We start from the raw sequence: 112,739 nt of genomic DNA, 5'->3' as shown, positions 1-112,739 counted from the left end.
GAGCCCTGCCCTGGCCGGGCCGCCACCGGTGGTGCCCGACACGAAAAGCACCTTCCTGCTGCCGTTCCTGTTCGCCCGGGCACGCGTGCGCGGGAACGAGAGGTTACACAGGGGGGGTTTAAACCGGGACAACTGTCTTGGCAAACCCCTGGGCTGGGCCGGCACAGACCTCCCTGGGCACGTCTGCCTTGCGTGCGGGGAAAGGCGGTCTCACAGGTCATCTGTACCAGCAGAAATATTAGAAAACCAGGGACATCAAAGCTGTGTGCTGTAAAAGCACATACAGGCTCTAACTACTCAGATGTCAACAGTGGGCATTCATGGCAGCCTATTTCACATAGAAAAAATTTAACTGTCTTTCAAAGACCCAGAAACACACCAGTTTTTTCCACTTGTAGTTTGTCTCCTGTATGTAAAATCACGAGCGCGCGGGAAGCCCGTGTTCGTAACACAAACTGCACTAGACCTGTGAAGTTCTACTACTCCAAAGTCTTCCAAGTGTGGACACAGCTACAATGGCATTTAGTAACACAATTCCCTAAGTGGAACAAAACACGTAAATTCACAGAATCACAGAATGTCAGGGATTGGAAGGGACCTCGAAAGATCATCCAGTCTAATCCCGCTGCCGGAGCAGGAACACCCAGATGAGGCTACACAGGAAGGCGTCCAGGCGGGTTTTGAATGTCTCCAGAGAAGGAGACTCCACAACCTCCCTGGGCAGCCTGTTCCAGTGTCTGTCACCCTCACTGAGAAGAAGTTTCTTCTCAAATTTAAATGGAACCTCCTCTGTTCCAGTTTGCACCCATTGCCTCTTGTCCTATCATTGGTTGTCACCGAGAAGAGCCTGGCTCCATCCTCGTGACACTCACCCTTTGCATATTTATAAACACTAATGAGGTCACCCCTCAGTCTCCTCTTCTCCAAGCTAAAGAGACCCAGCTCCCTCAGCCTTTCCTCATAAGGGAGATGCTCCACTCCCTTCATCATCTTCGTGGCCCTGCGCTGGACTCTCTCCAGCAGTTCCCTGTCCTTCTTGAACTGAGGGGCCCAGAACTGGACACAATATTCCAGATGCAGTCAAGCCCTGTTTCCTCACTACAGTTGCGTTTTGCGTGAGCAGTTACAGCTGTGGTTACTTTCCACACTTCCAACCAGCAACACGACCAGCAGAAGTCTGCAGGCTTGAGCCTGGTCCAAAAGAGTTGGTCCTCGGAGCTGTTTCTTTTGTCCCTGAGCTGTGTTCTCCATCTCCTACCTCCCCCAGCAGCTTTTAAGAACTGGGGTAACCGTCCACACAAACAGAACATGTCCTCTAACAGAAGGCACCAATGAGCCTGGGCAGGAGAAGATGAAGTCGGGCAGTGAGATGCCTCTAATGACCATGTCTTCGGGTCAGAAACACACTTAGCGCTGGACTGACCAGCCCCTGCTCTCACACAATTTCCTTCAGCCTTTCCTGCTCCCTCCCAGCACTGTCTCTCAGCAGCTGCCTCACCTCCCAGCGCAGCCACTTGATGGTTCAGCACAGCTCATAACAGCCAGTCTCCAAGAGCCTCTGGAAAGTCAAGAGACACTGTTCTTGGTACTTCTGACAGCTGTTTGGAGAACATCGACCATTGGAGACTCTGCTTGCTATTCTTCTCCTCTCTATTCCCAGTCTATTTCATGCTCATTCAGCACCACTGTGGTGATGTAAGTTCATACCATAGACAAGTAGTTTTAAGATAGAAATTAAAAGAACCACCATCGTTATCAGTATTTCTCTTCATCTAGGTACATTTGTTGCAAAACATGCAGTTTGCAAGGCTTGCTCCCCATCACTCTTCACAGCCCTTCTGCCAGAGATTACCACAACCTTTGCTCAGCTACTTGCCTGAGCACTCACTCCCTAAACACTTTAGTCAAAGGAACTGGGTTAGTTCAGATGTTCTAAATAATAAATTTTTGTTAACTCCATCTGACTGTGAGAGCAAGGGAGCATTCACGTAAACGGCTCAGCTAACAAACACAAAAGTGGTCAGGAAAGATCATGTAGTGACCTGTTCCACAAGTACAGCCAGCTCAGCTAGTGGGTGTTTGTCCATAGCTTCATGTTCCAAAGATTTTCTGGGATTACATCAGTATAACTACTAAAATATTTAATACAGACAAGTCCTTAGAGTATGTTCTTTAGTAGAAGAGCATTCCTGTCCCTGATTTTAGATAATATAACAAAGTGGTACCCATAGCTCCACTGTAGAGTTCTAAACACTAGTGTAATAAAAAGAACATCTGTCTGCTTAGAGTTATCAACTGAAATAAATATTCCTGGAAAACTGGATTTTGAGCTTTCCATGTGAATCTGGAAGTAATTTTTCAAGTTATATTATAAAAAAACACTCAAATATATATGTCAGAAGTTACCAGAGCATAAGTGTTACGGGGTGTCTCTCAAATACCAAGCTTATTTTTTCTGATGCTATGGTAGTGTACACAAAGCTGCATTCTCAGAACACAGCTAAGGGAAGACTTTCTACACATCTCTGCAAGTGGATTATGAATTATGGCTGTCTTAAACAAAAGTGAATGATCATTGAAACAGACTGAATAGCACACATTTAGCTTTTCAGAGAAGGGAGGAAAAAATCATATGGCCAGGTCTCCCTGGAAAGCGGGAAAAGAAGACAAAAGCATTACACGCAGTAGTACTGCTGCTGTGCAGTTCTCAGAAGGCAGCAACTGTCCAACAACGGGAGCCAGGAGAGCTCTGCAGCTACACATTCCAGATCTTGGTTGCTTCTCCCTGCATGCAGCAGCATAAAGCTATTTATGGATTTGCTCCAGATTACCACATGGCCAACACCAGGGAAGTTTCTGCTTTGGGAAGTAAGAAAAAAGGAGCAGGTATCTGAGCAGGTCTGAGATCTTAGGCTATACCTCTGCAGCGAATGCAAAAAAGAAAGGAAGAAGGTTGTGTGTCAGTTGGGGTGAGCAGCTGCTTGAGTGCTGTGCCCCAGACTGATGTCCCACATACTAGTTCACTCTGGTAACAACACTTTGCAGACTCCTGAACTCATCCTCCACCCCACCATGCTTTGAACCATACAACTGCATAATAAACCATCTGGTCCCTTCCCAAAGAGTTTACAATGTAAGGCCTTCATCCTGCAAGCATACACATGCCTTATTTTACTAATGCAAATAATCCTTTTAACTTCAAAGGGATTACTAAGAGTAGCAAAACTAAGCATGTAGGTAAGTGTTCACAGGATCACAGCCTAAATATAACATGAGACAAGAGGAAAAAAGATTGGTAAGCACAAATTGACATAATGACAAACTGATAAGCATTATGTCAAAAACCTAAAGGATGAAAGGAATGGGTAAAATAGGGCATATTTAAGCACATTTTCTGCATTTTCAAAGGCATTTTTAAACAAGAGATTTTTATATTCCGCCCCCCGCCACCCCCCGCCCCCAGTCTTGTATATCCATCTATAAAAATGAAAATCTAGATTACTAAAACAGGAGACGTTTATATGAGTTTCCATTTGACTATCTACTCTTCTACTCTTGATTTCTTACCCTCGTTTCAAAAAATATACTCACTAGTATCAAAGTCCTCTTAGCCAATTTCCAGTGAATATTTCTTTGCTGTTGGTATGGGAATAACAGTGTGCCATTCAGGTTGAAAGAAGCATTAACTTTTAGAACTGAAACAATGGCTTAGGGGAATAACATCTCAATTTTTTTTTTTTTGATTGTGTAGGGCCTTTTCCCCAAAAGAATAAATATGGGTCTCAGACAAGCCATAATTCAAAGACTTACCCTCACTCCAGTGAGGTTTCTGACAGAGTAAGTCTAGTGTCACAGTTTAGGATGTTATCGCCTGTAGCAAATTGCTTCACCCTTTTGCTAGAGATTATCCAGTCTGTAAAGGGCAGAAAAATGAGATCTGTCTAGTCTAGCTTCTTAGTTGAAACACACCTTCACCCACTTAAGCTAAAACAGGCGATGTTGAAGTGCAACCACAAGCCACTGCTGCAATGGAAGCCATAATAACGAGCAGAGCTGTAAGACAGACAGGTAGGTGAGGTTAAATCTGCTAAAGGCTTGTGTGTTAGAGCCCTAAAACCTCTATAGTACGTGTTTCTTTTATGGCTGGCTGGCTTGCAGTAGACCCGAAGCTACAGTCTATATGCTCCCAATGCTATGGCCACACTTACGCTGCCAGGATATATCTTTGCTTTTAAAAAACAACTCCAGCCCCTATTTTTTATATATCTACAAAACATGATGTTAAACAATTTTGTGCAAACTAATTCTGGAACTATTTCTAATAGTTATCATTGCAATCACTGTTTTAAAATAATATATATAAATGAGTGTCAATGGAGGTGCACCAAAACTAACCCAAATGAGTGATAAGCTCAAACAAAGTTGATTTCCTGATGAAGCCAAAACTAAGTGACAGAAACCGATAAGTAAACGGGTAATCCAAAACAATCAGCAGTTTGATAACACCTAGCACTACAGGTTCAGTGTACCAGTTGGTGTGTTACTACTGCAGGTTATCACAGAAGAATGATGATCCAAAGCACACACACGAAAGGGGAAAACTCTCTCCGGGGCACCCGGAGGACGTGGTCGCCCACCCACAGCACCAGGGCTCGCTCAGGGATGTATCCAGGAGAAACTGTCACTCACCAAGAGGAAGGTGGGGGTCTCAGTCCCTTAGGAACATCCCAACCCAAGGGGACGGTTGGGTCTCTGGCAGGGCCTTCTTTGTAACTGGTGGGATCCAAGCTGTGGTCATGTATGGTCATGGTCCAGAAGCTTCTCTGGGCTGAGGTGCCCCATTGACTGAGGACCCCATCTGTTGCCCAGGGTCTCACCTCTCCTGCACCTCTATCTGAGGGGCGTGTGTGACCAGAGTCTCTGCACCACAGTAGGTACGAGCTGGTCAGTGCCCAGCCGAAGTGTGTCCATGATGATAGCCACGGTAGAAGACGAAGGGCGTGAAAAAGCCAGTGGCTGCCATGTTGAAAGCCCGGGTCTTTATTGGGGTGGGTGCACCGGCCACAATGGGTAATACCCTTCAAAGGGTATTGAAGGCAGGAGCCTTAAATACAAATGCTCATCATAGAGAAGCTGTCATTTTGTCCTCCCCCACCAAGTCCATATAAATAAGTGGAACTTATCCTCATGTTCTGTCACATCATCACGGAAAGAATACTCGAGACAAGAACCCGCAATCAGAGGATGTTTAAAAATATCAGACTTCTACATTTTCAAATTTAAAAATATGAAGATGAACACATGAGCTGATCTCAATTTCTGCAGTGAAGAAAAGAAGCAGCTTTTCTGTAATTACAGACTCTAACCTTTGCAACAATTCAAATATATGTAAGTCAATGCTTAGAATTGCTCTGGGAAGTACGCTGGAGGAAGCCAGCATGGCTTGAGCAAGCATGATCAGCTGTACAGGCACTGTCTGAATCTTGTGGATGGTTATTAAACATTATCCCATAGACAATGCACCATCGGAACTGAGTCTGCAGGTCAGTAAGATCTGAATAGTTTGGGTAAAGTTTCATAAAGAAGAAAGAAAAAAAACAAGAGAGTGAGAGAAAGAGAAGAGAGTGATTGCAGTTCTATCTACTAGAACATTAACCAGAGTCACAAATCACGTTTTGAAACAAACTCCATGGTCTAGAAGGAAATACATTGTTGTAGACACCCAGCTGCTGTTCTAAGGCCCTTGGGCACCTGCTGAGGCCTATGGTCACCTGTAGTACTCTGGGAAACCTTGCAAGACCCAGTATTCATCATGTACTTTGAACAGAAGTTGAAGAGGCAGTGTAAATACAAAATATCACCCCTGAGCAATTTAGGTTATACATCTAATTTACAGTTATTATACACTGAATTTACACATTGTTCTGGTAACTTCTTGATCTTTGTGGTTAAAGTGACATTGTTTTAGTACCTTCCATATTCGGAAATGTCTGAAACTACAAGCTAACATATTGTATGTGAAGGCAGTTTATCTTTTGAGCTCCTTACAATCTGACTGCTTTCTAGGCCAAGTCTGAAATCTTGGGAGAAGCTCCCTAAATATAATGTGGTTTTAGGGAATAGTAACTACTTCATGGGCAACTGTTTGAAGTCAGAGAAAAACACAATATGAAGCTTGTTGTTTGATCTTGTGCTAGAATGTTGGAGGAAATACAAGTTTCTTAGTTGGCAATTCTTTTGCAAAGGTCTGATTCTTTCCTGCATTTTCTTTGCAAATTTTTCACACGAGCAGGAGGAAAAATGTACTACGCTGATATATATTTTTCATTCCTTTTGTACTGAGTACAGTCACCTCTTATTCACTATTGCATTAGCTCCTTAAGATTTTTTTAGTCCTCTCTTTAATACAATCTGTAAACCATTCATATTCATACCTAAGATTAGGCATGCTGGATCTGCCAGTGGTACTTCTTTACTCTGAGTATCTGCTTAAGTATTAGTATTAAGTATTTATTTGCTTAGTTTCTGCTATCTATATAGAGCATGCACAGTTTCAACAAGCTAAGATTACAAAAAAACTAGCAAGCAGTGAATAGGTGATCTAATAACCTCTGCGTCACGGGCTACTAATGTCTAAAGCGGCAAATACTAATCCTTATCTTCATAATATGTTCCAGACTACTTAACAAAATAATAGCAGTAGAAAATTATACTGACCAAAAATCCATCATATCCTAGAAATAGTTTATAACAAACCATAAACATTAACATTCATACCCTGCCCATCTGGGCCCAATTTTTTGACAAATGGTCTTCATTATTCTTTCTCCATATGATCAAAACTTTTTTCTCCCAACTGTGTTAAAAGACCACTTGCAGGAAAGTCTTCAGCAGCCAATGAAAACACTGAAAGTGGATTTAAACTTCTGCAGCTGCATAACCTCCCTCCTGACAACTTTTTACCATAAACCCCCAGCCTTGTAGAAGAGAGGTTATTTTTTAGTGTGTGTCCTTCTACCCCCAGCTCACAGCTGGGAGTAACGACCTTAATGCAATCTGAAAAACAGTATAAGACTCTTAAAGGAATTTTGGTGGGGTTTTTTTTGTGGGGAGTGGGGATTAATTCACTATTGTATTACATTGCATACCCTGTAATGATATCCTTCTCTCTAATGAGCAAGACTGTTCCCAAAGGGAAAAGAGAGGGTGCTGCTAGAGCTGTTCCATCTTGTAAAAACAAAAGAACTGATACAATATGCTGGTAAGTGACCTTCTTTTAGAGATAGAGCAACTTGTCTCTCGGCTGATAAAAAGGAGAACACTACGGTTACAGCATTTTTAAAAATTATAATAGCCATATCTAGGTTAATGTAAAGAACTGTCTCATGTGCCCTTAGGCTCATTTTTGTATTTAGAGTAGTGGTGACCTTGTCTTCTACACAGTTCTGCCTTTGCAAAGGTGAGCCATATGTGTAGCCGCTTTCTTGTCTTGTAAGCGCGCCTGCCCTAGGCACACAGCACAGTTCAGCTATACGTGCGCAGGCTGGATTTATTGTGTAGATGTTGCTGGGAAAGAGGATGGTGAGGAGCGTGCTATTGCCATAGTCTTGTTCAGACTCTTTGGACCTGGACTGTAAAGCAGATAACTTGCTGTGAAGGCAGCAGCTTGTTTTCAGGTTTCATTCGCTTGGGCCCCATCTTGCATCATGTCAGTGAACATCTTGTTGTGGGAGGTGCCTCCAGAAAAGACAATGGCTGGGACTCATCCATGCTTGTTGGGTGTTACACAGTCCAAATAAAGCAATGCTGGTTCAGACTTCTTTTTGTCTTCTATGAATGTGTAATACTACTATATTGTGTATAGTGCTGTATAGCATTGTGTATAATATTTTCATGTACTACGTGAATGTGTAATACTACTATTATAGAGGTATTGTGCTATTACCGTAGTAGTACTGTAATAAGAAGGGAGGCAGAGTTAACGTTATCACAGGTAAAGAAGTGCTTTCTTCTGCAGTTTTAACATTTTTTTGAAGTATCTCTTGTCTACGCAATGACACGTGAAATATGTAACACACAGCCCAGTCTTATGTTATGTTATGTTATGTTATGTTATGTTATGTTATGTTATGTTATGTTTAAGGTGCAGCACATAGTTCCATGGGAGTAGATGAAGTTTTTCAAGATTGTGCTGCAGCACTACCTAAGCAGTCCCTGACCTTCCCAGTCCTAGTCAGTCCCCCTGCAGTACCTCTCCCTCCCTATGGCATGGTTGGTTGGGTAGTCATGCACTGCATCAGGCTGTGAAACTGATACGGCTAAAAAAAATAGCCTAGCAACAACAACATAAAGCAGTTTCTTAGCCTGTTTGGTTTCCTGTCAAGGACAACAGACCAAGTAGCGTGCGGACACAGACAAGCAACCGGAGACAGGACACTGTGTCAGCTGCTATACTGCCTGTAAAAATCCATGACATAACAGCCTGACACTGCTCATAGTCAACTAAATTCAGTACTTGAATGTATAATTGGAGGATCAGGACCGAATAATTGTGTATTTTCTGGTAAAGGCCATTTTTTAATAAGCATTTTTCCATACCAGGTGACTAATCCTACATTAAAGTGATATCCTGGTTGATTTGGATACATTTACATGAATAATATTAGCTGTTCTTAGAAAAACACTTATTCAGCATTTTTCTGCAGAAATATTCAGATATTTGACATCAGCTTTATTTTTCCACAGATTCCAGCAGGAATTAATTAATATCTTGGACCAGATTTATAGTGGAGAATCCTAGAGAATTTTCTTTCCCTTAAAAGAAGGAAGTGCTGCTTAGCACCTTGTGTGGGAATGTGATGGGGTAAGGACTGAATCTTCAGCACAAATATTCTCTGAAAAGCATTCATATTCTATGAAAAGCATGCAGTATCCTGCACTGAAGCATGTCAGTCTGCAGGAACAGTTAAGTAGGAAAAAACATTTCAAGTCCTCCAAGACATAGCTGAAACACTGTGGACCTTGTAGAGAATGTTAAATCAAATGAGACTCTTACATGCTCATCTTTTTAACAGCGTATCTTTTTGGACACTTTAAAATAAATCTAAAATAACGAGAACAAGACTTGAACAGCTTTGTTGCCTGTCTATTGGTAGATATTCATACAACAGAAAACTCTAATATCCCTCCTACACATCCTTTAACATTCTCCCATAGGTGTAGTTTTTATAAGCTTTCTGATCTACTTTTGTCAAATAAGTTGCACTAACAAAGAACTGATTTTTGGGCTGTTTTAAGTTAACCTTTCTCATTTGGACAGAAATGAGTTAGGGAGCACTTACATAAATCGCTTTCTTGAAAGATTAGGGTAGCAGGAAATTATTAACAGTCCAGAAGAGGGACATTGCTAGGAAGCTGAAGGTAATAATGTCTTGTAATCCCCAGGATGGATCAAGGGGAAGTTTTACTGCTTTATGCTTTAAGAATACCACAGAACAATAACCAGTACCAATTCTGCAGGTGGTCTATGGTAGCTTTATTTGTAACCACAGCATCTTCCATCTCTACTCTGGTTGAGAGTAAATACCACCCCTGGCTAATGCCATGGTGATTAATACTACTGAATTAAAATGTTCTCAGTAGTTAATACTAAGAAATAGCTAGGAGACATGTTCATAATCTGCTTTGTCATATCTTAACAACAAGCCACTTTTCTATACTAACTCCACAACAGTTAAGATTGAGATTGGTGTCAGTGCTTTCAAAAAACATCTGCTGACTTGACCTGAAAATTGTGCTGCTTCATAGGGTTACTATGAAAAATGCTAATTTATTTCAGCATTAAGTTTTTGAGATATAGATTGTCCTATGCACTCTTGCAGTGACAGAATCACCCAGTTCTGCCCATGCCTATCATCTGGATGGTCCCTGGAGGAATACTACTTCTCTAGGTTTATCTCTGTTCCAAACTTGTGTTCCCCTGGGGGGAAAGAAAAAGAGCAGGGGCTATAAAAGATGAGAAAGCCAAGGGAAAAAAAGTAGTGTTAAAAGGATAGAAGAACGTAAGAGCTGACAGTTACAAAAGAAAGAGAAACAGAAGAAAGATTAAGAAAAACTCAGCCTTCCTAACAGAGCCTCTTCTCAGACTTTCTAAAGGAATAAAATTTTAAAGTGAAGATGGAAGAGTCACAGGAAGTAAGAGTGGAAGACAAATCATGTAAGGAAGAGTATCACCGTCTTTTGGCTTAAAGCCCCCATCAGACGTTTAATGTGCAAGCTTATGTGTTGGTATGAAATTGCAAACCTCAGACATATTTCTTACCCATTGTTCCCCCTTATCCTAATGTTCTAAAATACACACAGCCTATGGCTATGCAGCCCCGCCTGTCCTCAGCTTTCTTCCTCTGTGCTGCACACAGGCACAGGCTTGCATAGGCTGGGTATGTACTCCCACACACCAACATTTACTTTCAATTAAAAATAATTTTCAAGTTACCGATGTTGAGAAATCAACTCTAAACCAGAAAGGAGAGAGGAGCAGAGCTAATATTTCATTGGAGGAAAAGGAAGAATATAGAACATATTAAGAAAGAAGGCTGCAGGTGAAACTTTAGTCAGGGAAAGCGCAAAGTGGCCATATGTTCTAGCTACAATGTCACAGATCTCCCAGGAGATGAGCCCAGATGCTATGTAAAATGCAACTGTGACTTTGTCACTGAAGCGGGCAAAAATAAGAAGAAAGAAAAAAAAAAAAAAGAAAAGAAGAAGGGAAGGAAAGAGAGGGGAGAGGAGGGAAGGGAAGGGAAAAATTCCTAATGATAAATACCACATAAATCTAATTATCCTACACTGAGTCAAGATCAGAACTAAGCATTAGCCTAACTCTGACCTTGCTGTTCAGTGAATGCAGCTTTCTGAGTTTCATTGGTTTTCTTCTTTCAAGACACCTGTGATGCAGTACATCCCAGTCTGCACTGGTACTTGTCTCACTGCCTCTTCCTTCCTGCCTGCTTCTCGATGTGATGTGTACCATACACGGTCATCAGCACAGGGCTGCTTCACTGTACTCTTTATTTCTTCCATCAGCTTTCATTTTGATTCAAATAGATCTGCTGCTATTGCCAGCAGCTCCATAAACCAGGTCTGTGCTGGAATATTAACAATGGCTTCTGATTTTGAAGAGGAGATAAGTAAGGGTTTCTTTATCACTTATTACAATGTTCTTGTACCTTCAACATTAAGACTCCCTCCCAGCGTGGAATCTCTATCTCTGTGTAGTTCTTCACTGACAGAAATATGTACATATTATAATCTGGCAAAAACTTGCCACATGATTAAATTTAGCTCTTGAAACTAGCCTTACAACCCACCCTCCCCCCCCAAATTCCTCAAACCTCCAGCTCTTTCCTATTCTCATCAAAGGGACATTAATGGTGTGAATTTTGGGGTTGTCATACATAAGGACAGGAGTTGGACTCAATCCTTGTAGGTCCCTTCCAACTCAGGACATTCTATGATTCTATGGAAGGGCTTATTAGCAAAAACAACAGAGCAAAAGACTATATTTTTGCTCAATATTTATTTGAAATGTGCTCAAGTGATGGTGCCTTGACCTGCAAATTGACTTTCTTACCTTCTCTCTGTAGTCTGGAGAAGGAGTAGAGACGATGTCTTCATGATACCAGATAAACTTCCTACACGAATGATTGTCCTGAAACCTGTAAGCAGCCCCAGGACAGCCAAGAAGCAAAGCCAAGACTGTACCAGAAGTTGTGTATTCCACAATAGTTGTCTAAGAACCATAGGTCTTTAGAGTTCCAAGTCCTAATACACGAAAACTACTCCAAGAACTCAGCAGCCAACAGTGTTTAAAAAGCACCTGTTTTCTTAAGCCAGCCTGTGCAGAGGGTCTGTCGTTGAGGTGCACTGGCCAGTGCATTATCTGAAGTCTGTGTCCTATTTTGAAGGGGATGTGGAGAAACTGGAGAGGGTCCATCTGACGGCCACCAAAACAGTTAGGGCATCAAGGAGGAGTGGTTGGTCATTGGCCATCAGTGAGCGATGAGGGAGCTGGGCTTGTTCAGTCTGACAAAGAGATAAGCAGCAATCTGTTAGCAGGCTACAGTGCTTGAAGGGGCATCACAAAGGTGACAGGTCAAAGCTCTTCTCCACAGAAACAGATAATGTGACAAGGGGCAATGGGCACAAATTTCAGTTAGGGAGGTTTGGACTCGATAGGAGGACAGTGCAGCACTGGAGGAGGTTCATACCGTTGTTTCCCCAGGGAGACAGTGAAATCTCCATCACTGGGGCTTTCCAAGACTCACACAAATAAAGCCATGGCTGACCTGATCTAGCACTAGTCACCTGATCTAGTCCCAAGTGACATAGGAGGTTAGACCAGATGATCTCCAAACGTTCCTTCTGACCAATATTTTTACGACTCTGTGAACTGAAAGTAAAACAAGTCAGGAGTGCTTCAAGGCCAGTTCAGTCATGGCAGAGTGAATTAAGCAACATCAAATTATTGCTTGGCTGATGTCGCTGACATTTGAGGTGAAGTAGCTATATTCAAATTGCATAATTCAGAATCTTCAATGACAGTTTCAGTAGGAGTCCTAATAATGTAAGGTACATGGATTTTAAATCACATTACCCTTTCAACTATAGAGACGTAAATTGCTGTGGATTACTAGTGGATAACTTACTTCATAGATATCCAGGCCAAGTTTCATTTATAAGTGAACTGTGCTATTTCTCAGTTTTATCAAGATGACACTTTTTCTTAAAGCTAAATTCACTTTTAAATAAAAACACCAAACAGACTGAAATATCTATGTCCCTCTGAAAACAAGGCTTCCCAAAGAAATTATCCAAAAGTGAATGGAAAGGGAAAAGCAACCAAGGGGAAAAAAAGGAAAACACTGACTAATGAGGTTTGTTTGTTCTGGGGTGTGATCAAACAGGCCAGCACCACAGTCAATGATAAAAGAAGGCAAAATGCTGCGCAGACTGTTATATTCATCTGCTTAAAATTCACATGGTCTGAGTGCTAGAATAATTTGCTTCACACCATCTGGCAGACATAAGAAGTACGAACATGTAGTGGGGGGAGGGCACAAAGAAATTTTCTGCATTTCTATAGCATGTAGAAATACTATATTGAGATTTGCAGCTCAAATCACATATGACTGTTCAATACACTAAATGCACAAGTAAGCCGTAAACAATCCCACAAATGCTAGTTTTCAGAACATGTAGAAACAAACTTGCTACATTAGTATAATCCCACTCTTTGTGCTTTATATTTGGAATCGGAATGTAATACAAGCCATGAAATGCTATGCAGCAGGTCAGTACAAATATTACTTACTGGATGGTATGAATTGTATAATGTTATCCATGCCCAAACCAGAGAGGATGGCAGTTGCAGCTCTCAGCTAAACCTCTTAGCCTCACTGACAAGCTCAGGTTTTAAAAACTTCTGCTTGCAACAGTGAAAACCTCCAGTGCTGGTCAAAAAGGGAGATAGCACAGAAACAAATATTACTAGAAGATTCAAGCTGCTGTGGGATAGATATATATAGAATGAACTTGCATATCTCAAGGGAATATGAAAGCCTCTTTTCTAAGTGTTTCTGTGTGCTCTCTACAGAGAACATAGCATTCTCATACCTTTTACTTTCATCATTTGGTGTGCAAGCTATGCAGTTTTTTTCCAGTTTTGGTTAAGAACCAAACTTGGTTCAGCCAAAATGATGGCTGTTTGACAAAAGTATACAGAAGCTGCCCTGGATGCAGTCAGGCATAGGGGGTACACAAGTCTTGAATCAGCCATGACGTCCAGGTGAACCCGAAGGACAGAAAAGTATCTTGGTTTACTCCCATAACTTATCCCTTAGCTATTTTTTTTACATTGTAGAAACCATGCTATTTCTGTATTTTTAATTATAATGATTGTGTGACACTATCCAAGTGTATTGCCATAGAATAAAGTTTAACTTACTGGAATGAGCAGTTCCCAAAGTTTGTCCTTACCTTTTGTCACCGAAGAATTCTTGGAGAGCACAGAAGCTCATATTGAACATGGATACATACCTATTGCTCTCAGATTCATGCTTAAGAACCCGTAGCTAATAAGACAGAGAGCAGTAGCTGAGTAGCTATTTTCTCTAACATGAAATAGCTATGGTGGTGAGACCCTGACAGACAGGCTCTGGAGGATTCAGCTGGGACAGTTTTGGATGTTCCTGCACTGCCAACTTCTCCGTTCTTTCTAGGAAGCTACTCGTGTCCAGCGGGAGGCCCCTGTGTGCTTCTGCCACCCCTTGGTGCTGGAACTGGAAAGGTATCTGCTGTTTTTATTATGGCCCAGACACATGTCCCATCCTACCCTCTCTGCCCTTCAAAGCACAACCACAGAAAGGTGAGGAGGGGAGCAGTCTCAAATGGCTGAAGCTAAATCTCCTGGATCCCATAACAGACAGCTTTAAGAATTCCCGCTTCCATAAATACAAACATTTTGACAAATAAAATGTATAAATTCAGTCGTTATATTAATTCAAGCTTATCGGCTGAGCTATATGTGTGGGAGCAGACAGCATCACATTACAATGCCTGGGAAAGAGTTAACCCCTATGCACATCTCGACTGAGATTGTTGCTCAGCTACACGTCTTAGATGACCAGAGTGTTTCCGCTTCCCCAGGCTATTGCAAAGGATATTTAATTACAGTAATACTGCTGTCCCAGTGCTATTACAGCATTGCAAGGCAGTCATAAAGGCTGAGAAAGCATTCTCCTTCTAAGCTTCTGTTGTTAAGTGGCTTATAATGTTTCCCAAATATGACCTTTAGAGCTGGAATTTATTGTGCTTTCATTCTACCTAAAACTAATTTAATTAGGAAGTTCAAAGAAAGCCTGTTTACCAAGTTTTGAGTCATCTAAGTGGTAAAGAAGTCTTTTTCAATTGTTAAAATAATTCTTCGAATACAGGAGAAAATTGTACAAAAATAGGAATCTTTCTTTTTTCCACTTTAGGTAGGCCACATGTCACAGCTGAAGAATAATCTCATTGCATGCAACCCGTTTCCAGGTTTCTCTGTGTCGCTTGCAGTTTTCTCTCTCAGAACAGTCTCTAATGGTAATTTCCACATGTTGGCTGTTACTGTCTCAGCTCAGTATCTGCCTCTTTTCTCTTGCTAGAGCTATGACAACAGCAAGTGGTGACCAAATAGTGTTTACAGTGAATAGCGTTCACTTCAGCTTAGGGTGTGGAAGAATGTCAATGTCTTTGCAGGGTCTGCCTGTTTGTTCTTATTAGAAAGCCAGAGTAAGTTTTTCCTGTAGAGAGAGATGAAATTCCTGTTCTTAATAAACCCGCCTGTAAAAGCTGGATCAAGACAGACATGCAATAAACTAGTAATTCACGTAACTATGCTGTGACCGTCATCACCAATCAAGTAAAATAAAGCATTCATTGCTTTCTAATAATATTTTGCTGGATTGTATCAACACTGTACTGATATGGTCTTGTGCACTGGCCAGTAGGAGCACTATTGCCCTCAAAGAAGGGAAAGGAAGAGGAAAAATGGAACTGGGAAGGGACCAAGTCCTGCAGTGTCACAAGGAGTGACAAGGCCAGCTTGACACTTGGGGTGAAGGACCAAGAGGAGGCAGATGGAGGGCATGGAGCAGTACCTCCTGGTGGTCTGAACATGACAGGGCTGTGCAAATGAGCCTAAACATCACCTCTAGTGATGGACAGAAAGCCAAGGATGACAGGGAGATTTATGGGAGTAGAGTGGCTGGGAACAGATGTCCTGGAGATGAGAAACCCTGAGGGCACCCTGTGGAGACAGGATGAAACCTACTCACTTACTATATTTTGATCTGCAACTGTTATTAATGGTTTCTGGTATTTACTGTTTTTCCCCACAATTTTAGCACTACTAGCATGGACCTTTGATCTTTGGAACTGTTTATAAAATATTTAACAAAGATTGAATTATTTCGTAATTAAATGATTTAATAATCAACACACATCGGGACTCAAGATCTTTCTTTGGTATACTTTTAAAAGGTATTTTTAAGGACAGAAAATGTATTTATCTATCCATTTAACACAGACCTACCAAGTAAGTATGGTTACACTATTCACAGCTTACTAGTAAACGTGAAAGCATTTCATGCTACGCAAGTATGTCATCTAGTTTCTTTCCAACCGAAGTCACCCCAAAATTAAATGCTTTCTCCTTCCTCATCATTATTAACAAGTTTGCTGTCTTCAGCTAGGTACAATTTTATTGCATCGCTGGGATTTCTTACTATACCTTATAAAGTTATCATTCACTGTCATGGATTTTTTCCTTGTCTTTTGCTTCTCTTATCATTTTGCTGTGCCTGTGACATTCATTCTATTTATATTACTACTTCCCATTTGTTATGACTCCCAATGTAATTTATTATACATGCAACTAATATGTATGATCTCTAATTGCTAAATGTATTTTATCATTGAATCAGGATGGCTTTTAGCCAAATATTTCCTTGATTGTGAAACTGATTTCTTTGGTGGAATCCTGAAATATACGCCTGTATTTAGAAGGACAGTAGTAAATTTTAAAGAAAACCTCTTTTACGTCAACAAAAATATTATAAATATTTTATCCAAGACTAAATATAAGACAAATATATTTGCCTTTTTGGTACAGTGTATCCACATCCTGTTGCATCAGAATGTTAACAGAGAAATTCATTTATGAGTGAAAATATTTAATTGCATGTTAAATACAGTTTGTATTATTCTAAGTGTAAAATATGAAACCAGGCATGAAGAATCATTAGTGGTACATGACAATTGAAGTCTATATGTAACTGAGGATTTCTTATCTGCAAGTTAAGTTAATGTAGAGAGCTCACTGGATTTCTAAAACAAGTCATTGGGGACTGGACAAATGATATTTACACTCTTTTAATTATCCAGTGAGATTAGCGTTTGCAGTCTGTATAAGTAGGTCACAAACACAGCAATGAAAATTAATTGTGCTACAGAACAATGATTCATATGTTTTATAGTAATAATTCTAGTAGTATTTTAAAGACAAGCCTCCTTAAATAATTTATTTTTAAGAAGATCTATTAACAACATTTAAAGGATACTTTAAAAACAGAACAAAACACCACTCTCAGTGGAAGTAAATTCTCTCTCCATTTATCAAGTTTTACTTTGTGGTACAATTACTTGTATTTTCAGATATACGCAAAGTCAGCACTCCATCACATGTGCTGTCTGTCAAAAATGAATGTCCTTAAATGATTTTTTTTTCTATTTTCAAGCACGGAGAATGGGAAAGGATAGTATGTCACCAAGAAAAGGTTCTGAGCCTATTTTTTAAATCATCTGTTATGCCAATTTCAATAGAAATATGCTGGACTTGACCACATTTATGTCCACACACATGTAATTCTTTTTCACTGTGCTCCAGAGTTCATTACTTTGCAATGTTCTTGCTCTCAGGCATTTCTTACAACAGTGCTGGCACAACACAAAGCTCTGCAAATGTCAGCAGACTCCTGCCACATGCTGTGGCTGCTGACTTTTTTTTTTTGTTTCATCCCCTGTATACATTAGGTTAAAAAATCACACCACTTTAAGGCATTACCAACCCCTGTGGGTTCATTCTTTCATTACACCCATTCGTTTTAGTTATTACATTAGTTCCATTTCCACAATCATAGTTACACTAGTGTATCAGCATTTCCCACTTCAGTTGTTTTCAGCGCATTAAAAATTAGTCATAAATACTGTTTCATGATCAAATTTGGCATAACTTGCTTTACAGGTCAAGCAAACACATTTTTCTTTCACAGATTAAAAGCAAAATCTGTTTGATCATCTCCAAGCCATTTCATTAGTTGAAAAACATTTAGGCTTGTTAATTTGGAAACACAGTGCCAAGTTCTACTGTTATTTATACCGCTGTTAATCCAGAGTAACTCAACTGTATTCAGTAGATTAGTCAGAATTTATACCTGTTTTTATAAAAACAGTCAAAAATTGTTCCCTTTAGCTTAAATTTAAAAAAAAAAAAAAAAGGAAAAGAAACAGACTGATTAGAAGAAAAAATTGCCTGCTTATTGAATGGTCAAAATGGGTTGGTATATGATGCTTTGTTGCTGCAACACTCGCCCCAGGAAGGAAGACAATCTCAAATGCAATTCCCACTGATAGTTCTGTATTTCCAGTTCAGCTGGGGATTTAATTGTATTTGAATTATTGAATAGCAAGAGGAAGCTGGTGTCTCAAGGAGCAAGGCTGCCTTTCCTGAGTAAACATTAACCTCTTTCGCATATGGAAACAGTGATTAACACGCAAAGAGAGTTTCTGCACTACATCTAGTCACAAACTATTTAGATCACCAGAAAACCTTGAAGATAAGTTCAGAAAGCTGATAACCTTTCACTACCACTAAAGGCACTTTACAAGATCAAGACCTGCCATTGAGATGTCTTCTCAAACACAGCTATTGCTCAAGAACACAATCCTGTAACAGCTATAATGACATTTTAGAGTACTTTGACCCAGACTGTGTATCTTGAAACTAGGATTTCTGATTAAGGGTGGATCAAACACATCATGTTAGAATAGCTCCTTTGTAGGTTTTTAAGGTTGCAAATACTGAAGAGCCATTCCCAGGGAGGTCTCAGTCCATTGCACATTACTCAGGATTTCAGGATTCCACAGCTGTTTAAGTCCTTTAACGAAAATTCCTCTGTGCACATGTTAAGGTAGGCTATGGTGTTCTTGATGTAGGTGGGTTGGTTAACTGTTCTTTCTGTCTCCTGCTCAAAACCCCAACAGCTTTGCCAGGTGACAGTAGCCACCTCTGCTACTGAGCTGCATTTTTTGGCTCCTTTTTGAATTTCTGGTAGTCATATATCTCTCTGACAAGGATATACCTGCTGCTTTCTGTGTGATGGCTGTGCCACTGATGTATTCCTTCTCCATAATCTAGCAAGGAAACACTTCCAACCCAAATGAAGATCAATCGCACTGCACCTGAAGTTTTGATAAATACTTTTGATCATCCAATAATGACTAATTGCTTCAGGACAGCACATAATTCTGATGACACTCATTTATCAAACAAGGGAGAAGAAAAATTTGGACCTTTATAGCAAAGCGAGCCATCCCGCTTTAGCGACTAATTTTATTTTGTATAGTGCAGGTCAGCAAAGAGAGTCTCTCCTACCCTGTTCAAATTAATAGGTAAGCCTCTCTGTTACTGCAAATGATACTCTTTGTCTACGGAGTCTCTGTCCCCCTCCAGTAAATTTGATGTCTGAAGGAGATTATCAATAGATAATAAGAAATAGCCAAAGCACATTGTCAGTTATAGAAACTGGTTTCACATCTGCAAATGGTGAGCTTTTTTCTGTCTTCTGAAACCCATCTGGCTAAAATAACCATGAGTACTTCATGTTGTGCCTATGGAGAGATGGATCCCAATGTGTGGAATACAGAGCCAGTAGCTGCACCTCTCTCATATTCTGAAAGGACTGTGTCTCAGGTATGGGCCCTCTCGCCAGCTGTCCCTGACTTTGAGGAACCTTGCCAAAGTAAAGCCAGAGTCCTCTCTGCCTTCTGCTGGAAATCATAGAATCGTAGAATCATTTTGCTTGGAAAAGACCTTTAAGATCATGAGTCCAACTGTTAACCTAGCACTGCCAAGTCTACCACTCAACTATGCCCATAAGAACCTCATCTACACGTCTTTTAAACACCTCCAGGGATGGTGACTCCGCCACTTCCCTGGGCAGCCTGTTCCAGTGCTTGACAACCCTTTCCGTGAAGTTTTTCCTAGTATCCAACCTAAACCTCCCCTGGTGCAACGTGAGGCAATTTCCTCTTGTCCTATCACTTGTTACCTGGGAGAAGAGATGGACACCCACCTCACTACAAGCTCCTTTTAAGGCAGTTGTACACAGCGATAAGGTCTCCCCTCAGCCTCCTTTTCTCCAGACTAAACAACCCCAGATCCCTCAGCCACAGGAAGGACCTTCCTGTTGACCTGGCTAGTTTTGCCGCAAGGTGCAGGTCACCCTTCAGCTGCAGGATCCAGGCTGACCTGTGGGTGGATGTCCTGCAGAAGGAAAAGGGAGGCACAGAGGCAAGTTTCTGGAACACTGAAAAACCAAGAAGGACACTGAGACCCAAATAAGGTGTCACTCTAGAGGACGTTCTGGAGGGACTACCTTGCTGTCCTCTTCAAGTGACACATGGTAATTGTGCTTCTATCAAGATGTCAATGAACCAAAGGGAGTGAATGAGTATGAACAGCGCTCTGTGGGCTGTGGAAAATTCTGGTACAACTCTTTCGTCCCTTAGATGCATGCGGTGGTGGCTGAAATTAATAAATCAGTCCATAAGCTACTGCTTTAGGTATTGCAGACAGTGGGGTGATAATCTTTTAGTTACCACAGAAAAACTGAGCAGGACTGGAGCATCAGAACCCTTGGATATAAGAGGGAATGAGTGATTCTCTCTTTGGTCAGGTCACCTTTGAATTTTGTGCTGTTTCCTTGCACATCTTTATGTAGCTTCCAGTCAGGAAGTGACTTAGCTGAGACCTACAAGATTTCATGCTATACACAGGCATGGGTAAAATGCTCTCAATTTTAGGGTGATAGCCACTGAGGCTGGAAGCCTCAGAGACAAACCTACTTTGCTTTGAAGGGAGAAAAGATTACACTTCGCCTCCTTCTTTGTGTAGAAACTGCCTCTGGAGCCCGCTGGCCATAGTATCCAATACTCCATCTTCATCTAAGCAGTCTCCGTGGAGTTTTGAACTGCTGCCTGCACTTAGAAAATCTAAGTGAGATTTCAGATGCTGTGGATTGTTTTCACCCTGGAGGTCAAATGCCTAGAAGAGAGAAGCATTTATAGCAAGGATGCTTTAAAGATGTAAGCATACATCACATTCAGTGCTATCTTTGTTATGTCTTGATAATATATTGGCCACTTTTACTTTAAGCAGTAGCTGATGTGAACTTAACTTGTCCCAAGACAGTTCTCAAATTGAGCTCTATATACATAGGTATATAACTCATGTTACCATTAGCGCAAGAGAACATAGTAATGAATGCATTCAGATTCCAAAACTTTGGTTTTACTTTCTAAGGTTGCAGGTTATTATTCTGGCAAATCTTCATGGCATTAAGAATACTGGTTCTAAGTGAGCAATCTAGAAAAGCCCCAACCTCATCCTTGTTAATATAGTGCTGATGTTGTATGAAGTATAGTGGGGAACAAGAAGGAAAAAAATGCATGCATGAAAATTCCTGTTATCATTCCTATATAATTCCCATCTTAATGATAGATAAGTAAACAGATAACACTGATTCACCTAGCAAGCCAACAACTCTAATGTATTCTCGGTAGAATGGCAATAGCCTCATCTACTGGCTCAGAGCAACCACGGAGCTGAGTGGCTGTTGCCTCTGTGCCACCCTTGTTCTCTAGACGGAGGCATTTCACACCTGGTTCTTTCTTAGTTTGGCCAACGTGATGATTCCGGCTAAGCCAGACAGCAAGACTGAAGAAACCAGTTAGAGATTTAGGTGAGAACATGGCGTGAGGGCTGTTTCTTTCTTAGGCTCCCCTTGCTTGCAGATGCCAGTTTTACCTCGGAAATCAACAACTTTTACGTACCGATGGTTTCCGCACACTTAAGTGATTAATTCAGTATATAGGATCTAGGTCATCCAGCTCCTTGAATATAAACAAATATAATTTGTTTATGACAAATTAAATGATAATGGAAACCATTGTCCCTGTGTCATGGTTTAACCTTGGCCAACAACTAAGAACCACACAGCCGCTCACTTGCTCCCCCACCGGCGGGATGGAGGGAGAATCAGAAGAGGTAAAAGTGAGGAAGAAACTCGTGTGTTGAAATAAAAACTGTTCAGTAATTAAAAATATGTAATAATAATAATAATTTTTAAAAAGTGAAGCACGGGGAAAAAAAAAAAAAGAGGAAAATAAACCCCAAGAAATACAAATGATGCAAATGAAAAAAAATGCTCAGCACCAACCAACTGATGCTCAGCCAACCCCCTCCCAGTTTTATTGCTGAGCATGATGTCATATGCTGTGGGATATCCTTTTGGTCAGCCGGGGTCAGCTGTCCCAGCTGCGTCCCCTCCCAACTCCTTGTGTACCCCCAGCCTCCTCACTGGTGGGGTGGTGTGAGAAGCAGAAAAGGCCTTGACTCTGTGTAAGCCCTGCTCAGCAATAACCAAAACATCCCTGTATTATCAACATTTTTCAGCACAAATCCAAAAGATAGCCTCATACTTGCTAACATGAAGAAATTTAACTTTATCCCCACCAAAGCCAGTACACTCGGATGGATTTTTTTAGAATCCACACTCCTGCCTCAGAAGCCTGCTTCATGCACACAAATGCACCAATATTTGTGCATACCTATTATCATAAACTTGTTATAATATGAGCTGCAACTACAAAATACAGTTTTTACACCATGGCACTTTTTTAACACTACAGCACATTAGACCTGTGTCAGTGGACCAAAGCGAATGCATTTTGATACATTTCTTTGTGGTGGACGTATAAGGGATTTGCACTGGCTGTTACTTCACTGCCTTCATTCACTGTAATCAAGTAGATAGAAACTTCTCTTCCCAAACACCTACAGATAAGAAAAAAGAGCTTAAACTAAGGGGAGTCAGTGAGTGCTCCTCAGGTAGGATAGAAAAGTGGTTAACGCTTGGCAGCTGGTTTCCTGGTTTTGTGATGACTTATACAAACAGCGTGCCTCATACTCAAGGGTTTCAGTGTGAAAAAGGAGGAAAAACTTTGAACAGTGTCCTTTTTAAAGAGGTCACAAGTCTAAGGTGGAGTGGATATGTTTAGCCATGACTGATGCTAATTATTCAAGAAAGAACACACGCAAAGGGAGCTGACTTTAGTGAAGCAGAAGATGAAAATTATCCTATATATATTTTTTTTTTTTTTAAGTGCTGCATTGGTGTGAAAGAGAAGCAAAAATGGATTGCCTGGACACCACTTCTTGCAAATGCCAAACTTTTTATCACTAGCATCATGGTAGTTTGTTCCTGTTCTGCAACAGCTCTTTCATGTTGAGTAGCAGCTGTAGCTGTGATGAGTCTGTGATATAATGACCAGCAGGTAACAGTGGAAGGAGCTCATGGGAGAAGGAGAGGGATTTCCAAGTCAGTCAGTCTGCTAATACCGACTCCAAACAGCCAGTCTGTGCCAAGATATTATACCAGGAACACCACGGTTCAGTACAAACCACTGAAGAAATGTTCATCTTTATATCTCCCTCTTCCAAAGGGAAAGGACAAAGTATGGACTGTGAGACACCGTACCTTATACTCTCAGTCTGCGAGTCAGTTTGCCTAGTCTTTGCATTGGTCTTCTCAGTCTGTCCTTGTAAAGATCTCACACTCTTCTACGACCTTCTGATTCTGGGATTCAGCATCCAAATCCCTTTCCTCCTCTGAAAGCATTTCTTCTTCATTTTCTTAGTCTGTTCTTGTTTAAAAAAAATTAAAACGACTTCAAAAAAGCAAAAGAAACCTTTTAACCTGCATTTATTCTTCATGTTAATATGCATATTGTTCTGCCATAGCGTAGATTGTAGCTTGTGCTTTGTGATTTCTGTGTGCTTGTTTCTGGTGTTTAAAGAACTCCACAGCCCCCTATTTTTAATTTTCATGTTTAAACAGCCAGGTTGTTTGGTAATAACCTTTCTGTTGAACAACACTTTCCGCAGGTGACAGCTCTGCATGGAATATGTATAACATTCCTTAGCCTTTTATTTAAAATATTATTTCAACCATATTAATGTTATCTTAAAAGGAACTATCGGCTATTCTGCTCTCAGAGGAAAGTGCTTGTTATCATGTTCTTCTGATAAATATTTAAACGCATAACTATTAAGTTACAGCTCGGTATTTCTTACTACAAGTGGTTTCTGGTAACACATATAAGATTATCCATTTTCTAACTGCCTTCACAAACTATGCAACTCTGGCCAATGATAGTAATAATCCAAAACCAATACATATTTGTCTGCAGCGCAAAGAAACAAATCTCTGCCAACCTTAGACCACGGTCTTACAATTTCTGGAACTGTCCTCCCAGATTTTTGATTCAGCTATTTTTGATGATTTCTTGTTTTTTAAACATCCCTTTTTTTCTTTACTTAGGTCCATTTATCCCTGCACAGCATGGTTCTGACCTGTGGTCTAAATTTTTCCGTGTCTAGGTATCCTATACAGGAGATGTAACAATTCTTGCTGCAAGGGTTTAGGAAAATCATTCCATTCCATCCCAACAAAGCTCCAACAAGGTTATTACAGGGGTGCTATATATGTTGTATAGAAAAAACAGTATTGGAAGCTTGTGTTAGTTTTGGAAAGTCTTTTTACAGTGTGGCTTCCACAGTCACTGGCCACCTTTTCTTAAAGGCTGAAAACCTCCTCTTGAACGCTGGTGCACAGGAAAGCTGTACTGAGCCAGACTAGGCAGCATCCTTCGCCGATCATGGCCAGCAACATATGAGTACGGAGAAATTTCAAGCACAGAACAAGTGCAGCATTAAACATTTCTGAGAATACTTTCGAAGCCTTCTGCACGCAGCAGCCTGTTTCCTGACACAACCACAGACCTTGCATTCTCCACGTTTTATTCTATCACGCGCCGTTGGAACCATATTTACAACACGATCTGATACAGTCGCATAGCTGGCAGTGCAGTCGTCTCTGTGCAGCGTACACTCGCCAGGCTATGCGGAGTTTGTTTTTCTGCTATTTCATTCCCTTTACCAGCACGCTTTTGTGAAATGGCTTTATTCTGGCAGGTCTAGCTATGGGTGGAGGAGCACTGCCTAGCACCGTGTGTGCCCCCACACTGCGCATTGTCATTCAGCTCCTTGCACATTCAGAGAGTTTACATTTCATAGACTTCCCTTTGCCCTGCTTATTTTTACCCAGGTGTTGCATGTTTCTATGGGTTCAAGACTGTCTAATACCGTCATCTACTGAGGCAGTCAGTTTTCTCTTCAAAATGTGCAGTCGGTCTGATGACATGTTCTGCTGGCTTTTTCAGAGGACTATTTTTCTGAGTTTGGCTCTCTGATGGATGGAAGTAAAGGCCTTGGAAAAAAATTTGCAAGATGTGCTCCTATGCCAAGCTCTGCTGCTTTCTCTTATAGAGACAGCTAAAGACAAATAAACAATAACTCTGGATGTTGATACTTCAGGGAAATTGCTGCACTCTGAATCACATCTCTTCAAGGGCCACACATCCTCTCACTTATTGCTTTCTACCTATTCTGCAGCTACTCCTACTCCTGCCTTCAACATCATGTACAAATAAACAAGAACAGAACAATAAAATTCAGGAAGATATATTACACCTCAGAATACATTACTTTCAAAATAAAGCTACATAATGTTCCATCTCCAGACATCTCTAATGCTGATCCCTGTCAGCAACATCAGTCATTAGCTAACGTCTTGGTATTCCTATGCAAAAAACCAAAAAACAACAAAAAACCCCAAACCAACCAACCAACCAACACCAACACACACAAAAAACCTCAAGCCAAAACGAAAAAAACAAACCACCAGAAAAAGCAGCTCAGTATTGTGGTGCAGAAGTCGGCAGAGTTTTTTTTTTAAACACACTGTAGATCAGGAAGAAAAAAAGTCACATAACTTACATGTGCCTCAGTTTCCCCTTCTGCAAAATGTGAATTGCAAAACTGAGCTCTACCTGAAAGGTAAATTGTAAGTTTAAGTAATTAATGCAGAGTAATTTATCAATATTAATACGAAAAAGGGAAACTGGGTGCCACCACTACATAATATACATTGTTAGTAACATTACATTTCTATTCTCTTGTTAATAGTTGTGCTTATTCGGACAGCACCTTTAGTGGAACATCACCTCTGTCACATCTGTCAGCAAATAAGTGCAGAGTAAAAAGAGAGTCCAAGTCTTCCCAGAGCTGTTGCTCACCGTCAGTTGGAGCAGGGAGTAAAGAACGGTGCTCCTTCGTCCTCTCTGTCATCAACTGCTACCGCCCTGGATAACAGGCTTTCCCATGAAATTCCTTTCCTCTTTCCCCTCCCTCCGCCCTTACTACAGCTCTCAAAATATTTTCGTGTTACTATACTTATTCAAAAGACCAACTCTTAAGGTTTCTGTGACCCCGTTATTACAGTAGGATATCTGCTCATCTACGTACCAAGGGAACATGCTGAGAAGCCAATCTGCGGGATGCAAACATTTGTTTTGAGTGAGACCCTGCATGGGTGCAGTTAGAGGCAGCTAAGGCAAAAATAAACCCCCCTCTGTTCTTATTCTGATATGGAAAAGTTTAGGGAAAGAGAGTGATACACAGGAGAGAGCTATGATAAATTATCTCTAAGTTTACACTCTCACTCTGCACGCTGCATAGCCCTCGGGAGCATAAGTTAATGTTCCAGTAAGATGAAAAAGAGATAGAGTTTTGGGAGCTGGTGCCACCTATATACACACTGAATATCAATGTCATTTATTTCACCTGACATGCTTACACAAATATGTTAAACTTCAAGAAAATTAGCTTTTCGTCTTACTCTAGAAAGCTGAATTTAAGCTTTAGAGAGAAACCACAGAGCAATTCTTCATTTGTTAGAAAAGCTAGCTGCTTTCTAAAATAAGGCGCTTCTGAGAATAGATGCATTGATCAAACTTGTTTTGATCAGGGGACTGAGGGTTTTGGCATGGGTTTTCTGTTTATGTTCTTTTTTTTTTTTTCCTTAGCTTGTTTTCCAGCCTCCTTTTCCTTCCCCTCTCTCCCACATAGGTTTTTTTGTTTTGTGGGGTTTTTCGTTTGTTTGGTTTTAATGCTGGTGGGAGATGGCACACGCTCCCCCCGCATTTCCTTTGGAATGTGAGCATCAGGATGAGCCCAGCGCTGCTGTGAGGCAGCACCGAGCGCTCGCTCTTCAGCGCCCGCTCGCCTTCCCCTTCTCCTCACCGCTTGCCAGGACGGCTGCTAAAAGTAGCACTGAGGATTTGCGACACGGTACTTAAGCCTCAGTCTTGGACCACTGCTTTAAGCGGAAGCAGGATGAAGTTCTTTTTTTTTTTTTTTTTTGGAACTGTACTGTAGTTTCCAGTCCGATTTGACGCGCTCCACAAAAGCCAGCAAACGGTCGGCGCTTTGCATTCTTCACTGGCCTGGGTCGTGTGACATGCAGATGAAGCTCCAGCAGCCTTAGTCTCAGTCCCCAGAGCCATCCCATCCCCATCTCGTTGGCATTTTTAAATTTCAGCACTTTTGTTCTCAGAAGCCGGTGAGATGCAAGATTAAATAGTCATTTTGCAACCACATTTCAAATAACTGGCAAAATCTCTGGCAGTTAAGTTAATCCTCCTCTCTCTCCCCTCACACAAACACTTGGTATGAAAGTAAATTTCTCCAATTAGTCGCCTAAATCCTCTAATCCCACCTGTCGTGCTTTGAATGCCGGCAGATGGTTGGGTGGGCGCAGTCTGTGCCTGCACCTCCGTCCCGTGACGGGGCGGCAGGGTGACGGGGCGGCTGTCCCCGCGGCGGGCAGCAGGACCGGCGCTGCTCCAGGGCTTTGCAGCGAGGGCGCTTTCTGTGCACGTACAGCCCGGGAAGGTCCTGCAGAGCCGCTCGGCCCCACGGGCCGTGGCAGGGAGAAGTTCTGGTTTTTAGAAATGTGCAGTTTGGTCCCCAGGTGGAAATTTTGTCCCAAGCTCCCGTGGCCCAGGAAGAGAAATAGGATCGAAAGCCAGTGGTGGGGACAGTCGTTGGTTGGATGCGGTTTGGCACAGCTGGCATCGTGGCGTTGGGATGTGTAACGGGCCGGAAAATCAAAGCAGGCCTTCCCTGGACGTGACGGAGGGCTGCTGATCAGAGGTCTGCCTCCAGACATGAAGCGGTTAATACAAAGTGTTCATAATTAGACTTCATATTAGCTCTCAATTAAGGTGAAAAAGGAGCGCTCATCCCTCTCTCAGCGCTATTATTTCAGCCTTGCTGGCTGGCAGACTCCACAAGACAGCAATGTATCCTTGTCATAGGGACCAGCTGTCCCTGCTTAGGTGAAACAGTCCCTTTTTTGTCATTCTGTCCCATTAAAATAATTCATCAACTCTGATGCACTTTAGTAGGGGCTAATGGTGCGACCCTATTTTCCCTTCAAATGTCCCTATTAATTACTTCTACATATTGTTGTCTGTGTTATATGGTAAAATATTCTGAAAATTTTCCTTTTTCTTAATTCTTGAAAATTGAGAGTAAAACAGCTAAAAAAAAATCCACAATAAACAGCAAGCCTGTTCCTGACACAACCCCCTTTCTGGAGGTGGTAAATCGCCATTGCATTATTTTGTCTCTCCAAATACATTGCAGAAAATTGCTTTTTGGGCAGATGTCTATCACCACCCTCCACTGGATGGAGTCCAACCAATCCAGTCATATATCACAGACCCTGTGCTGTAAGCACCCTGCCTCCAGTTTTTTTGGACAGCAGGTAAAGAGGCAAAAAGGAAGGTTAGGAATAAGTAAATTTTTTTAAAATCCTGTTGACTTGAATACCTTATGCTGAAAATATTTTAAGATATAGAATAAAGCTCCATAGGTAATTTGTGGAAGGGTACACAGTGATATCAAACCAGATCATATGAAAAATTAGACAAAATTCTCAGATCACTGAAATATTTTTTTTAGAAGTTACTGAGCTAAATTTGAAGGGACAAATTATTTTCCATGTCCATCTAGGAGAGATCCACAACTAAGAAATCTCCACTTGTTGCATTGAAAATCACTTATGCTACTTCCAAGGTTGTATTTACCTGGTGCAAAGTGGCTGTCACAAAGCACAGGCTGAATCTGGCCCCTTAGATTAGAATAGCATCTGTAATTATTGCCATGAAAGAAAAGGCATGGTTTAAAAATCAATGTGGTATTTAAATACCTTCTTTGTAGTCCTTCCCATTTAGACAAGTAATACGAACAGCACACTCAATGTTTGTTGATAGGAAGATCTGGAACAATCTTTTTTTAACCTTTTGAGACTTCCGTGTCACAGGGTGAAATGGAGCCACATGGTGACCATTAGGGACCAGTCAGCCGCACAACTTTGTGGCAATTCCTTCTGCCATGACCCAGGTTACGTGTGTCACACCAGGCTGCACCGCCACAGGGTACATGTATCCCCGGAGTGTGAGACCAGCACAGAAGCATCAACCTCATCAGGTGTTTGGAGCCAAGCCCCCCATCCTTGTCCCATGGGCACAGCCTTTCGCCGTTGCCATCCATGGCATCAACTTTGAGCACCCCTAGTACGTGGCTCACATCTTACTCTGAAACTCACACATCTGTGCTCCGCCGCGCGGGGGCAAGTCTGCTGGAGCCCGTCTGGACCAGTCCCGTGCCGTAGCCCATCTCTGCTGCCTCACCGACCCTCATCCTCCCTGCATGAGGTGGTCTATACTGCTAAGGTCTCAGCGCTTTGAAAATAAAGCCCACAAAGAACCTACATCCTTAAGTGGCATTAAATGCATTTAAAGTGTGGTCTTCAGTTACTTTTGAAAAAAATCAAAGCCAGTATGTGTTATCGGTCCTCATTACTACAGCTTCCTATCCCTAATACAGGGATAAATTAAATGAAAGTCAATGAAAACAATATTAAGATGTGTCACAAATAGACATTTACACCTAGAAAATATCTACATCTCTCTTCTTACCACCGTCTCACTTGGAAAGTGCCTTTCTCGTATATAAGGACATGAAAGATATGTCCTGTGGGACATTTCCTTTGAGTCAGGAGTTTCAAGCAGATACATGTTAAAAAAAGGAAGCAGAACAGATTCCTTAGCCTAACCAGCATTAATCTCTGTTGGACAAGTACCACAGCTTTCTGTGGCATCCCTGCTGATGAGAGGGGAGCAGACATCAAGGTGCATGAGACTCATGAAGACTGAGTTTGCTTTAACTGAATACCAAGGTTTCCCTCAAACCATCTTTGCTCATAAGGCCCCACTTCCCCGGCTCTAGCAGAGAGGATGGCGAGTGGGACAGACACGACTGGGTTTCCTGCTGATTTCCTCACAGCCCATATGTTTCTCAGCAAGAGGGAAGAACTGGCTCATTATTCAGAAAACTGAAAGATGCCCAGATTCATCAGTCAGTTCTTCATGAAAGGCTTTATCATCTCTGCTGCTAAGGGGGTTCAGCTCTAGCCCAATTCTCCTGTTCCTTTCAAGGGGTTCCCATCCGCTCTTTAATTCCTTTAAATTCAAATGAGTGAGTTCAGTCAGAGTGGTAACAACAAGACAATAGATTTACACCTGTGCGAAGACTCTGAAATTTACCTTTCACACGACCTCTTGCGCCATACCCTCACGTGAGTCCAATGCTGAGAAACTTTGGTGTGAAACTACACAACTAAGATGCAGGCTCGGGGAACACTTGTGTGTTCACTTGGTAAATAAATGTTCACTGAGGCTCATATCAAAGTAGAAGTATAGCTAAAATATCTCAAGTGATACAATATCATTGGGATTATGCAAAAGCTGCTGAAAATTGAGATGGGCTTGTGAAGTAAATCACACATGTACAGGCTAAGGTAAGAATTTTTTCCTGGCATAATTATTTTCTGTTTGTCTCCAAACCATTTCTTCTTGGAAATTATCTGCATGAAGGTGCATGTCTAGTTACCCAAGCACAGACACCTGCAAATGTAATTATTTTGATTCGTTCTTCTTCACTACAGTAAGTGTTAATGATGAGAATGAAGCATTTCTCTGTACTTTACATTCTCAAGATTCCAAAGGACTTTCCAAGTCCTACATTTGTACCAGGGACACTGACCTTGCTCGCACTAAAGCAAGAGAACTTCCCCATTGTCCTCGCTGACAGGAAAACCAGCATTTTGCTTGGTGGCATTCAACCCACACACAGCCTTGGCTATTCTAATTTTTACATTTATTTTATTTATTTACAGGGAAAGTAACACTGTTGGGAGCTGGAGATTTTCTATGGTTTTATCAAAATGCCATGGAGTCTTTAACTTCCACCTGGACAGCCACCAGAGACAAACAAAAAGGACCTTGGGTTTAATGTCTCATCTAAAAGATATTATAATGTGTTGGCCTCATTATTCACAGCAGAAGAGGCCTTTGTCATGGTCAGATGGCTTTAATGTGTTTCGTATGCTACATAAATTCAAACTTGATGGCTCATTTATTTGTTGGATTGCAGCGTTATTCAACCTAAATGGAGCCTTGGTATTTACTAATAATTTGGGCTCTGGCTGTTGTTTACTTGAGCAAGCAGTGTCCACTGTCTCCTCTGTTGTCTGTATTATGTTTGGACTCTACTAATTCAAGGAATATTATACAGGGGACCAAAAAAATGGCAGAGAAAATTGCTTTTCATTTGTGGACAATTATTTATCCAAGCCTTGAAAGATTAGTATTCCAATATTGCAATTTCTGACATCAATTTTCTCAGGGTCAGAAACAACTTCTCAGACTTCGCCTAAGCCTCAAAGTACCCCCAGGAAGAAGTGAGTCATCCTTATCAACGTTTTGAAGAAGGGCAAATTGGAGGTAGGAGGAGGTTAGACAGCTTATTCCATGTCAAGAAGAAGACACTGACTAAAATGCATCCGGAATCCAAATCTGCGGTTTAAGTTTAGGACTGTATTTCCTGTTGTGGTGTGACAATATTCTCTGATGAAGCAGCAATTATCAAACTATGCAGTCACACCACACCAGCAGTGTTCAGGACACGGAGATTCTCTTGTCTGAAAAATGAGACTATATGGCTATAATGAAGAACGTGTAACTATGCGGTTACATATAACATGCACCCTCTAATCTGCCTTATAGAGAGACTTACCTTCTGCTGTGATGGTTTTTTAAATCTGAATTTCATAGTGGAATTCTAGCTGAACTCCCCCAAAGGTGATTCTAAAATCCCCATTCTGTTGGATACTGTGAGAGCAATCTTAAAATTCCAAATTATCTATTAAATCAAAACAAAACCTAAAAATCCTACTGTGCCATCTTAGATCTAGTCAGAAACACAAGTAAACTGCCATAACTAAGGCAAAAGATGCTCATCCTTCCTGCAGAAACATACAACTGGATTTTAATAAACTGAATACCATAATAACTCAAATTGATTAATAGATTCAGAGTGGAGCAGGATCTGTTTGACTAATTAACAGCTTGGACATACATATAGTATAAATACCAAATGTTCATTTGTGCCACTAATTATGCTTCATATAAATGGAGCCAAGTTTTTCCCTTTCCCTGTGGATACAAGTGAGGAATAACTTTAAAACTTAGAAAAATCATGGTTCTGGCACTCAACACAGGTGTTCTTGGGCCAGTTCTCCCAGTCAAGTTGCTAGTATGAAACAGCTGCTGCTTGCTGGATCTCCAGCCAGTTAATAATTTGCCACTCTACCAAATAACTTTTCAAGTGATTTATTAAGTGATTAGGAGTCTGCTCAGACAAACCAAGTGGACTTTATTATCACAGCAGTGGTAATTCAGCCCGGTAGCAGAAGGAAAGGTGCACCTGAGAGCACAAAACTGAGTCCTTATTCAATACCTTTCATTTTCCTCTTGGAACTGCAAACCACGTTGTCTGTGACTTACGAAGCTCTCTTCTCGTTTTCCTCCCAGCACAGGCTGTGCCGGCATCCAGACACATCCAGGTGTGATGTGTCTGCCTATGATGGAGTTAATTCTCTCCATAGCGGCCCGGAGGGTGCCGTGGTTTGGATTTGTGACCAAAACAGCACTGGCAGCACAAGGATGTTTTAGCTTTTGCTGAGCGGTGCTTACACAGCGTCCGGGACTCCTCTGTTTCTCACTCTGCCCCACAGCGAGTGGGCTGGGGGTGGGCGAGACTTTGGGAGGGGACACAGCCGGAACAGCTGACCCCAGCTGACCAAAGCGATATCCCAGACCAAATCCCATAGCATATGTTAAGCAATAAACCTGAGAGTAGAGGCTTTTCCCAAGTTATTGCTACTCAGGGACTGCTGGGCTCTGCTCTGCTGCTGGCGAGCAACTGCTTTTTCATCACGTTTTCTTCCTTCCCCACCCTCCTCCACTTATTTAGCTGTCTTTATCTCAACCCACAAGTTTTCTCACTTTTGCCCTTCCAATTCTCTCCTCCATCTCCTGCAGGGGAACAAGTGGCTGGGTGGGCCTGAGCTGCCCACCAGGTACAGGTCATTAAGCAGAATGCAAGAGGCTCCTAGAAATTTCTTGACTCACCTTCCTCTCAAATGAATAGCCTGCGGAAATTACCTCCTCAGCTGCTCTTGGACGGCCTTAGTTAGACAAGTTCATCACCGTAAGAGAATGGTGGCTCCAAGGTCGGATTTATTGGCGGGGGGGGGGTTGGTTTGGTTGGTCTAGTTTTTTCAGTGTTGAGGTTCTCCTCTGATTTCTTGCTTTAGGCTCACTAGCTTGAGTTAGCCCCTTGCTCACAAACACACCAATGTATCGAGATTAGGAGAGTTAGTCAAGAGGTCATCATAATCTCATGCCTTAGGAGCAACAAGTTTGTTTAAGGGCCTAGTACCATGTACTAGGGATATGTAAGTTATAAAAAGTTACAAAAAGCATTAGATATTTTCACTATATTCAAAGCTAACACTGAAGTGCATACCTCATATGCTAATTTTATTTCGTTGCCTATAATGTGTGCCAGCAGTGGAAAAGGATTCGGAAGTTAACAAGACATTTGGCATTTTAGGGTAGGTGAGATACTTTCTGCCATGACCGCTACCCATTTTCCAGTTAAACCATCACACATTGTTTGCAATGACACAGCTTTACACATCACAAGCACGATCCATCCCTGGCGTGGTTACAGAGCTGGACTTTGCCAAGGGGGAGCTCGGTAGCTGCTGTGGGATCAGATGTTTCATAACAAGCCCAGCAGAGCTTCCAGTGGAATTATTTGGGCACAACCCTGTTAACAAAATTTGGTAATCCTCTAATAAAAACATCAAATCTGTATCTGGCTTCTACCACATACTACATAACCTTGCAATCCTTAGTTTTAATAACTTTTGCAGTTTTTGAGAAAAAAGACTTGCAAATGACAAAACAGATGACAACTCAGGGGAGGGAAACCCAGAGGCTGAAGATGGAAGGTAGGTTTGTAACAAAAAGACAAGGAAAACAGATTTTTATCTTTGGGGTTTTTTTCCTGAATCTATTAGAACAACTTCTGATATATTTGAAGAGTTGCTTTGCCTTCAACAAGGCCACAGTAAAATATTTATATGTTTTTATTCTTTTTTTTTAAGCCGTCCTAATGCTCGGAGTAGGAACAACAACTCGTGTGCCCTGGAAAACAGCTGGTTATCTTATTTAACTGGAACTGAAAGACTCCACATTCATAAAACATCCCAGCAGGAGCCTTGTTTTGTACAAATGTGTACTAACTTCATGGGGGAAATCTGCACCAGCACACCTCATTATATCTAATGGAATGCTATTAAGAACTCCATGCCCTGCGAGTTGAAAACCTTTCCTGTAAGCAGGTGGCATTCTCAGTCTTGCTTATTAATGCATCTGTCTGAGCCGGTAAAACCATAGTCCCTTCATGTGTTTTGCTTCCCCTCTGTTCTCTGTTTTTCTAGACCCAAACACCCGGCTTCAGAGATGCTCAAATCCTTTGTACAGCTGGGTTGGAACTAATGGGACTCACCTGGTCCAAAATCAGTATCTGCAGAACCACACGGGATCTCTGCAGAGATCCTAAAACCCGACACCATTTGGGGAAGCTTTTTTCTCTTAACTGTGCAGTGGAATGAAAGAAGAAAATAAAGCAAATCCAAAATAAACAATACTGAGAGCACCTTCATATACAAGTGATCATTCCTACTTGCTCCCCCCAAAATGGCCCTTGACTTTCATTATTTCCTTAGTTGGGAATGAACCTTCCCAGGGGAGGTATTCAGGTGAAAATATTCACCTCAGACAGAAACTCCAGAGTATGCGAGTCATTTAGAAATCAAAACACTTTTGTTTAATTTTCCTAAAAATGCTTCACTTATACTGTGGCCCACTTGACAGTTCAAGAAAACAATCTTAATGACTTACACTAAAGTGTCAAAATGATTTTAAACAAGGTAAAAAAACTTTTGTGTTTCTAATCCCTGAACATCTGATCCCCAAAACCATTCTCCACGGGGGAACTTAAATATGTGCACAGGTCTTACAAAAGCTGCATGAAACTAGGAGAGGTTAAGGTCAGATGAGGGGCCTGGAACCTCTGAAATTTCAGGTTGTAAATAGGATTTAGGATCTTGTGTTTTCAATGAGAAAACAGAAGTGGATATAATTGACACACACTGTTAAACTTCATTAGTCTCCCAGGGTTTTAGTCATGCTTACAAAAATCAACCCACTAGAATAAATATAGCTAAATAGGTGGGGAGCCGCTTTACCATGAAAACAATTTTTACTCTACAGAAAAATGCTTTTTTTTTTTCTTTTTCTGCTGTTCTGAGAGGTACAAATACAATGATTTTATCACAAACTGCTTTCAAAAGTACCCAGAGGTTCAGGCCCTGAGCTACTGCACACATTTTTCCGAGGAGATGGATGTCCGACAGTAAGCCATACTTTTTAATTTCTTTTTTTTTTCTGGTAATAGTAAGATACCACAACATCTGCGGTGAAAGACCGGCTTTGAGGAAGCCTCTGGGAACCCAGCCTGCTGCCCTGCAGTGCTCAAGGACAAGGAGCCTCCTGGACGCTGCTGTGTTGACTTTAGCAAAATCCCAGGGACAGGGTCTTCCAAAGCCACCGATCAGCAGTACCAGCCTCTACGTGTAACAGTCACAGCTGGGCTCTTACCAGAGAAGGAGCCGCTGCCTCCTATCAAAGCCAGGTGGGCTTTTGTCTTCATAAAACCTGATTGTCCTCAGCTGAGCTCCAGCTTGCTCTTGGCAAAGCAGAGGCCTTGGTGCCTGCAGGTGCCAGCAAGAATTTAAATCCCTGCGGGAGGCTTCATGTCTGCGGTATGGGAATGTCAAAATCCTCCTGAGTTTGTAAACAAAACCTCATAATTTTTCACTTTATTTTAATAACTTGGCATGTACATATGATTCCACAACAAAATGCAAACTTTCCTGGTTCTGGTGAGCTGTGCCTTCTTGTCTGGGTGATTGCACTGAAGGTGGTGGGGAACACGGACAATCTGGGAGACATTTACAAATAGATGCTGCTTGCGAGAAGTAAGATGGTCAGAAACGTGAACCTTTGGGAATATACTTTGTCCTCTTAGCATGAATTAACTTCGTATTTGCTTTCATAGCTGATGCAACATTAAAATACAAGAGATACCATCAACTGTTTTAGCAAAGGAAGACAACGATGTGGGGATATGCACATAAAAGGTGTTTTTTCGCTGGTTTTTGGATGCCAGAGTTTTCAGGCACCGCTTAACGTTGAGCAGCACTTCAAAGACACTTTGCCTCTCCCAGGGGAATGACGGTAAATCAGATACATTGAGATAGGAGCAGTAAATGATCTTGGTCCCTATGAAGCCTGAGGATTCAGGGAGGATTGGTCAGGCTCAATCCAGAGGTCACAGCCACAGAAAAAACAATAAAAGAGGCAAAATTTTGCGTTGACCTGAAAGCCTGAAACAGAAATAAATGACATCAGGAACTTCTGCTTTCTTTCTATGAGAGAATAATAAATGTTGCATATAGAGAAGTAGATGTTTACTTTATGGAATATCTCAACTGCTATCTCACAAAATATTCTTACACACAAACTAGGGAAAAATCCAGTATTCATCACACTCCTATAAAACAGGTACAGAGATGATGGGAAATCTGCACCCAGTCTGGTAACCAGTCAGCTCCCAATGGGGACGACAGCCTGCCTCGGGTGCTGAAGTTCGTCTGTGATTTGGTTTTATTCAGCCCTTCTGTTAATGACTTGCATGATGGAACAAAAAGTAAACTGATTAAATACACAGCTGACACCGAGCTGGAAGGGCTGTGAATACACTGTGGGGAAGGATTAGAATTCAAAATGTTCATGACAAGCTGGAGAAACAATAAAGGGTGGGGAAAGTAAAAAAAAAAAAAAAAAAAGGAGGTAACTCAATTAAGACAAAAGTAAAATCCCATACTTGGCAGGAATAGCCAACTAAAGAAATATAAAAAGAAAACAATTGCATAGTGAGCAGTTCTGCAGGAAAGGATCAGGCAAAGGTCACACTATGATATAGACAGTAATGTAGTCTGCAGACAAGTGGAGCAGTTGTCCAAGCTGGTCGGCTGACGAGCTGAGATGTTTGTGCACCTCCCTTCCAGAAAGGCGTGCACAGCCCACAGGAAAAGGCGATCTGCTCAACACAGGAGCCTACAGCATTGGAGAGGAAAGCTGAACGGAATTGGGACTGTTTAGCTGAAAGAGGGAAGGGCCATTGCTATGGGGTTCATTTCCCAAGTCTACACAAGGCTGTTGCAAAGAAGAGAATAATCTGTCCACCATGTCTGCAGCGGATACAACCAGAACAAGGGCTTTAACGTGCAGCGAGAACCAGGCTAAGAGTGGAAAAACCTATAACAGAAAGGATAGGCAAGCCATGGGTCATGGTAGATTCTTCATCAATGGTGAGTTTTAGGAACACGATAGACAAGCCTTAAGTCATGATCTACATTGGTATGGCTGCGTACGTAGTCTCTAAATCGCTTGCAGGCCTTAGCAGAAATACAAAACAAGGGGCTATGAGAGAACACAGCATCACGTTCTTTGCACACTTTGTTTTACTCCCAGTCTTTAACTGCACTGGGTATCCATGATAGTCCACAGCCTTTCAAATAAATTTTAGAGGTTATTTAAAGAGAACTCTGGGGTTTGTTGCAAAAAAGCGAAATGTAACTGTATGTCAATACATAAATGAACAGAGTTTAAAATCTTTTAGTTGAAATACTGTCTGCTGCTTAAGTGAAACTGGACCAATCCTTTACATACAAACATAACAGAAATTAAACCGAATGTATGAAGAAGGATCAGGCCAGTTTGGGGACTCTTAAGCTTTCTCGTAGTAATATCTGTAGGTCTTTCTTTCTTTCCTGCCTGTTTCCATCCCTGCTTTGTGCAGCAGCTCTTACCTGCCCTCTCCTGCTTTGCTGATGTGCTCCTGAGGACGGGGACGAGCCCGGGCCAGGACTCGGCTTGTTCCTGTGGGAAGGGACTGAGCCCTAATGTTTTTGGTCCTGAAAGTCCTGATGAGCAGGAGGCCTCGAGTCTCCCGCTCCCAAGAGGCACCTGGCAGCTGTGGGCACCCACAGAGCCACCTCCTGCCCCAGCGTCGCGTGCGGGAACAGCAGCGTGGCAGCGTGCACAGGCAGGCAGGGATTCACCCGCTGCCCGCGGGTCTCTCACCTTAATACACCAGAAGGACAGAAAGATCTGAAACTCACGGTCAGTTCTTTGACTTGGAACTACACACAGTTTTGCACACTTTGAAGAAAAAAAAAAAAACAACACAACAAGATGATTTCACTTATGGCCATTGCTGAACTTGAGGAGCATCTTGTGTGTATTTCTTATCTCCTCTCAAACAGCAAACCCCCATCCACATTAATGGTACGCAGCAGAAAGGATAAACATTTAATAAAGGCTCAGGGAATTAAGGCCAACACAAATAAAAACCTACATTATCTAATAGTTGTGTTCCAAGCCTACTTTTTACATATACGTTTATATTTTATATCCACACATGAAGATGAAATTCTGTTAAATTAGGTTGACAGATCTAGAATGAGCTTCTGAATGCAGCTTTTTCAAAAACCTCACTTACAGTTCATCTCTCCCTCACTCTCATAAAATGGTTTCTTCTCAAGCTATTAAAGAGGAAAAATTTCACGAATTTTTCAAACTGGCTGATGGAGACTAGTTTAACAGTTGCGTGATCTTCTATTTTCAAGAGAAATTATTCCCCAGAGAGAAGAGTGTTGTTTCTCTTTTGTATATTTATTTAACTTGATTTTTTATGGGTAATGTCCTGAGAAGCTGGAAATGCATATCGCTCTTTTGCAATAATATTATAAATGGATGCTTATCTCAGGCACTAAATATCTTTATTTCTTTAAATAGAAACACCAAGTCAAGGAACAGGAATAAACAGAAAGAGTAAGCCTAGATCAGTGACAGATTTTCCATTTGCTACAGCAAGATTTTTCATTTCGTTTTCTCTTTTATTTTTTTTCTTTCTGTTTTTTTTTTTTTTCCTGGTAGCATTCACAAACAAGTTCTTCCATGGTGACTTCTGTGGAAGGAAATGCTGTCGCAGTCCCAGTGCCAGCGCCGTGCTCACCGCACAGGCTGAAACGGCCCAGTCCAGGACTGGTGCTCTGCCCCGAGCACCGGAGCTCCGCCGGACATCGATGGGCTGTGTCGGACACCAGGGCGGGCAGTGAATAGCTGCGGTTATTGCACCTTCATGGGCACCCCAACAGCACTGTGCCCTTGTGGCCAAGAAGGCCAGCGGTATCCTGGGGTGCATTAAGAAGACTGTGACCAGCAGGTCGAGGGAGGTTGTCCTCCCCATCTGCTCTGCCCTGGTGAGGCCACATCTGGAGCACTGCATCCAGTTCTGGGCTCTCCAGTTTAAGAAGGACAAGGAATTACTGGAGGGAGTCCAGCGAAGGGTTACAAAAATGATTAGGGGCCTAAAGCATCTTTCTTATGAGGAGAGACTGAGAGAGCTGGGGCTGTTCAGCCTGGAGAAGGCTGGGAGGGGATCTCATCAATGTTTATAAATATCTGAAGGGTGGGTGTCAAGAGGATGGGACCAGACTCCTTTCAGTGGTGCAAGATAGGACGAGGGGCAATGGGCACAGGCTGAAGCACAGGAGGTTCCATCTGAATTTGAGGAAAAACTTCTTTGAGGGTGACAGAGCCCTGGAACAGGCTGCCCAGAGAGGCTGTGGAGTCTCCTTCTCTGCAGACATTCAAGACCCACCTGGACACATTCCTGTGCGATCTGCTCTGGGTGAACCTGCTTTAGCAGGTGGGTTGGACTGGATGATCTCCAGAGGCCCTTTCCAGCCCCAACCATTCTGTGATCCTGTGTGATTTCTGCTTTCTAAACCCTGCCCAGCTGGGCAGCACGGCTTCCAGCCTTGCAGATGAAAACCAGCCCCGCAGGCTGTGCCGCAGGCGGGTCAGACCTCCGGCGGGGCTGGTGCCGGGCTCGCGGGCTATCGCTGCGCGGAGCACGTCTGGTGCGCCAAACTCGGCGTGTGGAAGTTTTGGTGACCTGCAGTCTCTCTACAGCCAACAGGTAACTCCCACACACCAACAAACGCCAGATGCTCTGCTGCCCGATGACCCACCTGTATAGCTGGGACCGTGACTCAGAAATAGCAGCAAGTGCCCTGAACCGAAGGAGCAGATTGGTTTCCCAAAGATCCTGCCTCAGTTTCCCTCAGGCTACAAACATCCCTCTTCTTTTCGTGGCTCCAGCCTCGGCCATACGTGGAGAAAAGCAGTCAGTTCCATCAGCCACTGCAGAAGATGTAAAACCTGCCTTCTGTGGGTGTCATTTTTATGGAGAATCACTCTACCATAAAATCACTGATAGCAGATCCAGCTGCTGGAGACGCAAAACAAGGCAACTGCTTGCTACAAAAGGATGTTCTCCTATGCAGCGTTTCTTCATCACATTTAACTCTACAGTGGACAGATCAAAGGATGTTCAGTTGAACTGCATCACCCCAGGACAAACCCACCAACCAACCAACCCTCAAAGTCATAGCATGGGTTGAGAACTCGCGAGCAGAGGCAATAAAGTTCATTGTAAACCCCATGAGTAAAGTTAAGTTTGGGTTTTCTATGTGGTCTAGAGAGCCTTGCAGAAGTTGTTTTGACAACTCTGTCTTGTATAGCCCAGGAGAGTCTAGGACAAGGCATGAAATGTGAGATATGATAGATCCTGTACAACCTGGACAAAAGCAGAAGTCTGGTTTTCAAACAGGGATTGTAACACAAGTCCAAGTGCATGGTCAGGTCACTGTGGGCTTTCCTGTGTTAGCTGTGTCTGCTCTAAAGGCTGTTAGCCCATTATTCTGCACCTCTTTTTAACCAGGAAACTAAAACATAGGCAGGGGTAGCAACAGACTTTAATGCTACACCTGGTTAGTACTTAGCGACTTCCATCTTTCAGACCCAGACTGAATGCCAAATCACCCTGGCAATTGCACTTCTTGTAGTTATCAGCCCTCCTGCTTTTTAAAATACATCTTTCTGACAGCAGCCCACAGCTAGTATTCCTTTTCATTCTCTGAAGTGCAGAGCACTACAAACACATCATTTAGCTTTGCTGCAGTCCCTTCCATCCCTTTGATCGTCTCCTTTACACCCTTCTGCATTTCTGCTTCGTTCCCACATGTGCAGTACATCAAAAAAGAGCTTTGCAGCAAGTACCTTGGGCTTTTCAGTGTGGTTTTTTTTTGAAGCACAGAATCCCAGCTGGTGTAAAACATCACAAATGCCAGTGAAGTCAGCAGCATTATTGTATTTAAACCTGCTAAAATTCTGACCCTAGTTCCCATTGCAAAATGCCTTATATAATTCAACTAAAGCTTTAAAATTCTTTTCTTGAAGCGCTGACTGCTGGCTTGGAAATTTCCTTGCAGAAGTGTTAAACTCAATTGCAGTCCATTACTTTGTGACTCAAGGAGTAAACCATAAATGATGCTCCTTTCTTTCTTCCATTCATCATGTCTCCTTAAAAATGGTTTATGATGCTAAGAAATAGTTTTTCTAATAGCACCTAGACTAGAGAGTTGCATCTTGCATTTTACAAACTTCAACCACCCCCCTTTGCATTTGGCTAGTTTTCAGATGAACATTTTTTGCATGTATTTATAAAACCTGATTGTAAAACATTTTACTTCTTTCAAATGCTTTAAAACCGAGAAATTTCATAGTATTACCATGTTGCAAGAACGGATTTTCCCAGCTCAGAGACTGCCAGTGAACTTGGGAAAAGGCTGCAAAGGAGGCAGCACTGGGCTTGGGGTGACAGGCAATCCTGGCTCTTGGTCAGGGTTTGGCTTCCACCGAGCACTCCATGGTTCCCATGAGCAGAGTAATTTGAACAACTCAAATTTCCTGAAGAAATACTAGTTGTTCTGTTTCACAGATTAGGAACTGAAGCCCAGGGCTAAAGTAACACCTTCAATATCCCGATATCCCAAGCAGAAGCCAGCTCTGGATTTGCAGTCCCTGGCTAATGATCTAAGTGGTGGACACCCCTTTAGCTCTACTCTCCCTCATCACGAACTAAAAAAAATAGCTCTCAGATACCAGTATTTGAGATCTGATGTAGAATATGATAGTAGTAAGACTAAAACGCGCAATTTTACCATTCCAGAAGCTGACGGTCCCATTCCTTACCCAGCTGGCAGGAGACATGAACTGCGAAAAAGGATTTTCTTCGCAATTTTCTCGAATTGAGAATTGTTCCTGAGTAATAAGAGCTACTCTTTTCTCTCTACAGAAATCTCAGCCTGTTAAATAGCTCTTGTGATGGCTGAACCCACATTTCAGCTGCAGGAGCGGGAAGCGCTCCCGGCAGGGCAATGCCCCAGGAGAAGAGCATTTCTCAGTTCACGGGATGATGAAACACGTGTGAACTCTCCGTGCTCCAGCCAGCCTCCGGGAAACAATTTCTCTGTGCCTCAGCCTGATGTTGCACTGCCCCAGTACTGCTTACTCCTCTCTTTGGAAAGAAATCACTGCTGTCTTGAAAAAAAAGAAGAAAAAAACTACTTCGGAGTTGGCAAGTACAGCAGCAGACAGCAGCCCTAAAATCTGACAAAGCAGCATCACTGAAATGTATCTCAACATCTGACAGTTTGAATTGTGCCCTTTTGGTTTTAAAACCACCAAAACTTTGGGATACATCCACGTCAAACAGTTTATGTTGCTCAAGTACCACTTTCAATTTTGACTAACGAAGAAATAAAAATGCAAACCAGCTCCATGACAACCAGCACGTAAGTGAGCGAACTAGCCCAAATGTGCCTTAGTAAAGCTCCTTCCTCTCCCCTCGCTGCATGTTGAAGGTTGCGTGTTTTAGATAAGCACATGAAGTAATCAAAAGGAAGATTAATTTAAAAGCTTATTAACTTTTCTCCCCTTTTCTTGGAATGTCCGTGAGGACCGAGAGCCAGACTAACCAACCAAGAAAGGACAAAGTGTTCACCCTGCCCAAAATGAAAATGCCGAAAACTTTTCCCCCTCCCTTCCTCCCCTCCCAGGGTCCTCCCGGTGACGCCTCCTCTGAGCCAGCATTACCTAACTTTACACAAACATGCACTTCCCATAAGCATCAACTTCCAACAGCTCCGGCTTTCTGGCTGATCACATCTTGTTTTAGGGGAGCGGAGGCAAAGAGCTACTACTGAGGGGTTCTGCAGCTGCTCTGCAAGGTAATCAGCTTGTTGGATTTTTACTTTTTGCTTGTAATGCCTAACTAGTGGTTAAGCAGACGGATCAAAAAAAGCCTCCTGGCAAACTGTCTTGCTGGAATTTGTAGTAGGAGAAAACTCTAAATGCAAACTCAAAAATGTATTTAATAACACTTTGGCTTACTTGCTTCCTGCATGCAAACAGAGGCAGTTTTTAAGATCAAGATCTAGTGTAAAACATAAAATCACTAGTATTTCTTTTAGACATGGGTTTCAGTTTTATGTATTTAAACGTGTTTGCATTCTGATTTAGTTTCAGTTCATCACATCAGACAGATTTAGCAAGCAGCAGCCCACGGGGACCCTGCTCCAGCTGTTCTGCTCAGCCCCGCCACAGCCTGCGTGCCTTTCTCTCCAGCCGCGCTGCTGCAAAACGCCCCTAATTCTTTGTAGCTTCTTGTACCTTTTCAGGATCTGAGCTGCCAAGATGCTTCTGCTTCTTTCTCTGGTCGCCGGGCTTGCCCTGTCTGCCTCTGGTGGCGTGACAGACAAAGAAAGTGGTCCAAGCCAAGAGCCATTTCAAGACATACAGAAAAAAGTGAACGACCTCTGGCAGAGTTTGCTCTATCCAGTAGCGCCTGGTAATGAGACCGACGGGATGATTTACGCCACTTGTGAAATGAAGCCCAGCTCCAAAATAGATGCTGACAAGCCACAAGTGACTGGACAAGTCTTATTCAGGCAGTATTACTCATATGGAAGACTAGAAGCCATTTTCTACTTGGATGGGTTTCCGCTGGATAATAATCAGTCTGGTAGAGCTATCCACATCCACGAGCTTGGGGATCTCAGCAACGGCTGCGATGCTACGGGAGGACACTATAACCCCTTCAGAGTGAACCATCCCCGGCACCCAGGGGATTTCGGCAACTTTCTTCCTAAAGAAGGCAAAATCAGAAAATACAAAACTAATCTCTTTGCCACTATGTTTGGTCCATATTCCATCATGGGCAGATCTGTTGTGATCCACGAACAGGAAGACGACATGGGCAAGGGCAACAATAAGGCCAGTTTGGAAAATGGAAACGCTGGGAAACGTCTGGCTTGCTGCGTGATTGGGATCTGCAACAAGAACTTGTGGGAAGAGAAACTGCCTGAAGTTACAGACAAGAAGAAGAGAGGGCTCAACAAACGAACATAGAATCAGGTTTAAGTGAAGACCAACAAGGCGGCTACAGCCCGGGCAGCACAAAGTACCTCGGGCTATGCCACTGGCCACCAAGATACACAGCTAAAGGATTCCCGTTTCCATCTGCTTGCTCCTCTAAGAAATGCGCTATCACTTTGCAGAGCCTCCTTTCTGTAAGACCATCAATAAAAACAGCATCAACTCAACACTGTGATGTATTTTATTGAAGATAAAAGATTCCCCTTTATGCAGTTTGGGAGTTGAATGCATGTAAGTAAGAGAGCTAATGGATACGGTTGGCAGCCTGTGAAGAGAGCGTGTACTGCAAAGGGATCCTAAGTTAGATATCAAAGAAAAAAAAGTTAATATGAATAAGTAAAAAATTGCCTTTCATTAGATGCTACCCTGTATTTAGCTCCAAATCTGACACGTAAAAAGACCTCTATGCTTTCAACAGTGTCGGGTGTTGCGTTACAAGACCTGGATAATGGACTTCCCCTAAAAGTAAAGGGAAGTACAGACATTTCTGTTTTAAACTTTAGATCGATTTCATTGTTCTACTTGTATTTCCAGTTTGCTTGTTTGTTTGTTTCCTGAAACATGTCTGAGCTTCTTAACTATTTTTAATTGTCCACATGGCCACAGCGAAGTCACACTGTTCACATCTGAAAGCAGACTTAAAAGAAATATTCCAGTTCACCATCACTCCCCACCAAAAATTGCCTAAAGCCTCTAGTTTGTGCCTGTTAGTAACTACTTTGTACACAAAAGTTTTAATGCTGCTTAGACAATGACAGTTCAGATCAGAGATAAATATTATTTTCAAAGCAAAAAGAATTACTGAGTGTGTTTCTTTATTACAGAAATGTAGGAAGTAAATCAATCAATTTAGACTCGGAGAAGTGACGGTGAAAATATTTAAATCAGATAATTTTCAAACTTAAAACTCTCACACAATAAAGCTTTACCTTTTTAATTTAACACAACTCACTGAAAATACTAAAACACATGAATATCATTCATCTGGTACTGAGAAAAGGAAATGAGCAGGTAGAACAAGCATATCAGGAAATGCTTTTATTAAAGATGACAAAATGTATTAATATAGTTGAACCATGTTGTGCAGTTAATCCAAGCAGCATAAAAGAGAGGCTTGCAAATAAATTAAACTGCATAATTTAGAAAGTAAAACTACAAACAGAAGCTGGTAAACAAAATCCTATCTTTTAGAGATGTAGCAGACTTTCAACTTAATCTCAGTTAGGATTCTGAAATACATTCCTGAGCTCATAATGATTAAAGAACTTCCACTTCTTTATTATACAAATTCCCACATACTTAAAATAGTCTCACTTAGAAAAGAAGCAGCATTCTAAAAGATGCATCTTAATCTGTCATTTTCACACACTTATTTTACAAATTCATTTTTTTAAAATAACTACAACATCATATTTTCACACAGATAATGCACAAATTCACTTTTACGTGAGACAGCCTCTTTAGAATCAGTTTGTGAAATGCATCTTCTCTATATCCCTGCCACGATATTCCCTTCCCAGTTTGCTTCCCAGAGCCCAAAATGGCTTATATGGCTGGATGCAATTTCTGCATTTCTAAGGTTCCAGAAAAAGTGAACACAGGTCTAAAAAAAAAAAAACCAACCAAAACCCCAAACAAAACAAAAACCCCAAACTAAACCAACTCCCCTTAAAAATCTAAAGTAGTGTTGATTCCACAACAAAACACTAATTAATTTTCTGGGGGGAAAAAAAATCATCGTTCTAATAGCAAAACAATATAAATTAAAGCAATATCCAAGGAAGATCCTGACACACATAATGCAGCAAATATGTCTTACTTTTACAAGTTTCCCAGCTTTGAAGTTTTGTGCTCTCAGAAGGCGGCTAAAAACATAGCTAGAATACACATTCACTAGGGCAGAAAGGAGAGGGGACAGCGTTGCAGCAGTGACACAGCACTGAAAATTAGGTTTCCAGAGATCTAGATATCTCACTGGAATTTAATGATTGCAAAGATATAAAAATGGCATGTAAGAGGGAGAATGGTGTGAGGATAATTACCAAGATGTCCTAGTTGTTGGGTTGTACATCACTATGTTCTCACAGAAAAAAACATAACAAAAAGAATGAGCAAATGCAGCCCTAGAAAGCTGCTGGTCCAGCATCGCTTCTACCTGTTCAAATTTTTGCACCAAGCTCTTCATTAATTAATGGCATTAACTGGCTGCTGAAGGACCAGGAGCAAAACACCAACTCACACAACTGTGCGTCAGGCAAGCAACGCAACACCCCGAATGTTTCAGAGCTCAGCTACATGAAACCTTGACCTTCTTATTCACTTGCCTCCGTTTTGACTGCATTGATATTTAGCTCTGCGCAAGAGTAGTCTGTGAAAGATGGAAAAGAATACATCTTCAATAAAATGCTACTTTTTGTGACATTCAAGCACTAAAGGAAAAAACCCCTGTCACATTCTCCTGGAGATTTCAGTTTCTGCAGCTATTTCTCTTCCGACTTGTCAGTACTGTCGTATAAATGAGTCAATAATGCAGTCAGTTACCATTAATGGGAACAGCATAACAATCTTTCAAACATTTAAACTCTTCTTGTTTTTTCAGGTGATGAGGAACTTAAATGGTGATGAGGATAATGAAAGAAAAACTTTTTACTCCATGTCCCTAACACGCTTAAATATAGAGATGGATTTTATTCCTAAGGGCTGCTGCTTAATATCAGTGAAATGCTGCAATGTCAAATTACCTTTAAAGAGGAAGGAAACATATTCGAGGAGCACTGTGAGTGTGGCTTTGCAGCCTGCAGACAGACACTGAAAGGGTTACATGGATGCACCTGCTCGGGAAAACACATGAGAAGAGAGACAAGCCACATTTTTCACCTTCCCACTATCGTTCCTTATATTTATATGTAATCATTTACATACAGCCTTTCTTCTGCTGAATACAAACCGTTCATGGACTCTGACACCTTGATTATGGCAGCACCTGCTAGCTCATCTTCCATATACAGAAGAGTTTGTCAGTATGGCTAATATAAACTCTGTTTATTCAGTAGCTGACAAGTGGGCTGTAAAAATTTGCAGCTGGCAGTTATTTGTCAAAGAAGGATTCAATCTGGGAGGGATTTTCCTTTTTATTAGTAGTATTTTATTAAATTTGGTTTAATTCTCTCTGATTGGTTTCAAGTTCTAGGAGTGAGAAATGAACATTTACAGACAATTAGGTCTCAAGCCAGCAGAAAAATTGCCTTGACGGCTGCTGGCCCATAGAAGCTCCACAGCTGCAGAGACTATTCCTTATGCTACAAACAGGAGAGGAAGGACGTGCCTCCCCTTCTCCAACAGCTGCTAACTTCAGCGTTAAGTATCCCCTTGTTGCTGCCTTCCTAGGAGCAGACTGGCACAGCTCCAGCATCAGGAGTGAGCAGGGAATGACACAGCAGCCTCCCTTTTCCCCAGTTATCATAGGAACGTTGTCCTATGACTAAATATCAACAAAGGAAGAGGTTTAAGAAAGCGGCAGCAATGCAAGTAAACCTTCTATTACACCACAGACTGGTGAAATGAGGAGGAAAGGAGGAGTTAGCCTTAATTCTAAACCATGACAAAACAAAAAGACACAGATTGCTTTAAAAAGGAGGGCACAGATGGAGTAGGCTGAAATGTACCACCCGTTCCTCAGCCCGAGGGCTGTTCCAGCTCCTGTAGGTTGAGGAATGCAATTCCAGTAACAGAGCCAAGCAGGTGGACACGGCATCGCTGGTTCTCTTGCTGCCCTCCTTGCTTTAGAACAGTATTGCTGCCTCTCACAGAAAGACTTCTGGCTTCTCTGACAACGTTTCCCTCAGAGATTCATTAAATTGGGTTCTCGGTATCTGGTGAAATAACTCCCGTATTTTCATGAGATGAGCTGGGAGAGGGAAGGAAAAATTCATTCAGTTGAGAAGATATAAAGGTTCGTAATGAGAGAACTATACACATGCAGGGATGGTTTTCAGAAACTTCCTACAGGGAATAGTGATTTTATTCTAAGGATGTACTTACGGTCACTATAAGTAAAGAGAAAAAGAATGCAGTCTGAGAAACAAGCAAAAGCTTGTAGCCTTAAGATGCTTCTCAATTTATCACTTCAAATTTTTCATCCTTGGAAGACACTTCTAACCATTAAAATACCGTCCAGCACTAGGACCATACATGTTACAGAGGCCTAGTGATAACATGGTAAATCATTATCATTGGTCTCTTTGCTACACCAATGTAAATTGCATCAATCTACGTAGAAACTTCAAATCATTACAAAAAACCAACATGAATAAACCTCATCACTAATTCTTTCCTTTAGCTAATCTACATCTTTTGTACATTGTAGCCAAAACTAACAGAAAACCACCTTTATTAGACAAAAATTAATGGTTAGATACAAAAATGAACAACATGGCACAGTTTCACCTATCATATTCAGGCAGCACGAACACTGCAAAAGGATTACAGCGAGAAGCTCGGGGGCCTGGACTTCATACCTCAAGCCAAACTGTTATCCAAATATTCACAGTTTTCAGCAGAATCAGATGGTTTCTTGTTTTCAGATTCAGGAAGCTCCTCAGAGCTGTTACTTGTGTGTGCCGCTGTAACGCTGAGCCCCCTGTGCCTTCCAGGCTCCCCGGTACGCACCACATCCACAGTGCTGCTGTTTCGATGTCCTCTTTCATCTGGAATTTCACAATCACTCTCTGAGGTTGCGTCATTGTCTTTCAGGGCCTCAGTTTCAGCTGTTTGTTCGTTCTCTGAGTTTGAGGGATCTGTGGGGTCGGATGGGTCAGGGCTGGAAAGCGGGAACTCTCCCTCAGATGAACCATTAAGCTCCGCTCCAGCCACGGCGCTCTGCTCCCCTGCGGAAGCGCCTGCTCTTTTCCCTTCCAGTTCTGCAACTGCCTGCTCTGTCAGTTTAATTATCTGACTTCCGAGCTTGCTTATTTCTTCTTCCTCAGAAGGTAGCTGGGGTAATGAAGGATAAAAATGTTTATTTTGGTTTCTGTTATTTAAGTTTGTTCCCTCTGGAGCCAAGGACTCACTTGCAACAGCACAAGTTTCATCATGTTCCTGCTTCTGTTCTGCTGGAAGAGAAATGGAACAGCAAGACATGCTGGTCAGTCACAGATACTGATTATATATCTAATTTGAAGACCGTCACCACCAGTGCCAGGCCACAGAGACGTTTACCTCAGTAAGGAACTTCTAAAAGTGATTCCCTATGGCATCCCAGGCCCACTTCTTAGATGACAAGCAATCAACACTGAGTTTCTTGCTGGATCTGGCCCTGTTTTGGAGCCTGTCTTTCCCTAACACTTGACAATTCTAAAAGATTCATGGTCAATACTGCACTGTAGAAAAATAGGGTCAGGCAAGCTTTCTCAAAGGAATATCAACTCTAAGCAAGGCACTCAGCTACAGAAATTTTTGGCACAGCTTAACATTAATCCCCACATCATTACCACTTTCAGGGGTGAACCCAAGCTCCATTTGGAGCTTTTCACAGGCTTTCACCCAATAATGAAGTTTTGTTATTGGTCCTGCAACATTTCTCCTAACATAAAAGATTATTCTAATTCAGGAAACATCATAAAACAAAGCGGCAGTGGAAGAATTTTAAATATACCATTATACCAAAAGGCAAACACTGAACTAAATGTCAGAATAGAGAAAACACCAACGTGTAAACAAACAGCTTTGTGCAAAAGGGAGGATTTGTCCTCATCTCAGTTAAGGACAAAAAGCCTCATTGAAAATAAGCTTGCAAAGCCAAGTAAGAAAAATTAGGAAATGCCAGAAGTATGGCTGCATTGACAGCTTAAAATGACTCTTGTCATGCATATGCATTACCTTGTAGTATCTGAGCATTTACCCTATTTCTCCCGCAGGACTCCTGCCTCATGCACAGCACAGGACAGCCTGGCTGCAGGGAGGGATCGGAGCTACACAACTGAGGAGCCTCCGTCTCCATTGGATCTGCCTCATTTATAATTTGGGAGCTGCTGAGTCAGTGAGACAAGGGTTGGCATGAGGGGAACACTCTTACTGCCATTAAGGAAGCTAGGAATGCTACTCTGAAGAGCTGGAATTTAAGTCTGTGGAAAAGGCAGGGATAAATTAACTTTCAAAAAGCGATCACCCACTGGATTTAATCCTCATTATCCGAGTACTCAGCTGGAAGCCTGGGAGCCTGAATCGCAGCACTGCTCTGCTCATGTCACTCAAAGTGCTCCAAAAAGAGCCAAAACTTAGGTACCTCAAATTGACACTTGAAATTAGCAGGGACCCTACCCTATTCTTTGCATGCCTCAGTTTCCTCCCTCTCCAGTGGGGTAACACCATCCCATCACCTTGCTGCAATATTCTAAGGATAAATTGTTTCAAAGCATTAGGATGGCAGAGATAAGTTTGTAGAAAAACAGCACTTTTGTCTTCAAGGAATGCTTGAAATAGCACACAGGCAATACAGCAGGAACAATGCACTCAACAATGGAGAGGAAAAAAACCTGAATAGCTGCTCATTAGCAGCCCTGATGCTCAAGCCCAACCTGTCCCACGACACCATCCATCCCGTGTGTTGTATAAAGGGAGATTTGGTGGCACAAGAGAGTCTTTCATTCATATGATTGCACTATGTCATTACGCATTCTCACACAGGAACTGCTCAGTATAGCCTACGGACTTCCACCATCCAGCTTAACTGAAACAATGATAGCAAGTATGGACTAAAACAGGCCTTGATGAGATCAGGGTGAGCAGACAGATTAGATTAAAAAAGCCTGAAAAAGCCATCTGATTATCTGTAGGCCTAGCTAGAGCAACATTTGATGTATTACAGAAAGCTCTGATAAAGAATGTGTGTTAGTACAAAAGCCAAAAATGTTTCCTGCGCCAAAAAGGCACCAAATTAGCAATGGTATTACTTAAAGGACCATAGCTGATGTGACATCAAGCCTTGTTTTTAAAGATATTTAAGAATTTCATTGCCCTTCTGCTTACCAACTGTTTTCACTCAGCTGATCATTTAACTAACAGGAAAATAAAAGTGGGTTTGTTTTTATTTCTGGAATACTTCTAAACCAAGGGCATACTCGCTTGGTAAACAAAGGCAGATGAACACATTCCTACATTTTTCCCAGCTGCCCATCTCCCCCAGATTTTGGAGCTACATTGCGTAGATGAAAAAATGCAATATGCACCAAGCTCCTACACCTCAACCACAGAGAGTCATTCTCTATGCAGAGTGGCACAAAAGGCGACTCGGTTATCGCTCCCATACAGCCGCTGAGTGCAGAGGAGCTGTGTGACTCCAAGCAAAGGGACGTGCCCCACAGCTGAAAACACGCTGCTTCCTTCCCAGGCTTCCAAGGGAGGCTGGCAGCCCCAAACATTCTCCAGAAAAAGGATCTGGAGCAATGGAAGCAGTCATTGTTGCTCCACCTGCTGCTAGACGCTATGGTGTCCCCTGCACAGCGGGCAGTATATATGTGCTCATCCAGGCCAGTGAAAAGTTGGCCTCGTTTATTTAAACTACCACAGAGGTGAGTTTTGTCCGAGTTCTCACTGCAGGTTATCAGGTTTACTGAGCCACATGCAAAGGAAAAAAATCCAAGCTGTTTGTGCAAGCAGAACAGTAATTTCTTAACCTACTCCAGTTTAATGACAGGATTTCTGTGACTGATGTTGTCTCTCTTACAGTGACAGGACGGGGAGGGGGAAGGAGGGTGATGACCTACTGGGAGCAGATTCTTTCTGTGACCGCTGCAGTCCTAATCCTTGTCTGCCTTCTGGTCTCCAAGGCTGTTTTATTTTCCTCTTCTCCTGCCCAGCTCTTTGCTCCTGCCCTACATCCCTTTGTTTATCCAGTCCCTACACTCACTCCACTCATTTCTCACCCACCTTTCCATCTTTTTTTATCACACCTTGCTTTCACTGTCACCATTTTAATTCCTTGCTCCTGTGCTCTGAGTTCTGCTCAGCAAGACCCAAGCCCCCCTCACTCAGACTTCCTTGGACTCTGTCACTCCCCATCACTCAAGAGTCCTGATCTCAGCCTTTCTTTCCTCTCTGCTCCAGGGTTTTTTTTCCTTCCAGGTTTACATTATTTTGAAGGAATGGTGCATGCAGATTTTTACCAGCATTGGTGGCATGAAGCAAGCTCAACAGAATAACTGGATTTTTTCCGTTGTTTTTAGCAGATGAAATTTGAAAGTGAATGGTTTAGAATGAGGTGGAAATTCCAGCCTGTTTCCTCCGGGTGGAAATTTTTCCCCCAGATTTCTAATTCCTTTCAATTATAGATATACTAAATGCTTGCACCAAAACAATGACCAAAACCACTGACACCACAACAAAAACCAGACAAATTTAAAAAAACCTGCAACCAAAATAAATGTGATCGTCAGAATTTAACATGAAAAAGAGATCTGGCTGTCAATACAAAAATCAGCTGAAGTAGAAAACACAGCATAGCTTCAGCCCAAAGCAAGAGTTTGGCAGTGTTACAAAGCAACAGAAACAGGGTCTGGTGAGATTCGATGGGCAGCTTTAATCAAAGCTGTAATACCAGCCTCACCTAGGACAAATACGTAAAGAACATCATGTCACCAAGTAAATACTTTCAGTAACTGCAGATTTAATTAAAAGTCAATGATTAAGCAGGCAAAAAATGAATATTTATGAATTACTCACTGGAGAACTATCCACTATAGTTTCACTTCTTATTTTTAGCAAAAGTATCATTTGATCAAGATTATAAAAAACAGACCGGCTGTCAAGTTTTATCAGATGATGACATGGGTGATAAAGTCAAAATTAAACCACAATCTATTTAGTTCCAGGGCTAACAAATAAATTGTTTATGATGCTTCATGGTTAGCTGAGTAAAATCTGGGCATACCAAAATGTTATGCCCATTAAAGAGCTTATCCAAATGCCGATAGGCAAGCATAATAATCCATCTCCCAGCCACTATGAAAAACTAAGGGGAAAAAAAAATAAATCAAGGTTATCACCAAAACACTATCTTCTGATACTGTGAAATAAAGTTAAGCTTGACTTTGGAGAGATGTTAAAGCTTGCTATTGGGGACGGATTTTTAACAAAACACATGCAAGACTACAAAAAAAGCAGTCAATTTCTCTGGGAAAATGAGTAAGGTATTTCAATTTACTGGGCGCAATCAGGAAGCCTTTCATCTAGATATCAACCATAATGCAGGGAAGTGCTAAGCCAGTTCCACGGGCTGCTTCCCTACTGGGCATTTTAACCGAGGGAAAAGGAGAAGGAGGCTGTTAACTGTAACAGAGGTGGCATGAATAGCTTCTCACAGTATCAAGTTATCTGCCAGGAAAATTCTTTGAGGTGTAAGACTTGATCCCTAGCCCTGAGCAATCTATTCAACAGTCGTTTTTCAGTCGTTTCTTCGCTATTTGTACTGGGACCACCTATCCATTTCACTTGTGGATGATTTATCCAATCTCTGTGACCACGGAAACTTTGCCTTCTGCTATCCCAGCATGACAATTTATTACTTTTTATTTGGAAAGAAATGAGCGCTCAGCTCTCATCATGGTCCTTACATTCCAGGTGCTCACCTTGTACTTCAATTTTCTGTGGCTTATCAGTAAACGCCAATAATGGTGACCTGGACCGCTGTATCACTGGCAAGGCTGGGTCGTTGAATGTTATGGTATCCTTTCCGCCTGAAACAAAGTGTTAGAACTATTAATTCACCAGTTACACCCATTATGCACTAATGATATTCAAACATATCCTACATTTTTTTTGCAATGTTATTGAAAAGTACAGAACAGGAAAAGCATCTCAAATGATCCTTCTGTAGCACGGAAAAACATACTCTGTACTGTGGCTGGAATATGCAAGTGAAACACAGAAAAGGCATATGTTTTTATCCACAGTACTGAGTAAAGGACAGATTTTGAAAAAGACCAGGTGCTGTATGCAGTAAATTGTATTAGCAATTAGCATTTAATTCAGAATATTAATAATCAGATCACACCAAAAGTTTTACAAAGAGTAATGGATCATTTGCATGCTTTTACCAGCAAGTGTTCCGCACTTTATCTGTACTGTCTATTACTCTGCCTTGGTGATGAACCTGCTCATATCACATATGTAGTTTTACACTACAAACTCTCACACATAATATCCTACAACGCTGCCTTAAAAAAATAGTAACTAAGAATGGAGGGAGCAAACAAGCATACGTTGCTGGGGGAACAGGAGAGATTTTAACCTGAAAATTCCAAAACCACTTCTGAGCATTTCTGTTTTAAGCCAAATAGAAAAGGGCAATTTTCCAGCTCTTTTGCAGACAAAATAGTGCAAGAAACTCTTCAGCTGAGGACTCTGCTGCAGATGCCTAGTCTTTAAATATTTTAGCAATACAGAAAGCAACACCTGCAGACCCTTCAGGAAGTCCTCCACTATCCGGGATGCTTATGTTTTCAGTGACTGAAACTACCTTAAACCCAGAGGGCAAACAGCAGGAAATGTGCACGATCAGCTGAGCGTGGTCTTCGTGTGGCCTCCAGAACAAGGGCCAACCCATCAGTCATGGCTGGGGAGGCAGCGAGCTCCTGCGCTATTTATCTCCCTGAGAAGGGACGTTTATGGAAGAACCACTTCTCCTCTCTCAATCTGTTTGAACGTTTCACCTTAAGGCAACATCCTAAATCTGATCATCCATCCAAAACAAAGCCTTTCCAAAGAGCACCAAAGTCAGGACATACCAGGAATAAATCCAGCCCTGAGAAAGTTTTGGTACCTACTAAGAAATAATGAAAGTCACACTGTTCCCATGGAGTCTAACTGGACTGCCCTAGTCCCTAACTACTTCTGAAAGCACTGGCTGTAAATACCCTGATCCTGAAGGTATTAATTACGTTTTTGTATCTGTAATGTGTTGGGGTATATACTGCAGCAATATGGATGCAATGAGTGCTTTTGAAAAATGGATCTTCTTGAGCTTTGATTCCCTTGTCAAGTACACATCAGAATTCTGCCTTCACCATAGCAAGTAATAAAAAAAAAAAACCCAAAACAAACGTAACAAAACAAACGTAACAAAACAAACGTAACAAAACAAACGTAAAAGTGGGGAACTCCCCCCCAGTGTAAGGCAAAATTAATTAAAATGGAAAAAAAAAAAAGGCCAAAAAAATCTGACAGCTATTTCAAAATGCAAAAGCTCTTAGAAGAATGCACCTTCCTGTAACAGTGAGGAATTTTGTGTTGGAAGAAGAGCTAAGTCATACAGGGAACTAGTGGTATGAAAACATCCAATAGATATTCATACACAGTCAAAAGTAGCCACGTATCTAAAAAGATACAAAAGAATCCAACAGAGGAAGAAAAATACAAAAACATGATGAATAAAGCATTGGGGGGTAAGGGGGAGTTTTGCCAGAAAAGTAGAGCACAGAGTATTTTTCTTTTTCTTTTCTTTTTTTTTCTTTTTTTTTTTTTAAAGTAAAGCCTGAGCTAAAGTCCCCAAAGATTGCAAGACAAACTTCAAAAATGAAACTTCTTGACTTCCAGCCAGCATTGAGACAGTAAACACATTCACTTTCACATTCTTCTCTGAAAACCAACTTGGTTACAGAAAATAGACCTAAGTTCAGTATCCGCACATGTAAGCAACGGATGTGGCCCAAAGCACCTGATGCATATTTATTTATTAACAATGACTCACATCCATTCATGAAGGAGGGACATGGGGGTATTGCTGCATTACGTTCTGTGAATCGTGATCTGAAGCTGGATTACACACAGGGAATTTCAATTAGCTGCCGTGTAACCTCAATTTTATAACTTGTATAGCTTTGTGTTCCTCTATTTAATGATTTTTTTTTTTTCAAGGACTTTAGTGAAAACTATACACGTCGCCAAATAAGCAGACAAGTGAGTTTCCAGTAGTAGTAAATTCTTCATTTTCTTCTCCAGGGCTGGGCACCCTGTGCTGCACCCGACTGGCTGTAAGTGGCTCCAGCCACGGCAGCTGCTGAGCCCGGGGATTGTGCCCCGCTCCGCTCCCTGCCCAGCGCTGCAGAGCAAGAGGCAGCGCCGAAACCTCCCTTCCCTGTCATCCCACACAGAAAAGGGCTGCATCACGGCTGGCTCTTTTCTCAGGCTTTTTTTCAGTGGAAATCGGGAATTTCCAGGAAATTATAAACTTTTAAAAATACAGAATTACTTAACTGAATGTCTAGTGACATCAAATTTTGAGAGGAATAAGGTGGTGTCTGTTCAGTGTGTACTGTTACTGAATACACTAAACATATTACGCATGCATATTTGAACCACAATGTACCTAAGACAAAGCAAATAATTAAATGCTTCTTGCAAACATCACATTCTCTGCTTCCTTCTCAAGGCAAGTAGGGTCATACAAAGAAAATCAGAGCCAAGTCTGTGCCCAATATTGCTTTCTTTTCAGCAATGAACCTTGCAAGAGATTTGTTTAATTAAAGCACATTTTCCAAACAGGGGAAGCTGAAGTTTGTGGTAGGCAGAACTTCTACAGAAAGTGAACTATGATACCACTTCAAAAATTAAATACACATTTCCTATTGATTTAGCTCCCCCATAGTTCATTCATGCACTGCTCAAAAAGTGGATGGCAAATATGTCCCCTAACAAAAAAAAAAAAAAAAAGCTCTTCAATAGGATAAAGTTTCTTAATATCATTTGTTAACACCATTTGGAAGACGTTAATATCATGGTGACAGTGGATCTTATGTTATAATGGACAACGATGACTAAGTAGGAACATTAACTTCAGATTAAAAACCTGCAGTTTAAAATGTGCGTTTCTTTTAGTGCTAGGCTGAACATCAGCTTTCATCTGCGTATTTTTTTTCCAATGACAAAAAGTTCAACTCGCAACCAAATAAGAATTTTGTCTCTCTGGATTTCAGACTGACTAGATGAGATACCGTCCATGCTCTGCCCCTCACCCGAGCCAACATCCAGCTGCAGAGCCCACTGGGGTAGTTCCCACACTATTTCTTACACGCTGCTGTTCTGTGGAGCAGAAGCTTTCCACGCTCTGAGAACTGCTGACCCACCAGGTGTTGCGAGCCTCTCACAGACCACCTTGGATCTAGAGTGCACTTGGAAACAAAAGTGCACTCTTGATGCAAAAGGCACACAGCAAATCAACAAACCTTGGGGCTCAGAGTTCACACTCCAGCGTAAAATTCCTTTACAACTATTTAATATCACCATTTCTTACTATTTGCTCAATTTATAGGAATTCTCTTGTAGAGCAGTCTCTATTTCTCTTGTGGTCATCTAACTCACTTGACTGAACATCTTAATCTGTTGGATATAAAAATGTTCAAATAACATTTATGTTTATTTACATGCAGTGAAAATATTTAACGTACTGCTAAAATCAGTTACTAAAAATATACATCAAGCAGAACCTACTCCCAAATCCCACTGAGATATTGTAGCTCAGGCCTTCAGGCAGCAAAAGAAAGGAAGGAAAGAGACAGTTGTTATTGTATAAACATTGATTTGATGTCTTACCTACACAGACCAACAACAGTGCAAGAAGTTCCCACTGTTCAATTTTTTAAATATATTTTGCAAAGACTAGAAAGGCTGCATTTATTAGTGTATGAGTTTCATGGAACACTGTATTTGAAAAAAAACCCTACAGTACCTTAAACTGGTGAGTCGATGATACGCATTTGCACTAATGTACAAAACTGCCGTGAGGAGGGTCTTAGACAAATATTTCATCTGCACCTTTTGGAGAATGTGGGGAGGGACTAGGTGACTGAAGAGTAATCCACGGCAACAAATTTGGGACCTTCAGTTCTGGAAGGTGTCAACGAGAGAGCCCGTTCCAGAGAGGTGACAGAACGCCTACGGTGGGCACGCTGAACTGGAAATATACCCCCCAGGCCAAAGGGCTAACAGCAACAGCTTGTCCGGAGGTCTCTTCAGCTTTGTCAGATGTTTTCTTCTAGATGGAAAGGTTGGGTGGAACATACAGCGAAAAAACCTAGAAACCTAAACCACACTATCTCCCACCCTCAGCGGTACTGACAGGAAGCTGTAAACAACAAAGCCTAATGATGCAAACACCAGCAATGGAATCGCATAACATACAGTGGTTAAAAATGACACAATTAGGTGTAATGGGAAGAAAAGAAGCAAAAAGTAAATGTAAATCGAATGTTGCACATTTTCCTAACAGCGAGGTCTATTAGGAAGCAGATTAATCTCCCATTACTTTAGTAATTCAAACCCAAATACAATACTTAAAATGCTACAGGGAATAAGTCTGTTATGGAGAGATGGACTAGAAAATTTAAGATAATTTACATTTCAAATTTCTCAGAGTTTATGATTCTACAGAAAAACATTAAAAATACAGCAATAAAATCCATGAAAGTTTCAAGAAGTACAAAATTAATAAATAAAATTTGTTGAAAAAATATCATGGCCAATCTTCTGTGTATCATAAATAATATAGTTCCTTTTTTTTTTTTTTTTGCCTGCAGACTATGGAGATAATTTCATTATTTCCAGTATTTGAAACTTTTCTTTTTTTTTTTCCAGTATACATATTTGACTTAGAGTTAAAATAGTCTAGTGATTTTTGTTTTCAACTTAACATTTATTAGAGGTTTCTCATTTTGCAAATGTACTGAACAGCACATTCACAAAATAATTGTCAGTAAAAAATTATAGCCAACCTTTTCTTAGATGCAAATATACCCTCAAAAACTAAATAATGCAAGCTGTTCCCTTGAATTTTTACTAACCTGGAAGACTCCACAAGCCAGCAATTTCCAAAGTTCTTAATTTCTTTTCTAGTTCTGCAACTCGATTACCTAGAATTCTTTGGAAAAAGAAACAAAAACGAAAGCCAGGGATAGTCAGCTGACGTGAGACTCCTTGTGATGCTAAGGTAGCCAAAGCACAATTGCACACATGACTACAGTCGATTTTTTAACTTGTCACTTAACTAGTGCAGTAAACCTGGACACAGTCATCTCTTTTCATTAATGGCAATGGACACCCTCCCTCCGAGTTAAAAAAAATTGAAATATAATTGTCTAATCCATCCCGTGGATTAAAAAAAAAAAGAAAAAAAGGTATAGGATGTAATGGACATTCAACCTTTGCCTTTTGGTAAAGACAAAGAATCCCAACTTGCAACATTTCTCTTTCCTTGCCAGCAAATGTCTCTTCCTGGTTACTTTTACTTTCTCTACAGCTAAAACCTGAAGGCAAAACACTTGCAGACAAAATATGGAAACCTCAAGACAACATCTAGATTGATTTTGAAGTCCTAAGAACAACATTGGCCTAGTCCTTTATTCACAGAAGTTTCTCTATCACTAAAATTGCTTAAAATAGCAAGAAGTATCTTTTCCACTACGCCTTTTCTTTCAGTGCTGAACTCTGTTCTCTGCTTTACTAAAAAGCTTCAAGCTCTTTAGCGCCTTTATCACCCACTCTTAGTTTTCACTGCATTCCTGGGTCATCACTTCTTTTGTATCCGATTCCTACACAAATACTATTTGCAGTTAGCCTTCCTGCAGGGTTTAACTTTTAGTCTTAATTCTCTCCCACGATCAAATGAGAGATTTCTATCTTGCAAAGAGAGCTCTTTTTCCCAATGAATTTCGGAATGTGTTTCTCTCACAAGCACAGCAAGTCTTCCAGAGTTAAAGTCTTTAAATAAATCCCAAACAATACTCAGAGCGAGAAACCTAGACGAGGCAGCAATTCTAAATGACAGCAGACAGAATGGACAGCAAGTTTTACTCATCAAATTACAGCAGGGGGGTAAGTCAGTTAAATGTGAAGCGGATGCTGAGAAGCAGCGTATCCCCCGCTCACCGGGCCGCTAACGCTGCGCCGCGCGCTTGCCCACAAGGGCTTTGTGCCGCAGACATGTGAGCACGCTGGGAACGTCACTACTGACGCGATGGCAGAATGTGGGAAGGACGTGAAGAACAGCAAACCCAGTAAATATCAAACGGTCTAGGAAAGTTGATTAAGAAGTATTTTTGAAATCTCTACTGTGAGGGCTCTGCAATGCCAAATGGAAGTCTGTAAGTATTTTGAAGATTACAAAAATATCAAGATGAGGGAATGTAAAAGAGAAGGAGAAAGCTTATAATACTTATCAAAGAAAGTACTGAGAAGTACGGGAGTGTGTATCGACTAAAAAGCAAACAGTCCATCACATTTACAAGCGGAAGAGAGAAGACATTTGGGAGCAGTTATGTTTATTTCCCCATTTAAATTCAATAATCAAATAGGTTACCAAGGTCATGATGGATCTATTACTGTCTTCTCCAATTACAATCAAAATTGTTCAAGTCTAGATTTTGCTTTCAGAATGCTTCCATCTGATATGAGACTCATCCTTAATAACTCTATTTTCATATCCCAGCGTATGGCCTGAGATGCAGCAGCCGTGCTGTGCGGTACAGAGCCCGGGGCGATGGAGAAGGGCACAGAGCGCCCCGCGGGCAGCTCTCCCTGGCGCACAGGGAGCCCGTTCCCATCTCCCTGGCCTGGCCCCGCAGCCCCCCTGGCTTGGAGGAGCCGCGAACAGAGAGAGATGATCCAAGACTTCTTCCATGTCATGTTACCTCAGCCAGGGAGCCAACAAAGCAAAGCTGATGTGGCTAATGACTGTCACCACAAATGGGTCACAAGTTTAGCACTTCTGCCAGGAAAAGAAAAAAAATCCTTATTATTTTCATAAGTAGTTCACCAGCAGTTCCAGGGCAGAAAAGGGGGGAAGATCCTGCCCTCCCTGTCGGCTAGCGGTATCACAGGAGGAAACTCAGCCCTCAGCATCAAGTTCAGTTACTGCTACTGCTCTTTTTATTCAGGCAACAATAGCAGAGTCATTCTTCTCCTTCTTCTCTTAAATTTTGTAATTCATTTATCAGCTGCACCACACTATTTCTAAAGGTTTTGGAGCAAATATGTCCTGATAATTCCCACTGGATCCTCAGAAGAAGTGCTGAGCTATTTTTTAACCTTTGTTGCAGTTTCTCACACAGAAGGATCATTCTGCAGCTCTGAACAATGGTTGGCAAAAAGGGACGACAACGCTTAACCCTGCTCCTTTCATTCAGGAAGAAAGCAGAATACATTCAGTGACGAGTATGATTCTAGTCTGCTCCAAACCACATTATCTGAAGACCGGTATGGGAGAAATGAACGCCATGTAAAACTGTGAGTTCTTATAGAAAAGTTTTTTTGAAAAATAAACATATAAGCAATCCTGAACACAGCATGGTTTATCCCATTCCTTCCGTCGCCCTATGACCTCCCGATAATTTGCCACCTCTGTATGTGCTGTGGGAAGACTGAGCTGTGGTGGCCTGTAACAGCAGGTATTTTTAAAGGTGCTGCATGGGCTGGTAGCATCAAATTCCCTAATCTATTTTTTTATCTCTAGCCATAATAGATCGGCTCCTTCCACTAAAAAAGAAGGATCATGTCATGGACAAAGGTGCCGATAGCTATTTCTGTTGTCCCCTGGTCATGTGTCTAATGCCACAAGGGAGTTAGTCTAAACCTCCCTTTTGCAGAAATCTGTTGTTCACGTAACAGCAGCGATGCTCCCACCTGAAGCTGCCTCCTGGCTCTCCCAGGCTTCCCAACATATGCGGCCACGATCTGAAGAGAGCTGTGCCGACGTGCAGCACCTGAGCTCCATTCACCTCACTTTCAATTCAGATCCTGCTACAGAAGACATGTACCCTAACACAGGCACAATCACCCAAATGTCTGTAAATAAGGTCTGTCACAGTCACATATCCACTTTATACATTACACAGAAACATTTACTCGGATACATACTGACACAATCCTTTTTGTAATTTTGGCCATGGTTGAGCTTGCCCAAGTTAGAAAAGTTAAAATTAGTGCAACATGTCTATGCAGCAGAGCAGCTTCTACACTAATCTGGCTTGCATGTGTGCTGGCAATTTCAGGAACAAATTGCACAAAAAAGAACATCTAATAAACAGTTTACAGCTGGCAGAAGAAAAAAAATATTTTTATCCACTTGCTAGGCAGGGTTAGGACTGTTTCATTTTGCATTTATGTAACTATTTAATCTCACAACACATTACTGCATACAGAATTCATTTACAACTGCCTTTTCAAATTAAGCTAATGTGCTTTTGAGGAGAAACAGGACGTTACTTAAACTTAGCAGCAGTAGCTACCAATCACCTGGGGAAAATGATCTGTTTTCTTCCCAAACAACTTATTTTTTTTCTTAAAAGTGGGGCTAAAAAAAATAAAGGCTGGATTTAGCCCACTCATTCGTAGGCATATAGTCTCACAGCTCCTTTTATCATATTTAGAAAAGTGGTAATAATAATAGTGTGTCTGTTGCAAGAGCAAGTGGCAACAGATGTTTTTAACAACAGTATAACAGCAGAAAGTCAATTTCAACCGCACATTCAAATTCTAATCTATATTAAAAAAACCCACTATCTTATTGTTTCAGTTAATCAGAAAGCAAATGTACCACTCTGCTATTGTAAGCTTACATAGCCATATCGCAACCTGCAAACAACAAAAGAAGTTTTGACTTTAGAGTAGGTTAACTGTTTGGAGGAAAATAAGTTCATATGGTCTGAAAAGTCTCATTTACTGATAAGAGAATCACTAATAGGTCAATCATCTATCAAATATCAAAAGCAGAACTTTTTCCCTGAATGAAACAGGCACCTCAAAATCTCACATTCTTTACCCAGTCAAATCTCACCTTCACCCAACAACCCAAAAGAGTAACTGTGTCCTCCAAACATGCTCTTTGCGCAGGGAAAGCTGGGCAAAGAGGACAGAGGGGTGAAGGAGAAGACTTCTTCTATCTGATTTATGTAAAACCTTCTGTCATTACAATTCTCTCTAGCCCCACACCCTTCTCAACTTCCTACTTTGAATGGAGAAATGTCTTCAACAAAAGAATGCATTTTCTGCTAGTACCAGTTTATGGATCTGTCTGTTTTACTTGTGCACTGACCTCACTCTCATCTCTAACCTTCTCCAACAGATGGGCAGTTTCTTCCCTATTTTCAGAGTCACCAATCTTTACTTGTAAATTTTCACATGGCAGTGCCCCCAACAACCAGCTAGTGCACCTCCAATAAATGATGTTTTTCCTGGATGTCCTACCTGTATTTCCCTTTTTCAATTAAACCCTTTTGTGTCTTAGGTATTTCTACTTGAAGTAGTTCCCATTCCTCCTAGCTCCTTAAAAGCTTCTTTAATCCAACTAAAGCCAGACATGACAAAAAGAATGAGCACACCACACAGGAGCAATGCTGAGGCTCTTCACTCAACTTGCCCAGGACTTGTCTTTATTTTTCCCCCCTGAAGCATGCTGAAACAAATGCCAACACTACAGCTCTGAGCACACTCCAGACCTTGGTCAACTCTCTCTAAGAATTGATCTTCTATTGGCCACAGAGTATTAGTTGGTGCACACATCCAGCCTCTACTACCCTGGCTATATGTGACCAGTTGGGCCTGCAGATAAAAGACTCGTATCTCCTTGAGAAGGTTTATCACAAGAAAACCCATACTCAGTAGTTGAAAGCAGAGACACTGGTATCAGAAAGTAAAGCCATCATCACAATGATACATTTGAGAGATGCAAGAAGCTGCATGTGATCAGATTGAGATACAAAATTAAGAAAGACTTTTGCCATAGTTATAGGGGAGTGTATGCAAACTAGAACATCAGGTAATGACAGTATGAAGATGTAAAAGGCAAACATTGGTTATACCTGGAATAACAAAAAAGTTATTCTCTGGATGTTTTCATTTGATGTTAGGTTAGCAATAAGGAGGGAGTAAGCAGGCATTGGCCTTTCGTTAGCACTGCTCAGTGTAAGAACTCCTCTTGCATTATCTGACACGCAGGCACAAACTGACTGAGCAGCCACCAGTTAGATCTGGGCTACATTTTCACCACTTTAGTCTCCCTTTAGCTGATCAGGCATTAGCTTTCTGAAGAGTATTAAGAGCGGCTATAAACTGCTCCTCCATTTCTCTTGCCACATCACTAAGAATTATGCAACAGTCTGCCTAGTATCAGAGTTATCAATTTTCAAAATGAATCATCTATTCTAGTGCAATACAGTTCTCTTCAGTACTACTACTCCTTTTCAAGAAAGATGTCTGCCTGTTTTTGGCATCTGGTCCTGATGTGCTTTTGAGAAGCCTGAATAACCTCTGATTACCAGTAGTGACTCAGTGTTAAAAAGAAAAAAAAGAAAGAAAAAAAAATACTGAGCAGAGAATCAGGGAACACTTCCTAGCCCTGATTTTCATACACTGTATAAGGAGAATAATAGCAGAATGCCAGAAGATGTGTCAAAAATGATTATATTCTGCCATGATAGAACCTGTGCGAGACAAAGAATTCTACTGATGAGTAGAACAGCTAAGAGTAAACAAATTCTCCTTGAAAGTTCAGTTCAGATTTAAAAAAAAAAAAAATCATATAGTAGCCCTCCAAATGTGTTTATCTCCTACAACTTTTGGCAAAGTAACTATAGGAGCAACAGCTATCATTTGTATGACAGGCTGCTAGACTGCGACAAATGTTACATTAAATCTTTTCAGATCCTTTCCTAGGTGCAATATTTACTATTCTCACCAGCATTCATTAGCAAATTCCTACAATAACAACCAATTACCACGTATCTTCTCCTCCAGTTCAAGGGCATCCTTCCTCCCAGCAGTTTTTCTTCAGCCCTCCCTACAGACCATCTGCTACAAGTGCCCCCTGTGTTATTATGGTTTGTCTTAAACCTGAGCAGCAAACCAATCCTTGCCTAGCAGAGGCAGACTGGTCTCTGTCAATCCCAGACTTTGCTTTGAAAATGCAATCTTTTTCTGAACACATACCTGATCTTAAAAACTAAAGGATTCAGCAGTTAAAAACGACAATAAATTTTCTGTGAAAATGGATCTTCCTTCCCATTTCCCAAACTCTCCCAAAACGATGACTTTTCCATACCTTGTTAAGTTCTATTTTACTTAGAAGTCATGCTACCTACTTGTTGGTTTGCCTTTGGTGTTGTAGGACCATGTTTTTTTCATGGATAGTTTCCAGCAATGCAGTGGCCAGTGATTTGAGGTCTGAAATGGACTGTGGTGTGGCCGGCAGGCTGCAGCCGTGATCCTCCGACAACAGCTCTTGGACTATAATGTTAAAAACACAAATGAGTTTTGGCTGCTTATGCACGGAGATGTGATACAAACATTTACTTAGCATTAAAGAACTATTCTCCTTACTTAAATGAATATTTTTTCCCTTCAATTAACAAACAAAGACAAAAGACCAGAAATATAACCTCTAGCTGGCATAATGACAGTGGCTTTCTAGGCTGATCATCATTCCACAGCACTTGCCAGAACAAGTATAGACAGACACATCTTACGTTAACTTAATTCTGCTTTTGGAAAATTATTTTTGTTCAGAAGGAAGCAACCTCATTCTTCTACAGGCCTACATATTGGTAAAAATTATTTATTTCTCTCCCACTTATATTGAAACATAAGCCTACAAAGAAGCTTTTATTTTACTTTAGAATTATTATATCTTCAGGTTATTTAAGACTAATGTGAAAACACACCCACCCACGAACTCTTCCTCTGCAGCTCAGAGCCCGCGCCTCCCAACCACATCAGGAAGTACACAAGTATCATTAACTTCTGTAACTAGAATCTGGCTCTGCCTCTTTTTATATATATATACACACACATATATATATATATACATATATACATATATATATATATTTACATGTATGTAAGTACATGTAGAAGAGGACAGAAGAGAAATCAAAACCAGAAAAGCACATTTCAACCTACCACGACAAATACTACTGATCTCATGTGCATGTGCAAATACACCAGCACCTAAACAGTAGGGTGCCAGGTATACTGTTCGGTACAGAGAATTTTCCATTCTCCCTTCTTTCCTAATCTTGATATTTTCTTTGAAGGGAAAAAAAAATATATACACATATATATATTACTCCATTTTACTACCCATGAAAAAACATGGAACAAAAGGATTTATTGCAAAACATCTGAATGTAAAAGCTTCCAATAACAGGAGCAGGAAACCTGAGTTAGGGACTCTCCTCCACCACCCAGTCTATTTTTCATTGGAATACGATTTGTGGTTGCCATTGTAGGCAGAACAAAGAGATGAATAAAGGAGTGATTTGTCAGGGTCAAAGTTGTGGAGGGGTTTAGAGATTAAAAAAAAAAGTGGTTGAAAACTGGAGATGGAGGGAATAAATGGCACAGGAGTAACAACAGGAGAAGCAGCACTCGAGGCAAATTTTATATTGTCAAGTCAACTGAGAAAAGAACAAAAATTAGTACATGATAATAAAGGGGAAAGAGATGAAAGATTTTGGTTTGGTTGGTGAGGAAAGGTTACTGAAATTAAGAGGTAAGATGGAAGGAATGCAATGAGATCATGCTGCTTTGCTGTAATACCTTGCTTTGCAGACAGGACTCCAGTCAGAGCACTGCTACTGGATCTACCGTGAGTCTTTGAATTTTTTCGTCTCTCTAGTGCATTCTAAGGAAATAAGAAGTATCTTATTTAGAAAAACAACAGCAAACAAATCCTTCCATTAAATGATCTGGAACTTTGGATTTTGGTCTCAGAATAACTCTGCAGGGCCTGGAGCTTACACCCATAGCAAGTCATGGGAGTGTGACTCTCCTGGAGAATTATTCTCCAGCCGAAAGAGTCTTTGCAATGTTACAAAGACTCATTCTGTCTCATTGCAATCTCTTTATTGTAGTCTCTTCCACCTACTTGACCCAATGCATTTTTAAGAATTGCCTGTTTTTTAATAATCTGCTCAGTGCCAGTGAAGATCCCGCAGTACCCTATAGAGAATATCGGTTGGGTACCAAATAGACTTTCCCCAGCATCTCTTTGGATAGCATTCAAAGGGAAAGCTCAAACTCCTCTATCAGAGTTTCTAGAAGCCCTTTTAGTAGCAAATACTGATTTTCAGGAATTAGCAGCAGAAAGATCCTGCTACAGAAGTCCAGTTCTTCCAAAACTAATACCGTTCAATGAAACCCACCAGATCACCACGATGCTCAGTTCTCACCGATAAACTAACTCACACTCTGAGGGACCCAAGTCATAAGTCTGAACAGACACTGAAATGAACTTGGTATTTTGAGGAGCTTTGCTCATGCACAAAAACGCAATTAGTGCTGTGGCTGCTTCATAGTGACCTAAATGGTTAAGAAGTGCAGCTTGCAGTCCTAAGACAACCCTTCTCACGCCCTGACAAGCAGCTCTCCCCTCCCACATAACAAAATCACTTGCAGAAGAAACCAGAGTGCTTGACTTCAGGGAAGAGCAAGAATATTTTACCCTCAGAATTCAGACCTGAATGTTTCGTGCAAAACAGCATGTATCTTAACCCAGGACTGGAATAACAATTAAGACTTAGCAATCACTAAGCCATGTGAAGAAACAGTGTGGCCGTTTGGGAAAAGGAAGACAAGACCTGCTTGTGACAGCAACACAGCTGCAGTCATTCACCACACAGTGCCTGACCTGCTACTTTGCACCTACCAGCAGGAGTAGGGTTCCTCCACAAAACTTAAAAAAGGTATTAAATTCATTTTTCAAAATACTCTTAATGGGTATCCCTTTGTACTACATCAGCTAAGAAAATTACAAGAAGACTGTGCATGTAATATGTATACATACTAGTATTGTCAGAATGTTAATGGTGGATTTTTCTTTGAAGACACGATTTTGCTCTTTAAATGCATTTGAACATGAGAATGAACAATTAGCTTCATGAACAACAAAGCACAGTTTAGATGGTACACTGAGAGGATCTTACCTTATATTTGGTAATATTAGACTTAAGAAGGTTGACTTCCTCTTGAAGTTGTTTTAATCTCTCTTGAAGATACCTGAAAAAGAAATGTAATCCATTACTTCATGTTACCTTCAAGTACTGCCTCAAGCACTCCTCTTTATTATTTGGCATGTCCTTTCTTTGAACTATTGAGAGTTCTTTTCCCTCTGCGGTTTTGTGAGGGATAAAATAACGAAATCTTACTGCTCTTGACCTCATAAAACTTTGAGTAGGGAAACAAAGTGCATGAGAGAAGGAGGCTGCTCTCCTGTTAGATTTGTCAAGCATGCTGCACGACCATTTTATATCGGTCCTTAGGTTTGGGGGCAGGGAAGCTAAAAGGATATATTTATGTCTAGAGGAAATGGACAGGAAGCATTTACTCGTGCCCTCTGTACTTGAAGGTCTGTGAGATGGATGCATGAAGATTTGTATATATGTCAACCCAAGACTCAACTACGCAGAACTTTCAGATTGCAATATCCATCACTTACATGGCACTTCTCATTAGCAATCACAAAGTAGAAAATTTAACAGTATAGTTGAAAAATGGTATACAGTTAACTGAAACAGTACATTTCTTCCTAACAGAGCTTATGCACTTGGATTAGATGGCTATTTCCACATAGGAAAATATATTTTTCATGCATAAAGGCTTTATAAAATATTCTCTTTCATGTAGTGCAACTGCAGCTGTATTAGAGTTTGTGACAATTTAACTATTTTAGAGAAAAAAAACCCAAACATATCACTCTCAGGGGAGCAGAGGGCTTAAATTAATACCGAACTCTACAGGCCACACAAAACAGAAAAAAAAATGGAGTTGCTGGGAGGAAGTAATGCCTTTGCTATTACACTTTGCTACCTGAAGCATAAGTCTCTGTAAATGGAAAGTGTCTTACGAGATCTATTTCACTTTAAGGTAATTGTTGACATTAAGGGAAGTACCTGCTATGGCTCTGGCAGTGACTCCTCTGTCGTCCTTAGCAGAGACCATAAAACAAATTCTTTTCCCAAGGAAGTGGCAAGAATATCTACATGGGTGATTTCACCAGCAACTTTCGTTGGCAAATCACTCCATGTTGACAGCCTCTCCCTGTGGTGAGAATTATGTCTGAAACTGTTAGCTCAGGGTACTCAAAGTCCCTGTTTCCAGTCCAAGATCAGCCCATTACAACTCATTGAGTTTCTCAAGACACCGAGTTTCAATAGTCTTGCTTTTGGTGCCATGCAGTGATGGGAATAAAAGGTCTGCATTTTTCTTCCTTTTCCTTGTTTAGCTCTATTTGGGAATATCACTGACATCTCTGTAGCCAAATAAAACACCGGTAATTTCCTGCAGCCTTTCTCAATACTATTTGATGGTTAGCTACAGTACCAGACAAAACAAATTGCCAACATCTCTTGACTTTTATTCTTGGATATGTTTTCTTTAAAGTTTTGTTGTGACTGACTTCCTGATGCTCCTGCTAAAGCAATGCACTGCTTGTTCTAGGGAAACAGTAGTTTGCAATGCGCTCACCTGTTCTCCATACACAGAGCATCTATGTCAATGATACGGTTCTCATGCCCTCCTAAGACATGATTAAGTTCTTGGTTTAGTCTGTCAGACTTATCTTGGTAAAAAGAGCGTTCCTCTTTCACATCCTGTAACTCATCCAGTGCAGCCTGAAGATCATGTCTCAGAGTCTCGATCTGAGAAGAAGGAAGAGCTGTATGAATATTTTAAGTTTAAACAAAAGATCACATAGCTGAAAACAGCAACAAGCACTGAAAAGGTGTGATTTTGGACAGTCAAAAGTCTTTCCAAAGCTAATAACCCCCAGTACTTTTACTCTATTTTGGTATTATTTCATTAATGTGAAGATAATTAACATTAGCAGTAAGACTGGTTTTACAAAATTTCTAGAAAACAACTAAAATGTAACTGCAAAATAAACCTTAATCCATACTATAATTCTGTTACAAACATATTAAGCTGGTTTTAGCACATAATTTCTAGGACTCCAGGAATGAACTCAACTGAATAAGAATTTGGCAAATTCAGAGGATAAAGAAAAAGTCTGTAAGGTGGAAATTATACTAATCATGGGACTTTCAGCAATGAAGTTCCACAGAACAGGAAGAAGAACTGAGAAAAGTACAACATAAAGCGGTTGACAGGGTGAGCTTTGCTATTAAGGAAAAAGGTGAAGGAGTCCAGTATGAAAGATACTTAAGGAGTAAGAGCTTCAAACTTTCAAGGAGAGGAAACGGAGAGTGTGAGAAAAGTGTGCACCGAGTGGAGAAGTCTCCCCTGGCACCTCAGAAAACACTGACAAGCCAGGAAGGACAACAGAAGACCATGTGAAAAGAGGCCAGGTGATGAACATAGTGCGAGCCTGGAAACAGAGAGAGCAAAGAGGATCGCATTGGAAGAAGACCAAGTGCAGTCAGCAGTCCTTCTAGTGAGCTAAAGCAGCGCTGCACTTGAGTGAAGACTGGAAACCAAGAAATACCCACCTCTTCCTGCACCACAGAACGGCTCATTCAGGGGGGAACTGACATTGGTAGGAATGAGTGCGGGAACAACTAAGAACACAACCCCCCAAAATTGTCCAGAAAGCTGTGTATCGGTGTTAGGGTAAGAGTCTGATAAATTAGATGCTGTGTGGTACACAGTATTAGTACAGACTTGAAGTAGGGGAAAGAGGTCTGATGCAAGAATTTTTCAAAAAAGGGGAAGAAATACCTAAGAGGCAGGAGGAAGAGGAGACTAACAACACTCCTACAGAAAAATCCATTCTGAGAATATCTTTAGAAGATGCATCAGCCACCACATATTATGATGAATACTTGTAACAGCTTGTAACAAAGGAGCCTCTTTCATTGAAAATATTCAACTGTCACAAGTTGTTGCTGCACATTATAAAAAGAGGAGAATCAATAATCTAGAGAAGGAATTAATGAGATTAGGAAACTCACTCTAACCAGGTATGCATGTTTAAGTGAGTGCTCAGTAAGAACTATTTCAGTAAAAATCCCAATACCTTCACTGCTATTTGCAATGTTAATCAGGTACCAGCCCTCCAAACACAACAGAAGCAGTCATTTGCTTGCTACTGCACTAGCTCTCTAAAACATGACAGTATATGCCCATTTAATTATTACTTGTTCTCGAGCCTTCTCCAGCTGTTGAACAAGGTCCTCCCGTTCATGTGCTGCAAAGTGACGAGCCCCAACTTCATCATCTCCAAGTCTTTGCTTTGCTATTGTCATTCGAAGGAGCTGTGATAACAAAACCAGATTCAGTAAGCAAGAGAAGCCAGGCTGTAGCATCAGAGTACATCTCTATTAGAAACAGTAAAGCTGTCACAGATTTCATCTCTTGGCGGTCAAACAGCTGGTATTATCTAAACCAGAGGGAATTTTCTGAGCTGAGGGCTCAATCCTGTTCTCAGTGAAAAATTCTGGTCTAACACTCAAAGCATCAACAGGAGCTGAATTAGACGTTGCAACAACAGTCACCAGAGGATAACAAATGATGAAAGACCAAGTAAACACAGACACATGGTCAATGTTTTTTAGGAGTGACAGGAACTAATTCTAGTCAGACTAAATCTAGGGAATTCTCAGAAAGCCATTTTCATACGTAAATCTTAAAATTCTCCGCAGCAGAGAACTCTTCCAAGTTAAGAATAAAAGGGCATGAAGTGACTTGCTCAGCTTCGTTTTAGTGGTACCACTTAAAATCCCACTGCACTACATCAGTGCAGAATTTGCATTAAAAGCTGCTAATACATTTGCTTGTACATTATTTTTTTCATCAATTTACAAAAGTTAATTCATGTTAAAAACAAAACAATGGGCCAACAACAAATAGACTTGGCCAAAACACTCAAACAGCTAATGAATTCAGGAGCTTTGTGACTGCTGAAAACAATCTGACTCGAATCAATACACAGATATATTCAATATCCAAAGAAAAAGCAACTACCTTTCAAGAATCATGGAGCATTAAAATAATAGTCTACAAGGCATTCAGCATTTACAGTTGCTTACACTGAGTACAACTAGGCAAAAGTGTTGCCTCCCCATGGACTCATTTGTAGGAGCTCCACAGAGACTAGAGAAACCCAGCACAATAACCAGCCTGACTTTCCCTGTATCTTTGACTGCACCAATGAATTAATGTACATCATTATATTGCAGAGTTAGGGAAAAAAAAAAAAAAAAAAAAAAATCAATCTTCTGAAGTAGAAGATTGTACATTAAAATCTATCTTTGGTATTTATGGGATGCCAGTCACCATAGCTGCAATGTGCCAATTAAAATCCTGCTGATGCAAGACCAAATACCAAAATCATCCTGCCCACTTTATTTCAGCTCCAGTTCAGTGTAAGTCACTGAAGCCAGTACGACCTGTTCTGATAAGCAGTGTGCTTGTTCGGGGGAAGCTGTGCCCTCAAAAGTAACTGGTTTTGGCAAACTACACTTCTCTATTCCCACAGGGAAAGTACAAATCATTGCACAGTTGGTAAGGCTGAACAGATCCTAGGAGATATAATTCCTACTAATTTCTTTATCCAAACAAATAAGTAAAAAAGGCAACTAGCAAATCCCAGAATGGTTTCATAGCTACAGGACTGGGTTTTTTTTAAATGCTAAAAGGCTGATGAACAAAAGGCATGGTAACACGATTTAATTCAGTTAGATTAATGTAATTTCTAGAATCTCTCACTAGTGAGAAAGGCAGTAAGAAACAAATGGAATTACATTTTGAGGACTCAATCTTGTTCAGAAAAACTGGAAATGGGAAGGGGAATGACACTTTACCAATGCCTCCAACGCCTGCAGCAGGGCAAAACTTGTGCATAACCCTGGGCACCAGGCTGGGAACCGGACCAGAGCAGTGACTCACGCACTATGACCAACTCTCCTCCAGCCCGGGAGGCGGGGAGGCATAAGATGCAATTCTAACTGCAAATAATTATTACTTGCAAGGTCAAACAGTCTGCCAATAAAAGGAGAGCTCTTTATTTACTACTAATTTTGAGGGGAAAAAAAAAAAACGTATGAAGTCTTATGAAAAGAATGCTTCCAAAATCCAGATTCAGCCAGTAAAAGTAGCATTATAAACATACATAAAATAAAGTAAAACACCAATCCATAAAAACAACAGAATGCTTCCTCCAGACAGTTGGCCAATCCGAGAGTTGACAGGGCAGAACAGGCCAAGTCCTTTAATTCTGCATTGCCAACGTCTCATGAGGCAGCACCACCTGCTATAAAATTCTTCCCTGAAAATGCTGTGACCCAAAGAGACACTAAGTGTTATGCCAGACGGTTAAGGGTTTATTTCATATATTAGTGCTTTGTTATAAACTTTATACACCTGCCCTCTGGCTGCTGTATTTTTAATTCTGTCATTCAGAAATCCCTGAGGAAAGGAATGCTCAACTTCATTTTGCAGCTAGAGGTTAACGCTACTCCTCAGGATTCTGTGAACAGCATCCACAGCAGAGTGGATTTATTATAAGTTAATGGCACTTTACCAGAGATAGCTCCCGTTTGTCAAAAATTCATAGATTGTTAACCAAAACAATCCAGTGCTGCAAGCCACTAGTCTTTATTATTTTAATATCACAGCTTTTTCGTCATCAGTGTTAGCTAAACTAATTATTCATAAGGGAGCAACTCTGAGCAGCCCCACAATGCTCCAAACAGGCTTCACCGCAATAGCTGCTGCGCAGGCTGTGATCGCTGCCGTGCAGGCGAGGAGTCCACAGGCAACGCCTGCACCAAAGCTGTGCATTCCTGCCTTTTGATAAAACATGCAGAAGAAAAAGGGATACAGGGACAACCAGTAAATTCTTCACGGAAGGCAGACACCACCATGTTTAGCCACAGCCACTGACAGCAATTGTCTTCACCATGCTGTCTACAAAATCTTAAAAAGTGGACCAGAACTATGTGGATCTGCTGCATCAGTGATTGTCTGCTTTACAACAGCGAACTGTCAGTAATACCACAGCCATTGTTTTCCATGCATCTTCCTCTCGCTTAACGCTGCCCTCCACAGCTCACAAAACCATTTCTTCGCGTGGGTAGGAATTCGAGTGAAGGCAACTGAGTCATCTAGTCTTCCAGATGCCTCCAGTTTCTCTTATGTTCTCCATTTTCACCCTTTTACAAGAGAGAATTAGATCTCCTACCTATCCTCTCCTAAGTTTCAGTAATTGTTCTCCAAGCATTGCAGCCAGAACGTTAGGAAGGAAAAAGATTTACAAATAACTATCATAAACATAGAATAGTTTTCATGTGTCAGAGCTGATAAGAGATTGTGATCAATCATAAAAATAAATAGTCTTATATATCTGTTGCTGGAGCGCTGCAGTCTATTGCAGTATTTCTCAAACTATAGCAACAAATCCTTCCAGAGGCTGCCTGAAGAAGTTTTATTTTTCTGTGCCAACAGAATTCTAGCTGAAAATAAAGGAAAAAAATAGTCCTGTTAAACCAAATGCAAGTAATTTGTTATTACCTAACTGATGACGGACTTAATATGATTTCAACAACAAGTAAAATGTCGCCAGTTTAAGGTCTTCTTGCTAATCCAAGTGACTCTATCCTACTAGTAACAAACATTACAGCGGAGAAAAACAAGTCAAGCTATCAAAACATTTCTTTATCAATAGAGCTAATGTGTGATATTTAAAGAGCTTTTTTTTCTTTTTTAGTCCTACAAAGCTCTTGCCACTCAGTAACAAAGCCTGCATGAGTCACCCCTGCTCAGACACAGGCAGAATTGTTCATCCATAAGCAGCTTCACTTGCTGCAAAAGCAGCTGTTTGTTTCTCTTGCCAGAAGTAAGGTTGACGTAGACCAGCTGGGCAGGATGCCCTCCCTCGTTTTGGAGAAAGCAGAGAGAAGAATGCAAAGGAAAAATGTAAGAAAAAGCAAATTGTTATAGTTCTTCATTTTTGTATATACCATGCATTATTTGGACTTCAGCGCCTGAAGTAACCCAGCTGCCAGGACAGGAGAACTGACGAGCAGAACAGAACGGCTTCAGGAACAAGCCTAGAATTTTATCACTAAAGCGAGGAGGGAGCAAAATCTGACACAGGAGGAGAGCGTTAAATCCCTCAGAGAGATGGAAATGCTTTTTTAGGCACTTCAAAAAACAGCAACCTGACTCTAAAATAAGCTCTATTTCTCATTTACCAGGAAAGTGAAGAATGTGTTCCAAAAAAGAAAATCCTACTCTAAATTAATCCCTGTCTGATGCAGTTCTTTCCTCCCCCTCTTTATTTAGCGATGCACTATTTTGCACCTTTTGGAGAAGGGCACTGAATAACCCTTTTTGGATTTTTCCATTCCTTATGAGAGTCATGAATTCAAATTCATGCCGAGAATACAGATGTCACAAAGACAACCAGCTGATATTAAGTTAATCCGCAAGGATAAGTCTAAACAAAGCCAGTTCAAGCACAAAATACACGGCTCTGTGTTACCAAGATCATATTGTCATAAGGAATTAGAAGAGGTACATAACCTTGATATTTAAATATGTCGTAGTTGTACTACCCTCTGTGTTGTTTGTACTAACAAACCCTTGTTATCTCTTCAGGACTTGCTTGGAAAAGGCTGTATGGCATAATATCGGTACTGGAGAACTGCAAGGTACTGCTTTCCACACTGTAACATAATTCAAACTATAATATGCAAACGAAAATAAATACTGGAGAAGCTGGTCTTTGGAGACTTGAGCAAGTTACACTGAATGCTATGCATGCTACAAATTCAGGTCTCACTTGACCCTTTCCCAGCTCCCTGTATGTCTTCGAGAAAATCCTTTGTGATAAACAATGAATAAAACTGCATTGTCACAATATACTTACGTTTAAAATAAAACAGATAGAAAGAAAAAAGCATGTGAATAATTAAAAGCCACATAATTTTTATTCACATTTTCAAATCCCATAACTTTAAAACCATAGTTGAAGGAGGTAAGTTCTCATTCGTTATTTGTTTCATTTTTTACTTCGTTAACCACCTTGACTCTTAAATTCAACTTCTCGCTAGTTTGATCTCTGAATGTACTTTTGCATGCAGCTCCAGCTGTGAATGTTACACACATTTGGCTTGAGTTTAAATATTTCAATTAACAGAGACAACAGGAGTTTGATTAATACCAAATGGCAGATTTTGAGCAATGTTGCATATAACTTGCTAAATTTAGCAATAAAATAAATGGGGTTATGTAAGTGTAATAGGATGAGAGCTGATACAAAGCTCACTATATATATTTGTGATCACCTGCTCCATATTTTTGAAGGGAAAATTATGCCTCCCCTGGTTTTAACACCTACTAAAATTTTTGCATTTGCATTGCAAAAAAAAATTGAAAATTATCCCATGATGAAAAAGAAACGCTTATCTGTACTTATTTGTAAGAGGAAATACCGCTAATAAAATACATGGAAGAAAGGAATAAAGGCTGAGATCATTAAAGCAAGACTAGGTGCAAAATACATAGTTAAGGACAACAGAGCAAAAGCAGTATAAAAAAAAAATATATGATTAGCTGCACTTACTGGTTTCCTATACAAGCTTCTTTCATTCTTCTATTTTAAGCATTTTTTTGTAATCCAAATATTTTAGAAGTTCTGCAACCTATTGTTTTATTTGCTTTCCTAAGAAATAAATGCAAAACTCCAGCCCAGTTTCCACATTCCATGCCATTTACTGATAATAAAGGTTTGTAATACCTTATTGTCCCCTTGTACTTCTCCCAGTCTCTGCTGAAGCTCTCTAATCTCTTCTCCAAGATGTTTATTTCGATCTTGAGCCTCACTCAGTAGCTGAGCAAGATTTGCCTAGAAAAGGAACAAATAGCAATCAAAAGTTAGTGCCTATGGAGAGACGTGTAAGTGGTGATTGAAAAGAAACTGTAGACTTACTCCTTATCTGCCAGCAACCTTTATTTATGTTGTTGGCACCCAGACTTAATGCTTCATTACAGAGACAATAACAAAAATCACCAGGGTTCCTTTACCTTTACATACAGCACGTGTGCATACGCACTCCCAGAACAGCACACAAACCACAAAAAAACCAAAGTGAAAACATCCACGCTAGTTCTGATATCTTGGCCCCTGTGAAGAGCAAGATGCAGAGTACTTTGACAATATTTATACAAAGTTGCCAAAATAATAGTTTTAAACTTGTATGTAATTAGATAAAAGGCAGAGCTGAGAAATAATTATGATATAATTATATTCTCTAATAGTGTTTAGAGTAGATTCCTAGCCAATAAAGAGGACACCAGCCAGAGTCCCTGTCCCTGGATGGGGCTGTACCATGGATACCTAGTAGCACAAAATTTCAAACACGACCTGACTTAAGTTGTTAGCTAGTGGGTATACTTCTAGAAAATGAGAAGTGAAAGCCAGAGATTAAAAACCAACACACACACCATCCCCCCAAATAATTCAGGTCAAAAACTATCATTTACATTAACCTACTAAGTTATCAGGGCAAGCAGTCTGGTCTATGATTCTATAATTAAATTCCATCAGCTTGATCACTAATCAAAAAATAATGCAATTTCTTCCTTTCTTATCTATGATATCTGAAAATAATCAAGTACCACAGATAAATTTATTCTATTTTTTCCCCTAACAAACTGTCACGAATACACAAACGCTGACCCAGCTCAGGAAAAGCCAAACCAACAACACGTCTTCTGAGAGACTTATAATCACAGTGGCTAACATGCAGCCTTTCAAGACATTGCCTGTGGACAGCTAGGGGTGTCTCTCACTGCCAGAAATCTGAAGAAAATAAAAAGAAACGGAAAAAGGTATTTCAGGTCTTCTAAACATGCCCTGGTACAGCCCCACAAGTCAATATTTCTAAGCTGCCCTTACACGCACCCTCTGGGTTTGAGGCCAACACACCAACTGCTACATCCTACCCCATGAACAACAAGCCCAATTCACTGCTACAGCTTCTGCAGTTCTGGTGCTCTGAGGTCAGAGATTCTGAAGAAAGTAATGTAAGTTTCCCGAAGTTTTGGAAGAAAATATAGCATTTTTTTAAACTACTGATATACCTGAAGACTGCATATATATATTATTTGGGAAAAGAGTGTAATAGCAAAAAAAAAAAAAAACAACGTAAAGAGCCAATTGCAGGGCCAAAATTAAGCTACATCTATTTTTATTTTGAAAATGGCAACCGTTCAAGAAATGCAGAAGGTTCCTCAAGTATGCATTGGTAGAATGTTTTAGGTTGTTTTTTTTTTTCTACACATTAAACACGTGTAATAGTCATCTATATACTGATTGAATCAAGGAGCTTCAGAACACACTCAGTCAATGGTTCTGAGAGGTACTTCTTAAGGGCTGTTTAAAAGAAAGAAAACAAAGAGCCCATGCTTGCAGAAAATTGTATTTAAACTGAAGTACCTGTGGCTAGTGCTCAGATGGCTTTTTTTTTAAGAAAGCTGACTTTCAACAAAGCCCATCCAACCACCAGACTGTGTTAGTTAAAAGGAACATGATTTGCACAAACCTCTCTGAAACGCTTCTATTTATAAAGTCCCTTTTTATGATGGATTTGAACAACTCCTAACACTGGAATAGCACATGTAATTTCCACACCTGGGAAGAACTCGATCTTACTAATTAGTGTTTACAGCCACAAAACCAGGACTCTAGCAGTCTGTAGTCAAAACTCAGCTCCCAGCAACTGCAGGAAAGGCATTATGATCCCTATACTAAATCTTCCTGCTCAGATTTATTTCCTTTAAAACCATTTCTCTGGGATTGCAATTCTATGCTGAATTTTATTTGTCAGTCATATAAATGACTTAATGTGACAAAAAACTTTATACTCGAGACGGTGATTTTGGAAGAAACTTTAAACAAAGATTTTAGACACCAAAATAAAACAGCCTCATTTAAGCATGCTAAGAGCATTACAATGAGCTAAGTATAGACTTGCTCCTTAATGCAAAGCTTCTATTATACTTCTGTTAAACTAAAACAACCAAGCTATGTCACAGAAGCAGTCTCCAGCAATTATTCATTTCCCTGGCTTAGAGGTTCCATACAACTATAATTTAAATTGTTCCCAGCTCTAAAGGTTTTGGCAAGACCTCATTAAAGCTCTCGGTTAAATGTGGACAGGAGGAGAAATATTTGACTTTCAAAAGTGCTCTACTGGGCTTAAAGAGAGCCAGCCAAGATGATACGTAGAACAACACCTGGACTTGGTACCATTTCTTTGGCATATGTAAGAAAACATACCATATGGTTGAAAGATGATAAAACTAACAATGGAGGTCTGGCTTCGTGAACCTGTAAGCATGTATTTTTTGAAGAAAGAGGAGAAATGCGATTCATTTTTCCACCTGGCAACTTCATTTCAATATTCATAGAACAAACACAGAATTCACTTAGAAATTTAAGACAAGTTACTTCAGCAGACAATAACGCCCATACAATTTACCTGTGCAACACAGAACAGCTCCCCGAAAGTTGGCCAAATTCAGCTTCCCTAGACTCAATTTCTTCAACAGTTTCTTTTGACTCCAGGTAAAGCCTTAAAAAGGCTCCTGTAACTGCCAGAGACTTCACTTCCTTTGCTCAGACTATTCAGTGCTGACTCCAAACTACCGATGAAGACAGACGTCTGAGCCCTGGGTAAAGGGAGGGAACGACACCGAGGTCTGTCCCTTTCTGCGGCCTTGTCGTGCCTCTGCAACAAGCCCCAGCAGCAGAAACTGTACCTCCTACCCTCTCTCAATGCAACCAGTTGTAATACTAAATAACAGAGCGTGCTTCATTCAAGCCTCTAATTGACTGTGTGGTATGAAGCAATCTTTCTGGAGCTCTGTCCACCTCTGGTGACATTCAGTTTCCAGTAGGTATTCTTGAGGCTCTGCAGCACAAGAAGCTCCTTGTTTTATGTCCCTCTGGCATGAGGAAGTGTCCGTGTACAATGTGAGCACAGTCCAAACCCCCAGGAGACATGAGAAAGTGTCTCCACACTCCTTTTTCCTCTGACGAAAAGCAAGAGCAACTATTTACAATGATCCCACCAGAAGATAGGATGAAAGGTGAAAAAGATTGATGTGAGAGCACCAAATGGGAAGTGCCTACTGTTATTACATAGGGGAAAAAAAGCACCACAAATCCAAACAGACCAGAGTGTGAAAGATTCAATGGGGTGGGACCACAGACCTCACCCTTTTCCACTTAGGCTTTGCTAAAATTTGCAAGAATGTTTTTGGGATAGAAGGTGGAAGAGAGCCTTACTTTTAGCTACAGATGAGCAACTGAAACTACTGACAAAAATACCTATAAATATTGATTAACATAAGCCAGTGAATACCTGTCAGACAGTGACAGATCTTTGCTCACCACTGACCAATGACCCAAGAAGGGAAAAAAAACCATTAAAAACCCCAACAAAACAGTAACTCCAAATAGTCATCCCTGCCATTATGCACATTTGAATTTGTCTCCTGTAACAATTTTGCAAAACTAGCCACACATCCACACAGTGTTATTTTTCTTCACACCACTTTAAAAATGATGGATAGTAACACAGTCTTTAATATAGCTCTCAATTCTGTTGCACATAAATCTTATCTGACACACACACAAGAAGTATTTAAAAGAAGGTCTTTCTGCCTTTAGATACTACCTGAAAAAGTAATTTGGCAAGGGGGAAGATGGAGAAACTTCCAGCGCACTTTTACAGTTTAAAAATATTTTTAAATACAAAGAAGCATTTCTATACTGCAGTTTACAGTCTTTTGTGTTTCTTTCAGCCACACCTTTAAACAAAGAAGAACACTGAATTATAGGGCTGACAGAAAGAAAAGTTTGATGAAACATTAAGCACACTTGATGGGTGTGACTGATGGCAAATTCAATTGCGGTTTCTCCTTCAATGCACTCACATGATTGCAAAGGCTGAATTAATACAGAAAAACCTGCTTTGCTTACCAACTACCACTGTTCACTCTGAGGTAGAACTGATGATCTACCCCTAGCATTAGCTTCGTTACAATAAAAAGCAAAAATTATTGTACTTTTCTCTTTCATTTGAAAAAACAGGTAGAGAAGACTCCTGAAATTATAGGTCCTGGGCATACTAAACAAAATACACTTAATACGGGTCATATTTCCCTGCAGAAAAACAACAGCAAAAATCAAAGCCTTGCCAAGTAGTCACTTGACATGAAACAGGAGAAGAAAATTCTTTCCCTTTCCGAGTACATGCTGCTCTGAGAAGCCGGCAGGAATCCCACCACAGAAGGACACCATTCAAGACACTCAGCAATCAGAATTTTATAGAGCTGATTAATAGAAGCAAAAAGCCATTTTAGCAGTACACATAGAAAATTAATACTTTTTCCCTCCTTTTCAACCAGTCTTCTACGTATTAGCTTAGTGTAGTGTTGTACCAAACACCACCCAGACAGATCTAGAGCACTTGCCAAAGGCTGACAAACAAAACAGGGTCAGCATCAACTACAGACTCCTTTAGGTAGCCAGTTTTTGCAAAGCAACTTGTTCGCATACATTGTAAGTGGCAACTGAGATTGTCAGTATGAGCTACTAGTTATCATGAGAAGTTACGTGGTAGAAATTTCTTCACTGTGAAGGTTCAATAAGGTACTTCAGTCCCTCCATACTTCATATAGGCTTCAAGCTTTTGTTGACAATAGATGAACATAGTCAAACTATTAACTTGTACTTACACGAAGACTACTATACTAGGATAGAAGAAAAGATTGTTTCATTGCCTTGTTTTAGCAGAAATATTTTAGCTGCTTTGAGATCTTAAGGACAACTTAAGCTTTGAGATAATGCACAAAAGGAATTAAAATCCCTTACACATTTTGAGTGTTACGACTAATCAACAGAATATTTATCAGGAATATTCAAGTGCAGGGGTGTGGAAAAGTCTCTCTCATTCCATCAAGACAAGACACAGCAACCAGAAGAAAGGACGTTGTACACATCAGGTCTGAACAGTGCTCCAAATTTTAAAGAAGGACTACCACATTTATTAGAATCAACATTCCATCTCTGCTAGCCTCAAGTTTACTGCAGAATCTACCTGTTGAAGAAACAACAGTGTCAGTTCACAAAACCCGACTCCTAGCGTGGCTAGGAAGTTCTAACTTTTGCATACTGTCACCTGCTCCTACCAACAGAACAGCAAATTTCAGTGCGCAGAAACCAAAATCTCTCCACTGGCTGTGCTCTTGCACAGGCACATTTTGAAATCCATGGGAATACTGCTCTGAGGCATTGCCAGGGCAAACGATCACACTGATTTCCATCTGCTACCTCACACTATGGGAATCAAACACATGCACCTACAAACCACAGCAAAGCACACAGGCCTCAGTTTGGCACATGCATAATGTTTTTCATCTTCAAACCCTCTGAAGAGAGGAGGAAATCACATTAATCTTCACAGCACCCTTGTGATACAAATACAAAATGATTGCTTACCCTGTAGTGTACTTTATCTGAAGATTTTATCTCACAGGACTCTGAACGCAGCTTTTGCACCTTAGCGCAAGACTAGCAAAACCTCCAGAATTCATTAATTAACAAGAAATAGTCACATCAGTCATTTTTTCTGATGATGTTAAAAACGGTCATAAAGTAATCCCTGAATTTTGTTTCAAAAGTGAGTTGTGACATCTGAGTACATTAAGCTAGAAGCAAAAGTGAAAGGGATCAAAATGGGTCCACTTGTGCTATGTCAGAACATACTCCTTTCTGGAGCCTCCAGTCCATCTGACGCTCTACTTGCCCCAAAATGCCAGGCTCATGAACTTATTCATCAGAAGAAGTCAAGCTGACTGACCAATTTCTTGGTGAGTGGGTAGCATGCTGCTGTGATGTCAATGATCACTGAACCAAAGTCCTGGCTTGAACAAATCACCTTGGGACACCAAATGGAAACTGTAACAGAGTTAAGGACCACGACCTGCAGGAAAGATGCACACAAGTTCTCTGATTAAACTTTTTGCCTGGCAAAAACAGTAACTATCAAGCTGGGCTCTATACTAGGACTATGTCATCATTATGTTATGTTACGAGGCTCAAAGAGGGTTCTGTGGCCATGGGATCCTCTCAAAGGCTCAACAGCTACTTGGAAGACACAGGATGCGCTTGACTAAATGAGGCAATAGGCTGGCCAGCTTCTTAGGGAGAGCTTTAAAACTAAAAATCATGGAAGAGGAAACAAGGAGGCTGGCACTAGGGTAGGCAAGACAAGAGCCTGGGATGATGGGACGAGAAGGAACACAGCAACTCACGAAACAACCGAGCTGAAGCGTAATCCCTTTGAGCGCAGGCATGTGTAGATGGAAGTGCCCGCAGAACAGCCTCGTGGGGAAAGCTCTCAAGCCTATACGGCAGAACTGGCACACTTGGATGCCCCTCAGGGGCCTCCAACACACACACAGCATGGGGAAGGGTTTGAAGTCTGTGTGTGGTTACAGGATTACGATCTCACTGGGATCATGCAGAAATAGTGGGACACCTCACGTGACTGGAGTGCTGCAATGGAGGGATCCAGGCTCTTCAGGAAGGATAGTTGTGAAGGTGGGATGGGGTGTTGCCCTTTATGTGAGAGAGCAGCTGGAATGCATGGAGCTCTGCCTTGGGACAGCTCAGGAGTCACTTAAGAGCTTTTGGGTCAAGATTAGCAGGCAGACCAACATGGATGCTCTTACATTAGGTATCTGCCATAGATTTCCTGATTGGGAAGAAGTATTAGATGAGCCCTTCTTCACACAACTGGAAGACATTTCATGTTCACAGGCCATGATCTTCATGAGGGACTTTAGTCACCCCAATACCTGCAGGTATCAGAATACACAAAAAAAACCCCCGACGCTTTTTTACTGTGAGTGGTCAAACGCTGGAACAGGTTGCCCAGAGAGGCTGTGGAGTCTCCATCCTTGCAGATGTTCAAAATCTGACTGGTCACACTCCTGGGATACCTGCTCTAGATGGCCCTGCTTGGGCAGGTGGATTGGACTAGTTGATCTCAAGATCTGTCACACATTTAAAATACAAATATAAGCCCTCGCCAACGAACATATGCATTGCAGCTTTGTTCTTGACACACAGCTCCACTGCAAACCCATTAACTCCAACTGAGTGGTCTCACTGAGATCAAATTAAGCAAGGCATATCTAGGACTGTGGCCCAGCACATTTTCCTAACCATGCATTTTACTTCACCTTTGTTTATTCAAAGGATCTCATTTGTATTAAAAGAGCTTTAATTTCCTATAGAAGGTCAAAGGATTCACTGATCTGTTATTTCAATGACAAAACACCTCCTAAACTGAAGTTATACTGAAAATTTAAGCACTGTAGATGAAAACAACAGTTAGTATAAATCAAGCTAGAAATCCCATCGATATTTTTTCTTCAAGTTTCCCAGCATGGCAACACTGCCGAACAGATATCCAGTATTTGTTTGCCAATGTAATAAAAATGTTCTGTATCACAGTAAATGCATATAAATGTATTCCACAGCAGAAGGGTAGAACTTCTACTTACACAGGATGCAAAGCAGAGGCTCTGTTGACAGAGCAACATTTAAACATGCCTTTCAGAATGGGGAGTGTCTATTGTTTACCATCTCTGGTGAATTTTAACATCAACTCTTCATTATTCCTATCCTCTTGAAACATTCCATCCCTCCATTACATTTCCAAAAACTACCCTACACCTGAGACCACATGACTGCTAAACTATCTTCAACTGCGGCATTTATTTGTGCCTGTTTGGTAAGAGGGGCCAGAAAAGCACTGAAAGCTCAGAGGCTGTGATAACAACACTAATGCTAAAACACTTACTGCAGGAAAAGAGATTTCAGTAGCAGAGTTTCTTATTCCCTGCTTTTGTTGGTTTTCAGAAGACGATACGCATGGAACAATCTTCAGATTGTGTCAGAGATGTGCACCACTGTACACACAGCTTTGAGAGGGAAAACAGTGCAGAACACTGCACATTAAGGTACCTTTAAATCACACCAGTTTTACAAAAACACATTCTGAGTTAACTGCTTGCTGATAGAAATTGCCCAGTTACATAGTATTTGCACATAAAACATGAAAACTCCGTGTTGCAAAACAGCGAGAGAAGGCACAGTATGGAAAAAACCATGTTTTAAGAAGTCACAAAGCATAATTGATAATAAAGGTGAAAAATTAAGAGATGAAGGAGAAGGAAGTAGCAATCCCAACCCACCTATTATATTTAAGGTTCTGGATTGCAATTTCAATAATAATTTCTCCGTTGCAGTAAAGAAATGTAACAGATAGCAAATGGTTCAGCATGTCATGTTTTCATCTCATTTCTGACCATGAGAAGAGGATGCACTTCTGAGTCACACAAAATTCATTACAGGATCAGGGTCTCTGTTTTTGTGAAGTGACTGAGGTCACAAGCTTCTCCCAGCTTGCAACAAGGCTTCTGGGCAAAAAAAGGACTGGAAAAAGTCCAAAAGAGCACAGAGAACTTGACTCTTTCTTAGATGAGAAAATGCCAAGAAATGTACATAAAGTAATAATGGAAAAATATTCATAACTTTATTTTATTATTCTTTGATGCATTTCTCAAAGCAAAACTATACTCTTCTTCAGAAAGGCTGCCCTAACTACTCCAGATTACCCACCTTATATGCTACAGGCACACTTCTCAGGAGAATGTGCACTAACAGCTACCGTACAACCTAAAGTACATATTGTCCTTCAGGGAGACTCATATATGACCCCCTCTGAGAACAAGATTTTCTTTCCTTCACTGTTACCCAGGACGAATACATAACTTCCTCAGAAAAAAAGATTCCTAGCTAGATTATTAAATGGCTTCCCAGGTATTTACCACTGTAAGATTTGCCAAAACTTAATATAATTGCAGCTTCTGAATTTAGACTAAATTTTGCTAATATTTTAGAAACAAATGTCAAATTTATTTGTTTTGAAAGACAGAAGAGGAAATTAGAACAACATCCATGGCATAGCAAACCTCCCTTCCTACATATCTCTGTTATGACCCATATACTGCATTTTTTGTGTTCCCTTTAATTGTATATTCTTCAGCTCCAATTTTAGTAATCAGAACGCACAAACCTGTATCTGGCTATAAACTTCTAATAGAACTCTGTTGAAAGAATTTCAAATAAATTATGCACAATAAAGAGGAAGTTAAATGATTCTACACTGAGCTACTGACTTCTTGGCAGCTATTTAAGTGCCTGAAGGAGTAATTATATTGCCCTGAAAGTTTAGTTTAGAACAACCAAAACCCTAAGCCCCTAAACTTTCAAAAAAGCAGTAAGAACAACATACAAACTCCCAGGGAAAGGATGATAAGTAAGACTTCTGGTCCATGAAGAGAATGCAATAACTATGTTTTAAACATGGTTAAAAGACTTTCTGGACTAGCAATTAGAGCAATACTTTTTCTTCTTTTTGGTTCTCCATCTCCTGCTCACACCTAGTGTTTGGGTGCCATTTTTCTCTAAAAATTAAGATAATTTTAAGATGTGACAACCAACACTCTGTAACAGGGACACACTACATGGATCTCTGGGGAAAAAAAAAATAAGTGAGCAGGCAAAAAGTTTTTTAGGGGAACCATAAAATGCAATTACCGTTGTTCTTACTATTTATAAGTCATAGAGCCCAAGTAATCTGGGAGAGTGCCTAATGGAAACCAGTAGTCACAACAATAAATTAACAACCATGGAATGCAGACAATGCATTCCCAAATTGCTTTTAAGTATGAGAAGCACTGTCACAAACCCATTTTAGGACTCAATACAAGAAGGATAAACAACAAGAACAATCTAAAGTACACTGACCAATTTCAGTCTCAGGTGAACATAAAAGCAATAACCATATATTCTAATTAATGATAGTTCAGATATTTCAGAGTGAAACATGTTTAGACAAAAGCACGAGAAGCCACAGTTTAAAGACAGTTTTTGAATAGACAGAAATGTTTGCTTTTTACCAGATTTCTTAGTTTAGATTTTCACAGTTTTGCTAAGTAGTTTTCTAGCAGATAAATAACGCCAACTGAAAAATAAATCCTACCTGTTTCCTCTTTTCAGGTGGAAGGGATGGATCTCCATCCTACAAATAAACAGACGTATTTTATTGGCAACTTATTTGTGAAGCCAGCAACTATACTAGCTTTGTGGATCAAATTTTAAAACACATATTTAAACTAAATGTTATCAAAATTGTTTCTAAAATACTGCATCTTGGTTAATATCAGTAACATTAGTTTCATCTCAAAAAATTGCCGAAGGCTGAAGATTTGTTTTTTTTCTAGAACAGCAGGTCATTACAAATTTATGTTGCATTATTTTTCATAATGGTACATTAAGTTGCTGTGGAATAATAATGCTGCAGTCAGTTTTTAAATGGAATTATGACTGAAACTAATTTCCTCAGAGCATGCACTGTCTTTCTGTGTCTTATATAACAGGCACTACCTCATCAATGTGGAACAAATGAGTAATAATATGATCAGGGCTGTACAACTCCAGGAATACTGCAAACAAGTACCTAAACATTTTTACAGCACTCGTTATGGACTCCTTTCAATTTTTTTAGAGGTTGATTCTTGTTCCCCAATTATACAGTATTCATAAAGAACAACCTACAATCAGCTCTCGATACTTCTTTTTCAGAGACTGGTGTCGCTCCCGCAACTGGTTGGCCATAAGCTTGTACTGGTCTCTTTCTTGCTGACAGGTGTCCAGCTCTTTGGAAAGGATTAGCAATGCCTCCTTTTTACTTTCAAGCTTCCTTTTACACACCAGATACTGCAGAAGAGAAAATAAAACATAATTGGAACAAGCCATTTCCACCCCAGCCAGCACTGCTCAAGTTTTTCTCTGAAAATATGGAGAAAGACTCTGCACAAGATCAAAGGCTGTCACAAGTTGTCTTAGCTTATTAAGAACAATCACAGGAGAGAAATCTGTTATATCAGAAGCCTGAAATGCATTTGTAAGGCCACACACTCACCTGACCGCTGTGAATTAGAAAATTCAGCAATTTGAGTTTCTCCTCATTTTCCTCATATGCAACAGTATGAGGAACCTCACAACTTGACCCACAGTCCTGGGAAGATGGCTGGAAAGAAGAAGCCTTTGCAAACTCCCTTTCTACTTGTGTCCACAATACCCAGCTCTCAGTTCACAACCAGCAATTCCCACTTCATTTCCCTTCCCTCCTCCCGTTACCAGCAACGTCCTTGGGCTCAGCCTCCCACCTGGACAGGGGAAGAGGGCCGCGGTACAGCAGAATGTACCTTGAGTCTGAAACAATTACAGTGCAATATCCTATCAGCACTGGTAAAATAAACTAATTTAGCTGTGATACTATATGCACTTGCTTGTTGAGTCAAGAATGGGAAATAATGTAGGAATATCGCAAGCACCTGAATGGGGAGGGAAGGCAGAGGTGAGCCTTCCCCTCCAGCCATGGCCTCTTACACGTGGGGCTCCGGCACAAAGCAAAGCAGGACTTGCAAATCTGAGCCGTTCTGCATCAGTCTGACCTGCTTCATTGCCTTTCTCCACTGAGAGGAAGAGCGAGTATCGCGTATGCCATCCTTCCTGCACTGGCTGTTACCTAGCAGAAGTTTCAGGCAACTTTTTACACTTAATGTGATGTTCAATCAGCACGTTCTTCTCACCCATCACTTGACACTGCACATGCTAAGCCATATATTTCTATTTCTGATGTTACTCACATAAGATGTGGCACTAAATACTTTCTGAATGTGCTCTGCAAGAGACCAAATATCACGGCAGTCATGAAAACAATTTATAGTTTCATTATATACCCTGACAAGAATACTTCGTCATTATGGGCTCTTGCACAAAGCATCAGCACTTCCATACTGTTCAAGTCGGTGCTGTTCTTCGGGACAAAAATCATTACTTGTATGTATGCCTTGCTTGGAATTGACTTTGTTAACCTCAATTTCAAGTCAATAAGAAAGGGAAAAGCAGGTTTGGTATATTAGTACAGCCAAAATTTTCCAAAAATGGTAAATGCTTAGTTGCAAAAAAGTGGGGAGGGAATGAGAAAAACAATTCCAAGAAGGTTTTCAACTCACAAAAAGGACACTTCCACCTTGGATTAATTTTATTTCTGGCAACACTGAAGTTGAAATCCTGCCATAAATTTTCTAGATTATGACGCCTTGGCATCAACTTTACTAAGGCAACTGTACCTATGTACTTATGTCCTTACTGATACCTAACACAAATGTCAAGTCCCCTGACAAAGCACTGAAAAGTATCAGAAGCTAAACTTTAATATTGCCAGCAAGTGATTATAGTGACATGGTAAACCTGCTTCAAACTTGATAAAATAATTCCTTCCCTTACAGTGAAGTATTTGCCTCTGATAATCTCCCTTGTTTTTTCCAGTTTCACCTCATGTCTTAGTTAATTGTAAAATATGCCTTCACTAAATTGTTTTTAAATACTAACAATCTGATACAGCTATTGCAAATAAAAATGAGTAAAAGCAAACCTCGCGATCACTTAAAAACCAAAACCAAACAAACAAAACCCCCAACAAACAACAAAAAAACCTCAACAGCCCAAACCCCTGAAGCAAGTAGCTTGTCCTGTTCCTTTAACCTCCAGGAAGAACGAAGTTGGCCCATCCAGCCAATGCCTCGGTGGAGCAGAGCAGCCTGTACAATGTGCACAGTGGGAGGGAGCAACGCTAAACGCATCACCCTAGGACACCCACACCACCAGCAGGTACCTCTGGGCCCTGCCACAAGTGCTGGAATACAAAACAGCGTACGAAAGAGTCGGAAGCAACCAGAGCATGTGGGTAAGGCTGTAAAAATAATACTTACCAGGCAGGAAATGCACACCTAGCACTAAACAAATCTTGTTTCTGCCATGAGTCACAGCTCTCCACAAAGGACACCCTCAAAGCACAAAAGAAGGCATCACCTTTCACAGCAGCACTGGTGGGGACATGGGAATTCTCCATCATCTATTAGGTTGAGGATAACGAACCATTAACAGGTTGTGGGGACAGCTGTATTCAGGCTCTAAATAAAAAGTTTAAAGTACAAATGAAAAGTTTAAAGTATATTTTAACTTCATGAATTATACACTGATGGTGTGCCATACAGAAGGAAGAGGCTTGGCATCTTTCATCAACCTACTGTTTGGATTTTACTATGAAAGTGACCACCTAGAAGACTTTTTGAAGCCATTTTTGCCTTTTGCATATATTTACTTTCACAAATAAATGGGATAAAAATGATAATACTGTATGGCAATTTGTTTCCATGGGTGTATGGCACAAGAAGCAATAAAGCCACAGCATTTCTGTGGGATTTGATTATTTGACAGAGCTATGTTTACAATTCCTACTACCATTTTTGAAGGAAAACCAAATTATACAAAGACAGACCTGAAACAGGTTATTCAATATATATGCTTCTGAATGTTAAAAAAAAAGTACTAATAATGGCCATAAACTGATCTAACAACTGTACAGCAGAAATGGATTCTACTCAGGGAAACAACTGAGTCTCACCAACAATTTCCCACATATGGACAAGCAAGTACAGCGAAACTGGTGTGCTGTCACAAGGAACACAGGAGCTCAACAGTCTTTTTGGAGCAATGCAAGCAATAAGGAAAATTTGCTCATACAGTCTGAGAAAGAGCATTCAATAGATGCTTCTGGCATTCATACAGATATTTCTTCCTCTGTAATTGAAAGAAAGTGTATGTCTCACACACTGTCTATCAGTGAGACAAATAAGTGAATTCTATCGTGCAATACAGTTACTACAAAATATTCTTATTGTCTTTTGTTTTTTTAAATTGATGTTCCAAAATAATTTTTGAATTTAAAAAACAAAGTTAACCGAGAATCAGTTGCTATACTTTCAATCTAAAAGCTACGACGAACAACTTTTCATATCTGTCTAGTGACTTTTATCTACCAATTCACTGTTATCTGCAATAAAGCAAATTATAATTGCTACAAGGAAGATCATAATAATTAAAGGAATATATATGACATCCTACATTACTGCCTGAACTGCTTTACAACCAGATAACTACTTTAGTGAAATTGAGTAAAAAGAGACTGACATTACAGGAGAGCGTAACTGCTCCAAGGTGACTCTCTACATTGAACATTTACTATTTGTCCATTGCTATTTTTACTGACAAATCTGGATAGATCTCATTAATGATGCCGTAGACATGGTCTAATAATCTGATGAAGCTGGAACACTCTCAAGGTTTTAGACTTTCTTTTTGTGAATCAACAAATGCACTGAATTCCTATCACAAAGTAATTTATTTTAAATTTGTACAAATTACTGGCCTATATTTGGGTACTTAATGGCAATTAGTGATAAGAAGGAAAATACCTAATTTCCTGAGGGTAAAAGCAGAGATCTTCAAACTGTGCTTTGGAATCACTGTGGAACATCTTCCATGTTCGCTCAACACTCCAGGACCTGGTGTCCTCCAAAATGCCGATGGACCACCACATTGTGCGTGGGCCTGGAAACCTATTGTCCACCATGCTCTCAGAGAAACCATGACCTCTACTCACCACTTTTTGGACAACTGATCCACCTGCTATTGAACTGCCTGAAGTTTTATCAAATTTCTCATCACTGTACTCTTGGAGGCAATTTTGTGGTGGAAATGGCAAACTGCAGAGTCCCAAAATGCATTGCAATGTCACTATTCGAGGTGTTTGTTGATGGCGTTTCAGTAACGTTGCTGCCCTTGACTTGAGATTAAACTGTTCAACTTATCTGAAAGAGTCAAGCGCTCAAATCCAGAGAAATACACAATTACTGGCTATTCGCCTGCCATCTCATGTCCTTGTCTCCGATAAAACCTGAGACAACAACGCAGTGCCCTTGGTTTTATCCCACAATATCACCTCCGCTTTTCCTGCTGCCCAGCGCTTGCATCATCAGCTGCCTCCTGACTGCTGAAACACAGAGCAGGCTGCTGTCATTCACTGATGACATAAGTGATATAAGCAGCTCCCCAGAGCACCACATCTTGTATTGATGACAATATTACACCACATCATCTTCACTAGTCATTTAGGAATTACCATAATTCAATTTGATTAGTCAAAATAACACTAGTTTGCAACGTGGCCCAGTCCTTAAAAGTTTTGCATGTTGTGCATCCAATTACATTATTAATTTCTCTGTGTTTGTTCCTCAGCATCCCTGTGGGTATCTTAGTCCAGCCTGGAACACGGAAACATGAGAAGCAAACACTTGTTTTGCTGCCTGAAAGTGCAGCACGCAGGTCTCTGTAGCATCTCTGCCAAAGCTCCCAAGAACTTTGGGGAGCAGTAAGTCGCAGTGCCAGCTCGTTTAGCATTTCCACTTCCTTTTCCAAATGGCAGAGCCATTATGATGTCAACCCGATCACCTGGGGACCTCAGAGCATCCACTCCACTTTGTTCTTCCCTACAGCCACTGGCATTTGCCTGCATTTAGAAAAGCTCTGAAATTAGTGGCTCTGTCAGGTCCCCTTACAGAGGTTTGGTGAATTATATTTTATGCTCTGTTTGAAAAAGCAATGAGACAAAGTTAGAGAGATATTATAAACTAATTTTCCTTCCTGTTCTCTCTTGTCCACATTAAAAAAAAAAAGTGCAAGCAATGTGAAAGGTATGCTCTGCCAATTACAAGGTTAGGTTTCTCACTCTCATTCAGAATTCATGTCTGGAACATTCAACTATTTCAACTAGAACTACTGCTTAGTAGTTGCACGTTTGATAAATAATTGCCCAAAACTCTTTCTCCAAATTTTAAGTTGGTAATTACTAGGCAACGAAGCTCAAGAGCACAAGCATATAACTTCCCTCTGTGGTGCCGAAGATCATACACAGTTATTAATCAAGAAATAGGCTCCTGAGAATGACAAATTAAATGGAGACTAAATTTCTTCAAACTAATTTTAGGAGGCATAGTCACATATGAGTAGCTGTAAATAGCATACAGTAAATGCTCTAACGTGTGGGAGCTGACAAGGAAAAGAGAAGCCTTTTGACATTGGATTTAATTCTAGAAGCTGGCAAATCTGAGGGAGAAGCTAGCAGAAAGGACAGAGGACAACCACTCTAGCCTTATGGGTTTCCTAGGAAACCCTTCTTGCTCCCAGTAGAAAACACTGCTAAAAGTACACGTTCTCCAAGGAGTATTAAATTAGGACTGGTGCCAACTCCTAATGAAGTAAATGGAAGCACACTCACAGACTTCAGCAGAAAGCAGACCAAACTCATAGAAGTCAGATCTCTGAAGCAAGGGCAGAGGTGGTCTTGCAGATGATTTTAAAGTGTTTTTTCCCTACCATACATGATCTCCCAGTACTGTTCAACTCATCCCTTCACCCCAAGATCATGCTATCACCTACTCCTTTCTCCACCACTGATTCTGTCATCATCCTTAGATCAAATGATTCCAAAACAGACTAAAATGGAATTCAGGCAAAAACTGAAATCCCACCCTTCTCCACAGCAGAACATACAGAGTTGGAAGCTTCTACAACCTTTCAAAAAGAAGCCCCCAACTACCCTCAAACAAAGTTCATAAATCATGTTTTTCATTCACATCCATGGCATTTAGTTATGTTTCATTTCCCTTACAGAGACAGGAAAACTGAGCCACTAAGCATTTGACTCACATGAGTTTGTAAAAGTCAACAGCTTAGCATATCCATAAACACGGCTCTCAGGCTGAGAAGTAAGTACAGACATTTAAAAACATTTAAAAGCAAACAAACAAAACTCTGTGACCAAGTTTTGGTGACCAAAATTGTTTTCAAGAATTCTGCTCTCTTCACTGAAAAACACAGTACAACCACCTTTCTGTGACTGCTTTCTAGGTAAATGTTAGACAAAAACTGAAACTCCAAGCAAAAATTATGTGGCAACGCAACAGAGTACTTTGCTTTTTATTTATATTCATCCACCATCAATACTTGAACTCAGCTAAAGAAGAGGCAAAATTTATGTGGATTCTCACTCCTGAAGTTTATTCTTTTGCATTCAGTTTGCAAGCTTATCAAGGGAAATAATGACTCTTTCTGCTCCTTCAGTATTTGCTAAGTTGGCTTTGTCCCAGTATTCCTTCCTAGTCAAACTATTCAAAGTTAGTTTAAAGAATGTTCAAGGTACATGTGGTGCAAAGATTGTTCAAGAGTACCACGTGCACACTAGGCCTGAAAGGCAAGTGGCTGCAGAATAAGTGGAAAAATACATGAACGTAGTGGCAAAAGAACAAGCAAGAAGTTAGTGATGAGCATAATAAAAGCAGAGACGGGTACGTGAAAGGGTACAGAGCAAAAGGCACTGAAATTGAACAGAAGTCGGAAAGAAAAAAAAAAGGGGAGTACATACAGAAAAAGACTGGAACACACAAAACAAGCATTCTTTTTCTCTGATGAAGAATTAAAAGCCAAACTACAAAAATATACAGCTGTGTGTACAAGTGTTTGTGTGTATATATAAGGACAAAAAAATACATCTTACCACTTTACTTAACACCTGCAATACCAGACTTCTAAAAATATTACAGTTGCTTTGACGAGTAGTTCAATTACTCCTGGCTTTCAAACTCAGAGGACTGAGCTTGTGGAAATGAAAAAGAATATGACCACGGATCTGAACCCACTACCTTCTGGTCTTTTATACCAGGATTTTGAACCCCATTCTATATTTTAACTGTCGAGCATCAGCAATGTGAGAGTATTTGTTTAGAGCTACTAAGTCTTTTCATGCTATGTTATCTCCTATTTTGAAAGCACTTCAAAACGTTTACAAAATGGGTAGGGAAGAGAACTTAAATTACATTGAAACTAAGAAGCCTGGAGAAGCTCTGTACCACTGAGGGATACAGTCAACTGGAAAAACTTATAGCCAGTTATTTCGCAAATTAGAGCCACCTTCTCACAGACCCATGATGATGTTGGAGTTAATGGATTAACCACACAAAGTTAATCACAACAGCCAAAGGAAGACGAAGGCAAAAGAGGGAAGCCTCTACCCTGACATACATGCTATAGACTTCATACAGAAAAACAGGCTGTAAGCCTGCTGTGGGAACAGAGAGAAAGGAAGGAAAAATGGAATATAAATCACTAGGCCTCCAATTGTTCCTGAGAAAAAGAAATTATATGTATGCTTATGTATTTGCAAGAATGTAGCTTAGCAGTAGCTTCGCTGTAATCAAGAAGCCCCTAAACCAGAAATAAGTGTTCAATTTCAAGATTAAGTTTTTAGGTTAAATTATATCAAAAGTAAAAAAGTTCCAAGGTAATTCTAAATGACTTTTTAAAGCAAAGAATGGCGACATTTCCGCTGAACACACCTCATGAACTGCCTCTATGTCTTAACCCTTCATTTGGGAAATGAGAGGTCAGATGCAGCGCTGCATGATTAGGATACTACTAAAAGCACGCTTTTTACTTTCTTCTGGATAATTTTGTGTCATTGCGGACACCGTGTGCACAGGTAGACTCCAACACTGGACATGCTGTACTAGCACAGATCTGGGCCCACACCAACTCCCACTGAAATAACGGGGAGAAGTGACAGGTTCAGGATCCTGAACTCATGCATCTTTTTGACAGGTCAGGGACCTAAGCGATGCCAACATAATGTTAACAGAGGCAAAGACCTCCTGAAATCGAAGGAATTCATCACTGTGCATCATACTCTAGGACGGTAGATTCAGTCAGGTTGATCTAGGCCCAAGCCGCCTGCACAAAAGTTTTGTTTGCTAGCTGTAAACATAAAAATGCTATTTTATAGTTATGCAGAACTAATGCAATGCGATATGCAATGTAAAAACCAGCATGTCAACCTACTACACACTTCATAGTTTTGCCTATTAAACCAGCTTGACTTTGGTGATACTCCTTTAAATTATACTGACCTCGAGTTGTTTTGAATTTAGTAACTTGTCCTACATGAAAATGTGTACCTGTAAACACTGCGGAACTTTTAATGAGGATGTAGTAGATAATACAGTTTTCTACACTTGCATTCTGAAAATCCTCATTCCACCTGTTGAAGCTCACGGCCCCTACCCTATTAAAGATCTTTCTCCCATTGCACACATGACACCACGGGTCTCAAAACCTTTTTCTTCATGACGCAAGCCAAGTTAAGCAAACAAAGCATTTGCCACACGAGCGAACTGCCGGAGCAGCCCGGTTGCTGGGCCTCCCTCCGGCCGGCAGCACGGCCAGCCCGGGCCTCGGCCCCGCGGGCCACGGCCACAGCTGATCCCCGGTGCCCGGCCCCGACAGCGGGCTGGGCACCTGAAAACCTGCCTTCTGGCAGCCGGTACACGCGAGAGGTTCGCACACACTCGCTCCCGGTGCTTCGCAGCCGTGCAGGGGCCGGCGGCCCGAGGCGGGGTGGCGGCGGGGCCGCGCCACACGGCCGCCGTGGCCGCACAGCTCCGCCTTGCCCGGCTGCCGCTCCGCGCCCCCCGCCCGCCCGCTGCACCTGCTGCCGCGCCAGCCGCGGGGCGGGCTCCGCTCCCGGCGCAGGGCCCTCTCCCGCCGGCTGTGCCCTGCCCCCCGGCACAGTCTCCCCGAGGAGCGGGGCAGCAGCCGGGCGAGGCGGAGGGGCCGGCCCGCCCGCCCCTCTCCCCGGGCGACGCCAGAAGGGCCGGCGTCCCGGCCCGCGGCTACCGCCACCCCGGCCCGCCGCCTCACCTCGCTCACCAGCCCCTGCCAGTCGCTCTCGCTGCGGCGGGAGCTCATGGCTCCGGCGACCCGCGACGGCGAGCGGCCCCGCCCGCCCCAGCTTTCCGCCGAGGAGCCTGCGGGGAGAGGCGGGGCCTGCGGCCGCCTCTTGCCGAGCTGCCGGGGCCGCCCGGGCGGGGTGGCGGGCATGGGCTTGCGGGAGCCGGGCCTGCGGCGGCGCCTCAGCGCCCGCGGCCTAGCGCGGCCCTGCCCGCCGAGCGCTGCCGGGCCCCGGGGCCGGCGCAGGGCCCCGGCACAGCCGGGCAGGGCTGCGGTGCCTGGGCAGGAGGAGGAGGAGGAGAGGTCTGCAGGGGAGAGCGGGGGGCACAGCGCAGCCACCCGCCCAGGGCTGTGCAGAAGGGGCTGGGGTGTGTTGCCCAGATTGTCCTCATCTCCTTACATCCTCCTGCTGCATAGCGGCAGGGCTCCGCTGCCATCCCAGGCACCGAACACACCCGTGGGGTGTGCGTCAGGATACTGTACTGCAGTAGAGACCGTTGGGTCCCAGGATGGGTGAGGGTGCAAGGGACTTTCAAAGACATGGAGTCCACCCCCCTGCACTGAGCAGGGGCATTTTCAACTGGATCAGGTTGCTCAGAGCCCCGTCCAGCCTGGCCTTGGACGCTGCCAATGATGGGGCATCGACAACTTCTCTGGGCAACCCGTTCAGTGTTTCACCTTTCTCATTGTAAAAAATTTCTTCCTTAAGTCCAGTCTAAATCTACCCTCTTCCAGTTTAAAACTGCTTTCCCTTGTCCTGTTGCTACAGGCCTTAGTAAAGTCTCTCTCCATCTTTCTTATAAACCCCCTTGAAGTACTGAAAGGCTGCAAAAAGGTCTCCCCAGAGCCTTCTCCTCTCCAGACTGAACAACCCCAGCTCTCACAGCCTGTACTCATAGGAGAGCTGTTCCATTCCTCTGATGATCTTGGTGGCCTCCTCTGGCCCCTCTCCAACAGGTCCATGTCTTTCCTGTGCTGAGGGCTCCAGAGCTGGATGCAGGACTCCGGGTGGGGTCTCGCCAGAGCAGACCAGAGGTGCAGAATCACCTCCCTTGGCCTGCTGGCCACGCTCCTTTTGATGCAGCCCAGGATATGCATGGCTTTCTGGGCTGCAAGCGCACGTTGCTGGCTCGTGTCAAATTTTTCATCCACCATAGGTATTATTTGTATGTAACCCACCCCCTGCGAATCAGGTACACACATTGTGTGTGTAAATTAAGACAGAGCAGGAGGACAACGAGGTAGAAAACCATCTTCTCAAGACATGGTACTGTACGCTGCCCAGTCTGGGCACAGATCTCTATTGTTCACGGAGATGTAAATAATGTAACAACCCAGGACTTGGTCTGGCTTCTTCTCCCTGCTAGTGCAGACCCCTCCATCGGCATTGAAACCCGAGCACACTCCACTCCCTCCCAGATACCTCCATGGCTCAGCTGCACCCAGCAGAGTCCAAATGTAATTACATGGAGTATTCAAGCAGTTTAACCAACAATTACGCTTTCTTTTAAATAACACAACAAACAGTTCAAGACAACACAATAAAATATATGTGCCTCATTCCTTAACACAATTTCCCCACTGTTAAGATTTGTTTGTGGTTTGGCATCTTAGCGCAGTGTCCTTCTGTTCTCTAAAATGGCTGAGAGGCCCTCCTTTGACAACTTCACACCCCTTTGAGCAGGTGATGCCTTGGCCTTGCCACTGACAACATTTCTGTTCTAGGTGCTTAATTGATGGCATATGTGAGAAGAAATATAGGCCACATCTAAAAAGAGCAGGAGCTCTCTTCGAATGTGAAATGATCAAGTTTAGTAAATGCTTGTGGTTATCTCCATATATATATATTAAAAAAAAAAAGTCCACGAGAGCAGTTAGCTTTAGTATGGAACTCTAGTTTGATAGACACAGAGTTCATACATTTTACCTGCAAATTATAAATCAAACTTAGACATTTTCTCCAAATTATGGCCCATTTTCTCCTAAATTAGCTGTTCTTTATCTCTAGGCATTCTGTAACTTTAGTGCTCTAGAGGGTACATTTGTCTTGCCTTTGATCATATTTTTCTGTGGTTTACATTGTCATGGGTGTGATACATCACAATCCTGCATGTCTTCCCAGGCTTCTTGGCAAACCATTGCTGAAAACTGCATCTTGTTTGCACAGGCAAATAGCAAATAATGAAAATTAAATGAACGAGAACAATAATTTAAACCCACTGCTTAAAAGAATCATTAGCGGTATTAGAAACTCCATCATTTTCATAGTATTAATAGTTAAAGCCGTACAATTTCTGTTGTAGATGAATCAAACAATCTTTTTTCCCAGTTCTTCTTCTCATTTGCAGAATTTCTCTCCTCCATTTTCTTGGTCTTGTAGTATGCCAGAGTCAGAATTCTCTTGCAGAAACAGCTCCACTTCTAAGAAAAACAACCCTCTAACAGCCCTCATTTTTGAGAGATGTCACTCATCTTAATCCCAAAGCTGCTCACACTTCCCACAACCATAAGGTTTTAATTTTTATTTATGATAATTATTCAAATGAGAAGTAAGTATTCATGAAAGAGAGGTTAGTAAAACAAAAGGAACTTTCAATGTTTCCAGCTCTTACGATTTTATCAAAAGTCTGATGAGAGCTGGTGTTTTTCAGAAAGCCCAAGCTCTTGGGTGAGAATAACCACTTTCTTCTGAAGTAAGAGGAAGATTCAAGGGAATAAATAAAAAATAAGCTGAAATGTGCCTTGAGTACTCTTGATAGGATGAGAAAGGAAACAAAAGAACCCAAATATGTATTTGTAAGTAATCACTTTTAGTGCTATCAGGCCTTTTGGCAGCTTCTTCAGCTTTCCTCATCCTCTCTGCCTTATTTACCAGAGAGAGATAATTGCCTTGCCCAAGGAAACCAAGGTTTCAAACATAACCGAGAAGGGAAATTGCAGGTCTCAGGAGTATCAGTCTGCTGTTTTAACTGCAAAACTAACAAGGTGTCGTGATTCTTCTCCTACCTGCTGCAGTAACTACTTTTGTGCCATCACCTTGCCAGCATCAGAAGAATACGGTATTGTCATTGAACCTCTGAGGAAAAAAATCATCTCTCCACCTTCCTCTTCAGCTACCATCTCATTGTCTTTGTCTCTAGATCCATTATCTTCTTTGCTTTCTTCCTCTATACATTCACTAGATAAACTTATCTGCTTCTAGTGTTTCATCTCCCGTCTCTGCAATTCTGCTTTGTGATCCATCTTTCCCTCAGTATCTCGAGTTCATCTGGCTTTTCACCAGATTACCCTCTACTTCTCTAAGCATTTTCCACATTTCATTACGAAGGCTCCAGGCGTTCTAAAAACACTTCTTTTTTTTTTTCACATTCAGAATCAGATCCAAGCTACTGCGGCTCTTTGATGCAACTACTCAGGTAAACACATGTAGGAAATTTAACCAACAGTTTTCACTTGTAGGGGATTTAATCAACAGTTCTAAACCACAGCTTTCAGAAATCAGTGTCTTTGTCAGACATTAAAAAAGAAAATAACACATTTTTTCATCCATAGGTAAGCTAATGAATGGATTGCTTCAAATTTTGCTGTTTATTTTTGTCAACATTTGTCTACTGCACTAGCATCACATTACATCTCTGTCCAGCTCTAAAGAAATATATGATTTAAAAAACAGTGTAAATCCTTAAGATCTGGACAGGCTATATAATTGAAATGTAATGAAAACATGTAGTGCTTGTCCCCTGAAGGATGATTCAATTTGACTCTCCACAGATGTTCCAGGGTTCCATTTAATCAGGATTTAAATACCTCTGAATGAGGATATAAACTGTCATAGATAAAACATGCACTTTGGTACCTTTGGTAATTTGTATCAGCATTATTCTGGCTCATGTTCTTGCTAATCTGATGATAGATAAATACATGTTCAAACCCTCATGCACACATTCTGGAGGAAGCATCCTATGTTTGTGGGGGGTACTATTACTTTTAGCATTTATCTGTTCCCCTGTTTGTTTTCCTTTCTTTGCTTTTGCCTTTCCTTGTCAGAGGCTGCTTTTGGTCCATTTATATTCCAGCTGCGCCTTCTCAATTTTCTCAGGTTCATTGCTGGTTTCACTGTCCTGTATCAGCTCTTCTACTTCACATGCATGATCTGTCAGCAGGACAATATGATCTGCAGATCAGAAGCAGTTTAGCAGTTATTCGTTTATGTTGAATCCTTTTGTGCCCAGACAGGTCTGTGAAGGACACATCTTAGGCAAACACCAAAGATCTTTAAAGGGATGGTATTTCTTTTTTCCTCTTCAACGGTTTTGCACCTACAATGTATTGTGTTCCTTTGTGTATTAGATGCTGCATGTAACATTAAAACTTGAGAGTCTTTTTCCTTTTTCCTTTTTCTTTTCTTTTTCTTTCTTTTTCTGAGTGACTGAGAAGGCAAATTCAATAGTGTTCTGTTGTATGGGTTTTTTAGGAGTAATATATTATGTATAACTTCATGTGTTAGTGCTTTAAACAATTTTGGTTTAAAGGCTGGTTTCTCCGAGGCCCTGTGATGTTGCAGCACCTAACGCTTAGGCACGCTTCTGGCTAGAGAAGTTTGGAGCCTCAGGTAATATGGGAGGTTTCCTTGAAAAACAGCTGGTTGGGTGCTTCCTAGCTAGCTATGGCTCAGAAAACAGGCAGGATGGTGGACACAGGTGTTTGAGGAGGTCACCGACCCTTAGATATTGCTAGTAAACACCCATTATATAGAAACGCTCATTTCAGATACTTTTGTGTGGATGTACTGAGCTTGACACCAAGCAGGGACTTAGTGAAGTCCCCCAGGACCACCAGGCTGTGGATGAGGCTCTGGAAGATGCTGGGCGGGAGTTCAAATCCTATTTGACCAAGAGAGCTCTAAGTTCTTTAAGAGCATCTGTAAAATTAATTGGTTTGATCTGTGCTGTGTTGGAAAAGTTCGGCACTGTTGTCTCTGCTAGTGGTAGTAGATAACTGTGTACGGGTTACAAATAAGTTATTTTATGTTCACCAGCAGAATTAGTGACTCTTCCTTCCCTCACCCTAAGAATAAGGAAGACTCAGTAGGATATAGAACACAGCAGTAAAGAAAAAAAGGATAAAATCTCAGAGCCCGTTTCAAGGCCTTGTCATTACAATTGAATATAGTTACTGTAAATGAATTCTGTTTTCCTAGAGGCATCAAACTCCGCCTGTCAAGACAGTCTCTCAGGAGAGACTGGAAAGTCTCTCACTGCCCTCCTTCTGCATTATTATTATTTCCTTTAAAGTATCTTGCTATTGATGTAACTAAAAATGCAATATAAGATCAGAGAAAATATTTTGTCAAGTGACTCAGACAGGCACAACCGACGGGTACTAAGGAAACGTGTTCTGCATTTTATGTTCCTCTGAGTGTGTTAGATAAGAAATAGTTCATTTTACTAAGAAATCCAGGTGGGGAATTCAGACTACTTTCTGTTACTATGAAATTGAAGAGTGACCTAGTACTGTCATCAAATCTGACATATGAGTGGCTTTTCAGACTTGTAAGTTCATTTTTAAACTGGTGCGGTATATCAAATTCCTGAAAACTGTCTGATCATTGCGGGGACATTTTTTGCTGTGACCACACCAGCCTCCGGCACCAAGACCATCACTTTGCATATGTGGCCAATACTCAGCAGACTGTAAGCAAAGAACAAGGTGGAGAATCTAGAAGACGACCAGCCTGATCCTGTGCCTCCTAGTCAATTCGGAGAAGAAGGGAAGCTCACTGACAGAGAGCACAAAAATCAAATTGAAACAGAACTTGTTGAGAATATTACAGAAAAATAAGTTTCCATTTGAAAATATCTATCTGGAAAAAACAAAATGTATCAGTTTTGGTATCCAATTTTTCTGGATTCGTGAGGAAATTTCTCGTCACACCCTGACTGCATGCCTTAGAATGGGCAGCAGCACCCAGTGACACTGAGCTGAAGTCTGCATCTTTTACATTCAAGTTGTGCAGACCTTGGGAGCTTCAACCTCCGTCTCTTCTAAGTGAAGTTTAGTGAACATTCTTTTATCTTTCTGGAAGCTTCTCCAGTTGGTAGAAGCAGTTAAATGTTAATTGGATCAAGGAGCTGAAGCTTGGGTTTCTACATCCCAGGTAAAGCCATAGCTAGTGGGATATAACCTCTCTTCTCATAAATATTTAGTTATGAAAGTGCAACAGCTTTAACAGAAGAAATTAAGAAATCTGTTTTTATCCTCCAGGTTTGAATCAGATGGAAAGAAATTAAACCCCGTAATTCCTCTATCACAGGAGCCATTGGAATAGATGATGTTCTAGAGTGACCGTCTCTTTTCTTTGCCCCTGCTGCTTTATTGTATTGGTAGCAATTTTACTGATGAGGTTATGATCCTATTAAATTATTATGTGAGTGAAAGTAGAGCTATAACTTTAATTTACTCATTGCTACTTGTTTTACATCTGAATTTTATACCTTTTTCTTTTTATTCTTGGTTCCTGTTTATTTTCAAAGTAATCTCTTTCGCTACAAAATGGTTTTTATCTTCATGCTTGTTGATCATTGAATCAATTTAAAATATAATCTCCTGGTCCTAGGAGATTTAGACCTCTGCTCTTTCTGGTTTTGCCAGAAATATTTTCTCCATGAAGGGTTTTCTCCATCGTGGACTTAAAGTTTTGTATCTCCACCAAAAGGGTTGTCAGGCATTGGAACAGGCTGCCCAAGGAAGTGGTTGAGCCACTATCCCTGGAGGTGTTTAAAAGACGTGTAGAGGTGGCACGTAGGGATATGGTTTAGTGGTGGACTTGGCAATGTTAGGTCTACAGTTGTACTCAATGATCTAAAGGTCTTTTCCAAACTAAATGCTTCTGTGATTCTATATCAAGATTCTTGTCGAGTAAGGAGCATCTTTGCTTTACAGAAATATGTACATTTAAAGGCTGGAATAAATAAAATTAACAGTGCGTTCACCACTGAAGGTGGAGTCCAAGAGTATCACACTCTTTAAGCAACTTTAGGGCTAGAAGATGCAGAGAGACCCGTGGTGGAATTTTAAATGCAATGAGGAGCCTAATTCCCGTCCAGACTTTAAGACATCCATCCTTTCTGCTATAAAATAAGCAATGACACTGTCATCTAATGGAGTGTACTGAGTAATGTGGCCCCTTGTTGTTTCTGTGTTTGAGCAGGGTGGCAGCCAATTTGTGTAGACAAAGAATGAGACATTGGTGGAACACTGCTAGTTTTTAGGACCCTCCTATGAGCTTGCTGTGCTCAGTTGTAGTTGTTCTCAGTCCTAGACTGTTCTCAGTCTATTTCTAAAATAAAGAGAAAAAAATCCACACAGTAAGGAAAAGAAGTCAAAACCTCTTGGAGGTTGTCCTCTTGGACATTTTGCCGATGGAGAGTGTACCCTGCGCTCTCCAGCCCTCCAATTCTACACTGTTCACAGGTTTCACTAACAGCACAATGTCATTTTTCTCATCTTTAGTGGCTGGGCAGATTCTGACACACCAGGAGAATGTATCTATTTCAATTTGGTATTTAACAAGGTGCACAGATGGTGTTAAAAAGCAGGTAGGAGTGGTTAATCACCTGTGAATTTTAGGCATTTTTCTGCTGTCCATAGAGGACTTTAGAAGTGCATTTACTGCATGGGTTTCTCCACGATGATTTGCGTTTTCATGGTTGTTTTCAATCAATCACCCCAGAGAGGTTTGCAAATCTTCTCATTCCAAAGCAGTGAAGACCTGCCCATGTCCACATTCCTAGCGCAACAAATGATATGGGACCTGAATCATGTGGTATTCAGTGCTCGTGTTCAGGCATATCCATACCTCATCACACCCTGAATTGTTTCATTTTACTGACACCATCTGTTTCTTGTGCCTAAACCGATTTGTATTCCATTTCAAGAGCTGTCCCCTATGCTCAGATTTCTGACCCTGTAAATCATTCTCCTGTACAGTCTGTAACAAATACTTTCCTGGAATCTGGATGAATTATGTCAACCATTTCATCTTTATCAATTCAGCAATGCACTGAAATGACCCTAATACATTTGTCATACATGATGTTCTTTGAACAGAACCATGCAGCATTCCCTTTACTAAATCACATCTGTAACTGAATTGTAATCTTCTCCTTATAAATGTTTCCATTATCTTGCTCACTACTACAGTCAGTCTTACAAGTCTGCATTTTGTTGGGTCTTCCCAGTGTCTCTATTTGACAGCTACTGAAGCCACTCAACAGTGAAGTGCATTTCAGGTAAATATCATTGATGTGCTGCTTAAAAGAAGAAGAAAAAAATTAAAACCCGGTAAAATATACTCTTGGTATTCAATAGTAGTTTTACAAATTCACTGAAATAAATGAAGAATAAAGGAGAATTTCTTTATTGCTGGCAGTTAGTGGCATTGATGGATCAAGGCATAGCCATTTTCAGTATGGCCAAACAATTTCACTGTATAGAATTTTATATGGCTACAGCTAAAATTCAATGAACTGACTCAGAAGGTTCAGGATAAACTATAACAGTAAGTTAAGCCCTCAAATCGATTTGGTATTTTAAAAGGACAGGGAGCAGCACAATGTCATCTTCCTTCACAGATGTAACTTTAACTGAAACTGTAAATCCAAAGCAGAGTATTGGGGGATAAGGGCATATAATGTGTGATTTAAGACCCATCCTGGAAATCAGTGAGGATTTGAGTACACCAACTCTAAAACATAATCGGAGCGTTATAAGAGTCCATCCAGAAAGTTAGGAGGATATTTTTTTAAAGAATAAAGATAAATTTCGTATCTTAAAGAGGCTATTTTTGAAGAATGCTGGGCAAGACGAGAAAAGAAAGTGACTGTGAAAGAAGCAGCAGAGGCATAGATAACTACTCATCCTACTATCCTCTCAAGATATGAGCTGGGCATGATTTCCATCAACGACTTCCAAATATAACATTATTCAGCTTTCATTTGTTGTCAATCTAATTTGAATGCAAGTTATTCAGAGCGCATGGCTGTTTTGCCTTTGTATTTGCCTGTAAAGCGCCTCACGCTCCAAGCCAGGAAAAAAGGCAGAATTCATGGATTAGAAGAGATAACGTCCTCATTGAGAGTCCTGTGTGCAAATGCTTGTTTTATAATCACCTTTGTGAAACCTGCCCCTGCTACACCACACAGAGCAATTCATCTTCAAAGTAAGAACTGCAGCTTATTTTATACTAACCCTGGGACAGCCTCTCCACTTATGAGGAATGGAAGAAACTCCTGCCAACTTATATTAGCTTCCATGGAAAAAACACCTGAACTCCCAGGAATTGGCTTTGCTGATGACCTGAAGTTCACAGAGCTCTCAGTATTGAACAAACTCCATGTTTGAGATGAAATCTTGAATTCACACTGAAGTGAAATAGAGTTTTTTCATTGACGTTAGAAAGGCCAAGGTTTCAATCCTTCTTTTTGAGACAGGAGTTATAGAAGTTTATGCATGCTATGGCATGGCTACATCAGAATTGAGTGCTGTAGAGATTGCCCACAGATAACACAGCAAATACTATCCTAGGGCTGCAAGTTCAAAGATAGGCACTGTGACCTAAAATAGTAACTTGTTATGTGCCGACAAGTCCATCTTCCTTCTCTTAACTCTAAATAAAAGCATAAAAGTTTAACCGAAGGGACAATTAGAACCTGAGAATGTGCGTCTACCTGCCCTTTATTAGCCTACTGAGTAATTTTCTCTCAGCTTCCCTTTCCATTTCCCCCCTCTTTACAATAAATCTACTCTAAATTTCCCTGGTTTTGTTGCATTGGCTCTTTTTCTTCCTTTTCACATTTTATTTTTTATGTTTTTCTGCCCTTTGGCTCTAGATGGGCTGTTTTTCTCTCTGACTTCATTTTGTGCCTCTGTCTTTGAGCAGCTTTCCACGCTCTCCACCCCAGGGCCTGACTGAAGGACTAGTTCACCATTACAAAAGTCCAGGTCAGAGAAGCTTTCCTCTCCTGAATCCCCAGATCTGTCACTGGACCATCCATGGCTCCCTTCTCGGTCCCAAATGAGGCCAGAGTCAGGACTGCTGTCTTTGCTCTAACTCTAGCAGTTACTTTTGGGCTTGAGGTGCATTTGCAGTTTGCTCAGAAGCCATTGCCGAGCATCATAAAGAAAGGACTTGCAAGGCACTAGAGCAAATCCTACCCGAGCCTCCAGTAATGTCAGCCAAGGATAAAGTCAGGCAACGAGAGTAACTACTAGCAGCAAACTGAGCAGCACGCTCGCCACAGGGTGTAGTGAGAGACTGTGTGTGACAGACACGGATCTGCCGGTGTGCTCTTGGACCACCGCCTTTCCCAGGAGAACTCTGGGCTGTACGCGAGAGCTGGGTCCAGCAAATCAATCCACGGCTCTCACAGAGAGTTCACCCCATTCCCTGCGAGGGTCAGCTGGGTATCTGAGGCGGGACTTTGAAAAATGCCAGCTAATGATGGAAGGAACAAGAATTGACCAAACAAGATGAATACCTACCAGATAAAGCTAGGGATGTGAAAGGTATAGGCTTGAGCCAAGCCAAATGCATTGAATATCCAGCTGAGAGTATAATGGGAACAATTTAACATATAGAGACAACGCTGTTTCCATCTCAACAGCCAAAAAAATGAAAATGGGGAAAAAAAAATAAAAAATAAGGCTATTACTTGGCCAAAAGCCAGAGAATGGTTCTTGCTGTCATACAAGAGGATGTACATACTGGCGGTGTGTTATATTCTGGCTCTGGGAGCTGGACTACCCTGTTCACAGTGGCAAGAGGTGTGTCTGGGCACATGGTACAAAGCGTGACAAGTGTGAGAGCACAGAGCGTGTGTTGCGTTAAGAGGGTTAATTTAGCAGAAGTTAAGCTCGCTTGTGTTCCAGCTTGTCCTCAGTGCTTGCACTGGGGCCCTGGGGGCAGCTGAGCTGAACCCCTGAGCGATGCCCAGTCACACCAAATGACCTCAGGTTGGCACCGTAAGTCTGATTGTGCTCAACAGCCAGTCCAACTTTATGTTGAATTCACATGATTACAGATCCACCAATAATGCAGGGTTGGGTCATGACCATTGAATTTATGCGCTTGCACAGATTCACAAATAGTATAATATACACACTGTAAGTCTGAGCACATTCAATGAGAAATTCTTATGACTAGATCCACAAATAATGAGGTTTATTAAAGCAACAGGTACGAGTTTTAGATTGCCATTGATAAAATACGCGGTCTGCAAAATACACTTTAGTTGCAAAAATACGTATTGGTACCAAGTATATATAAATTCTAAGATGACTATATAGTGCTACTAATGTGATTACAAATACAAGCTTGAAATCTAAGTGTCCCGGGGAAACACTTGGAATAACCAAGTGCCCAAATCTTACCCAAAAGCATCCTTTTGGGTGGAGAAGATACGCTCAGCCTATCGACTGATCCCAGAAATTATTATGGTGTTTCCTTGGCTTCTCAGTGAAGGTGTCTTCCCTGATGTTCCCCTACTGTTAGGGTATTTTATACTATTTTCTAAGTTTAGGTAGAGCTTGAGCGACTCTAGTCATACACGACTTTGTTATTGATTGGTGTAAAGGCTCTCGCTTTGATTTTTAAGGTAAAAACTTCACTGCGCTTGCTCAAAGGGAGATAGGGGCGTGAGGGAGACGTATATCTTTTGAGATGGAGGTGTGCTTTGGTATTGTAATGAGATTATAATGAGCAAAGTTCATCCACAGGGCAAATTTCGACACATCTGCTGGCTCAAAACTAGCATTTTGGATGGAATTGAACATTTATCTTTTTTAATTGACAGCAGCCATACCACCTGGTTCCTGTACCTGCCTTGTACACAGGGCCTGGCTGCGGTACCTCCACACCGCTCCACTCCCCCATACTTCTTAGTGCCAGCACACTGGGCTTTTCCATGCACTAACATCCAAGAATGCAGGCCAGGCTGGGGGGCAGAACCACACAGAGCAGATTCCTTACCTGCCACACAGCTGCCTTATATGCTGAAGATGTGGATATAACTTTATTCTCAATAAGCGTATCCTCGATAATTAGTTTCAATGATTTGCTCCCTCAGTAATTATTCCACAGCAGGTCAGTTAGTGGTGATGGTATGCAGATGCAGAAAGAACGGCTCAGTGGGGAGCGTCTCCTTGCCGAGCAGCGCAAGGGATGAAGGACAGGCACGGAACAGAGGGAGAGGGCTGGCGAGGGTGGATTGTCACTGTAGCCCTTTCAAAGTCTGCAAGGCAGCCGAGCCGAGGCTGACAGGTAGAAGAATCAGCACTTGAGCAACTTGCAAAGGGCACAGGAGCAACTTGGACAACACCAAGCTGGGCTGAAAGTGTTCCCGCTGCAGAGTCAAAGCACTAGGCCATTACCTGCCAGCACGCAAGTCTGGGTGCAGGCGCCGAACAGCTCCCCAAGCAGCAGGAGAGAGCAGTACAGGAAAACTGAGGAGAGGCAGATTCTCAGGAGAGCGATGAAGACCAAACTGCTCAGCTCCCAGCCCAGGCAGAGGGGTCCTGGCACAGAAGAGCGAGCTGCACACTCTGCAAACCACACAAAAAATCAGTGGTGTTATGTGATCCTATGCGCAAGCAAAAAATGGCAGGATTTTGTGACTTTCCAGGGGTCTGACTCATGACTTTTGGGCTTCAGGTGAGCAGCACTAGTGTAGGCAGTTCTGTAAAATGTTCTCCACTCAAGCATCCATTCGACATATAACATACTTTTACTGAATTTTACAATAACTAAGCATATTAGCAAATTATACTGGAAAAAGTGATTTATAGTAAAAGAAGGGAAACCTTCATGAATTTGAGCAGTCCACAGGATTGCATTTACCCTATGGCCTATCTACATTAGAAGCAAAGAGCTGTCCCAGGGCAGCTACACCAGACACGTTTCCCCACAGCCATCTCGTTGCCAACAGGGCTGTGTAGCTGCATCTGTGACCCGGACCACATGTACCACACCGGCAGGAGGTGACGTGGGAGTGAACTCCCTGCCTTGCATTGCCTGCTGGGTTCATGCCTGCCACTACAGCTATCATTTTTCTTTTCTGTTAAGGGAGGGATTTAAATAGCTCCCAAGTTTTACACTGGTATAATGCTAGGACAAAAGCAGTTAGTAACCAGTGGGGAAAAAAGCACTGCCACAAAAAATAAATAGAAATGAGGTAATCTGTTACAGTATTGGGGCATTTCAACCCTCAGGGGTTATTCATGTAAATGAATCTTGTGCTTATTCTGTCAGGGAACACAAATTAATAGCACATGAAGAAATAAGAACCAACAGTCTTAAAATCCCAGATGAAATCAAAGCACACAAATCAGATCCCATTATAGATTTCAGGGCCATGGTCTCAATCAGAGAGAATTTTGCTTCCATAAATAAAGTTGTTAAAGGTGACCCCATATTAGGGTGACAGTTTCACACTTAGCTCCCAAAATGTCTGAGGTGTTTGATGCACAGTTTTTCTTTTGAATTTTGACCATCACCGTATAAAACAGAAAGGTGTGCAAATACAATTTATCTGGAGAGCATGTAAGGTTTGCTTGATCCCAGAGCTCTACTGGCACAGAGACTTACTAAAGTGTGCTTTCAGAAAACATAGTTGACTGTTCAACGCTACCATCATGAGAGTTAGCATCGTTTCCCACAAAAACTAACAGCACTTCTTCTGCTTAGTGACGACCCTAAACAATGTGTAAAATTGAACTATGAGAGGGAAGATTCCTGGATATATGTGAATCTTCAAACACTGGAAAAAATACCGAAAGTTAGACTAGTACAGAAGTAAAAAAAAAAAAATAAAAAAAAAATTCAAGGTTATAAAAAGTCATCATAATAAAGAGAAAACACTTTTGATATCAACACTATCGGGAATCCAGATACGTGGGACTTACCGCCTGCCTTGTCATCTGCTCGTCAGAATCACAGCATTGGGGTTTTTTTGTCTCCTCTCTAAACACTGAGTTTCCACTAGCTCAGCCTTCCAAACTGTTTAGAGGTGATATGAAAGCAAGGTGATGAAAAGAAGGAAGATCTTTCTTTGTCACTTGAACCTGGAATTTGGAGATCTGTTACCTGACTAATCTAAATCACCTAACCCACTTCTAATGAGAGTGGGTTACAATGTTTAGCCCGAATCAGAATGGCTTTTAGTCTATGAAAGGCATGCTTTGCATCTCACAGGGGATGCATATTTCCACAGCAGCAGAATTCAAACTCAGCGCATATCTGTACCAGCCAGATTGGTACCCGGGTAGGTACCTTACCTTCCTTATCTGTCTTTAGTGGTCTTTGTTCAGAAAAGAGTGTCCCTTCAGCCTTTCTACAGCTTGTTATGCTGTTTACAATCCTACTCAGGCTGCTGTTGAAAATGCTTTTTTCCTCTTCCCAGTGTGAAGGTACAACATGCTGTTACTTTACAGCAAAGAGGCTAGCGTGGCTATGCAGGCTGAGGAGGAACATACATGAACGGGTATATTTGCTCTAGTATTTTCATAGAAGCTTGAATAGATACCATTTTTAAACAGTTGTGGTATAAAAATTGGTCATTTTGTAAAGGAAAAAGAAAAAAGCTTTAAATGAATTCATGGAAAATATAATGAAAGAAATAACTTAAAAATATGACTTGCTGTTAATAATTTCTTAAGAACTTGCCTAATTTTAGTAATCTGTTGGAGGAACGTAATACTACCTAGTCTATTTGGAGGTAGTATATTCTTTCCAGAAAAACAAAACAAAACATCCCAACAGCCTCCAGATAAGTGCAAGTAGAAAGCCCGAAAATGCCATTCTGCATAAATAATTTTCAATTTCACTTGTGCCTGTGCAACTATGTGTGTGGGCCACTTTACAAAGATGTGGTCCAAACTCTAAGGAACAGCCAGACTTGCAAACTTCAAAATCTGTCACTGAGACTTGGGACAGGTGGGCTGCTCTCTGAAGTCATTAAATTACATGTAAATATTTAAAGCCTGTATGGTGTTTTTTGTCCTGCCTTAGAACTCACCCTGCCTACTTCCAGCATATGTGTGTGAATTAAAACAC

At 41.2% G+C, this 112,739-nt stretch overlaps 2 protein-coding genes across 7 annotated transcripts; one reads left to right on the top strand and one right to left on the bottom strand.

Moving 5' to 3' along the window:
- The first annotated feature begins 43,471 nt into the window (after positions 1–43,471).
- Positions 43,472–44,963, top strand: SOD3 (superoxide dismutase 3). Of its 2 annotated transcripts, none has more exons than XM_065634048.1 (2): positions 43,472–43,589; positions 44,040–44,963. In XM_065634048.1, the coding sequence occupies exon 2, from the start codon at positions 44,056–44,058 to the stop codon at positions 44,767–44,769; it is 714 nt and encodes a 237-aa protein (XP_065490120.1). In that variant the 5' UTR covers positions 43,472–43,589; positions 44,040–44,055; the 3' UTR covers positions 44,770–44,963. The 2 variants fall into 2 exon arrangements, with proteins under 2 accessions (XP_065490120.1, XP_065490121.1); XM_065634049.1 differs by having other exon boundaries at positions 43,882–44,963.
- Positions 44,964–45,658: 695 nt separating this feature from the next.
- On the bottom strand, positions 45,659–97,697 carry CCDC149 (coiled-coil domain containing 149). Of its 5 annotated transcripts, none has more exons than XM_065634043.1 (13): positions 97,601–97,697; positions 88,496–88,657; positions 87,921–87,959; positions 77,531–77,638; positions 71,928–72,044; positions 70,300–70,472; positions 68,760–68,832; positions 67,375–67,459; positions 65,919–66,063; positions 59,628–59,704; positions 54,420–54,527; positions 49,314–49,907; positions 45,659–48,703 (listed from the first exon to the last, which is right to left on the bottom strand). In XM_065634043.1, exons 1-12 carry the CDS (start codon positions 97,646–97,648, stop codon positions 49,315–49,317), a joined length of 1,728 nt encoding a protein of 575 aa, XP_065490115.1. In that variant the 5' UTR covers positions 97,649–97,697; the 3' UTR covers positions 45,659–48,703; position 49,314. The 5 variants fall into 5 exon arrangements, with proteins under 5 accessions (XP_065490115.1, XP_065490118.1, XP_065490116.1 ...); XM_065634046.1 differs by having other exon boundaries at positions 49,465–49,907; XM_065634044.1 differs by having other exon boundaries at positions 49,314–49,904.
- Positions 97,698–112,739: the final 15,042 nt, after the last annotated feature.

Source organism: Caloenas nicobarica, chromosome 4, assembly GCF_036013445.1.
Source record: "Caloenas nicobarica isolate bCalNic1 chromosome 4, bCalNic1.hap1, whole genome shotgun sequence".
Lineage (NCBI taxonomy): Eukaryota > Metazoa > Chordata > Aves > Columbiformes > Columbidae > Caloenas > Caloenas nicobarica.
Note: the sequence above shows the minus strand (reverse complement) of the source record. Positions and strands in the feature narration are given on the sequence as shown.

What these genes read in the sequence shown, in the direction of transcription:
- CCDC149 (XM_065634043.1), bottom strand. Translation starts at nt 97,648, where the DNA reads ATGAGCTCCCGCCGCAGCGAGAGCGACTGGCAGGGGCTGGTGAGCGAG. An exon ending in AGAAGTATCGAGAGCTGATT is followed by an intron (nt 87,960 to 88,495) that starts GTAGGTTGTTCT and finishes GTTTATTTGTAG; the next exon opens with GATGGAGATCCATCCCTTCC. An exon ending in AAGTACAAGGGGACAATAAG is followed by an intron (nt 72,045 to 77,530) that starts GTATTACAAACC and finishes TTGTTATCACAG; the next exon opens with CTCCTTCGAATGACAATAGC.
- SOD3 (XM_065634048.1), top strand. Translation starts at nt 44,056, where the DNA reads ATGCTTCTGCTTCTTTCTCTGGTCGCCGGGCTTGCCCTGTCTGCCTCT.